The sequence below is a fragment of the Nelumbo lutea genome, chromosome 7 (assembly GCF_056320005.1).
Source record: "Nelumbo lutea isolate HS-2025 chromosome 7, American lotus-T2T, whole genome shotgun sequence".
NCBI classification, from domain to species: Eukaryota; Viridiplantae; Streptophyta; class Magnoliopsida; order Proteales; family Nelumbonaceae; genus Nelumbo; species Nelumbo lutea.
The window spans coordinates 16057139-16200531 of record NC_142690.1 but is presented as its reverse complement, the minus strand read 5'-3'; the positions used below and the strand labels follow the sequence as shown (position 1 = coordinate 16200531).

Genomic DNA, 143393 nt, shown 5'->3' with positions numbered 1-143393 from the left:
AGCTTAAGAATTCAGTTAGGATTCGTGCGTTTGGCCTCGAAGGGATTTTCTCTATTAATCCACTAAAATTTTGATACATCATTGTCATCACTTACAACCGGTTGGAGCTTAAATAAAAATTGATAAAAAATATAAAAAATCTACATTCTGCAACTTGCGAAAAAGACTTGCAGAGCAGTATTTGCAAAGCCATGTGACTCAAACCTTCTCCCCCCAATCAGTAACGTAGATTTTAGCGATGACAGCTATGGTATTAATGGAAATTTTCAAACATCAAAGTGTTCAAAGGTGAATGAAACCCCAAAATACAGAAGACAGAAACTAAGAACAGAAAAGTTAATGAGCCCGCTGATTTGTGTCCAAGAATCCTTTGTAAGATCCCAACTCTAACTCATGTTGGCAGAGTTATCAACACCGACCAAGTTACTGAACTCACTGATTTCTGTTCAAAAACCCCTAATACCACTTTTTCGTATTAAAATCTGAAACCCAAGAATCATTTGAAAATAGAATTTTTTTAGAGCCTGTCATGAAAGAAAACCCTGTGCATGACAGCGTGACTGCTTGAATATATTTTTCTTGAAAATATATCTTTGGAGAATTGGAGCTATTGTTTTTACTTTCAGAAGCTTAGTATGAAAGAAGAAAAAGATGTTTGGTGTTTTGCAAATCCAAAGCCAAAACAGGGTTTATTTTCCCATTAATGGTTAGAGGAGCAAGGCTTGAGTTGCGTTTGGATTGAGAATGTAAGGATTTTTCTTGCAAATCCAAAGCCACAATTGTGAGGAAGGTTTTGTCTTCCCATTAATTGTTGGGGGAGAAGGGTTCGAGTATGAGAACAAGAGGGTTTTGAAATTTCTGTCAATATTTAATTAGATTTCTTTACAAAAATTTTATATTTATCAATTTTTGTTTAAAAATATTTTTATCAATCATAACCCGCAGTAAAACTTCAGTCTAGCACCTAGTCGTGGCAATTGGGTGGGCTGGATGGAGCTTCAACCCATTCCATCTAACCCGCCAACCCATTAATGACCTACTTATGTAAAATTAAATGGGTTGGGTTCAACTCAAACTCACTTTAACCCACTCCAACCTGCCCACACCCATTAATCTTATACTTATGGACTTAAAAATCAAACTAACTCTCTTTTAACAAATTAGTTGGTCATAGCTTGGTGGTAATAGTAGTTACTATTTATATAAGTGGTGAGGGTTTAAATCACATTGCATGCATGTTTTTTTTCACAAGCTGCGAACCCATTTGACTATGCTCGGATTTTGAGTTTGACCAAATCACTTAGGTTCAAACCGGTCAGCCCATTTAGACCTGAATTAGTCTAGTCAGACTATACCAGTCCAGTCAATGGTGGATTGACTTGGACTGGCCCATATTAGGTTTGTGCACGGGTTTGGGAACGAACTAATAGGCTCGAAGTGGGTCAACGTGAGTAAATCGGGTTGGTCCATATCCGGGTCGGGTCGTATGGGTAGTGGTTGGAGCAGAAGGCCTATATTAGGCAACGAGCCACCCGCCCGATCCCGTTTCGATTCGGGTCAATCTGGATCAGTCTGGCCCGGGTCGGGGTGTGTGAGCACTAGTTGGACTGAGCAAAGCAATTAGTACCAAACCATCCCGTCTGGAATCTATTTCGGATCCGGGTCGATCCGAGTCAGTATATGCTGGATCGGGTCGGGCCGCATTGAACTAGTCCAGACTTGGGTCAAATTGATTTGGATTTGAGAAAATCTATGGTGTAGAAAAGATATAGTATGGGAAGAGTTTTGACCAATCAAACCCCCCATGAATTTCGATCTGATTGGCTACCACGTTTATGATTCCAATTTACTGATCATAAGTTTTTCAGATATCATATCTTTTTCATATCATAGTGGAGCCCGATGAATTTATGTATTGTTGGGTGAAGTGTGTTGATTCAAGACAAAACTAAATTAGTGAAATGATTAATAGAAAATTAATACATTAATTATAAATTATTTAATTCAAATGAAGAAAAAAAAGGCTAAGTAAATGGGCGGGTTTGGTCATGGGTTGAACACACAACCCACTAAGTAAATTGCCACCCCTACTAGCACCGAAAGATGTGTCAAAATTTTAGTGGATTCGAAGAGAATATCACTTCGAGTCCAAACGCACTGAATCCGATCCGTTAAGAATTTAGGTTATGAGTTTGCTCCTTAGGTAGCAACACCCTCTATTACTGCCACACTATTATTATTAGACCTGTTCATGGGCTGGGCTGGGCTGGTTCAGGCCAGGCTTTCACTCTGTATTAATAGATTTTTCTAAGACCTAAGCCTAACCATCGGGCCTACAACTTGGGCCCAAGCCCCGCCCTCATAAAAAGCTCGAAGCCCGGGCCTAGGCCCGAGCTCGAAATTTAGCCCATGCTGTTACTACTACTGAATAGAGAGAGAGAAAAATTATAAAAAAAAAATAAAAAAAATGTATATATTAAATTATAAATATATATTTCAATAAATATTATATTATTTATATATTTTATATAATATATAAAATACATATTATGTATTTTATAAAATATATAATGCTGAATTGGGCCGGGATTTTTTGACAAATCTCAAGCCTGGCTCGAAACACAGTTGGGCTTACTATGTTAGGCCCAAGGTCAGGCCCGGGCCTAATTACATGACCAAGCCCGACCGGGGTGCAGGTCGGGCCGGGCCGGGCCATCGGGCTACCCGGCCCATGAACAGGTCTAGTTACTAGTTACGATTATGCTGAAACCATCCTTCGGTGGCTGGAATTCCCCATTGATTGGACAGAATATGAAACTTTTGTTCTACTAGATGCTTGGGGTGATCATTTTCTTCAGGTTGGGAGGAAGAGTCCTCAATCTAACGAATGGCATGAAGTTGTAAACAAGGTTTCTTCAAGTTTGTCTTCTCTTCCTATGGCTCGCAAACTACCTTTGTAAGCCAAGCTATCATCAGGCCTCATCTGTCTGGTGAGCAATGTAGAGGCGTTGGCACCAGGTGAGCTTTGACCACCTGCAAGACGGAGACCCTCAATAAAAAAGAAAAACCTCAATGAAAGTGGGTGTTGCAGATCTGGAAGAACAAACAGAGCTGGTGGAAAATTAGAGGGGAGAAGGATCGTGGTGGTGAATCTTTTGAAAGAAAGATTTGTCGAAATCGCTGGCGGCGATGTATAAGGGGAGAGAGAGACTCTCTTCTTTGTCTTGGAAATAAGGTCTGAGTGGTACCAGATTTGGATGTCGGAGACCGTCTTCTTGCTGGTCACCCACAAATTCTAAGTGGCGCTCGAAAATCTCCTTATCGGTCACCGTTGTCTTGCTGGCATCGGGTCATCCCCCTCCCCAGCATCTCCACTGGTTAAGGAGAGAGAGAGGAGGTGGAGGGGGCTATTGTCGCCGATTAAAGATCGAACTAATTCGGTTTGCCGCTGTTGAAAGGAAGAAGAAGGTAAGGGTAAAATTGGGTTTTAAAAAATATATACATTATGTGTGTATAAATTTTGACGGAATATCAACCAGTGTTAACGGTAAGGATAAAACTAATCAATTATTAGACACAGTGAGATATCGTTAGACAAAAGTCAAACAATAAGGGTATACTTAATAAATTTCGCAAACAGTAGCGAGTTTAAGAGATTTGCCTTTTTTTTTTTTTCTACTACGCTGACAGAAAGAAGAACAACCCAGAGAAGCGTTCGATTATTCGCTCGTCAGTTGGGGTTACAGTTTCGTTTCTCCGGTAAGAGTTTTTTTTTTTTTTTTTAATAATTTTGAGATAGTGGAGTCGTTTAGGATTTGATTTTTGGCCACCTTTTTTTCTCGATTTCTTCAATTATGTTGTAATTTCTCTATGATTTATTTTTCTACTTTGGCTACCTTTGTTTTGATGAAAAAGAGTTGGAAAACAATGTTTTCGCCTTTAAAGGGGCGGGAATATGGCTAACTGTTTTAGTTTGGAACTGTTTTCAGTCCCTTCTACGCAGAAGTCCAACGGAGCCGTTATTGAAATTATTTTGGGCTTAGCTGAATAGCGACGATAGGCTTTTGTCAATTTGAAAATTGAATCGTTACTACTTTTATGTTTTAACGAATTTAATTCCTTAATCGAGAACTTGTGATTTGGCTGGAAGGTTTTCCTTTTGTGTAGAAAGGAATTTGATACCCTAGCGATTTTGATATCTTTTGTTCATAATTTGCCTAATAGTTCTACCATGTTGATGGTCAGTATCAGTTGGTTGGCATGATGGTCGGCTAATTCCTAGCTTGTTCCTGATGAAATTTCTTGAATTTATGAAACGAGTGAAATTTAATGGATGATTAGGTCATTCGAGTTTGAATTTTTGTTTGTTATAGTCAGTTTAGATTTCAGATTCTAAACCTTTGAGTATAATATCTGAAGATTCTGAGCCGCTGGGACAATTAGACGGTTCATCTAGTTGACTAGTATACTTTGTGCCTTAATTCTTCAAGGGACCCTGCATTTAGTGCGGTGATTGATTAAGGTTTTTTTTTTTTTCTGATTCTGTTGTTACAGTTCTGGTTGGCGGTGGTGGAAAATGTTTAAAAACACATTTCAGTCTGGGTTTCTATCCATTTTGTACAGCCTTGGGTATGTCTCTTCTGTTGTTCTGCATACATGGTATTGTTAATATTCTGAAACTTTACACTTCTCTTATGCGCTAAAGTCTGAATTTTTCTTATTGGGTATTTAAACAGGAGCAAGCCTTTGCAAATATGGGATAAAGAAGGTGATTACCTCTTTCGTTTTATTGTTGTATGATCCTTTTCTGCTTAACTGAGCTGTCATCTAGCTATTAGGATAAATCCAGTTTTTTGCATTATTCCTTCCAGTTGGAGAACTTACCCTGTTCTCTATTGGTTATAATGGACATAAACCAGTCTATCTTCTTGACAAATGAAATACTGCTAGAAGAAAATTGGTGGTGGTGGTGGGGGGGGGGGGTGGAGCAATGACATGTCAATGGGATTCAATAGATATGCACAAGCCAGTGATAACCCATTGATCTGACCTTCAATCAGTGAGTTGACTTTTTTGGAAATAGTTATATTAAATAACCAAAACTTATTCAATCTTTTTTTCCTTTAAACAATTGGTGAAGTATGTGCAACATTTCACATAAAAGAAAATCTCGATTATGAACATGTCTGGTGCACAAAGAGGTTAATTCACAATCCATGGTTGCAGCTCTATGCTGTGCTAATATTTCTACAAAAGTTGTGTTCCAGCATCTATAAATGCTCCTTTCTTTTTGGAACCTCTGCAGTTGCTAATGGCCAAATCAGACGTCTGCAAGATGAAGACATCCAATCTAATGTCCTTGAAATAATTGGATCGAATATCCAATCAACATACATTACGTGCCCAGCAGATCCTGCTGCAACACTTGGTATAAAGCTCCCTTTCTTGGTTATGATCGTGAAGAATCTAAAGAAATATTTCACATTTGAGATTCAAGTGCTGGATGATAAGAATGTCAGGCGGCGTTTCCGAGCTTCTAACTTTCAAGTGTGTAAGTCTTGCCAATTGTTTAGTTGTTGATGTTAGTAATTTCTCTCATAGGCTTATTGTGCTTCAGAATGTATTACTATTGGTAACAACCTTTTGGTAAGATAAACTATTGAATAAATTCTAACATAAAGATTATAATCACGTATTCTAGGAAAATATTTTAGGAAATTGGATCAAATTTTGTTGGACCCATACTTGGGTTATGTGTTCTGGGAATTCAGATCTTTAATGTCAACTCATATTGTTACATTTATTGCTAAGGACATTGGTTTGGTTTATTTGATTCTTCATGATATATTCAAAATTACTGCTAACAAAACTGATTTATTTATTTGATTATTCATGAATATTAGCTGATGTATTCATCATGTCATGCTTAAGTATATGAAGTTTTTCTTTTGTCTTATGAATGTCCTAGCCCTAGAATAATATGTCTTAAATTTGTGGTTTTTACTTTTTTATATTAGAAGCAAAAAAGGATTAAAGGAGAAAAGATAGTATTAACCAAGGAAATAGGGGAAGAGCAACCAGAGGTGTATGAATCTTCCTTCAGATCTATTGTCTTTGCTCGGTCCATTTCCCCCTTTTATCAATCTTAGTAGAACTTTCTGCAGAAGCATGGAGATCTTAGTTCTTTGTCATTTGGTCAGGTCATTCTTGGACATTACCCATAAGAGTAACAGAGAGTAGGTGTTTCCAATTTCTTACTTAATGTGTATGTACAGATTGCATAGATTAGGGGCACTGCACAGTTTTGGATCTCTATTGATGGTTCTCCAGATATTTGGGATTTTGGAGGACTGCAAAGTTGAGAATTGAGATAGGAGCCAAGTGTTTTTTTCTTTTTCTTGAAGAATTCTACTAAATGATGAGTTCTTTGTTTACCAGCATTCCTCTTCTATCTATTTGAGTAATAAATCTAACTTGGTTCATTCATGAAAAGAATGGCCATTACCATTGCCATTCTTTCTTGGACATAGTTCTTAACCTTTGAAACCTTACTTTGCCACAACTTTTACAAGTTTTTAGAGTAGTATTGCGAGTAAATATAAGTTAAATGGTTTAAGGTGTACCACAGGATAGTAGGCAATGGGGTGCTGTTTGAAAGACGGTGGGGCAAACCAAGGCTCTTAAGCAATGTATTAGTTATTTTTTACTCTCCTTCATATTTTTTTTTCTTTGAGTGGAAAAAACTAGATAGACCCTTGATCACTAAAAGAACTGAATGAAATGAACACGTATTAATACAAGTTGGTTACATCTTGGTTATTTATGGAAATTAAATGTTATTTGATATGAATCCATCTAGTTGCTGGCATGACTGACACATAATATTGTCTTTTGATACTCAGATTAATCTGCCATTTGCAACTGACCCAACTGAAATTTATATTCTTCTCAAATAAAATGCCATTATTGGCTTATGCTTCATTGCACACTTTCTTCTCTAGCCTCTCTCACTGCTTATCTTGAGCCTAATAATAAAGCCTTTTTGCTTCTGTAAAGACCTATCCATACAATTTAGGACATGCCTTCCCACTTGTCACGAGCCTTATGATCCACTTAGGATGCAATTGTGATGCAAACAGTCCATTGGCACAATCTATATCCAATTTCAATCATGGAAAGCCCATCCATCTTGGTTAGTTCTCATGAACCTTGTGATCCACTTAGGATGCAATTGTGATGCAAGCAGTCCATCGGCACAACCTCTACCAATTTCAATCATGGAAAGCCCATCAATCTTGGTTAGTTTTCAATTTAAGTGAATAAAAGCCTTGATCCAATTATATGGGGTTGTCTACATGAATATTTTTCCACCGTTATGCTTTGTTCAATGTCATATCCATTGTTTAATCATGGGCTCTCAAACCATTTCTTACTACTTCAACCCATGTCTGTTTTGGCCTATCCTTGCTTCTTCTAGACCCTTAACTTACAATAGGTTGTTTCTTTCAGACACTTCAACCATCTAGAGCCCATGTTTAGCTGGCACTAAAACTTTTTTTTTTCCTGAAGAAAATGTATTGTATTGAGAAAAGAAAATATACACCACCCCACCATAGTTTTTGAGGGTTCATTACAGCATTTAGCAATGTTTGTATTGATTAAACCCTGACAAATAAGAAAATAATGAAAAGAAATTGGTATATAAACACACAAAATGAATATTTTAGTTTAACAATGTATTATAATCTCAAAAAATAAAGAATTAAAAAATATTTTATAATAGATAGTACAAAACTGCTTGGTGATTAGGTGAGGTGAGCCTCAAAGGGGAGTTCAAATCAGCTCCTGACAAAATAGTTTCCAACAATGTCCCCCCCCCCCCCCCCCCCCCGTGTATTCCCGATGATAAGTACCAGAAATGATGAGGCATCATCGGGAGATGTTCCCAATACATGACGGGGATATGCTGTTGGACGTTGTGGGAAACTATCTTGTGGGGGGCTGATTTCAACTCCTCAAAGGGCGCCTTGTCACCTAGGCTCGCCTTGACAACTATGACCCCCACACCCACACAGCAAGAAACTGTTAAAAAACTAGCTCCACTTGTATAAAACTTTTGCCAAACTCTCATGGTCATGGATCCTGATTTGTCTTTTTATGCTTATGCTAGGGCATTCCTAGAAGCGATGTACTACACTTTAACCCAAGTGTAGCGTCAAGTGGGCAAGGGATTGCCCATAATTGGCACTGAATAGAATGGAATGGAAAAACATGATTCATGTAGTCAACCCCATATAGATGGGACAAGACTTAGATGATGATGGTGACGATGGGACAAGGCTTATTGCAATTAATTAAACTATTGCGAACTGGGCTGGTTTTAGACAAAAAACCTATGCCTAATCCCAGAAGTTACTAGGCTAGGCTGGGATAGATATGACCTCCCCTACATATGGCCTTTGTTTTTAACTATAGGCACAATGGTGCTCTTTCACCATGTAGAGAAGATGGGCCGAATGACCCATAGACTGTTTTCTTATTTGTTTTCCTTATGTTCTTTGCTGTAATGGGCCTCAGCTTGGGCCTTTCTTATGTTATGTCTTTTTAATTATTCGCCTAGTTAAGGGCCTCTTTGTAAATTACTGAAATTAAGTTAATGAAAAGGGATTAGGGGTGTAAGAGGGGACTAGATTTGAAAATCTCTCTCTGAACCCTTATTGCCACCACCTTCTTCTTCCTCTTCTCTCTTCTTGATTCTTGGTTTCTGCTGTTCTCTATCACTTTTTTTTGCATCTTTTTAACAGTCTGTTTATTTCAGAAGGTTGTTTTTCTTCTTGGTATTAGAATGGGCTCTTCTTTTCTCTCTTTTCTCCTCTTTCTTTCCATACACAGTGTATTGAGAGCTGAATCGAATGAATAGTTAAAGAAAAAATTTTCCAGCCCAATTGTTAGTGGTTTTTGGAGAGGAGGCTATCCTTGTCACCACCTTGACAGTATCAAGTGTATTGCCCAAAACCCTAATTAACTAGAGAAATCTACTTGCGGGCCCCACAGGGAGTTTGACCTTGGCGCTCAGTGATTGAAAGACTTATTGTTCTTCATGTTGAAGATCGATTCAAGTTGCTTGGTGTTCTATGAAGTCTACAAGGTGCGGCTAGGTTTTTTTTTTTGTTTCTCTCGGGTTCCAGGTGTGACGCAGTTAATAGGTACGACTGCATATAGGTTGATTCATAACACATTTTTTCTGTCTTTAGTGATTGTTATTTGAAGTTATTAGAAGTTATTTTTGGAGTGTTTTAAGAAGATGGATCCTTTGGAAGTTGAAAATAAGCATGTTGTTGAATTCGGACAGGTTCCGGGGGCCTCTGTTGACTCTCTATTAGCTGTGACCACAGTCAAGCTAGATGGAACCAATTATCTAGCATGGTCACAATCAGTAAAAATTCATGTCTGCAATAGAGACAAATGGGGTTGTATTTCCAAAAGCAAAAAGGCTCCGTCGGAAGATGATCCATCATATGAAAAATGGATGCAAGAAAATTACATTGTAATCGAATGGTTAGTAAATTCAGTGCAACCTCAAATTAGTCAACACTATTTGTGGATGAATTCAGCAAAGGAAATATGGGACAATGTTGCTGAAACTTATTCTCAGAAACTGAATGTAGCTAGGGCATACAAGCTAAGGAGTGATGTGAAAAATTTAAGGCAGGGGGAGAAACCTTTGGCTGTTTATTTCTCAATATTGAAATTCCTTTGGCAAGAAATTGACTTGACGGAAACTGTAGCCTGGGAAAGTACTAATGGTGTTGAAACCTACAAAAAACTAGTTGAGAGAAACAGGGTGTTTGAATTTTTGACGGGGTTGAATCCCGAGTATGATATCACAAAGCAAAACATCTTAACCAAGGATAGTGTTTCTTTGTCTCAGGCCTATGCCTTGGTAAGTAGTGAAGAAAGCAAGAGACTAGTCCAGATTCAAGGGGCTAGTCAAAATGATCACTTTGCTAACATGGGGCTGAAACCTAAGGGAATTACAGGAAGTCCAGGTGGTTTAGGTAAGAAGGAAGTTATTTGTGAGTACTATAAGAAACCAAAGCATACAAAAGACAAGTGCAGGAAATTGCATCCGGAGCTTCTTTCCCTTCGTTCCAAAAGAAGTCTGATAATATGAAGGCAGGAAGTGCCAATATTACTGTTGGTCCAGATAGTGACAGATGCCTAACTGAAGAGAGGACTGCTAGTGAACAATTAGCAGTTATGAAGGTAGAGTATGAAAAGTATGGAAGGATGATCAGTCACCTAGAGAGTGTTGCCTCTTTTTCCAATCCTCTGGGAAATTCAATATCTTCTGCATTTGTTCATTCAGTATACGGGCTTCTGTCAATCATGCAACAATCTCAGGTAATCGTGGGATCCCTTGGATTATTGATTCTATTGCTTCTAACCATATGACTAGCCTTTATACCTTATTTATTTCTTATGATTTGCTTTTTGGTCGTGATAAAATCACCCTAGCTGATGCTCTTGCTCCTATCTCTGGCAAGGGAACCATCAAGGCTACAGACTCTTTGTTACTCCCTTCTGCTTTTCATGTACCAAAACTAAATACAAATTTGTTATCTGTAAGCAGCCTAACTAAGTCATTGAATTGCAGTGTAGCATTTTTTCCTTCCTACGGTGTTTTTCAGGATTTGGAGTCTTAGAAAGCGATTGGGAGTGGCCATGAGGCGAATGGAATATATCTATTGGATACTCCTAGACAGGGCCAAGGACAACCTGGGAAAGCTGCCTTTGGATCTACATCTTCAGAGTTTGTCAGTCGTGTCATGTTATGTCATTTTCGTTTGGGTCATCTTTCTTCTACTGCATTGAGTCATTTATTCCCATAACTATTTAAGGGAATTAATTTGTCTAGTCTTCATTGTGAGTCTTGTGAGTTGTCAAAACATTGTAGAAACAACTACCTTTGAGTAATTAAAGATCTTCTCCTCCATTCCATATTGTGCATTCTAATGTGTGGGGGCCTTACCACTTACCCTCTATGGGTGGTTACAAATGTTTTATCTTGTTCATTGATGATTTTTCATGATATACTTGGATATTTTTTATGAAGTCCCGTGATGAAGTTCCCAGACTTGTGAAGCAGTTCCATGAATTTGTTCTAACTCAATTTGATACTAGAATGAAAATTTTCAAATTTGAATGCAAAATAATATTTTGAGAAAAACCTAACCTGTTATCTCATTGGTTTTGGGGATATTCACCAAAATTCCTGTGTTAGGACTCCAAAACAGAATGGAGTTGCTGAAAGAAAAAACCAACATATTGTTGAAGTTGCAAGAAGTATCTTGTTTGCCTCTCATGTCCCTACAAGATTTTAGGGTAATGCTGTCCTCATTGCAACCTACCTAGTCAACTGTATGCCATACAGAGTGTTGGGTTTTAAGTCTCCTTTCAATTTTCGTTGTCTGGGCAAGGGCCTTTTTCCTATTCCACTCCGTGTCTTTGGTTGCATTTGTTATGTACACATTCCAAGTACCTAGAGACATAAATTTGATCCGAAAGCCCACAAGTAAATTTTCCTTGACACAAAAGGGTTATTGTTGTTTTGATCCAAAGTCTGGAACTTGGTATGTCTCAATGGATGTCACCTTTGATGAATTTTCTTCTTTTTATGATCCTTCTCAGGAGAGGCATTGTCCAAAGGGGGAAAATTTGTCATAATTGTTTGCTCTCCCCTTTCCTGTCCCAGTTGAGTCTTCTTTTGAGCCTCTTCCTACTTCAAATGAGTCAAGGGAGGAACAATCATCTCATTCTCATTCCAATATTCCTATTCCTCCTCTGTTACCTCATTGTCCTCTTTTTAATCCTAGGCTGTACCAGCGGCAGAGAACTAGAAGTGGGTAGATTGTTTCCTCTACTACACATGAGCCTCCTACACTTCCGGTCACAGAAGAGACAACATGTACTGATACAGTCCCTTTGGAGCCATCCTTCTTAGACCTTGATGTCCCTATTGCTATCAGGAAAGGTAAAAGGAAGTGCACTGCACATTACATTTCCAAACACCTTTCTTATAGTTTGCTCTGTCCTTCATATTTTGGTTATCTTTCTTCCGTTGCTTCTAACCCAATACTCAGGTTAGTGTCAGAAGCTCTTACTATTCCAAAGTGGAGGGATGCTATGAAAACAAATGTAGACTTGCATGATATGTCTCATCCTCCGGGGATGTATGACACAAATATGGAAGGGAAAGTCTGCAAACTGAAGAAATCTCTTTATGGACTTAAACAATTACCTAGGGCGTGGTTTGAAAGGTTTAGGTCTACTCTTGTTAACTTTGGCTATATACAGATTCAGTTTGATCATACCCTCTTTGTGAAGAGGAGAGGCTCTTTGGCAGTATATCTTATTGTGTATGTTGATGATATAGTTGTGACTGGCAATGATGTAACAGGGCTTAATGATCTTAAATCATTTCTTCATACAGAGTTTGAGATCAAAGATGTGGGGGAATTGAGATGTTTTCTTGGCATAGAAGTTGCTCGACCTAAGGATGAGATCCTTATCTCTCAACGAAAGTATGTGCTAGACTTGCTCACTGAAACAAGGAAGATGGGTGCTAGACCAATTGCTACTCCTATTGGTATGAGTCATAAATTTCTGCCTCAGATGGAGTATTGTTGAAAGATAAGGGAGTCTTCCAAAGGTTACTTGGGAAGCTGCTCTATTTGTGCATGACTCGGCCAAACATTGCATATGTTGCCAGCTGCATTAGTTAGTTCATGCATGCTCACAAGCACACTCACATGACAGCAATAGAATGAATTCTGTGTTATTTGAAGGGTTCTTCTAGAAAGGGAATTCTATTTGCTAAGCATGTTCTTATGAAACTTGAAGCTTACACAGATGTTGATTGGGCCGGAAACATTGATGATAGAAGATCAACTTTTGGGTATTGTAGCTTGGTGACAAGTAATATTGTTCCTTGGAGAAGCAAGAAACAATCAATTGTTGCCAGATCTTCAGTCGAAGCTGAATACAGAGCCATGGCTCATGGAGTTTCTGAGCTATTGTGGCTTCGATCCTTGATGGAGGATATGGATATTGAGTATGATAAGCCATTAATGTTATATTGTAATAATCAGGCTGCCATCAACATTGCTCACAATTCGATGCAACATGACAGAACCAAACATATTGAAGTTGATAGACATTTTATTCAAGAAAGAGTGGCTTCTTGAGAATTTTGTCTACCTTTTGTCTCTTCTGAAGGACGACTAGCTGATTTCCTTGCCAAGGGCATCTTTAAGGCTAAACTTCAGCATGATACTGGCAAGCTTGGCATGATTGACATCTATGCTCAACTTGAGGGGGAGTGTAGAGAAGATGGGCCGAATGGCCCATAGACTGTTTTCTTATTTGTTTTTTTTATGTTTTTTGTTGTAATGAGCTTCAACTTGGGCCTTTCTTATGTTATGTCTTTTTAATTATTCGCCCAGTTAAGGGACTCTTCGTAAGTTACTGAAATTAAGTTAATGAAAAGGAATTAGGGGTGTAAGAGGAGATTAGATTCGGAAATCTCTCTCTGAACCCTTATTGCCACCACCATCTTCTTCCTCTTCTCTCTTCTTGATTCTTGGTTTCTGCTGTTCTCTATCACTTTTCTGCATCTTTTTAAACAGTCCATTTATTTCAGAAGGTTGTTTTTCTTCTCACCATTTATTTGGCATTTTTGGTTTTCATTATCTCAGTGAATAGTTCAGTTAATTGCACCAAGCCTTCCCCTATTCATTTCTAGACGACTATTGGAATACCATTGGGTGCTGATGCCTTCCCATTCTTCATCCTTTTTTTTTTTTTCGATAAATGAATGGAAATTTTATTAAGAGTAATAAAGTATACAATCACCCTAAGAGGAGGCACATGATGTTACCTCCCCTTAGAAATGAAACCATAACCAAACTCTTAACAGAATACAATTTTAAGGTAGCCCAAAACAGAGAAACCCGAGAAGCCCCTTGTTTAGCCAAAGAATCAGCCCAAGGCATTTGCCAATCTGCTAACCCACTGAAATCTGACTGGCATATTCCTTGTAAGCCAATTAATTTTCTTAAGAAGATCCCTGTAGCCCCAGGAAACTGTTTCTGGATCTGACAACCAACTCACTACCACTTTAGAGTTGGTTGCCATCTGTATTCCTTGTACCACAGCCAGTATCTCAGCCCTTGTAGAATCACCAACTCCCATTGGACTTGAAAATAAGGATAGAATGCTGCCATCCTTATCTCTCAAAATCCCTCCTACATCCGAAGGTCCTGGATTACCTTGACTACTCCCATCAAAGTTCAGATTTACAACACCCTCCGGAGGGGGTTGTTTGGGTGTGGGTACAATAATCCCTCTCCAGCTCACACCCTCCATATGTTCTTCATTTAGTGATTTTCTAAAACAACTTTTGCATCTTTCCATAGTTTCTCACCCTTTATCAAGACTCTTTGATCTTTTCTTTGATGCGAGCCCAGATCTTCTAAAAGCAAAAACTCTGCACACATGGCATTTAGTCGCACATTGGGAATATTTCCCATACTTGTATATTAAATTCATGGGGAGATGTTCCCAATGTATGGCTGGATGCCTGTACTTTCAAATTGTGTGCAGAGTTTTTGCTTACAGGGTATTCTGTCTCCTTTGATTCCTCTAACATGATTTAAGTCTATCCTCTTTCATTCTCTCTTTCTGCCCAAGGTTCAAAATATCAACACAGGCCAATACACCGGTAGGGGTGTATCAGCCTGTATCTTGGCTTGCCTTTTATTTTTTTTATTTTTTCTTTCAAACTGGTTCAGAGGGGTTGGTTTGAGGCCCGAAACACCCCCTGTAGGGGCATATTGGGAAGCCACTGATACAATACGTATCGAAATTTTGAACCTTGATTCTATCAAGTTTATGAATCCTATTTTCTCCTTTACTGTCTGGGTTATGGTAAAATTTATCACATGCCTTCAAACTTCACTGACTTTCTTTTTGGCTCCTACTCAATGTTTTTTTTTTTAATATTTTTTCCAAGTTTTCTACATTTTAGTCTTTTCTAATCTTTATAAGATGTTTGTTTTTGCCTTGGTTACATTTTAAATTTCTTCATTCCACCATCAAGTGCCTTTAGCAGATTATATTTTCCTTCAGATTCTCCTAACACTTATCTTGCTATTTTTGCACAGTTGGTCATATTAAGTAACACATTTTTTGGGAAACTATTTTATGCCACATATTGTTAGTTATTTCATCTAAGTTCTATTTTAGCTTGTCTTTATATTGTAACAATTTTTTAAGTTCTACCACAATTCTTGGGCACCTATTGTCTTTGCAGGGGGGGGACTATATAGATGGCTACCCAAAGATTCAATAACATATTCCTGGGCTCTCTTTTCTTGTGACGTTCTTTTCATGTATTTGCTCATCAAGTTAGATTTTTTTCTTATAGGAGATTTTCTCTCCTTGTCATGTATAGCCATGCCATTTCCATTGTTCTATGCAATTTTGCTTATTCTTAGAGAAGTGATTAACAGTCCGCTATCCCCTTCAAAAATGAAGCTCAAAATCCAGGGGTAGAGTTGGGGTAGCAGGGCCCTACCACTTTTCCCCCCTTTTTCTTCTCTAATGTTCTTCTTTCTTAATCTCTACTAGTATGCAATCTATGATACCTAGAAACCTGCACAAAGAGGTGCCATATCATGTCAGATACTTCAATTTTTAGTTTAAATCTGCGATACTGTATCTAGCTGTTTACTGCATCCTTGTTCTGGGTAAGCTCCTTTTTTGAGGTCGTCCTGCACAAAACTGTCATTGTATCAACATTTGGGATCTAGAACCAGGTTGGAGGATTGTATTAGAACCACAGATGGAGTACTGTTGACTTTTGGTTCCAAGGTGCTTCATATTTTGTAAGTATAGTGTTGGTGCTACTACTAAAAAGGGCAGCAGATATATGCGGCCTTACCCCTGCACATGCAGAGAGGCTGTTTCCAAGAGGGTTGGTACTACTACTATTATTACTATTTGTTAGGTTGTTAAAGTATGTAACTCCATTAAAAGAAAATTCATCACATGAATTTATTATGGTTGGATATTGATACTAGAAGGGTTCTTTCACTTAATGCATCAAATAGTTCCCCCTCCCCCCCCCCCCCCCCCCAAGAAAAGAAACTTGATCAGTAAAACTATTTTTAAAAGCAAAACAAAGAAAATTCTGTCTTAACCTCAGCAGATCGTGGTTGTGGGAATTAAAGCATTGAATCTCTTGAATTTGTTCTTTTTAAGGCGGTGACTCGAGTGAAGCCATATATCTGCACTATGCCCTTGAGGCTGGATGAGGGGTGGAATCAAATTCAGTTGAATCTATCTGATCTTATAAAGAGAGCATATGGCACAAACTATGTGGAAACTCTTCGGGTTCAGGTTCATGCAAATTGCCGCTTGAGAAGGATATATTTCTCTGATCGCCTTTATTCTGAGGAAGAGCTCCCACCAGAATTTAAGTTGTATCTTCCAATGCAGGTAACCTCCCTAACCCACACGGACACAGCCACACACACAATGATGGTAATTGCATATACCTACTGTGTTTCATTTCATCTCATGTTCAAAATCCTTGTTTAATTCCAGAAGGCATAGATGCTTGGAAGGGAAGACAAATGAGAGGATGATAACTACTAAGGTTCTGAGAAGTGGGAACTACTACGTGCACAGATAATGTATCATTTGTTATGTAATTCCTTTCAAACTGAAAAAAAAAGAAAAAATCTTTTAGTGGGATTCTGCAGACAATTTTTTACCCCTTTTCTTTCAATCTTGACCTTGTTGGCAGAGATTCTCTCCTTGCTATTCTAATGTTTAAGTTATATATTTCTTGATGATGTAGAACTAAGGATTGTTTTGTTGGGTTCATGATTCCACAATTTTTATCGTGCTGATACATAAGCCTTACTTGGTCGGTATCTAGTATCTACCGACACTGGTTGTGAGAACTGCTATTTAATGGGTCTCTCTGGCCCCAACTTCAACCAATGAGATGGTCTGTGGTTGTCTCGTATTCAAAAATAGTAACTGTCCTATTGATTGACAAGGGACTGATGGCATAACTGCATTCTTATTTATAGATCGAGCAACTTTCAACTCCGATTGAAATTCTCCTTTGTATTTGGTTCCAAACAAGCTTCAGTTCAAACTATCGATGCTCCCCGATATAATATAGTCGAACCCTTATATATGTTTATTTTATATTATATGATATAATGTATACAGCGGATGCTTCTTGCCTTGGGTTTTTACATTTCATAAAACTTAAATCCAAATACAATATCATCTATGGTTAATAGTTTCTTGTACATGTCATAAGATCCGGTTTGATATCTGTCCACTTGAATCATTTCTATTTTCAACCCCATACTTGCTTTCAGGCTGAGCTGACATAAATGAAATTGGATTCAGTCCTCACAAAATGGTGTTTACAGCTAATTGCAGTTGTACATTGAGATTATCTTGATGCATGTCTGCAAAAGGCTGTGAACACGGTGTGAGCACTGAATCCGGTCTTGACACTAATCCAATAGAGTCGAGTGAAGACCCACTTACACCCTTCTCTTTAGGAATACAATTATTCAAACATGTCAGAAGTGTAAGCCACCAAGGATAAGGACAGACTTAAGAGTCTTGGAAGCAGGAAGGAAAATGCCATCAAAGGGAATGAGGTTTAGCTTTGGGTGAAATGAAGATTAGATCTCCTTTCACAAAGGGCAGTCTCTCTATTTATAGGAGTAAGAGAGCAAGGCTACGTGCATGATACGTGCATGAAGCCAAAGTTCCAAAACATTCCTCAATTCGTTCCCTCATTTACTCTTAATCTCGTCATGCATATTAATGAAGTTTTTACTTTCTTACACTTAAATATATATTCACCATCTTACAGGAAGATGAAAGGAATGTTAGGCCCCTGTAACTCACTCTTTAGATTTTCATTTTAAAACTTCAAAGAATGAAATAAATACTAAAAATAATTAGCAGAGCCCTAACATCAAATAGAGCTTTCTTTCCTCTTGGTGTTTCTCCCACCAATAACCCACCACTGTTGCTGTAGAAGAACAAACTACCTACAACATTCTCCAAAATTTATATTACTTTAAAAAGCACGAATGGCCTCAATAATATTTCTGGAATTTTTTAGGATAAAATTTACTCATTTATATTTAAATTTATTGATAAAAATTAGGACAAATAGGGTAATTGTTTATTGATATTAAATGAGTTGAAAAGAGGCAATTTTATGATATTTAATGCATTCAAATCCCTCTCATTAAATCCAACATTTAAGTTATTAACTTGCATTCATGTTCATTGAATCATATGTTTAAGTCATTTTTCTTTCTTCTTAAGTTCTTATCATTACGTTCTATTAATTAAATTCATACTTAATAAATTAATAATTCCAATAATATAAAAAATATTTTTAAAATATACTTAGAAAAAAATAGTGTTTTCATTTAGGTGGTGGTGAGAAATTGAACCATTTTGGGTCAAATGGGTCAATCCATGTTGCCACGATTAAATAATAAAATTCAAAATAGATAAAATGGAAAAAATTGGAAATTAAAAAAAATTGGAACATTTTTAACATGCATATTAAACAATAATAAGTATGATAAATAACAAATGTTTTTATTAATGATGGAAATAGAATGAAAAAATTAAAACCAATAGGAAATAAAAATATTTTCCTATTCTCTCTCATTAAATCCTATATTTAACATATATTTTTCTCATCATTAAATTCTTGTAATTAAATCCACAATATTAAATAGAATGAAAAAATTAAAACCAATAGGAAATAAAAATATTTTCCTATTCTCTCTCATTAAATCCTATATTTAACATATATTTTTCTCATCATTAAATTCTTGTAATTAAATCCACAATATTAATTTTACTACTATAAAAATAAATATTTTGAAAAGTAAATTGAAAACAAAACCACTTTCTTCCCTCCCGACGGCGGGCAAGCAATTTGATAAATAATACCATAATTAAATAATAAAAAAATAAATAAGTATAAAATATAAGAAGTATTTTTGTTAATGATGAAAATGAAATGTCAAATTTAGAATCTGCCAAAAAATGAAATGATGTCATAGTCAAATAATAAAATTTTAAAAATAGAAAATTCAATCACAAAAATAAAAAAAGATAGAGAAATTTGGGCACATATCTAATGTTATATATTTGTAAAAAAAAAATATTGAGTACATCTCTAATGTTATGCATTCATTTTATTGAACAAAAATAAGTATTATAGATAAGAAATAATTTTATCAATGATGGAAATGTAATACAAAATTTAATGTCAACCTAGAAATCAAACTATTTTTTTTTTCTGTGGTGGGTTAGTGGTTTGGGTCAAATGATATCATAGACGAACAAAAATTAACTATGATAAGTAAAAATTATTTATATAAAATAAATGAAACATATAATTTAAAGGGAAATTATAGTTAAAGCCAGTTGTACATTTAAAAATATGTTGCAAGTTGGTCTAGAAACCAACAAAATTCTGACAACCGGCTCCACATTTCAAATTATAAAAGCCCCTTTCATGCCATCGAAGGCTTATCTGATCTCCCTCCCTTATTTGGACACAACAAAAATCCTATATTGAAAATAGGATTTTAGCCTCTCTTCTGCTCCCTCTGTCTCTCTATCCCCCTCCCTTCTTTCTCACTCTCACAGTTATCTCTCGATCTCCTGCTCCCTATGTGTCTCCCACTCTCCTAGCTTTGGTTTGTAGCCAAATCAAAGCCTCTCTCTCTCTCTCTCTCGTTCTCCCTTAATCTCTCTCATTCTTCTCCCTTTCAATCAATATCTCCTTCTCCCTCAATCTCTCTCATTCTTCTCCTCTCAGTCAATATGTCATTCTCCTTCAATCTGTATCGTTCTCCCCCCAGTCATTCTCCTACTCCCTCTTTCATTCTTTTTTTTTTTTAATTTTTCTTACAAACTTATACAATATTAATTAGATAGTATAAAAAAACTAAAGGGACCAACCACTTGTAAAATCAAGTTATAAATTTCTATCAAGTTGGTACAAATTTCATAGCCAAGACTTTTTTTTTGTGTAATGATTTTGAACCATACCAATTTGGTCTCATGTTCTTTTATACAATCTAATTAATACCATATAAGTGTGTAAGAAAAAAAAGAACGAAAGAGGGAGTGGGAGAAAATCTGATGGCAAATAATAGAAATTAAGGGATGAGAGATCGATTGAGGAAGAGAATAGAGAGATTGGGGGAGAATGATAGGTAGAGAGAGAATAAGAGAAATTGATAGAGAGAACGTAAATACTGAAACCGAAAACCATTTTATTTATTTTCAAATCACATAGTCATTGAGAGAGAGAGAGAGAGAGAGAGAGAGAGAGAGAGAGAGAGAGAGAGATCATTTTTTTAATTTCCAATCACCCAGCATTAAAGCGCAATCTCGGTATAAGATTTTGGTGGTCCAACATTGATTAAGAGTCCTATGTTGGCAACAACCACGTAAGCCTCCAATGACATGGTGGGGGGTTTTTAGAATTTGAAATGTAGAGCCGGTTGTCAAAGTTTTGTTGGTTTCAGAACCAACTTGTACCCTAATTTTAAATGTGCAGCTACTCTGCCTATATTTTTTCCTAATTTAAAACTAATCTGAAAGTAAATCTATTTTCTTATCTAGACGGTGGGCCAATGATTCAACTTTTCAAAGAAATCCATAATGTTATAATTGAACAATAAATATTTAAAAAATATAGAATACCCAAAATGAAAATGTAAAGAATTTTGTAGAAAACATTTGAGAACATTTCTAATGTTATATATTCATCGTATTAAATAAAAATAATTGTTAAAATAAAAGTTTTTTTTTTTATTTATGATAAAAATGGAATAAAATTTGCTACAAGCATTTAAGTTTATTTTTAATCATATTATTACTTTTGTTAATTTTCAATTTCTATTTAACTATGATATATCTAAAATTCAAGTAATTAATATAAAGAAATATTTTTCACACGGAACATATGCACTTAATTACTAGTATAAGAAAAGATACCAATGCATGAGAAAGATCTGGGTTTCTTCCTTTATATTTTTGTGGAAGCTTGAACAAAGCATGCTAGATCCTTCCCCATAATTGGCACCATTTGACATTGGCCTAGCCATAATTCAGCACATCGACATCCCTTTTTCTGTGAATATGATATGATATACTTGAAGGTTTAGAACATTTTTGAATCTCTTTCTGGGTTTTGGGTGGAAGAACCTTTTGAATCATGGGCTATCAGAAGGCCTACAACTAGAGGAGACCATGGATCAAGATAAAGAGGTGCTTAGCAACTAATATAAAGGGTTTAGCCTAGGCCCAAGCTTGGCTTGGCCAACAACCCAGGCCTAAAATATGGATTTGGGCATGAACCAGGCTTTCAAGTCTACAAGCTTAAATCGTATATGAAATATATGTTCTATTTAAGGGAAAATCCTTAAATCTCCCTCGAGGTTTTTAACAAATATGGAAATTTCCCGAGTTTTATCCTAATTCTTAATCATCCCTTGTTGAATATTTTACTGTTCAATTTGACAAATTTGGATTTGCGACCAATTAGATCAAAAGTTTAGGGATGAAAAATTTTCCAGTTTCTACTGGGCACCCGGCCTCCCCGGCCCGATCCGGTCAGGTATGAAGACTACTCTGGCAGGGATGGGGACAGGGATGCGGAATAAATGGGATACCCAATAGGGATAAGGGCAGGGATGGGGAGTGAATTCCCCACTCCAACCCAGCTATATATATTGTTTATATTTTAAATTTTAAAAGTAGTATTTATAACAAGCAAGGTTTGGCTGAATGCCATGGCTGTTCGGAAGACTGGAACCAATGATAAAGTTTTACGTCAGTAATAATATACATGGGGCCTGCAATCACAATGGGGCCCATAAATTTATTATTGGCGTGAAACTTCATCATTGGTTCCACAGCTATCGCATTCAACTAATCTGAATTCATTTATAACGGAGTTGAACTCATGTGTGGGAATTGGGTAGCTCATGTGAGTCAACTCACATGTAATAGAAAGAAGCTATTCCTTTAGAGTGGTCTCCCCTTATATAGATGAAGGCAAAATATATAAGGGGGAGATGTCCCACCCACATTACTCAATTATTAGAATGAAGGCCTTGCCCTCATCTTAGTCATCTATATAAAGAAAAGAATCCATGTTTTAAAAGACCATAGCTTATATTTTTAGGCCCATAATGCGGGCCGGGCCCGGGCCTAGCCTAAGCCAGTTGTTATGAAGGCAAAGGCCGGCCCATGATCACCCCTAGTTTGGCAGTTCCTGGGTCAGCGGAACTTAAATGGCCAAAAACTGTTTCTTGTTCCTGGGTTGAACACTTTGACGGTTTGACTGCCCGGGTCACCAAATTAATGGTTTTGGCTAAATAATGGTCTGATTTTGAAAATATTGATGATAATTGATTTGCAAAAGATCTATAGGCCGACTTGACTTGTTATCTATCCTCTCAAGTCTAGAAAGTGGTTATTTCTACTCCCAAGAAGTGCTCACTTCAATGGTGTGGGACCCATACTAATAATGACCAATTTTTTTAATCAAGTTTCATTAAAAATACAAATAAAACCTGATTTAATTTCTTAAATCAAATAGAAAACCTAACTTAAAATTTACGAAGTAGATAAGAGATATGGCTACAACTTAGGTCAGGTTAGCTCGAACCTAACCCAAGGTTGGGTTGAAGCCTTTACTAACCTCAACCCAACTTAATTCATATTTACGTATGTAAATATTTTATAAATATGTATTTATGCATATATATATATATTTGACACCTAAAGGCAAGTTCATAATAAGTGCCCAGGTTACAAAGTAAAAAAAATAACAGAAATGAAAAATACAACAAAAAAACATGTTACACGTGTTGAGATAAAAACAGGTAACCAAGAACATCGGGAGAAAAACAACTTGAGAAATCTCCGCAACTGACGCAATTTATGAAACGCCAAAACGGTCGGCTAAGCGCCTCCAACAGAGATGAAGTTAGCAAGTGTGTCTCCCTACCAAATGAGTCAGGATCAACTACGCAAAACCCTCAAGAGGTATAGAGAAAACAAGTACAATGGCACCCAATCCATGGCAATATTGAAAACGTGAAAGAGGGAGAGGCCCAAGATTGCCTCCTGCTACAAAACTCGTCTTAACGCTCCACCGTCCAAACATTCAAGGAATTGCCCCCATAGAAAGCCAAAAGTGCACAAAAGAAGTTGTAACTTGTAACTGTAGGGATGTAAAATGTGCAAAAAAACCAACCATCCATGTCATTGTAGAAACCAAAACAATTGGAGCATGAAAGTTGTCGGAGAGAACTCGAAGATCGCTGGAAAAAGGCTTGTCAGGAATGATAACATCATTACAAAACAAATGGATACCCATGGCAGACCCCAAAGGCACACCACACACAAATTCAACTAAGGCCCAACAGAAATAAGAAAAAGAGCATGGGAAAATGAAGATTCAAATGAATAGAACCAAAGATCCCAAGTCTGCTCCATAGGCCTAGATCAAAACCGTCGTCTCTCAAATCTGTCTAAAGAATCTCTCCAACAACTACCGATATGAAGAGAAATAAATGAAAACTTACATCCATAGATGTGAGACAGAAACCCTCCCACTGAGAGAGAGACCCTCCCATTGAGAGAGAAACCCTCTTGCCGAGAGAGAGTCCTCATGTAGAAAGAAACCCTCTTGCCAAGAGAGAGACCCTCCTGTAGAGAGAGAAACCCTCTTGCCGAGAGAGAGACCCTCGTGTAGAAAGAAACCCTCCCGCCGGGTAACTATATACATTAATGGATCTTTTCACTGCAATTATTTATGTATTCATGTACATACATATTTATCTATCTATACATGTATGCTTACATATTGTATGTCAAAAAATTAAGTTTGAAGACAACTTTTTTTTTCTAAAACATGGTAACTATATTCTTTTAAACTTCTAATAATGTTAATATTGAATTAACATGAATGCAGAGTCTAGGAAATGAGTGCATTTGGTAAATGGAAGTAGACTAACCCAAACCCAACCCGAGCCCAACCTGAAACTAACCCGAACCTAACCCATACCAGGGTTATGATTGGGGTTCAACACCTAGGATTGGCTTAAATTTGACCTTAACCTGGCCTGATTTGCACCCCTATTCCTTAATAACCGATGCGTCAGAATACGACATAAAGGAAAATTACTATATTATAAAATTACTTAAACCTCTTCCTTTAAGGGTGTCAATGCACCGGTTTTGGATTGGACCCCATCCAGTCCAAAATCAATTTGAACAGATTGGACAGACCAACAAGACATTGGATTGGACCAATCCAATCCAAAATATTTATTAGATTGGATTGGACCTGGTCCGTCTGTAATAAATTTATATTGGATTGGGTTGGATTAAGCCAATATCTAAGAATATATGTGTCAATGGACTGAATTTTTGTTGAAACCAATCTAAATCAAAATGAATTTGAACAGATTGAATGATCCAAATTGGTCCATAACATTCATTGGATTGGATTGGACTTGGTCCATTTATAATGGACTCACATTGAACTAGATCGGATTGGACCAAATCCAGTCCAATTGACAGCCCTATCTTCTTTGACCTCTACAAATATTCATACCTCCTCTTGCATTTTGACCTCTACTAAAAGCTCCCTTCATATTTCAAAGAAAGTAGCAATTGCACCCCTTCGCCAGTTTGACTAATGGAAAGTGGTGACATGATGCTTTGGCTCAATTTGGAAGGAGTACAAAGACAAATATGTAGAGTGCAAAATAATGTATTTTGTATGTATTTGTATTGGATATATTTGTATTTGTACTCCTTCCAAACCGAGCCTTTAGAATTTTTAATATCCCATTTTCCCATGATTAATTATTAAAAACCATGCCTGGCCAGCTTGAGTTTTTAACATGATTGGTTAAATTTTTGATTTAGCGTACAACAAATATTCGAAATGCACCATACTTAGACCTTTAATATTTTAGTAAATCAGATCAAATTTGCTATTGGTTGAATCCTCTTTGAACCATACCCAATTACAAACACTGTCTCATTAATAATGACCTTATGTGAGCCCAGATCCCATTTTCTTACTATTAGGCCTTGTTCGCTTTTTGATGAGTTATTTACCTCGGTAAATGCAATTACTTGTGTAAGTGTTTCTTGGTAAGTGCACCCATGCTCTTTTATTTCCTAGTAGACCTGTTCATGGCCCAGGTAACCCGACGGGCCGAGACGATCTAAGTCGGGCTTGGACAAGATTTCAGGTCCGCGGGCTCGGGCCCAACTTGATAATGTATTATATAATAAAAATTATTTTATATAATATATTTTTTCTTTATTTTTTTTTCTCTTTTTTAAGTAATAGTGAGATCTTTCGTTATTTTTTTTAAGGTTTTTATGTTTTTTAATATAAACAAAATAGTTTTTAATGGAATAAGAAAGGAAAAAAATTCCAAATTTCTAGCTAGGCTCAGGCTTGGGCTTAAGACCTAGGCCCGATGATCAGGCTTAGTCATGAGTATATTCTTTTAATGTAGAGGCAAAGCTCGACCCCTGAACATATCTATTTCCAAGTAAATAAGACAATAACCATTTTAGCCATAAAAACCTATTATTAAAAGGGCATTGTTTTCCCATCCAAGTTTTGGCAACTTTCCCCTAGGTGGGAATGGGAGATGGGTAGATACCAAAAAAAAAAAAAAAATTCCCTTAGTCCACATAAATCTAAAAAAAACATGGATTTCTTGGTCAATAGGAACCAAAATCCCATTGACCAACTCTCCTCTCAAAATCCAAAAAAGGAGCACCCCCTTAATATTAATTCATGTCACCTATATATATAGGAACATTAATTAGGGCCTCACTTGATGCATATATAAATTATTTATGAGATAGAAAATTGTCTTTTAAATACCTTAGTATCGCTTTCAAATTTGAAATCCAATATGGTCACATTAAAGTAATTGGTATCCATTTCTTTGGCTCAGTTTGAAAAGAGTATAAATACAAATATATACAAAATATAAAGTTTTGCACTCTATAAATTTGCATTTGTACTCTTTCCAAAATGATCTGTGCAAAACAAGGTTTAGAAAGACAATATACAATGTTTTGCATTGTGCATATTTGTATTTGTATAAATTTGTATTTAGCTCAGTTTGGTAAGGATACAAATACAAATATGTACAATGCAAATACAATATTTAAAAATACCAATTACAAGGTTTTACACTCTAGATATTTGTATTTGCACTACAGAGCAAATATATATATACTCCGATTCAATTTGACAAGTTTCAATAGGACTTGTTTGTTTATGGTGCACTTTCATTTATATTGATGCAAAAGTATGGGAGTACAAATGATTTCAATATAAATTCTGATTCTTTTTTTTTTTCTGTTTTTGCCTTGTTTTGTTTGTTTGCATTATAGACAGGGGTGGAGTCAAGAGGTGGCTGAGGGGGGGCAATGGCCCCCTATGACTTGAAAATCCCCATGATAGCTATTTAAATCCCACATATATTTTGCCCCTCCTACCCAAATTTCCTATCTTTTGGTCCAACTATCCATGTTTAATAGGCTTTGGCCCCCTTAATAAAAATTTCTAGCTCGGCCCCTGATTATAGATGGAAAAAATAAAACCTAAAAGTAACTAAAGTAGCCAATTGAGTGGTGGCTCACTTGGCAGTGGAGATGTGGATTCAAATCCTACTACGACTATGACCGACTTTGAAGAAGAATTAAGCCCCATTTGCTTCGCTGGAATAGGAGTCTAGAATCAGAATCGGAATCGGAATGGGCTATTCCGATTCTAGCTGTTTGGTTAGGCAGAATTGGAATCTCATTCCCATCCTTGCCTCTCTCTTAGGAATGAAATCCCATCCATGTTGATTCTAATTCTCATTCAAATTCCTGTCTGAAAACAGATTATAGAAATGGACATTCCAATTCCGATTTCAGAAGATATCGTTTGCGATTCCAATTCCAATTCTGACTGTAAATCAAATGGACCCTTATTAGAGTAATGCTGACTGGCTGCACCATGCCAAAGAAAAAAGAATTATGGCCCATTGGCCCCCATGGGGGGGACACAAGTGTACCATTAAATACCAAAAAAAGGTAAATAAAGTAAAACTCACAGCAAAAGTGGACCAGAACTTGCAGTTTTCTCATTTTCCTTCTCATGTATTTCTACTTGTGCAAAAAAAAAAAAAAAGCATCGCAAACAAAGACAATCAATATTTAAACATTTTCATTTGTAGTTATATCTACCTAAAATTAATATCCACCTATCACTAAAATTAGTTTAAATGTTGCATATTTACTAAAACATTATTTTCAAGTCATTTTATATATAATATATGATATTAAGTATTTTAATTTATTTTATTAATCATATATAATATTCTCATTATTTTTAATTTAATTTATTATTGATATTTTATTTTCAGTTTTTACTGTCCGAGTCTTACGGCAACATTGAGGTCGTGTTTGATTCAATTCTCATTCTTTCTCGTTCTTAGTCAAGATGAAATTCTAAAATGGAAAAAAAAATGAATAAAAATGGGAAGAATGAGAAAATATTGCTACAGACCAAACGCTTTTTTCCTAAAAAATGATTTTTTTACAGCTAGAATGAGAGTGAAATTTGTAACCAAAACTTGTTTGGTTACAATTCTTATTCATTTTTTTATTAGTCAAAATAATAACATATATAAGTATACGTACAACTAAGAGTGTCAATGGACTGGTTTTGGATTGGACCCCATTCAATCCAAAATCAATTTGGATGGATTGGACCAATCCGGTCCAAAATATTTTATTAGATTGGGTTGGACCATTCTGTCCATCTGTAATAAAAATTTATATTGGATTATATTAGATTAGGCCAATATCTGGTCCATTAATATAAGGTAAGAATATAGGTGCTGATGGACCGAGTTTGGGTTGAAACCAATCTAAATCAAAACGAATTTGAACAGATTGGACGGTCCAGACACTAAATTGGATCGGTCCAAAGTGATCCAAATATTCATTGGATTGGATTGGACCTGGTTCATTTATAATGGACTCATATTGAACTGGATCGAATTTGGTCCAATCTAGTCGATCCAATTGATACCCCTACATGGTGGCAAATATATAATGGAATCATGTGGACCCCACATCAATAACACAATATGAAAAAGGACAAAAAAACATGAGAAAATTTTGTATTTTATTGCATTAAAAATTACATAAAAAAATGAAAAGAAGCAATGCATAACATCAAAATTATTTACTTTTCATAATTTTGAAGGGGTTGGATTGAAGATTTTCATAATTTCCAAGTTGGATGGAAGGGGTAAGGTAATTTCATAAGCTCTCTCTCTCTCTCCAAAATTATTTACTTTCACTGCTAAAGCAAACTGGTTTCTCATCACATTTCCTTCTCCCCTCATTTTGATCAATTACAGAACCATTGATAGTTTGATACTCGGTTATGGTAAGGGAAGTCTAACTTGCTTCCCATGCCATTGAGGTATATGCCAGTATGCATTTTCCATCAATGCATATATATGCATCATACATGTACGTGCAATAAGAAATACTTTTTGATATTAAAGCTGGAAGCAATGACAGATTCCTTGAGATATGGTGGCAAATAGAAAAAATAACTACAAAGTATCTCTAATATTCTAAATGAAATCCATCCTTCTTACACCTATAATTTCCATAAGATAAATCTTACTTATGGACTATGGGAACACGAAACTTGATAATCCTGGCTTTATACTCTCTTCCATGCAGCTAGCTAGCAAGCATACATTATTCTCTTAAAAAACTATGAGCATGACAATCTAATCCTCTGAATGCAGGTTACCTCTTCCTCACCAACACTTAATATATAGTCACATGCATCGATGCACAGTCAAGTCTCCTGCACCACCTAAAGAATGTCTAATTTGTGATGCATATGTTGGTATGTGCATGGTTTAGTATACAACAAACCCTTTTGCTTATAACTAGATTTAAATCTAATGTACTTGGTACATTAGATTCTAGTGTATTGGTATTGATAAAGTAGGTGAGAGATCATGTGAATGTTGGGTCCCCTGACAAGCAATAAGCCAACATTGCTTGTTATCTTCAAAACTAGCATTTTAATTTTAAGATTTCAAGAAGTAGTAGGTTGAATTATCTTCAATTCTTGAGATCTACTAAGGCTGTTATTGGTTCCTGAAAAAGAGTATGAAAAGAAAACTTGTGGGATGATCCTTAAAATTTCCATTACTTTTTTTTCTCTTTCTTTTTATGTAGGTTGGTAGGCCATTCTCCCCCCTGGAATATCCTCCTGAATTCAAAACATCCTCAATAAATAGACTTGCATCATTTTATTTGAATAAATTTGTACTAACTTTTTGCACTCTTATCAAACTTACATGTCAACTTTACAAAAACAACAAACACAAATTGCAAAAATTAATAAGTCCCATTGCAAGACTTCCCCAGTGGAACCCATCACTAACAATGTACCCTGGTGTTAAGCTGGGCATTAAATAGCATGGGTCCCGTTGCAAGATTTCAATCACTCTCCAGTCCTCCCCTAACAGGACTGGTATCAGAACCCATATCCCCATTTAATCAAATTGGTTCCTGGGATTCGTTCATCAATAGTAAGTCACTTCAACATCCCTTGGTATTCCACCCAAGTTTATTAAAAGGGAGAAGAAAGTAAGACTGAACTGATCAAAGGAAGATAACTGTATATTCCTACCAGATACCGCCAGGAAAAGGATTGTATAGTTTCATGCAAGATGTCCTTGCCGTGCACTCAAAACCCAAAACTAAACATTAGATGGATTAGTTAAGAGTTATGTCATTGTTGGCAGGTGGAGGAAGATATTTTCTTCAGACAAGAAGAAGAGATAATTCGGTTTCCCAACTACATAGACCACCACTGAAAACTGAATTTGTGGGGGACAAATTCAGAGCCTTAAACACTAAAACATAATATAGACTTACAACCCAAAACCAAAATTCTTTATTACACTTAATTTGTGGGGGACAACCCAAAATCCTAATAGCTAACTTCTTCAGTTCTCCCACTCCCCCTTTGCAGATTTGAAATGCATGCCATCTTCTCAACTGCCTGTTGGACAAAGTATAATAACATTTAGATGAAGACCCATTTCCTGATGTGAGGTAGATCAATAATCAGCATGAATCATGAATACATCTGTATACATCTAGGTCATGATGAGAGAGAGGAAACTGGCTTTCCAAATTTTAGTAACAATATTTGGGAAACAAACAAACAAAAAGTAGATCATGGAATGAAGTCTAGTAACCTGGTACAAACACTTATGTGATGGAAAAATCTTTTAATACTCCTAACAGAAGTTACAAATTTGGCTAGAAAATCTACATAAAATTAGTGAGAAAGGGAAAGTTTGGTTTTAGTTTGGCCGCATTTGATTCCTTGAATTAGTGAGAAAGGGAAGGTAGGAAAAGGAAAAAAAATCGTTAGGTTATGTTTGCTTTGACAGAAGTAAGAGAAAAAATAGAGAAAGCCAGACCAAAAACCTATACCACAAATAGTTTTCAGGTATAGGTCTTGCATGTGCATGTGGGGGAGTACAGCTATATTGCATATTTGGACTGGAGAGAGGACATTTTATTGAAGTTTCCTAATAAAACAGATTTACCTGAGGTCATTAATGTCTAAGAAAATCTAACTGGACAAATATCACCACAGTTTGCATTTTTTTGATAGATGACCACAATTAGCAAAGGATTAGTCATACTTGATTACATTCGGAAATGAATAATAGAATTGAACATGGAGCTATTCAAACCTAAGTAAACCCAGAAATTATATGCTTGAACCAACCCTTCGAATCAAAATTTAAAACCATGCCAACCCCTCATATGCCAACCTAACCAGTAGGAAACTTTTGAGGTCATAAACAAAATCCAATAATATGAAGTCCCAAAGGTGAATACTACCTCGCTTTGGACACTAGAAATAAAAAAAAAAAACAACTCCCCTTCACCTTCGCCTAGACTTGGCCTTAATTAATCAAAATAGGACAGGCATAAAATGATCATGGTAGAGATTTAAAACCAGTCCAATCAAACCAGCCCTTAGTAAACGAGCTTTCAAATCTACTCAACAACTAAGAAAGGAGTTAATTTGTCACAACAGGGGGATTGACTCCAAGTTTTTTTTTTTTAATTTTTTTTTTGTGCAAGGGTTTTAGTTCACTAGCACATTAAGTTCAAAATTTTGTTGTAATGGACCTATCATCATAATGGCAAGCTGCCTTTTAGTAACCAATTATGGCCTTATGAATGGAAGATTTTCAAGCCAACCAGTTTACTGTAAAACTGTAAATCTACTCAACAACCAAAGTTATCTTATACACTATGTCACTATCTACGACATTTATCCGGTTTTGTCAAAAAACAAACAAGGTAACCAACAAATGTTTTTTGGTTATAAAGACAACAAAGATTAAACAATTCTACAAATTCCTGTTATTTTGTTGCTCTCAACTGGGGTTGGACAAATTAATTTGTTTCAGTTGCATGCAGTAGGTTTGTGTTACTCGAGTGAAGTAGTAGAGATAGATCTAAGTTAAGGCATGCACCACCTTCCTAATTAAAAGTTCAAATCATGACTCGTTGATTTCTAGCAAGGAAATCATAATGGCCCTTATAACTTTCGCCAAGCACTGAATGTTGCATCTTGAGACTTGGCGTTTGAAAATTCAGTTTTCGTTTTTTTCCCAAAATGACATGCGTCTTGGTATGGGCTGTTACTTTGGAGTTTGGATGAACACTAAATTGGAACACTTAGCTATAGCTAGGATGCCGAATGCCTGAAACTATTATGTTTTGAAAGTTGAAGCTCTGCCTGAATATTTTGGGGATTTTGGCTTTGAACATTAAATCATGGATACAGAGAGACTAAATATTGACCATTAAACAATTTTACAAACTAAAGACAACATTACCTTCACTGTTAGCTTTGTAATGAATACAAATTAGTGGTCGACCTAGAAAAAGGGGAAAAACAGAGTAAGAAGAAGAAGAAGGGGGAGGAGGAGGTATCCAACTTAACTTCACTGTTAGCTTCGTGCTCTGTGCGCAGCTTGAGAAGAAGATGAAGAAGAAGACGGGAAGAAAAAGAAGAAGAAGAGAGATCGATCTTACCCTCACTACCAAGGAGATCGATCTTAGCCGATTGATTTTACCGGAGAGAGAGTGATGAAAAGTTCAGTTGAGACGAGGGTAGTCGAGAACTCAACTTTCAAACACTTTTAACGAAAAAAGAATGAGCCGGTAAAATGGGGCACGAATATTTTTCGTGCCGCAATACATGTTATATTTTTTGCGCAGGACCCAAATAAGAATGAGTCCTGCAGCAAGAAATGGTAATTCAAACACCCGCATCTCATTCACTCTTGCCCATTCTTTTTCAGAACCCGTAATAATTAAAAGAACGAGACCGATGGCAGCAAATCAAACATGACCTAATTTAATTCATAAAAAAAATAAAAGAAATGAATCAATACTTGATCATAAATCAAATGAATGTGTGGCCCAGAGGGAGGCTTGCAGGATAGAGGTGTCAATGGACCGGTTTTGAGTTGGATTCCATGCAAATTAAAATCTATTTGGATGGATTGGATGGACCCATAAAACATTAAATTTGGATGGACTGGACAGACGATATATTGGATTGGACCAGTTCAGTCCATAATAAATTTATGGATTGAACCAATATATGGTCTATTAATAGAAGATAAGAACATAGGTATCAATGGACCAGGTTTGAATTGAAACCAATCTAAATTAACAGAAATTAGAACCAATTGAACAGTCTCTAAATCGGTCTAAAATGGTAAAAAATATTCATTGGATTCACATTATCAGAACCGGATTGGACCAAATCCAGTCCAATTGACACCCCTGATGCAGGCCCATTGTCCCACATGAAACCTGTCGTTGTGTGAGTAATTGAGTATGACCCTATTGCCTGGCCCAACTGTCAGGACGGGGCTAGCCTCCAATAATTTTTCGTGCCAGACAAATTGAGGGCCCACCTATTGCCAATTCCTGGATATCGGCTTCAGTGCTTACGAGACTTTATTCACCGTTCGTGTAACTTTTACAACCTTGCGATTAGAATATTTCCGTATTTATATATTTTTTCATCGAAAAATATTATTTTTAATGCAAGACTGTAAAAGACCGTGGCGAAGGTGTGAGCGCGGTGCTGTGAGCAAGTGAGAACTGAAGCCGATTTTATCTCCATTTCCTCTCACTTCACTGTATCCATACTTGACAAGGACAGATATTTAGGTGAAAGCGTGCCATTCTCATCTAATAAATGGGCCCCACTGACGAGGCTAATCATAATTGGTGTCGCAAGCCACTGTGGAGTATCGGGTAGATTCCAATCTAGCATCAGACAGTCCTTCTTTTGCTCCATCAGGCTCTACAGAAATTAAAAAGTACCAAACTAAAAGATGTCTCCAAACCGTCAATAGAACACGACATATGGCTCTCGTTGCTTTGGCGTTTTCCTCCATACATCCCCCATCACCGTATTATCCACACTCCACAGTGTCGTTGTCGCTAAGTACATGCATGTGCACCATCTGTCTTACATAAAAAAACATGCATGCACCTGGACCCAGTGTGTCAGAAATCAAGCCCACACAAAAGTAACCCCTAAAATACCTGCCACGTGTTCTTTAATTTTATACATATAACCACGTGTCGCTTTAAGATCAAAATGCCCCTAAAAATTCCAATAATCTATCTGCATGTAAATTGCAAATTAGTAACTATATTTTGGATTGACTTACTTTAATATCCAAACTTTAAAATGTATCACTAACCAAAACCTATTACTTTTTAGGGCCTATTGTGAGTATTCCTCAATTATTTAAAATATGTAATATCACATGTGATTTGAAATTTTAAACTTCCAAATTTATCCATCTCAAAGTTACACCACACCGGATTGAGTGCTTTGGACTCGAAGGGATTTTTTCTTCGAGCCCAACAAAGTTTTGATACGTCATTCATTGTTTTATTAACCATTACTTACAACCAGTTGAAATTTTATGAGTGACAAAAATAATTTTAAATAAAAATTATTAATTTTTTAAAACTAATACGACAGAAATTTTCAAAGCTCTCGCGTTCAGACTCTAACCTTTTTCACCCAACCGCACCATTAATAGCAACAAGCCTTTGTCAATGGTGTTCAACCTACAACAGAACGGCAATGGGCAACATGGTGATTGTGGATTTTAACGGTAGCAGCAACGATGTTAGTTAAAAGTTTCAAAAATAAAAAATATTCAGAGGACAACTGATATCTATGTCTATTGAGTAATATTGTATGAATGTTTGGAAATTCTTTTCCTCTATATCTATTGAGTATTTCTTTTTAGTTTTTTTTATGCTATTTCACATTTATTGTTTGAATTAACCTGTACTCGTTGTTCAAAAAACTCCAACCATTAAGGTCTTATTGCGGTTGTGACTTTGGGTCTGCAAGACAAACCCAAGACTCGAGGTTGTCTTCTTCGTCTTCCATGCAAATGTTCTTCTTTATACGGACAAAAAAATCTAAACCCTCACGTTCTCTTCTCTGTTCTCAGACTTAGACCTTGCTCCCTCAATCAATAACAACTGTAGTTTATCCCTGTTTTGGCAAGCCAAATGGCAAAATGAAATAAAGAGAACTAAAAAACAGATAAGATCTCAATATCAAAAGAACCGTTCAGGGGTGTTCTGTTCTATTATTGTTTCATTTTACTCATCAATTTTGCTAACTTGAATCACCGGCAAGGATGTGATTAAATCAAGGAAAATGATAAGCGAGAACCAGATTTTAGCGTCCGCAGGAGGTGCCTTGGCGTTAGGCTTCTTTAGTCCAGGCAATTCTATGAAGCGGTATCTCGATATATGGTACAATAACATTTTCGTGTCAGTTCTGCAAGTATTTGGCTCAGGATCAGAACCTCAGCGAAGTCAAACGGCTGATGCATCAATACCCAGGTGAGGAACTGAGCATAAACATGACCGGCCACAGCTTGGGTAGCGCGCTAGCAATGCTAAGTGCTTATGACATAGCAGAGACGGGTGTGAACGTGATGGAGGACGGCCAGGCGGTTCTAGTGATGGATTTCTCGTTCTTAGGACTAAGAGTCGGGATTGTGAGTTTCGGGATTGTGAGTTTCAAGATGCGGGTGGAGAGGTTGGGGGTGAACATTCATGACACGATGCCAAAGGTTTAGGTATACTGTTTAATGAGCACGTGCCGAAGTTGATTCATCGGTTGGCACATCATGGTGTTACATATCGGAGTAGAGCTACCACGAGAACTCTTTCTTCCTCAATTTTTTATTTAAAAATATTTTAAAATAAGTTTCTTAAATTACCCTTATAATTTACTTAATTGATTAGGTGTAAAAATCCCTAAAATACCCTTTCTACCATCTTGGGTCTCCTCTCAGTCTCATCTGGAAGCTTTCTTCGTTATTCAGACATTCCTAAAATACCCTTTCTACCAATGTAGCTAGTGTGCAGAATGGATCTCAGTTCCGGACTTTCGGGTGAAGAGATCTCAGTTCCAACATCCTCAAAGGCTTTCTTCTTCATTACTTCCTTATCTTTTTCAAACGAAAACCCAGGAGCAAGATTTCGATATTAGTTCCGACGATCTTAATCAGCATATCTGTTTCAAACGAAAACCCAGGAACAAGATTTCGATATCAGTTCCGGCGATCTTAACCAGCATGTTGGTTATGTAGTACCCCTCCCTCGTTTTAAAAGATCTAATGGGTTCCGGGTAATTGTTGAGAGGTACAATCTGCCCAACATTAGTTTTTAATGGGTTTTAAAAATCTAATGGGAGATCCTGCTTGGCTTTGGCGGAACTGCCAAGAACAACCAAGATCTAATTGAGTGAACAGATGAATGATAACGGAGAAATCTGAAACGGGAGATCGTCTTTTAATGGGTTTTAAAAGAAATCTGAAACGGAGTGAACAAATGAATTGATAACAGAGAAATCTAAAACAGAGAAACTGGCTTCGACGGAACCGCCAAGAACAACTAATATTTCTCCGTCACTGACTTCGCCAGAACCGCTAAGAACAACCAATATTTCTCCGTCACTAGCTTCGTCGGAGATCGTCCCTGGCTTCGTTGGAACCAAGAAGATAGCTGGGAGATCTACAGATTCGGCAGTTCTTGTGGTTCCAAGAGGAGAACGATAGGGAGATGGAGAGATTTGAAAAATGTACATTTCTGGCGGTTCTAACGGTTTCGGAGAAGAAAAGGAAGAGATCTACAGTTTTGGCGGTTTTGGCAGTGCCGAAGAAGAGAACGGACGGGAAAGGGATACATTTTTTGAAAATTAAAGAAAAGTATAGGGTAAAATAGTCTTTTTAATATTTTCGTTGAAACACGGGATAGTTTAAAAAATTTACCTGGACTCGAAGAGAAAATCCCTTCGAGTCCAAACGCACTGAATCCGGAGTGAAACATAAGGGCATTTTGTGCTTCTCATTTGCCGGTATATTAAAAGTGACAATTTTCGGGAGTTGAGCGACAGCCGAGAATACACATACACACAAGTACACGATACTAATTGTTGCTTTGTTTGCTACGTGGCTCCTCTGTACCTCTTCTTCATCTTTCAATCATTGGAGGGTATAATGGGGATGGTGCAATTTTTGTTAGAACGTGTGATGTACACGTGCGGATCAGCTTCCCGTACCACAAGTTGAAACTTGAAACTGTGTACGGCTGTCCCAGGTCCAGGATCGTTTTCCGTTGCTGAATAATGCCACGTCGACGAATGATGAAAGAATTACAGATAGAGGCTGGATTGCAGACTTGCAGTTGCGAGAAGGAGAGGAGAGGAGGCTCTTCCAAATTTACATCTGCGCTACACAGAAAACATCTCCCACTGATCGGGAGATGTTCTCAATGCACGCTGAGATGTGCATGTGGGGCGTTCTAGCTCTTCCCACCACTAGTTCTGGCCGTCGCTTCTGAGCCACAAGCATGGGAAACGGAGCACAAAGACAAACTTTTTGACAGCAAAAGGTTCATCTGGATTCTCTCCTTTTCAAATCCACAGACAGCCTTCAAATTCACCATATGAGAGGTTTGTCGCCTCAAGCGTCGATTGTTTCAGAGGAGATTCGAGTCGGTGATGGAGTGACTCTACACCTCTCTATTTATAGAGAAGAAGGGATGAAGTAAGTCTCAATGGAGAGAGTCTGCATTTCAGCTTTCCAAATTTGCAGGTAAGTGACCGAACTGTTCTCATTTACTTTCTATTGTTAATTTCTACATGTTAGAGACGGGTTGGTTCATGTTCTTCTGCTTACATGGGGTATCAGAGCCGCCTCGTGCTCTAACATGCAGAAAACCGGTGTTCGGTTACTTCGTAGCAGATTTGATGAAAGGTTTTAAGTTTGAATTTAATCTGCTTGAAAAGAGATTCATCCCCAGCCGACGGAGTGACGACCGACAGTATGGTTTCTCAGGTGATCATCGGTGGCTGGAACCCGGAAAGCCTGTAGCAGTGGAAAGCTTCCCTGTAAATCATCGCCTGAGAAGACGACGGTTCGACGGCTCTCCTCGAGCGAACCCGATTCGACCAGATCGAGCCCGTCGATCCAACCCGCCGAGTTAAGCAAGTTAATCCGACGCGTTACGTCGGGTCAACACGGCGAGGTGGGCCTAATCGATCCGTGTCGATCCAGTCTGAATCGGATCAAACCGGACCGATCCAGTCTGAATCGGATCAAACCGGACCGATCCAGTCTGAATCGGATCATAATTCGGTAGTTGAATCTTGTAATTTGGGGTTTTCTGGCCTCAGTAATTCATAAATGTTGGTCTCATACCTTAGTTCACACCATAACCTTGTGGTTCATCCCCGGTTCAATGAAACTAGAAAATCTAACAGGCCGGTTCAGGGGCTTTTTGAACCCAATTTGACCCCAGTTTTTTCCCATAATCTTATTACTGTATGGGTTACAGTATAGAAAAATTTATGAATTTCCAAATTGTTCTTGGCACGGGTTCAACAGTTAAAATCATGATTTGGAAATATTTTTCTTATTGGTTTGCCATAGAATTGCGTGATATACTTTATTACTTTTGATTGATATATGCCCATGTTACATGATTTTATGATATGATGATTTGTTTGCATGACACATGATTTATTGCCTCACTTTAAGTTGGATTTTACTATCTAGTCATCAAAGTGGCACATACATGAAGGTCTGTCACTTTGGAGTTGAATGTGCTACATTGAATCAATGGATTGATCCATCATTTAAGCCGGATTTGATTGCCCTTAAGACCATAAAATCCTTCACGAGGGTTCAACTTTGGTGACTGGACAAATAATTCAACTCAAAATGGTCTCAATACCAGAGAAACAATTCAACTAAAAGTGGCACATTCATGGATCGATTCATTGACTCATCATAGGTCTGTTCTTTATCTATGTTTTTTCTGCTTCAAATTGAGCTTTTGAGTTTGTATCCGGGACTCAAGGGATGGGTTTTGCTTGCCTTTAGAATTCTATTTTGGGCCATTGGGTTTTCATTTTCATCATTCGTGTTCATTTGTTAGTCACCAACAATTGGCCTTACTACTGTTGATCAATTCATTGAGACATTAACTCATCAAAGGTGTTTCTTTGTTTGTGTTTGTTTTTCTTAATGACACCTTCGAGTTTGAATCTGAGATTCAAGGGATAGGTTTTGACTGCCTTCAGAATTCTATTTGGGTTTTCATTTTCACCGTTGGTTTCACTTGTTAGTCACCAACAATTGGGTTTACTGATGTTGATCGATTATTGACTCATTGAAGGTGTGTTCTTTATCTGTGTTTGTTCTACTTTTGGTCGAGCATTAGAGTTTGAATCTTGAGACTGAAGGGATGAGTTTTGACTACCTTTGGAATTCTATTTGGATTTTTGTATTCTTTATTGGTTTTCACTTGTTAGACACCAACAATTGGTTTTACTACTGTTAATGGATTCATTGACACATAAGTGGTGTGTTCTTTATCTGTGTTTGTTTTGCTTTAGTTGAGTTTTGAGTTTGAATCTCTGAGACATAAGGGATGGGTTTTGATTCTATGTGGGTTCTAACCAAGGTATATGCTATCCATTATAATAGTCTTTACCAACCAACTTCAGTTGTATTTATCCTTGATCTTGAAGAAACTTAAGTGTCCTTATCTTGGGGTTTGGCTGTTTTGGTTTCAATTCTCATCTTGGCTTGGTTGAAGATTTGGAAATGGGTTTTTCCTATGTTTTGTAGAAGTTATCTTAAAATCAGTGTTCCATAATCCGACTCTTTGTTTAATTGAGGGATTCCATTAGACAGTTTGATTTGTTATTACTGGAATTGTTGTACATGGTTAAGGTATTAGGATGAATTGTTACTTGCAATATTGTGTAATTTTTTCATGGGGTTCCTTTAATTTGATTGTTTTGCAAGAGAACCTAGAATCATTTACTTAGCTGCTCTCCTCTTTCTGTCTGCTATAAATAGTTTATCTCTGCAATAATACCACTACGATCTTTCATCAAATTCTTGCTTTTAAGAGTGAAAAGATTAGTGCCTAAATGTTTACGGTGAATTGTATTGATTAATTGATGTTTGATCTCCTTTATGCATCTAAAGAAAAGTGTTTGATCTTGTTTGGGTTGCATAATGTGTTCTTATTGTAAACAAATGCTTAATTCGGTTGTTTTATAAGCCTTATGTAAGAACAACTATAAAATGGGTCCTCTAAGTGTAATCATATTTTTATCATTATTTTTCTTAGATAAAGACATGGACTGGTATATCTTGGGAGGCTATGATGATCCCATTGATCCAAAGCATCAAGGACCAATAGATAGGTTTCCTTTACAGAACTATCATTCACAATCGGGAGTTGCAACTTTAAATGGCTTTGCCTCCACAAATAAGTATGGCATTGGTGTGACAAATCTGACAAGGGAAGAACTTTGTCTTGATGGAAAATTCATACACAATGAAGGTGAGAATGGTATTTATGGTCAATCTTCTAGTGGTTCCAGCAGTTGCAGAGGATATCCAATGGTTGATAACATTAGAGGGAACCCAGAAGCTTCTTTGGACAGGAGAAAAGTTCCATGTGGTCGACCTGATTACCAGCTTGAAGGCTTAACTGGGACGAATCGGATGGATGATATTTTCTTGTATGAACATCACTCTTGGGGTTCTTAAGATACTTGACTTGGTGCCTTTAGGAAATTATATAACTCACAATGATGTTTTAATTTGTCATGTGTGACAAAATTCTTTCTTGTACTTTTGACTTTTGTCTATAATAGTCTCATTTTGTATCTCATAATATTCTTCTCCTTATTTTCTGTATGCAGGAGTTTGTTAATGGAGCAAAATTTGTCCAACATGGAAAGTTTAGCAAGTCCCGCTTCCACATTTTCTGAATCTGAATGTAGCATGATTCCATTTCATGATTTCTTGATGGACATGATAGCAAATTCACAGTGTATTTCAAAGGATCTGTCGGGTCAGTGCAATTCAATGAATCAAAAAACACATGCTTTTCCTCCATCAACAATTTGGAACAGAGTGATGAATAATTCATATTTTCCTAGACCATCCAATTTGGAGCAAGCCAAAGATTTTTCAATGAAAAAGGTGATTTAAACTGAAAATTTCATTATCAGTCCCTAAAAGCACTACAAAAGTTGACTAATTTTTCTCATTAGTAGGTCCTAAGAGACCATAATGCTTTTTTTTTTTAAGCTTATTGAGATTTATTCCTCAGAAAAGACTTGTACTGTCACTCCCTATAAAAGAAAAAAAAAATCAAATCAGTTAATACAGGTTTCCTGGTTGAATGTTCTGGATTCATGTCCAAAGTAAAAGCCCAAAATTTTGAAGTCAAATAGAGAAAACGAGCAAAACACTATAACTCAAGTTTTTGAGTTCTACAACTTAGAATTTTATTGACTGCCATCCTATCTATATCCAGGTTCTCGTGTTATTTATAAAAGAAGCAATGAATTCTTATGTGATGAGTTATTTCATGTACTAATATGTGTGCTTGGATAATGCTTCTACGTTATTATAGTATTATTTTTTTACTCATCTCTTCTCGTTTATATTTTCTTTATTTCTTGTATTTTTAATAATACACCTTACTTTTTACTTACAAAATACTTATATGGTTGTTTGAAAGAAAAGCTCTTGAATGAATTCATAGACTAGTACATTGTAGGTTTCCATTACTCCACCTATATGTTACATAAAATTGCTATGTATCCTCATATTCTAGTCCAATAAGGTCAAATCATCTTGTATATGTTTGTGTTTTTCAGGCACCATTGGACACAATCTTGAACCCAGGTGAAATATGCAGCCCTTACAAAGCAGATGGACATTTGGATGTAGAAAATTCGATGGAGGAATCTGTGTTGCAGGAACTCAAAGTGGTCATAACACAGGTTAAAGTGGGGATCCTGAAAACTTTAATAATGCCATTCTATGGAACTTAATCATAATATCTGATGGAATTGTCCATATTTTGATTGTAACAGTTGACCAAGAAGACACGAATATGCTTTCGGGATGCCCTGTACCGCCTTGCCAACAGCAACAGGCAACAACATATGCTACAAGATGGAGAAACTTATGTGGACAATACCTCTTCAGAAACATTTGGTGAACTATCAAGGTACATTCTTTTGTTTCTTCCATTTTGGTAGAAGACTCTATGATTTGCTTTATATTGTTCAATAGCTTTATATATATATATATATATATATATATATATTATAGATATATACATGATCAATTTCCCAGATATTGTCCAGTTATGAGATGGGAATTTCTTAGTCATAGGGCATTTTCACACATGTTATTAGACCACTCTAGTGGAAAAAATTGGCCTAATTTGAGGATGAGGCTGGTCCTATTCAATATTATTGTTAGAGTGAGCTGAATAAGGTAGTTTAGTCAACTTGTCTTTGTTAAGTTGTATGCTTATGTGGCAGTTTTATTAGAGACACTCTGCCCCACACTTAAGTAAGGGTAGTTTAGTCTTTGTACAAGTAATTAGAGACTAATTACTATTAAGGGGCCGACTGATAGGGTTAACCCATCAGATTCGACAGTCCCTTCATTTTCCTTCTTCTTCTTCTTCTTCTTCTTCTTCTTTTTCTTGCTGGTTCGGGTTACTGTAGCAACAGTCGAAACATGGTATCAGAGAAAGGCTCCTGACCTACTTTAGTTCGTGAACATCTCAGCAGTGTTCGTGACCTCTCTTTCTTTGTTTCTGGGCTATCAATGGAGAAAATTGGTTCGTCCTAGGTCTGAAACATCTTAGCTCGTCTCTCTATGCTGCGCATAACCTTCTTCATTAAGAAAATGACTTCAACAGTGAATGGTTGGTTGAAACTCTCAAAAGAAGGTCGGTTATTTCTTCTCCTTGTGGAGGAGGTATATATGGAGCAACCACCTGGGTTTGTTGCTCAAGAGGAGGATGGTAAGGTGTGCAGACTAAAGGAGGAAAATTATGGGTTGAAACAATCGCCGCATGCTTGGTTCGGGAAGTTTAGTGAAGTGGTGAAGAGTTTTGGAATGAAGCAATGCCAGGTTAATCACTCAGTGTTCAACTATGACTTAGAAGCTGGAAAGATTCTATTAGTGGTTTATGTGGATGATATTGTCATTACTAGTAGTGACAAATTGGGGATTGACAAACTAAAGGTATTTCTGCAAAATCATTTTCAAACAAAAGACCTTGGGACATTAAAGTATTTCTTGGGCATAGAAGTTGCCAGGTCAAAACAAGGTGTAAATCTGTGCCAAAGAAAATATGTTCTTGACCTACTGGAAGAAACAAGACTGTTAGGTGCAAAACCGGCTAAAACCCCTATGGAACCAAATGTTAAGTTGAGCAGTGATACAGGGGAAGTATTTGAAGATCCTGGAAGGTATAGACGACTAGTAGGGAAGTTGAACTATCTGACTATCACGAGACCAGGCATCTCCTTTGCAGTCAGTGTGGTGAGCCAATTCATGTAGAACCCACGTATACCTCACTGGGATGCAGTTCTTAGAATTGCAAGATATCTGAAGGGAGCTCCGGGCCATGGGCTAATGTATAAATCAGGAGGAAAACTTGAAGTAGTTGGGTACATAAATGCAGGCTGGGTAGGCTCAGTGTATGACAAAAGATCTACTATAGGCTATTGCACATTTTTTGGAGGAAATCTTGTGATGTGGAAGAGTAAAAAGCAGACGGTTGTGGCTAGAAGCAGTAGAAGCAGTGCTGAAGCCGAGTATAGGGCCATGGCACACACTACCTGTGAATTAGTGTGGTTGAGGAATCTCTTACAAGAAATCGGGTTCCACATGGATAAACCTATGAAATTGTATTGTGACAATCAAGTTGCACTGTATATCTCATCCAACCCTGTTTTTCATGAGAGAACGAAGCACATAGAGGTTGATTGCCACTTTGTGAGGGAGAAGGTTATTGCTGGAGAGATAAGCACAGAACATGTGGGCTCGGGTGATCGGTGGGCAGATTTGTTTACAAAAGCTCTAAGCTCAGGGAAAGTGAACTATCTATGTAACAAGCTGGGATTATATGACATATATTCTCCAGCTTGAGGGGGAGTGTTAGAGTGAGCCGAATAAGGGTAGTTTAGTCAACTTGTCTTTGTTAAGTTGTATGCTTATGTGGCATTTTTATTGAGACACTCTGCCCCACACTTAAGTAAGGGCAGTTTAGTCTTTGTACAAGTAGTTAGAGACTAATTACTATTAAGGGGTTGACTGATAAGGTTAACCCATCAGATTCGACAGTCCCTTCATTTTCCTTCTTCTTCTTCTTCCTCTTGCTGGTTTGGGTTACTGTAGCAGTAGTCGAAATAATTATATTGCATTGTCTGCTTATCAATAAAAATGTTGATGAAAGAATAAGGAAAAATATACAACATTCTTTTGAACTAGTATTTGAGTATGGTGAGAAATCAATTAATTAGTGATCTCAAATCGTTTGAGTGTTGATAAATGTAGACATCACATCCATACATAAATGTAGAATTACATGCAAGTAATTACTTATATATAGTGGAATTACTTACAAGTAGTTCTAATTCAATTCATTTTCTTTTCCAAAATTTTTATCTAAAAAAGAACTTAGAGTGAAAAAATGTGTTCATTGAAAATTTCAGGATTGGAGTGCCCATTTCCAACTTTTTTATGTAGAGACTATCACATGCCTGAATTCATTACTAGGTTGCAAGCCAATTGACAGGATCTTAATGACAAAGACCCCATTTATTTAATACAATTTTATTCTATTTTATTTTATTTATTCTCACAAAACCAATACACAATTTTCATTTTCAGATTTGGAAGAATGACACCACCGGAACTTGGTAAAAGCTTCGTCGATAGGACCATTGAAAACCTATTGTTTAATACATTGAACTGCACTGGGCCAAATCATTTTTCTCAGCATCAACAAACCTTAGAAGAGAACCTCTGGCTGCAACTGGACCATTCAACTATAGCTTGAATCAGACATCAATCCTTGCTGATCCTTCTCCAATGTTACCGTGTCTTGCTGAAGTTCCAATCTTTTGTAGTGAGTTTGTATAAAGATTTCAACAATAGGTCAATACCAAGACTAGAATGAATCATCATTCAAGAAGCAATTGCACTGAGTAATTAAATAGGTGATTTAGCAATTTTATTGTAGTTAGTAGTAAAAAAAGGTATTATATTAGTCATCCAAATTTGCATTTGACTCTACATGACCCATGCAAGGACTCAGAGACACTAATCCAATTTCATGGCCTGGTTTTGACATATTAGTCCACTTGCCTTATTTTTAAAGCATATTTGGATCCATAGTAAACACATGATTGATAAATTCATGCAAATAGACAATTTGAATTGGTCATTACAACTACGAATTATGGCATTTATTTGGTGGTGGAAAAAGTCTTAAAATCCATGATTATACCAAAATTAAGTTCAATAATTTCAAAAGCAATTAACAACTCTACCAGTGTGAATGTGTCTTACAATGCCAATCTCAAGCCCAAATAAATGAGGAGGGTTATGTTAGGTTGGTAGCTGACAATAAAATTGCCAAACTCTAATGATCATGATAAATTCATGCAAATAAACAATTTGAAATAAGATTCATGTAGTCAATCCCATGTAGTTGAGATAATGGTTGGATGGTGATGATCATGATAAATTTCCAAGGCAATTAACAAAATTATGGAAATGGCAAATATGTGGGCTTTCTTGGACTCTCACTAAGGTTTCCACTTACTGTGACCATCACCAATGGAAAAGGTTGAAGAATGGTAATGATTTGAAGGAAAAAAAGAAGAAGAGATATGTACCAAAAGAAAGAATTGTTAATCCATTTATTATCTTTGTAAGAAGCATTAAAAAGACTAAAATACCCTTGAATGTGTAAATTACACATTCAGCACTTCTCTTTAAGTTGGGCATAGATGTTGAGCATGCCGAGCTTGTACAAACTTATTTGGCTTACATTTAATTACATCCTTAGTACATATATTAGCAAATTGATTTTTTTTGCTTAACAAAGGATAAGCAAATTCTCCCCTTTTAATGTCTCCCTATTGCTCTCTAATGAAATTAATAAAATGGCTGAAATTCTTCAATTGCAATTCATTCAAAATGTACTGGTGTAATATGTACAAGTTCTAAACTAAGAGGGGAGAAAAATCATCATCCAAACCTTATCCTAACTATATGGGAATTGTTACATTAGTTCTATTTCACTATTTTGTTCTATTTGCCAAATCCATTGTTAAATTATCAAGAGGGGAGAGAAAAATATATAAGGTGAGAAAGTAAAGGTAGATTGTAGGAATTGTTACATTAGTTCCTACAAACCCCATGTAAACAGATAAAAATGATTATATGATTCTAATTGTTCCCATAATCTGTTTAGGGTGGTAAATAGGAAAAAACAAACAATTGCCCTTTTTGAAGGGCGGTGATATCATGTTTTAGTTGAAGTATTTGTGGTGCATTGCCTTGTGAGAATTGTTCTTCAAGGTCAATCCACATGGCTCTAGTAATCATTGTATAGATAGATCTATAAAAGAGTTCTTTAGCTAAGGAATCGAGAACCCATGATAGAATCATGCAATTGCCTTTTTCTCAATATTGGATTTGACTAAGATGCCCAATCACTTTGGGTAAAGTCCCATCTTCAAAGCAATGCTTATTTTTAGCAAAGTATTATTTTCATGATTCATCTCCTTGTCAAGTAATGATCTTTAGTATGAGAGAATGAAACTAGAGTCGTACTTGAGTTATCACTTTGACTACGGTATTGTTAGTCATCCTATCATTTAAATCTCCAATAACAATATTGTTGTTGCTATTGATGATATTCACCACCCACCATGAAGAGAAGAGAATGTCACAGTGACACAGAACAAAAGGAAAAACAATTTGAGTTTTCCTTAAATCAACCTTGCTCTGATAACACAATAAAATGGTTGCAATTTTATTAGTCATAATTCATTTATAATGCAATAGTGTAATATATACAAGTTCTACATCAAGAGAGGAGAAAACAAGGTGAGAAAATTTAAGTAGGTTACTAGACTATTATAAAAGATGGTATATAAAAATGGAAATAATACAAGCTCAACTTATATGGAGCTTATAACTCTTCATTACCAACTATTGGTGTGGTGATTAGAGACTCAACTAGTGAATTTTTCTATGGATGATCAATGAAGATCCCTCGGGTGATGGCAACTGAGGTGGAAGCACAAGCTCTATTGGGTATTCACTCTATTAAGGTTGAGGGAGGTGCCAAAGTAGCTATTAATGCTCTATTGGAGAAACTGAGTTACAGGCTTGTAGTGCCATTAGCTTCCTCAATGCTCAGTGAACTTTGCTCTAAGGTCTGCTAATAGGGCAGCCATTTTATCGGTGGTTTTCATTTGAATGTTTCTAAGTTTCAGACTTGGTCTTCTTTCCCTATTTTCTCCAACATTGTATCCAATATCGAGAATGCATTACTCTTCTCATGATGTATGTCAATAGAAATGCTTATCAACTTTCATCAAAGTAAAATTAGAAGTTTTGGTGGGTGAAAATGAATAATAATATAAAGCAAATTTTGATGGCTTGGTGGATGAAAATGGAAAGACATTATTAGAATATAAATTACTTTGGACATCACATGGGGGAGCAAAGCCCAATCCATGCATAGGTCTAATAAGTAAGGGGCAAGAGTGTTTCTTTATTCATCAAAATATATTTGGCCAGAAAGAGATTAAAAGACAGTAATTATAAATAGGTTTCTCGTAACTAAAGCCTTTTAAGATGATATGCAAGATCAGTGGAGTGAAAGGTTGTCTTTGTACTATACAAATGTAGCGAATAATAATAAAATTAAATAAATATAGAGAAATAAATAAATGAATGCAAAAAGCTAAGCATACAGAGATTTTTATGGAGGTTCAAATAAACCCTCCTTAGGCAACCTTTTAAAAATTCCACTAAAACCTATTGGGCTTCTTGGTGCCAGATAAACCATACAACTAATATGGTTTTTAGGTGCTTGCAATGCCTTAATCAGTTGGCTTACGAGTGCCAACAAGACTTGAGAAGTTGGCTTATGGGTGCCAACTAAACCTAACAATGGTGTTCAAGCTAGAACATTCAAATACAACAAATATAACAATGTAAGCACAAATACAACAAATGCCTCTTAGTACTTAGTACCTAGATAATAAAAAATACAATTCAAGCTATATCCTAAAAAGAGAATGGATAAGAAGGATATTTAGTTTTTCTCACTACAGACTGATTTAACACATAAATCTATTCTTGTAGAAAAAACTGTTGCTTTTAAAATGCTCATTTTACTTGGCAGATTTTTACTTATCAAGTTCTTGTTATTCTTTAATCCAAAACCATTGATTAATAATGTGGAGAGCATATAACTATTAGAGAGCCATTGGAAAGGGATTAATCCATACTAGGAAATGTTCAAATTGAGTTCCTAACAAGATAAAAGGCATTTGTGCCTTTTAAATAGTCAAAATTTTCCACAAGTAATCCACTAGAACAAGCTAGTAGTTGACTACTAATCATAGGAATGAATCTTTTTTCTCTAGTAGTAGATTACTCCCTTCTAATAGTCAACTAGTAGCTTATACATGGTCTTATCTATTAAGCATAGTCGATTCATGATTTCTTATACTTAACTAAATAGTGCCTTTATAACACATGCCTCAATTGTGAAGGTTAGTTAACTGTAGGTTTATGAATAGTTGACTATTCATTGTCACAACCTAAGAAACTTTGAGATTTCTATTCTAAAAGGTCCGAAAATTGTTTTTTTAGGCTTTCAAACTTAGATTAATTACTTTTTGAGTTCAAGAGCACCTAAGGATTAGGCATAATACTAGCCTTTGTTCTCTAAGGTTAGGTTAATTGAGATTGGTCAAGTTTAAGCCCATATATTACATCCCATGCATAAGATTCACACCAAAATCCTAAAGCACAAAGCAATGTAGACCAATAGACTTAGATGCTTTCTCCTCTTGGTATCAAACTTCTTATTTTAAGAGATTCAAGTTGATTTACAGCTGCCCAGTATATTTCGTTCATTCTTTACTCCTCATAATAATACTCTCAATGAATTTGCTATCACCAAAAACACATAGGGCCAACATGAAGGTAGCCAAAATGATGGTTAGGGATGTAATCAAATTGGATTCGAATTGAATCCAATTACATTCACATCCAATCCAAAATCTGATATATAGGACTCAGGTCATATTCGATTTTAAATGAAAAAAGTAACCACTTTTAACTACACATGTATAATGAATGTACATAAATATAAATAATTTAATATTTTAAATTTGAATCGAATCCATTTATTAATTGTTGCAAGCTCTAGCATTCAAATTCAGAATAATCGTTTCGAATGCCAAGCTAGGGTTTGCCATGGATATTGCTTGAGGACTCTTAGGATGAGGAAACTTTGGTTATCTAGGTAGGAATTTCTACCCATATTGCATAGCTTTGTGCCACGTCAAAGCTATTAACAGGGCAAAAAAAATCAAGCGTTTAGTTTCTTTTTTATATGTGTGTACATACATACACACATAAATACATACAATAGAGATTTTAAACAAACCCTAGCAAATCGGCAACTAACACTATCGGCAAGAAGGATGTAGCTTAACTCTCACAACAAATGGGATAAGTCTACATCTCGCTCCCTCATGATTTTCTTCTTGTTGGAACAACTCCATGTTGTTTCAACTTTGTCTTATAGGGCATCTATGGTTGATCTTGAATCTCCTTCAATTACCATGTTCTTGTGTTGGAGTTGAAATTGCCAATCTGTGTGCTTCCAAAGCTACTCTCATCTCCACTATTGTGATTGTAGTGATACCTATAGGCTCAGTTTGGAAAAAGTACAAATGTAAATTTATACAGTATAAGTACAACTAAAATAATACAAAATACAAGGTTTTACACCCTACATAATTGTATTTGTATTCCTTCCAAACTGAGCCTTAGGTAAGAGATGATTATTATATGACTAGGATGAACTATGACTAAATGTTATTATTCCAGTGTAGATATGATTATTCTAAATGGAATGCATCTGTTAACTTCACTAATGACCCGATAAATTTCATTGAAAGATGATTTGACAGATAGCCAATACATTTGCAATTGACATCATATCTGTAACTGTTTAAAATAATAATCGTATCTACAGCTAAAAAAAATGAAGATGCATTGCATCTTTAATGCATGAATTCTAAATCCAGTACGCTAGAAAGAACTAATAGTGATTGAATATGATTTTCTTCTTGGATACTTGAAAAGAAAAAATAGCTTTGAAACCAAGGAGTCATGAGTGGGGAAAATATGATGGTGAGGGTGGACATAGGGGATGAGGAAAGGGAAACAATAGATGAGTGTGTTTTGAATTTCACCTATAATTTGGTTTTTCCTTTAAAAAAATGTTCATTACTCATCTGTTCGGACTTGACCTCAAGCTCAATCCTTAATTCTTAGGGTTTGATCTTGAGTATATTGAACTTAAAGCTAGCCCAATCTACTCAACTTGAACCCTAAGGATCTACTAATTCCACTAGGGGTGATCATCGAGAAATGAAAACCGAACCGAACCAATGAACTGGAATCGAAAGTTCTGGTTAACTGAATTGGTCAATTTGGTATTTTGGTTTCGACTGATCAATATAAAACAACTGATTGTTAATTAAATCGACCAATATATATATATATATATATATATATATATATATATATATATATATATTTATTTATTTCTAAATATTATATATATTTTATATTACCTATATATTATAAATGATGTATATAATATATTATTCATCATTTATTATATAATATATTATATGCCTTTCTAGTATTTTTGTTGCATATTTATATATTTATTTATAATATATATTATAAAAATAAAAGACCAAAATACTAATGGAACAAAATGGTGGAAAACTGAACTAATTAATTAGTTAATGGATTGGCTCGATTTGATTTCGGTTAATGATTTTTCATAAACCGATACCAGTTCAATTTGGAAAGTAGACTCATGGTTAGGTTAACAAAACATTAAGGTTGCAACTTGGGCTGGGTTTGCCTGAACCCAACCCTAACCCAATCTGAAAAAGTCGGGTTGGGTTGGATTGGATTAGGTTGATGCTTAGGTTAGGGTTAAGGTTGAAATTTATGAATCCGATCCATTCCGAACTTGACTCTATAGTACATATCATATATAAGAATATGTTATATATATGATATATTTGATTTGTTTAGATGCATGATAGTTGTATAACCCCCACCACATACTATCATTTATTTCTTTTAAGATAATCGCTTCACTTAATCCTAATTGGAAATGCTAAAACCTTAATAACATATTTTATGTTTTTTTTGAATATTTATTTTTTATCTCATTTATGTTGTTTGCCACCCATAGCTTGACGAGTTGATGCCCATAAAAGATCTATTATAAATCATAAGACATAATAAACTATAGTCATTTCAAACACTTTTTTTTATTATTTTGTACTTAAAAACCCAATTAAAACATCAATAAACAAATATTAATATAGGATTTATATATGTAGTGAAAATTGAGTTGAGTTATAAGATTAATAAGTTTTATGAGATTTTAAGAAATAGGAAGAAAGTTGGATTGGATTAAAGGTTGAAGGAATTTAATTAGGATTAGAGTTAGAATTGGGGGTTTAGAACATAGGATTGTGATAAGGTTAACCTTAACTCGACCAAACCCGCCCCGATTTGCAGCCGACCCCATTTACAATTTTGTGGTTTTCTCCCGCCATATAAGTGAATAAAAATGTAAGGAAGTCACTATTTAATATTCAGATCCCATAGCGGAGTGGATATCGCATTAGACTCCGGATCTAAAGGTCGTGGGTTCGAATCCCACTGGGATCGTTTGAAGTTTTTAGTTTTAATAGATCGTCGGGGCGACGGGTCTGTTTTAAATGGATCACCCTTTCCCTAGGTCGATGGGCCGATCCGATCGGGTTTGCCTGAAGCACCTCTTTATATCAAACTCAAAAAGCGAGGCACGGTGAAGTAGCGCGAACCAGGAATAAGGCTCGACCGAACTCCTCTCTGCACGAGGTACTCTCACCGCTTCTCTTTCTTTTCTTGGCTTTCTGTCTCTTTTCTTTCGTTATAACTTATATGCCTGATTAGCTCAGTAATTTTTTCCCTTCTCTGTTTCATCTTCTGAAACGAATCTTGTTATGGATTTAGGTTTTTTCGATGGTTTTGATAGTATATCATCTGACTGAAACCCTAATTCATTTGGGAACTCCTTTCAAGCCATAAGAATAGAAAATGGTTTCTGTCTTAAGAGCAGTATTGTTTCTTGAGGTTACTCCTTGAACGAATTTAGAGTGTGACATTCTCTGTTTCATCTCCTGGAGTGAATCATGTCATGGATTTGGGGTTTTTTCCATGGCTTTGGTTGTGATTTTAACAGTATATCATCTTATTGAAACCCTGATTCATTTTGGAACTCCTTTGAAGCCATAAGAATAGAAAATGATTTCTATCTTAAGAGCAGAATTGTTTCTTGAGGTAATTCCTCGAGCGAATTTTAGTGTATGACCTTGTTTGTTGTAATTTTTGAGCTACCATCCTATTTCCTCTTGATTTTTAAATATTTTTGGTCTGTCTGTTCACTCCCTTTCTCTATTCATTTTTCCCTTCAAAATAGTGTATGTTTACAACTCATGTATTGGATCAAGTTTCTATAGAAGTGGATACAGACAAAAGATTCTCTGTGGGCTGACACCAAACTAACATGGAATAGTTATAAGTGGTTAGAATATTCTTTTGGAGGTTACAGTGGTCATATTGGACAAGAACTTCAATTTTGGTTTTATGTCAGTGTATGTGCTTCCTTTAATTTTCAAGTTCTAGATTTGATTTCCTACAGTTATTGAAAAGAGGAGTTCAGTAAAACATTTAAGTAATTGAAAACAAGGAAAAAATGTTCTGTTGTGAGATAATAATATATTGTTAGTTTGCACTATCTGATACTAATTTCTTGTCAATCATCAGCACTAGTTTATTTTTTTATTTTTATTTTTTTTTTTGGGGGGGGGGAGTGTCAAGAAATGGATGTGTTTCTCTCTGCTTACATAAATTTGCCAATGTCTTAAGCTTTTCTGTCATTCATTTCAGCACCCACACTGAAAGCAGTCTGACCTCCTTTACAGTTGTAGGCACCTTCAAGATGCAAGGTTTCCCAAGAGAAGGTGAGAATGCTCTCGCTGTCATGGGTCCAAGACCAGGGATGGAATGGTCTACAGTTCCATATAATGCTCCTCCAGCACCTGGACCGAATGGGAAGCCACGGACATCAAGTTTGGAATCACCAATTATGTTGCTGGCAGGGCACCAGAGTGCAATATATACTATGAAGTTCAATCCGGCAGGAACAATCATTGCTTCAGGGTCTCATGATAAAGAAATTTTCCTTTGGAATGTGCATGGAGATTGCAAAAACTTCATGGTATTAAAAGGGCATAAAAATGCAATCTTGGATGTTCAATGGACTACTGATGGTAGCCAGATAATATCGGCCAGTCCTGATAAGACATTGAGGGCATGGGATGTTGAAACAGGTAAACAGATAAAAAAGATGGCAGAACACTCATCTTTTGTGAATTCATGTTGCCCTTCCAGGAGGGGACCTCCTCTTGTTGTCAGTGGATCAGATGATGGTACTGCAAAGCTATGGGATATGCGTCAGAGAGGTGCTGTGCAGACATTTCCGGACAAATACCAAATTACGGCTGTGAGTTTTTCCGATGCCTCAGATAAGATATTCACGGGTGGGATAGACAATGATGTTAAGGTGTGGGATCTACGCCGGAATGAGGTTACCATGACTCTTCAGGGCCACACTGACATGATCACAGCTATGCAATTGAGTCCTGATGGCTCCTATCTTCTAACAAATGGTATGGATTGCTTTCTTCGCATCTGGGACATGCGTCCATATGCCCCCAAGGATCGGTGTGTAAAAATATTTGAAGGGCATCAACATAATTTTGAGAAGAACTTATTGAAATGTAGTTGGTCACCTGATGGAAGCAAGGTCACATCTGGTAGTGCAGATCGAATGGTGTATATTTGGGACACAACTTCCCGGAGGATCTTATATAAACTTCCTGGCCACACTGGATCTGTTAATGAGTGTGTGTTCCATCCTAATGAACCTATTATTGGATCTTGCAGTAGTGATAAACAGATATATTTGGGGGAGTTCTGAACTACAATATTATTGTATCACCCATTGAGAAATGAGCTTGTAGCTGACTCTGACAACCAAAGCTTGGGAGTTGCTCCTGATAGCTATGGAGGCAGTGGAAAGGTACCATGTATTTCTCTACTTCTCTAGTTTTGGAATTTTGAGATCCTGAATGTGTAGGTTTCCCCGAGGAAGGGTGGGAACTGGGAGGGAAAGATGAGTGTAATGTCTATCTTCCAAATACATTTATCTTGAGGGAGCTTTTCCAAAATTCAGCTATATTGAGGAAAATCTCTATTTTATTTTTTTTTATTTGCTTAATTTAATGAGGAACGGTATGTGCTGATTGAGTGGTGAAGTTGGTTAGTGCTATTAAACTTAAGTTGTTGTAGCTATTAAACTTAAGTTGTTGTAGCGTCCAATCTTGTCATATGATACTGAACTCCTCTACAGGGATTAAAACCTTAGTTTTGTGTGTGACCCTCGTTATCAATGAGACTGGTACAACTAAATCCAAACTTGGAATATCTCATGACACTAGCTGTTAAATCTAATATGAAATCTGCTATAAATAGACTGAATTGTGTATGTTGGCCTAGATTTTAGAAACTGACCTTGAGAAATGACACTTTTTTTTTTTTTGAAATGCAAACATTAGCGAATGAATAAGTAGTTTATGAAAATGGCTTAATATTTAACAGGAATATCAGGCATTTGCAGTTAGGGTCGGTTGAGCATCATTCTTTCATCCTGATTGGGGTCTGATGAAGTGGGATGAGCTCTGAAGGCTATTCTTCTTTTCTCTGCAATTGCACATATTGGGATGAGCTCTCATGAAAAGGCTATTCTTCTTTTTCCGGACAGAGGATTTTTTTTTTGTTTGTTTTATATCCTTACTAGATTTTGATCCAGCCTATGATTGAATCTCAAAAGGTTGTAAGCAGATTTAATTGAACCATTGAAGTTTGGGCCCCAGACTCTAGTATCATTTTCCTCGAAGGATGGAATGTGGATCTGACTTAATTTTATCAATTATTCATTGAGGAACAACACATGCTAGTTTCAGAAAATCCCGAATGTTAATTTCTGTCTTTAAAAGTATTTACTTTGAGGTTTGGTTCTAGTTGGTTTCCATTTAATTTAGAATCCCTTACTAGGTCCTTGATTGGTTTCAAATCAATTATCCTGAATTTGCATCTTAATCCATTTCCTATTTTCCACGTCAAGCCTTTTTGAATCCATTCCTTCTGATGGTTTATTTTCTTCTACGCCCACGAGTTATTTTTCTTTAATTTGTCGTCTAGAAGGTCCTGTTTTAAATATTTGTTTCGAACTACTTGGACCCACAAATTGTTCTGATCTGTTAGGATTTTCCATCCTAATTTCGTTAAGTTAGCTTTGTTTGCTTCTTCCATTTTCCTTAGCCCTAATCCTCCATCTTTCTTATCTAAACAGACATTGTCCCATTTCATGAGTGCGAATGATTTATTATTTTGTTTTTTGCCCCATAGAGATTGTCTCTGTAATTCGTCCATCTCTTTTGTTAGATTTTTGGGATTCCAAACGTGCTCATTTGGTACTGAGCAATATTTCCTACTACATCTTTTAGTAGGGTTAATTTCCCCCCTAGGCCTACGGATAGTGTTAAAGATTTCCATCCTTCGATATTTGAATTTATTTTCTCTAGGATGGGGATAAAGGTGCTTTTGATTACCCTTTGATGAATGATAGGGGCTCCCAGGTATTTCTCCTCTTTATTAGTTTTGGAGATGTGATATGCTCTCACTATCATTTTTGGAATCTATTGGGGGTATTCTTTGAAAATATTAAAAGGATTTTTGAAAGTTTGGCTTTTGACCAGAGGCAATTGCATTATCTATGATGATTGTCTTTGATGCAGTAACTTGCCTCTAGGTTTGCTTTTGCAAAGGTTATGCAAGCATCTGTAAATTGAAGGATAGGAATTGTAGGTCTGTTTTGAGATATTTTAAATCCCAAATTTGCTTTGTTTCCTTTAACATGTTTCATAGCATGTCTAGAAAGTGTCTCACAACATAGCACAAAGAGGTATGGGGACAAAGGGTCCCTTTGTCTAATTCCTCTTGAGGGTTGGGGGGATTTGGTTGGGGAACCATTTATTAAAACCTGGTAGCTTATAGTAGTGATACATTGCATAGTCCAATTAATCCACTTGATTTGGACCCCTGTTTTTCCATGTATAGTTCATATGCCATTATTCCTCATTTACCTTTTTTCTTGTTCACCCACTGAAAGATTTCATGAGTAATTAGAATATTATCGGTGACCTTTCTTCCTTGTATGAAAAAAGAAACAAAAAACTTCTTTTAATAAAAAAGGATTAATCTTGATTGTCACTATATAGGTGTAGTATAAGTGTATAACTCAAATTTTTGCTACTTTCCGAGTGAAAGGACATGAATACTATTTTATTTCGCATTTTAATTTTGATCTTTGACCTAATAGATTGGGACGACTGTTGATATGCGATTAGATTTCTTACAAGGTATTCGAAACACTTATAGTTTGGAAAGTACATCAATGATACTAAATCTAAGTTGTAAATGATTTAGTTTTGACAAGTAAACACTTATAGTTTGGAAAGTACATCAATGATACTACATAATTTGTTGATGTATATAAATTATCATGACACACTCGACAATTAAAAAAAAGTATAGATGAATTAAAATGTGCATGTATATCTTAATTCTTGGGAGGCCAATAAAAAGGTTATTGATGAGGGCAGATTTGGCCCTCCACTGACATCATGATACATGGCATCTCAGAGTAGGTAGATGACATCCTAGCATCACTTAGGTGATGACTTGCCTTAGCCAAATGATGAAGTCCTAGTTGGCGACCTGGTGACCTAGTGACTTGCCTTTGCTGTCGACTTGTTGATCTGGTAATCAGCCTCTGTCGCCGACTTGGTGATTTGCCTCCACCGCCAACCTGGCAACTTGCCTCCACTGTCGACTTGGTGACCTGCCTCCACTGTCGACATGGCGACCTGCCTCCATTGCCGATTTGGTGGAAATCTAGTTGGCGATTTTGTCCACAACTTAGGGTGGTTAGCAGCACCTCGTCCAGGGCCAACTTGTGGTACCTCATCAGTATCGGCCGAAGTGACATCTATGTGAGGAGTGACCACACTCGAAGGCTTGTTGACTTGATTGAGGTCTCCTGCACGCATCCCATTACTCTCGGGTCTCCTGGAAGTCAACTCTTACACCGAATGTTCCGGAGGAAACCGAATAAGGTGCAAAGATTGGTCTACATGCACAACTACCTCCGAGGACTTCAAACCAGTTAGGCACGTTTTCTCGAAAATCTCAGATGCGGTGCGTGATGCCCACGCCAAACAATGCTTATATAAATGCCTTACCTCCAACTTCATAAGGTACATGCACAATTTGATTCTCTCAACTCTCTAGCTCTCTCACATTTAGCTATCTTAAAAATCTTTGATTTATTGACTTAAGCATCAGAGTGCCCACCCTGTGTATAACTCTGACACTGTTTCCTTATAGGTCACACCAGTAAACTATGCAGCTCACCACCTTCAGCTAGGGACAGTTAGCTAGGCATTAGAGCCACCTTCAGGTAGGAACTATTCAACTAAGCGTTAGAGTCACCTTCAGCTAGGGACAATTTAGCTAGCGTTAGAGCCACCTTCCAGGTAGGGACAGTTCAGCTAGGCGTCAGAGCTACCTTCTAGGCAGGAACCATTTAGCTAGGCGTCCGATCCACTTTCTAGTTCATCACCACTCAACTAGGTGTCAGAGCCACTTTTTAAGTAGGAATCGTTCAGCTAGGTGTTCGAGCCACTTCCTAGCTTGTCACCGTTTAGCTAGGCGTCCAAGCCACCTTCCAGTTAGGAACTATTCAGCTAGGTGTCCAAACCACATTCCAAGTAGGGATTGTTCAGTTAGGCATCCGAGTCATTTGCCATTAAGTTTTAAAATGAATATGCACTAAGAACTATAGTTAAAATTACCAAGGAGGTGAAAAGTCACATGGCAAGTCAAATCTAACCAATTCAAAAGAAAACCAAGGAGTATCCAGGAATCTATAAACCAAATATTTCCCATTAACATAGCCCACACGTTAATTAATGTACTATGTGTAAGCTTCTAATCTAGGGATGGCAAACGGGCAAGCTTGGAGAGGGTTTTGTATACCCGCTTGTCTAAACTTCCCAACCTGTATATGCCCCAAAACTCATAGTGGGTTGGCTTTTGAGAATCCAAATCCTCCATACATATGAAAACGCAAAATCCTCCCTAACCCTACCCTCCCCACATTCAAGGGTAGGGCAGGTTGGATTTACAACCTGCATCCTATTTCCTATTATTTCTTGTTATATATAAGCAATAAATAAGTAAACTGGCACAAATAAATAATAAAATTTTCAATAATTTGATTAAAACGTGTAAAAAAACACAAACTATCAATTTCTTTCACATAAAATTCAAAATATTATTAACTTTGACACCTAATACATAAAATTTATATGTTTTCCAATAATATGTAGGTCAGAGAAGGTTGGGTTTAGCTTAATACCATACCCCTACCCACTCTTGCATGCATAGTAGAATCCCAAAACTCCCCAAAAGAAAGAAAAAAAGAAAGAAAACACCCCATCTGGCGGGCAAGTACCCATCACGTAGGGTAGGGTAGAAATTGCCATCCTTATTCTAATCTAATGCATCACCCTAGGTCAAAGATGTTCAGCATTCTTGGGGTCAAATGCCCCACCTAAAATCACTTGTCCAATTGGTTGACACCCCACAATTTCTATTGTAACATAAAATTATAAAGGAGTTTAAAATACATTTTTTTTATTTAGATTTATACCTGCCATTTCAAAGAGCTCACTCCATATTATAACTTGGACCAAAATTCAGCCAAAACCATTAAGGCGGTTTCCGGTGGTTTAGAGTTGGTTGATGGTCCAATTTATAGCCTAGAATATATCATATCTTCCAACCTACACATCCCAATAATGCAAATGCAAGGTTGGTTTTGTTGGATTCCTAATGATGCGAGGATTCTGTCAGGATCAATTTCTTGGATAGTGGCCACAAAATGAAGGGCTCCTAGTCCTAAGCTTTAAATCCAACCTTAATATGCATAAACATAAAATAATAAATTCAAGAGGATTTAGGCTTAACTAATGGATGGTTAGTACTGCTAAAAAATCAAGACTTCTCAATCTCTTCTCAAGACTGCCCAAAAATCAATTCTTGGTCAATGTATATGATAGTTTACCGGTCAATTAGTGGAAATTAATTCTATTACATAATTTCTATTAATTTATGGTAATTTCTATTATATATTAATTTCTTGGTAAATATATACTAATGTATTATATTTATTATATGATAGTTTATTGGTAAATTATAGTAATTTATTGATTTTATGGAATTTAGTGGCTATTTTTGGACATTTCTACTAATTTATGATAATTTTTGGCAAATTAATCTAATGTATTTAGGATTATATTATTTGAGAATTTCAAATAATTATCATCCTAAAGTCTACTAATTTGTGATAATGGTAATTTCTTTTAATTTACATTTGATAATTTTATTAATTATTTGACAATTGTTATTGTTACATTATTTGGCAATTTTAGGTATTACAGTTATCAAATTTCAAAAAAAAAATCAAATACCAATATTTTTAACTTACAATATGTAACAATCTTCAGAGCACAAAATCTATAAATGTAAACCAAAGTAATTCAGGGTTCAAAGTATCGACACATATCGGCTGATACGTATCGTGTCGATGGCTTCCTGATCAGGTTAGCCACTAGTTCAGAGGGTAGACAGACCTTAAATCAGCCCCTCTAAACTGATTTCGAAAAAAATAAGTAAAACGTAAAAAAAGCATCGACACAAGGCATATCGGCCCATGTCGATATTTAGAACCTTGAAGCAATTCATTAAGCTAAATGCAAATAGCATTTTTAACTAACATTATGTAACAATTTTCAAAGCACAAAACCCAAAAATTTAAACCAAAGAAATTCAATAAGCAAAAAGACAAACATTAATTTTGTTGATTTTTGTTAACATTATTTATTAAATATTTAATTATTAAAAACATTTATCAATAATAGTAAGTAATTATAATATTTTATTAAATAATCAATAATGATAGTTTTAATAATATTATTTATTTATTTTTAATATGACAATAATTATTAAATTTATGAACAGGATTTATTAACAATATTCATTAAATTAATAATTACCAAAATTAAATTAAATTAACAGTATTTATCAGTAATAGTCAGTAATTATAATATTTTATTAAATAATCTATAACAATACTTTTAATAACATTTTTAATTATTTTTAATATAATAATAATTACTAAATTTGTCAACAATATTTATAATTTTATTTAAAGTAAATATCTATTTATTAATAATATTTGTAATAGCAATAATTACTAATTGTAATCACTAATTATATATTTATTAGATTACTATAATAATCAGTAATTATTAAGACCAGGTTAAAATAAATAGATAACAATATTATAATCGATAATGACAATATTAATTATTGCCATTTGACGAAAGGGGAGACCTCCCCTTTCGTGTGTATATATATATATATATATATATATATAAAAATACATATACATGCACCAAATACACCCAATAATTTATGCTTTTAAAGCGATCTCTTAACATAAATTAATTAATCTCTGCCATTCAAGTAATGTACCAATACTTCAACTAACTTAATTAGCCATTCAAGTATTACATGAAAGTTTTCAAAAAGCCAAAAAACAAACAAACAAACAAGAAAGAAAGGAAGAGCTATATGAAGTAATGTAAGATTAAACCATCAAAATGACCTCTTAGGATTAGTCAATATATATCAGCCATCCAAATAAAGTATCAAGATTTCATCTAGTATGACTTATCCAAATTCTGCATTTGGATCAACCCGGCCAATGATCCAAGCCATCAATGTATTCTTTTAGGCTTTGTTTGGATCCAGTGTTTACACTGATGATGTTTTAAACTGAACCGTATAATAGGTGACCGTTACATTTTGAAAACCATGATAAAACAATGTAAAGTTTTACATCGATAAAATTGATATAGTATTTACATTGATAATCAAATGCAAAACTTTATGCTTGATGAGGTTTTATATCGATTCACGATGTAAAACCCCACTCCATCCAAACGCCAATAAATCTAAACTAAAGTGGAGTTTTACATCAATCTTCATTTACACTCCTTCCAAACGCTCACAAAACCGAATTAGTGTAAACTTTTAAATCGTTCTTGATTTACACAGATTCCAAACACAGCTTTAGTAGCAATGAACCAATCCCAACCATCCAAATACATTTAATGCCTAGATTTTTGGGTTGATTTGGAGTATTATTTGAATTGCTTTAGTATTGATTGAAATCTTGATATATAAGTGAATGTTGTATGGAGAGTGCTGGACATTTAAGTACAACATTTCCAGAAAATGAGTGTGGAAAAAACATAGATGCTATAGATAAGTGAGAAAATTAGGAAGGGCATAGTTAGAAATGAAATCATACAAAGGAACCTAAGAATAACTCCAATAGGTGATAAAATGGGAGAAAGAGAGTAGATTGGGATGGTTTCCACTTCCCACACATATATAGGACCATCCGCAACTTGTTAGGGAAAGTGATCTGTTACAAGTTGAAATGGCAAGAAAAGCTAGGGTAGACCAAAAAGGACTTGAGTGGAAGTGATACGAAATGATTTAAATGCCCACAATTTAACAATGGATATGCCATTGAATAGAGGGTCTGTTCAATAGAAAATTCTATTGACCAAGATATCCATGTTCTCTTTTCAGATTCATGCCGGGTCTATGAAAAATCAGCTCTAGTTATAAATTACTAAGCAATGCAGCACAATGCAGAGTCCTCACATGACTCTTGGATTTGCTATGGTTTGTCTTGAAGTTCTCTATGGAAGAACCAACTCCTCATCCTAAACAGGGACATCGACTTTACCAAGGTTGCATTAGAGTTGTTATATAAAGGATCGGGATGGTCATTTTATTGTTGATAGAGCCATGGTGGTCAACTGCTCGTCTCCTGAAGAATCAAAGGCTTTGGTTATTCTCAAGGGTTTGAAGCTGGCAAAGAACATGTCCATGTGTCACATTTACTTGGAAAGTGATGCCAAATTAAGTTTGTCAGGGCTTTCATTTTGGATGAGATGTAGTTCTTTTGATGATTGATGAATGGAACAGTATCGTAAAAGGGGTAACCAATCATCCAATCAGATAGGATCTATCAAAAGGTAAAAAGACTAAGGGTCCGTTTGGTTCATAATCAGAATTGGAATCAGAATGAATGGTTCATTCCCAGTCTGTTTGATTTAAACAAGAATGGGAATAGGAATTAAAATCAGCAGGAATGAGATTTCATTCCCAAGGGAGGGGTAGGGAATGGACATTCCCTCAAATGGGGGTATGCCATTCTAGCAGGAATTGAAATACCATTCTGCCCAACCAAACAGTTGGAATCAAAATAGCCCATTCTGATTCCGATTCCAGACCCCTATTCCCGCGAACCAAACAGGGCCTAAAACATACCCTGGGCGTTTAATATAGACTTAAATACACCTTATGAGCTGACCCATTAGATTTAAACATATCCTTCATTAGATTTTAGACTCAAAATTTTTAAAATCCTATTTTATCCTTTTATGTTCTTAATAGATGAGACCTTGTTTTGAAAATCTGCAACTGTAGTTTTAGATAAGACATGGCATGAATAGAGAGTATCATAGTATTGTTTACAACTCAAATAGTTTCTGAGTGAAAGCATTTTCGTTAAATTACTCAATTGAGGAAGCTCAAAGTTATTAGAGAATAATTAAAAAATCGAATACCACAAAAAAATAAGGGTAATATAAAATATGAATCCCTAATTCCCTACTGTTGAGTGTGCTTCATCCTCCATAAAATAATCCACATCCACTCATGTTCCATAGTCAAATTCATTACTGCAAACTTAAACACCAACAAAACCTTTGAATTCAAATTCGTGCCATAAAATCATATAGATTGAAAGACGAATGAGAAATGTTATTTGAAACTCAAAGTGGTAGTTCTATGGCGGAAAAGGCCCAACTATTGGATGGAAAATAGAGCAATTGATTGGTTTAGACTGAGCGAGGTGTAACTGGCTAGCTGCAGAGTTTGACCTATACTCACTAGTGCTGTGGAAAGAGGGAAAGAAAAGAAGGAAAACAGATAGATGTGGAAGATAAAAAAAGAAAGAGAGAGAAAAAGAGAATAAAGGAGGAAAGAACAAAGTATTAAAAAAAATAAGGTTTTGTTTTTTTGTTTTTTCTTTTTTTTTTGACATGATTACATTAATCGTCTTCAATTTAATTCTTTTTGAAAATTTGAAAAAAAAATGAAAGGTAAAATAATCACTTAGATATACCTATCTTAAAACCTTTGTGTAGTTAACCTTTAAGTTCATTTCTGAAATATAAGGAAATGTTGTGTTTTACCCAAAATCAAAACCCTTTCAGTGTCATGTCTTTCGGTCAGGCAACATAGTTTTTTCTAATTAAAATCTTGATTCTTGATACAGTAATTATAATTATTAGGCAACATAGTTTTTTCTAAATAAAATCATGATTCTTGATAAAGTAATTGTAATTATTAATATAGGGTGCGACTAAGACGATGTTTGTCATAGATGCTGATTTCTCAGAAATTGGTGCTACGTTGGATCCACATTAGCATTTGAAGAATCAATGATTTTTTTTTTTTTGTTTGATTGGTTAATTATGCCAATTTCTGGGAAATCAGCAAAAAATCGATCCCTGAAACTAGCTTGGGTGAGGGACCACATTTGGTGATTCCCTGATTTTTAGGCAATTCTGATTTTGTTGCTGAGTGGCATCCTATGTGGAGGAGCGAGAAGGTGTTCTAATGCTTCAATAAAAAATACTCACTCTTGAAAATCAATACCAAACAATCTCTAAAATGATTTCTAAAAAATAGGTTAGAAGAAAATGATATCAAGTAACAAAAAAGGGGGACTTTTAAAAAATCACTGACTTCAATAATCACCGATTTTCCAAAAATCAGGTGTAAAGAATCATTATCGATGCCAAACGTCACCTAATTCATTATTCTTGCGAAACTGATGGCTTACATGATTATATCTTCGTAGGGTTAGGGAACCGCATCCGCATGTCACATTCAGTGGACTCCAGCTTTTTTCTCCTCTTCTCGTACCTTCTACCCACGTCACCCACTGAGAACGCAAGGTTGTATGGTGTTTTGTCCAGCGTGGCATATCCGTACCTACATACCAGTTCCTATCAACGGTTCATTTCGTGCCACGACTCAAACGATTCCTTACTTCAACCGACGGTGTTTGTGGGCCCCTCAATCTCAACTGAATGACTGTGTCACGACACGTGTGAGGTAGTGTCTTTCCGAGAATAAACCGTACACGCGCGGTCTCGCTCCAGTCCAGCGGTTTCTCGCTCGTGCCAACTCTTTATAAAGCAACCCCAACTCTGAGTATGTGAGACAGTGAGAGTATGATTGTGTGAAGACTGTGACAAAAGATAAGTAGACGAACAGCGAGAGAGATAGAGAGAGAGGCCTGGCGTTCTTCGATTGCCTGCAAAGCCATTTCTTTGGTTAGATTTCTTCCGAGGAAAGATCAGTTTCCGTGAGAGCTATGTTTTTATTTCTAGCAGAATCTCTTCTTTTCTAGCCGAAAATATCAGTTTCAGTGCACATCTTTTCTATAAAGGGAAACATTTTCGCCGGAAATCGAGCTTCTCTGCCAAACTTATTTTCTGAAGAGAAGCATATTTAATTATTTGATACTAGCCCGTTTTTACGTAGATAAAGGAAAGAGAAATACTTATCCAGGGGGAAAAAAACAAGTGAAGATCTTTCAGTGGAACAGAATTTTGTTTCCTTTTATTTCATTTTGGCGCCAAGTGAAATAGATTAGGGTTCCGCGGGGGGTTTAGGGGTGGTGGTCATGCCGTATCTGGTCCGTGATCGTCTGTTCATCGGCGACATTAGTGACGCAGCTGAGATTCTTCAGAAAGGGAGCACTGAATTCACACATATTTTATCGCTTCTCAGCTCGGCATCCATCTCATTCTTCACTGAATGGCGCTCCAGTATAATTATTCCTGCGAAGGAAATCCGAAAAGTCTTTGTCGGAGGATCGGAAGGCGCTTCTAGCTCTGAAGATGATGTAGACAATGGTTTGAAGAAGTCTTCTCCACCAGAGAAGCTTCTTTATTCGCTTGAATATGCTGGAAAAGATTTGAAGTTCGTGAGGATGGCCACTCCTCTAAGAGATATGGAAAATGAGGATTTGCTGGATTACTTGGATGTATGTTTGGATTTCATTCACGAGAATAGAAAAGAAGGAGCGGTACTGGTACATTGCTTTGCAGGCGTGTCAAGAAGGTATTTTATGTTCCAATCCCTTACGTATAGGCTATGGCGAATATATTCTCTTTTTTTTTCTATTTTTAGGCTTTTCCATATTTGTTGTTTTTCTTTTGTTTTCCATTTTTTTTTGATCGGTATGAACGACAAAAGTGCTTTGTTAATAATTAAAGCAGAAAATTTAGTTCTCTTCATGACAGAAGGTACTAGAGAACAATACAATGCCTATAGCTGGCTCCTGATACAAATATAGTTTGGAAAGGAAAACCTAAGCCTCATGGCTGAAACCTGGGTTCGGTGCTGCACAAACTAAAGAAGACCTATCGGTCCCTTCCCTTGCAAGTGAATTGACTGATCTGGTCATACATCTGATTTGAATGGGCTGTTCAGCCTAGAGGCCGATTCCTTGGCTTCTCAAATTCTAATATAGCATCTTACTTGGGACCATCTATACTTTCTGACATCCAACCAATTACAACTTGGAAACTCCATTAACAACAAGACTTTTTCATCCTAAGGTAAAAGCAAGATTAAGTCCTTGTAACATAGGAAGAAACTCAGGTTGCAAAGAGTTTCAATATCCCACAGAGTACGAATAAATCACAGTGCCTATAAACACCATTCACTATAGTTTGGACCAGGTTACAATGGTACATCTATCAATTTATATCTTTATTCTCCCTTCTGGAGGGGCAAAGCTGAGCTATACGTCCTCTTTGTGGAGTGAAGCCTACCCCTTCTTGCCAGCTCCTAAACATGTAATCCATGGATATGCCCTTGAAGTCCTCTCTTGTGGAGATCAAATATGCTATTCTCAGAACCCCAAGATCAATAAGAATATTGTCTTCATGCTCTTTGTTCTGAATATTCTTAGTGTTCCTTTTGATCACACACCATACTGCTTTCATGCAAGGTGGAACATGATCTTCCCCCTATTAGCATCAAATGGAAGAAGGTGTAAGTTGAAAAGCTCTAAGTTGTCTGCTGGTGGTGCCCAATGAGAGCCAAACTGATGGCTTGAGATGATGATTTGAATTTAGCAATAAAGGTGGATAACGTTTTGTATATATTCTCTCTAATATCATTCAAATTACTTTTAAGAAGATTTTCTAGATTTGGTTATTCCTAAGTTCATATTCAGTTTTGATCTTACCAAGATATATATCTTAGGCCAGAAATTCACTTCAAACCATCTTCTGCTTGAGATGATGGACCGGCTTTGGGTTGGACCCCGTCCAATTCAAAATCAATTTGGATGGATTGGGTGGACCAATAAGACACTGAATTCCACCAATCTAGACTTAATGGTCCAAAGTATTTATTGGATTGGATTGAACCTGGTCCATTCATAATGAATTTATGTTGGATTGGGTTGGATTGAACTGATATCCAGTCTATTGATAGAAGATAAGAATGCATGTGTCAATGAACCTGGTTTGGGTTGGAACCAATCTAAATTTAAACCAATTTGAACAGATTGGATGGTTTGAATTGGACTGGTCCAAAATGGTCCAGAATATTCATTGGATTGGAATGGACCTGGTCCATCTGTAATGGACTCATATTAGACAGGATCAGGATCAGATTAGACCAAATCCGGTCCAATTGACACCCCTAGCCATAAGCACTTCTACATGAACAATTGTCATTCATGGCATGTCAAGAAGTAGGGCTGTCAATGGACTTTGAAAGTCCAAACCCAATCTGGCATCCTATCCAATTAAAATCTGAGTTTGATTATATACACACACACACACACAAAAATTCAAGATATATGGTTTTGTAACAATAGATTTTATATAAGTTATATATAATATAAATTAAATATTTCATATTTATATTAATTTATTATATTTGTTAATAATTAATTGCAAATTCACATCTGAGATCCCTAAATCCAATAGTTTTTTATTGGATTTAGATTTCAGTTTTCATTTATCATATTGGATTCAGATTTTTCTGTATCTGATCCGAATCTTTCCTGATAACAGCCCTATAAAGAAGGAGACCAATGGATTTTTATTAGATGCTTAATAATCCACTGGAGGAAATTATATACTATGGCAACTCCATTTATCCAATCCAATGAAGTATGACATTTTTAGGAGACTACTGGTTTTCTAAATCAGTATATCACATCTAAAAGGCAGGTACATCCCACTTATCTTTTGATTAAAAGAAACTTTTGATAGGAAAGAGTTGTCTCTTAATTTGATAGTAAAGGTGTACTGGTTTAGAAATGAGGATGGCATTATGTAGATGTAGTGGCTTCAGTCACTTTGCTTCAAAGGCTGATAATATTGATTTAAAGATGTTGTCTCTTCATTTGATAAAAAAATAAAAGAGACAAATATTACAGGTTTAGAGGTGATTTGGTAGAACGAATTTTCTACCAAATAAGAAAAAATGAGAGAATCAGTACGATACAAGAATGAATGTGGTGCACAAGCACCCTATAAGAAAAGAAAAGGGAAATAAGGATAGCCTTGCAGCCACCTTATCCTAGTAGATACAACCCATATTCACATGTAGCTATCCCTCACTTTGGTGGTTATCCCATTGGACACTGTATCCAGATAGCGTGTCTCATGTTTTCTGTTCTTTGAAACCATCAGGAGAGTAGGAGATTAAGAGAGTTCAGATTTCTAGTTAAAGATCTTGTTTCCCTTATGGTCCTTTTACTGCCATGGTCCAGGAGAGTTTCTTTGCATTCATCCTGTAGAGAGACTGGGCCGAATGGGCCCTAGTATCTATTCTTTTACTTATGTAGTGTGTTATTTATTTGTTTGTTAATGGGCCTGTTACTTATTTTTATAAGTTAATTTTAAGTTCTTGCTTAGCTGGCTGCCCACTTAAGGGCATACTTGTAATTAAGTTAGAAAATGAAGATTAACAAAAGGATTAATGAGGGGAGGGAGGAGATTATCAAACTCTTCTTCTTCTTCCTCTTCTTTTCTCCATCTTCTTCTTTTGTTATGCTGTCTTATACCTTTCTTCCATTTTTTTCTCTATTTTTAATCAAGTTTATATCAGTTTTAGAGGACTGATTTACTTCTCATCCACCACCACCACCACCACCTGAGAATCCCCTACCACTACTGGATTACTGTGTTAAAGTCAACATCCCAATCTCAGCCATGAAGTAAAGTTAGCTACTCAGAATAGAATGCTTATGGTCTATAGGACGACAACATATCATATTAGTTTTTTTTTATCAGTCGAAAAATTATTTTATCATATTTGATTGTAGATGAATTTAGTATGACTATATGACAGAATTGTTATCCCCAAGAGACCAACTCAAGTTTACATAGAAGCCCAAAACAGTTGCTGCCTCATAACTCTTTGTTTAGGAAGGGAATCAGCTATCCCATTTGCACTCCTTATCCACTTGAATTCAGCATTTATGTCCTTCGTAATCCTTCTCACTTCTCTAAAAGCATGTTTGAGAGTCCAAGGGGTTTGTCTATTACAATTTGCCCATGAGATAATTAATTTTGAATCCCCTTCCACCTCCACCTGTTTGTAACCCAATTGCTTTGCTAACTGAAGACCTTGAACATTGACAACATTTCAGTCTTCAGGGAGTTTCCTAATCTGATTGACCTTGAAAATAAAGCCAAAATCCTACTCTTAGAATTTATGATTATACGTCCTATTCTTGCCATACCTAGGTTACCAAATGAGATCCCATCAAAATTCAGTTTTACTTTGTTTCCTTTTTTTTGGGGGGGGGGGTTTCCACTCCATTCTTGTTCTTTCTTTTTCATTAGAAGATTGTGTTACCTAAGTCCAGGATATTGAGATGTCAATGACTGAGAAAATCTAAAAACTGTCCAAGGTTTTTACCCAATGTGCAATCTTTAGTTTTATGCTGTTTACCTCCTCCAAACTTTTGCTCTTTCCATTAAAGATTATACCATTCCTCTCTTCCCATACAACTGAACTAATTGCTGCCTTTGTAGATTTTAAAGCAATCTCTCTCTTTTCTTTGGTTGCCTCAAGAAGTTAGGATTGAAAATGCCCACATCTTGGGGTGGGGTGGGGGGGGGGGAGGGTTCCACTTGCAACCAAAAAGAGAAATAAAAACTCCCAGATATGGTGCTCAAACGAACAAGAGGTCAAGTGGGAGGGGGTCTTGCCACTATCCTTACATAAGAAGGAGAAAGGCAAGAATTGGACCTTCTTCTTTGTAGCATATCTCAAGTATTAACCTTTTCAAGGAAAAATTCCCAAGAGAAAGCTTGGATTTTAGGTGGAATGGGCTTACTCCAAATTTCTTTCATCGGGAAGTCCACCTCCTTGAGGATTAAGCAAAGCAATATTTTTGAAAAATGAGAAACAAGCAAAGAGACCATTTGGAGAGACTAACCAAATTCTAGGTTTAGGTCTAAGAAAATTGCCTCCAAGATGTAAGTAGGTGAATCAAGGATGCAAATTCATTTTCCCTTAGGCCTCTTCTGCAACCTAGGTTCTAGTTCCCAATCTAGGAATAGTTTCACCCTTAAGGTTGGAGAGGGTATAAAGCTATGGAAATTGATCTTTTAGTGGTATTTCCCTATCCAAAGGTCTTCCTAGAAACGAATTTTGTCACCCCTCACATCATATTGTATGGAGTTAAGAAATATAGGGTATAACTTGTGTCTTTCTTTCCAAGGGGAATTTGAAGTTGAGTGGGGGACAAGTTTAGCATCCTAGACATTACCTTCCATCCCATGAATGCTTTCTATTACCTTGTGCCATAGCCTGTCCTTTCAAAGGGAAATCTTCCCAATCTTTTACCTAGTAATGCGGTGTTTCTAAGGACAATGTTCCCTATACTTAGGCCCCCTTTCTCCTTTGGTTTACCAACCTGTTCCCATTTGACCAGATGATCCTTTTTTTCCTCTCCTAGTTCCCACAAAAAGTTCCTCGTATATTTCTCTAGTTTCCTGCTATCCTAGTCGGGATGTGGAAAGTGGAAAGGAAAATATATAGGAAGATTTGCCAACATGGCTCTAACCAAAGTGATTCTTTTGCTTAAAGAGATATAAATAATTCCTTTTCCTTGAGGCTAGTCTCTTATCAAACTTCTCCACTATTGGCTTCAGAAGAAAAATAGCCTTTTGAGAAAAAAGGACTGTTTAGAAAGTTGCAAAAATTCAAAAGAAAGTAGCAGAAATCAAAGTTCAAGAGGAGAGAAGAAGAAGAAGGTGGCGACAACTTGGGTTCAGAGAGAGATTTTCGAACATAATCCCTTCTCTTACTCCCTTGATTCTATTTCATTAAGTTAAACTTTAGTAATTTACAGAGAAGCCCCTAGTTCTGTCATGTTACACTGGGTGGTGAGTAATGTTGATGGCGGCCTGATTATCACAGTATAACATCATTGGCTTATCATGCTCAATACCCAGTTCCTCCATCAAGGATCTAAGCCACAATAGTTCAGAAACTCCATGGGCCATGGCTCTGTATTCTGCTTCGGCTAAAGATCGAGCAATAACTGATTATTTCTTGCTTCTCCAAGAGACAATATTACCTGTCACCAAGCTACAGTACCCAGAGGTAGATCTTCGGTCATCAATGTTTTCATCCAAGTCAACATCTGTGTAGGCTTCAAGTTTCATATGGCCATGCTTAGCAAATAGAATTCCCTTTCCAGGGGAGCCCTTCAAATAACACAGAATCCGCTCTACTGCTGCCATGTGAGTATCTCTGGGAGCATGCATGAACTGATTGATGCAATTGACAGCATATGCAATGTCTGGCCGAGTCATGCATAGATAAAGAAGTTTTCCAAGTAGTCTCTGGAAGACTCCCTTATCTTCTAACAATATTCCATCTGAAGCAGAAAGTTTATGGCTCATATTGATAGGAGTAGCAACTGGTCTAGCACCCATCTTCCCTGTTTCAGAGAGCAGATCAAGAAAATACTTTCTCTGAGAGATAAGGATCCCAACCTTGGATCTAGCAACTTCTATGCCAAGAAAGTATCTCAATTCCCCGGATCTTTGATCTCAAACTCTGTATGAAGGAAAGATTTGAGATCATTAATCCCTGAGACATCATTACCAGTCACAACAATATCATCAACATACACAATTAGGTAAATGGTCAAGGATCCTCTCCTCTTCACAAAGAGGGTATGATCATACTATGTCTATACATAGTCAAAGCTAACAAGGGCAGCCCTAAACCTTTCAAACCATGCTCTAGGGGACTGTTTGAGTCCATAAAGAGATTTCTTCAGCCTGTAGACCTTTCCTTTCATATCTGTTTCATACATTCATGGAGGAAGAGACGTATAGACCTCCTCATGTAACTCTCCATTTAGAAATACATTCTCTACATCCAGTTGATAAAGTGGCCAGTTTAAGTGTGCAGCCAAAGATAGCAGAATTCTCACAGAAGTCATCTTGGCAACAGGGCAAAGGTCTCCAGTTAATCAATCCCATATGTTTGTGTATAGCCTTTTGCAACCAGCCTAGCCTTGTACCTTTCAATGGTGCCATCAACATTATATTTGATAGTAAAAACCCACTTACAGCCTACTGGATCCTTCCCTTCAGGCAAATCAACCACTTCCCAAGTGTCATTCTTGTGTAGGGCATCAATTTCTTTCTCATAGCATCCCTCCATTCTGGAATAGTAAGAGTTTCTGACACAGACTTGGGTATTGGGTTAGAAGCAGCAGAAGAAAGGTAGGCAAAATATGAAGGAGAGAGCAAACTATAAGAAAGGTGTTTGGAAATGCAATGTGTAGTACACTTCCTTTTTCCTTTCCTAATCGCAATGGGGATATCAAGGTCTGGGAATGATGGTTCCAAAGGGGCTGTAACAGTACCTGTTGTCTCATCTGTAACTGGAAGTGCATGAGTCTCATGTGTTGTAGGGAAAACAATCTGCTAATTTCTAGTTCTCTGCCATTGGTACAACCTGTGATTAAAACGAGGGCGAGGAGGTAAAGGAGGAGGAATAGGAACATTGGAGTGAGAGTGAAGTGATTGATCCTCCCTTGACTCATTTGAAGGAGGAAGAGATTCGGCAAAAGACTCAACTGGGACAGGAAGAGGAAGAGCAAACACCTGTGACAAATCCTCCCCCTTTGGACAATGTCTCTCTAGAGAAGAATCATAAAAGGAAGAAAGCTCATCAAAGGTGACATCCATTGAGACATACCGAGTGCTAGTCTTCGGATCAAAACAACAGTATCCCTTCTGTGTGGGGGAATAACCAAGGAAGATACACTTGTGGGCTTTTGGTTCAAATTTATGTCTCTAGACACTTGGGATATGTACATAACAAGTTCCACCAAAGACACAAAGAGGAATAGAAAAAAGATCATTGCCTAGATGAAGAAGACTGTAGGGAGACTTAAACCCTAAAACCCTGGATGACATACGGTTTATAAGGTAGGTAGCAGTGAGAACAGCATCACCCCAAAATTTTGTAGGGACATGTGAGGCAAATAGAATACTTCTTGCAACTTCAACAATATGTCTATTTTTTCTTTCAGCAACCCCTAAATCAGTGAGATAGCAGGTCAGGTTTTTCTCAAAATATTCTTTTGCATTGTTGGATCTGAAAATTTTAATTCTAGTATCAAACTGGGTTAGGACAAATTCATGGAATTGCCTCACAAGTCTGGGAACTTCATCAAAAGTATCCAAGTGAATTGAGAAAAGTCATCAATGAACAAGATAAAATATTTGTAGCCACGCATAAAAGGTAAGTGGTAAGTTCCCTACACATCAGAGTGCACAATATTAAAAGGAGAAGATCTTTTATTACTTAGATGATAACTGTTTCTACAATGTTTTGACAGTTCACAAGACTCACAATGAAGATTGGACAATCTAATTCCCTTAAATAATTATGGGAATAAATGACTTAATGCAGAAAAAGAAAGATGACCCAAATGAAAATGACATAACATGACTCGACTGATGGACTCTTTAGATGTAGACCCCAAAACAACTTTTCCAGGTTGTTCATGGCACTGTCCAGGAGTATCCAGCAGATATATTTCATTCGCCTCATTGCCACTCCCAATCACCTTCTGAGACTCCAGATCCTGAAAAACACAGTAGGAAGGGAAGAATGTTACACAACAGTTTAATGACTTAGGCTACTTACAGATAACAAGTTTGTATTTAGTCTGGGTACATGAAGAGCAGAAGGGAGAACCAAGGAGTCTGTAGCCTTGATGGTTCCGTTGCCGGAGATAGGGGCAAGAGAGCCATCGGCTAGGGTGATTTTGTCACATCCAGGAAGTAAATCATATGAAACAAACAAAGTAGAAAGGCTGGTCATATGATCAGAAGCACCTGAATCAATAATCCAAGGAATCCTACGATTACATGAAATGGTTGCATGATTGGTAGAAACCCGTATACCTGAATGAGCAAATGTAGAAGAGATTGAATTTTCTAGAGGATTGGAAGAAGAGGTCACACCCTCTAGGTGACTGATCATCCTCCCAAACTTCTCATATTTTGCTTTCATAGCTGCTAACTGCTCACTAGCTGTCATCTCTTCAGTTTGGTATCTGTCACTATTTGGACCAACAGCAACATTGGCACTCCCTGCCTTTATATTATCAGACTTCTTCTGAAACCGAAGTGGTAGGAGCTCAGGATGCAATTTCCAGACTTGCCTTTAGTGTGTTTTGGCTTTTTACAGTATTCACAGATAATCTTTTTCTTCCCTGAGCTACTTGGAGTCCCTGCAACCCCCTTGGGTTTCACTCCCATATTAGCAAAGTGATCATTTAGACCAGCCCCTTGGACTTGGACAAGTCTTTTGCTTTCTTCACTACTTACCGAGGCATATGCTTGAGACAATGAGACACTATCATTGGATAAAATATTTTGCTTTGTAATGTCATACTTTGGATTTAGCCCTGTCAAGAACTCAAACACCCTGTTTCTCTCAACCAGTTTTCTATAGTTCTCAGCATCCTTAGTGGTGTCCCAGGCTATAACTTCTATCAAATCTATTTCTTGCCATAAAGACTTCAATGTTGAGAAGTATACAACTAATGGTTTCTCCCCCTGTCTCAAATTCTTCACATCACTTCTCAACTTGTAAACCCTGGCCACATTTAATTTTTGGGAATATGTTTCAGCAACATTATCCCAAATTTCCTTTGCTGAATTCATCCACAAATAGTGCTGACTAATCTGTGGTTGCATTGAGTTCACAAGCTATCCAATAACAACATAATTTTCTTGCATCCACTTTTCATATGATGGATCATCTTCCGGAGCAGCCTTTTTGCTCCCGGAGATAAAACCCCATTTGCTTCTACTACAAATATGAATTTTTACTGATTGTGACCAATCCAGATAATAAGTTCCATCCAGCTTGACTATAGTAACAACTAGTAGAGAGTCTATAGAGGCTCTTGGAACTTGTCCGGATTAAGCAACATGCTTGTTTTCAAAGTCTGAGGAGTTATTCTTAAATACTTCAAAAATGACTTCAAACAACTTCGAATAACAACAAAGACATAACAAAATCTGTGTTGTGAGCCAACCTCTATGCAGTCGTACCAATAACCTGCATCACACCTGGAAGCTGGGAGAAGCAGAGAAAACTCAGCCACTCCTTGTAGACTTCACAGAATACCAATCCACTTGATTCGATCTTCAAGATGAAGAATGAGAAGGCCTTCAGTCACTGAGCGCCCAAGTCAAACTCCTTGTGGGGCCCACAATAAGATTTCTCTAGAAAATTAGGGTTTTGGGCAACACACTTGAATCTGTCAAGAGGACGACAAAACCAGTCCCCTTCTCTCCAGAAAACACTAACAATTGGGCTGAAATAGGTTTCTTTAACTATTCATACGATTCAGTTCTCGAGTGTGTATGGGAAAAAAGATGTAAAAAAGGGAAAAACAAGCTTGCTCTGATACCAAGAAGAAAAACAACCTTTTGAGAAGAAAAGACTGTTTAGAAAGTTGCAAAAATTCAAAAGATAGTAGCAGAAACCAGAGCTCAAAAGGAGAGAAGAAGAAGAAGAAGGTGGCTGCAACTTGGGTTCAGAGAGAGATTTTCGAACATAATCCCTTCTTTTACTCCCTTAATTTAATTTCATTAAGTTAAACTTTAGTAATTTATAGAGAAGCCCCTAGTTGGGCAGAAAATTAAAAAGACATACTAGGCCATTCGGCCCATCTTCTCTACAGCTTCCAAAAACCATAGGACCTAGGATTTCCTTCCAAAGGCAAACCTAAGTAAATCATAGGCTGGTTCCTAACCTCACAACCCAACAAATCAACAAAATAAGGAGTTCCCCTTCTTCCAGTTTAATTCCTACAATTCCACTTTTACTCTAATTGACCCTCAATCTAGAGATACACTCAAAATTGTCAATCAACACCTTCAGATTTTTCACCATTTATGGGTCAACACCCTCACAAAATATGATTGTATTTTATCATCAATAAATTGAAGATGGGAAACAACAACTTGTTTTCTATCAATCCTCTAATTCCTTATCAAGCCATGTACATTGTCTTTCACTACCATTTGCTTAAGACCTTTGTAACTAAGGTGAAAAGGAACGGAGATAAGGGGTCTCCTTGCCCAATCCCTGTCTTAGCCAAGAAAAAGTCTTTTGCAACGCCATTGAGAAGGATTGAATAGTGCATTGAGCTAACACGACTTTCAATCCACAACCTCCATCTTGCTCCCAAACCAAGCCTCTCTAAACTCTGGTAGAAACTTCTAATCCACTAAATCATAGGCCTTTTCTAAATCCACTTTACATATTAGACACTTCTCTCCACTCTTTCTTTTTTGTACAACACACTCATTAGCAACTAAGATTTGGTCCACAATCTGCCTTCCTTCAACAAAAGGACCTTGGAAGGGTGAGATCACTGAGGGTAACACCTGCCTAAGTCTCTTAGGCAGAGCCTTTGGTATGATCTTATAAAGACTTCTAATCAAGCTTATTGGTCTAAAGTCCTTTGGAGTTTTTGTCTCTCTTTTTTGACACCAATGGAGTAACAGCAGAAATTTTCAGTTCTTTGAGGGGTTTGAGGCAAGGGGACCCCCTCTTACCAACGCTATTTGTGTTGGTGGTGGAAGTGCTGAGTAAACTGATTGCTTTTTTCTTTTTTTGATAAAATAAAATAAATTTCATTAATTGAAAACTAATGCAGTTACAAGTTTCCCATGGAGAGGTTGCATCTTGTGCCTTTCCATGGGTTGAATGTAACTCTTATTTGCTGGTTTAATAAAATCTTACTCATTTATCAAAAAAAAAAAAAACTGTTGTCTGGTCTTAAGATTAATTTAAGCAAGAGCATTACAATAGGGGTGGGAGACGTTCAGCACTCTGTGTTAGAGGAGTGTGCTGGAGCATTGGACTGTCTGGTTGGGAATTTCCCTTTCTCTTATTTGGGGCTTCCAATTGGGGCTAGGGGCTAGGGATGTTGCTACTTCAATATGGCAACCTGTGTTAGAAAGAATTCAAAGGGAGTTTCTGGGGAGTGTGAGATCTGAGAAAAAAGAAAATTCCTTTGGTCAAGTGGGAGTTGGTGTGTAAACCTAAAAAACAGGGGGTTCTAGGGGTGAGGAGGGTGGGGGTTTTCAACAAAGCTTTGTTTGGGAAGTAGGTGTGGAAGTTTGGAAGAGAGAGGGAGGCACTTTGGAGGAGAGTGGTGGCATGCAAGTATGGCGTGGTGAATTTTGGGTGGGATTCAAAGGACGTGAGATACTCTTATGGAGTTAGTGTATGGAAAGGGATAATGAGCTTCAACTCTCTGATGGTTCCTCATTATTCTTGGAAAGTGGGGGGTGGGTCTAGCATTAGGTTTTGGGAGGATGATTGGTCCGGAATTGGGAAGTTTTGCGAGATATGTCCAAGGCTCTACAGTTTGGTTTGGGAGGGAGTGCATATTGTTATGAAATAATTAACGGATCTGTGGTTTGGACTCCAAATTTTAGAAGGCCTCTTTTCAACTGGGCGATGGAGGAGTGCTTGGAGCTGCTATCAAAACTGTGCAGTCAATGGAAATTAATCCCTCAGTTGCAGACATCAGGTGGTGGAAGGAATGAAAGGATGGGAAATTCACAATCAAGTCAATGTACTCCATTTTGATCAGATATCAGGTGGAGACTGATTCAATTTGGGGAGTGTGGGGGAAACCAGCGCCCCAAGGGTGGAAGCCTTTGTCTGGCTGATAGCCAGAGTTGCTTATTAACACAAGCCTTTGTTTTCCTTTGTAATGATGCAGTGTATTGATGGGGATGACCTCTTGTCACCTATTTAAGTTGTAATTGTTTTTTATTTTTATCAATCAAATCTTTTCTTTATTTATCTTTGAAAAAAGAAAAAGGTGGCATTTGCCTTAAGGGAGATCTCTCCTTTATGGAAACACTCTTCAAAGACTTCCAAAAGATCCGATTTTAGAAAGTCCCAACACTCTTGGTAAAAAGCCATAGAAAAACCATCTGTTTTTGGGCCTTTGGACCTCTCCATTGAGAAAATTGCTTCCTTAATTTCTTCCACAGGAAAATTCCTTTCCAACACCTGGGATTGTTCCTTTGAAATTTTGTCCCATTCCAAATCCAAAAAATCTGACCTATTCCCATCTGGATCTGAAAAAAAGGGCCTTAAAGTGATTCATAAAAATCCTAGTAATCTCTTGATCCTCTCTTAACTCCTGACCTTCCACTTCCACACTATAGATAGTGTTTTTTCTTTTTCTACCATTTGCAAGTGAGTGAAAGAACTTGGTGTTACCATCCCCTTCTACAAGCCATTTACACTTGGATTTATTTCTAGCAAATCTCTTCTTTCCTTAAGATCTCTTCTAGTTCTAGCTTTTGTTTCCACCTTTCCTCTCTTTTTTGATAATTAAAATTTTAATTCATTAATCAAAAGGATAGATCAATTACAAGTATCCCTGAGAAAGGTGTGAGGTGCAGCCTTTCTCAAAAAAGAAGGTTACATCTAAGTATCTAACCAAAAAGAAGAAAAAACTGAATAACAAAATAATTACAAAGCAGCCCAAAATAGGTGTTCCCTATTCCCTATTGACCCCTTCTTTAACAAGAGAATCAGCTATCTTATTTGCAGACCTTCGTATCCATTGGATTCTCATTGTCATGTTCCTTGTTAACCAAACCACTTTCTTAAGGAGACCCCTAAAGCACCAAACAACCAACTCTTGACCCATCAACCAACCCACAATTACCCTGGAATCACCTTCAATTAGTAGCCTCTCCACACCAAGTTGACTTTTCAATCTGAATCCCTTGTATGACAGCCAGTAGCTCTGCCTTCCCAAATCCACTAGGCCTGAGAATAAGGTTAAAATAGTGCTGTCCTTATCTCAAGACCCCACCTATGCCAGATGGGCCAGAGTTACCTTGGCTACTTCCATCAAAATTCAATTTAACACAATTTTCAAGTGGAGGAACCTAGTCTACAATGGTACTCTTCTTACAAGAAACTGCTAGCCACTATTATCTAGCTTCTCCAAAGATCATTGAAGGATAAAGACTGGAACAAGCTACTCGTTCTCAACCAAGGCATTACCCTTGTCAATATGCACTCTTTGACTTCTAAAAGGCATCTTATCTTGAAAAATTCTTGCACTTCTTTCCTCCCAAATTGTCCAAACAGAGGCTGTTCTAATACATTTCCACATCACCCTCCCTCTTTTTTGGGCCAAACAAAAGTTGAGTGTTCAAACAGCAAAGCTGCTTCTACTGGTAGATCCCTCTTGCATCCAAAAAGAGCAAAAATCCAATTCCAAATAGCAACAACAAAAGGGTAGGATAAAAGTATGTGGTTACAATCCTCACCATTAGTTTTGCAAAAAGCCAAAACGAGGACAAGCACAAGTAAGGCCTTTTCTTCTGTACTTTGTCCAAAGTATTTATCTTCCCATGGAATACTTCCCAACAAAACACAAAAATCTTAGGGGGAATGGGCCTAAGCCATACTTCCTTTACTGGGAAAACCGAAAAAGTAGAGGAAGAACAAAGGACCTTGAAGAGGAAGCAACAAAAAAAGAACCTTTTGGAGAAGGACACCAAATCCTTTTGTTTGGTCGAGGAGGATTCAAACAAACATTACCCAAAAAAAGAAGGTCTGTAACACAAATTAACTCATCATCCCTCATATCTCTTTGGAAACCAAAGTCCCAATTCAAAGACAAAGGGGTGATGGGAGAGGAGAGACACCTAGTAACAAGTTCTTTTTCTGTGCAAGGAAATGGAGTAGAGAGAGAGAGGGGGAAAAGGATCCTTTAGGGATGAACTACCCACCTAAACATCTTCCCAAAAGTTCACTAGGTTCCTAGAATAGACATAATACATGATATGTTGAATGCATTGGGGAAGGATACAATTAATTGCTTTCCATGATGAATCCAAAGTAGCTTAACGTGATAAACCAACATCCCTACCATTCTCCAAAAAACCAAGGATACTACCAATCACCTTATGCCACAATCTTTCTCTCTCCAGATGCCATCTACACAATCATTTACCTAGTAAAGGCACACACTTACAAACTAAGTTTCCTAGGCCAAGATTTCCCTGTTCTTTGGTCCTACAAACTATCTTCCAACTAATTAAATGGTTCTTTTTCTCCTCTCTAGGTTTCCGAAGAAAATTCCTCATCAACTTCCTTAATTTCTTAGCCCAGTAAGTTGGTTAAAGTGGCTCTAATCATGGTAACTCTACCTCCTAGGGAGGTGTAATTCTTCTTCCAAGTAGCCAACCTGTTTTCAAATTTTTTCAATAAGAAACTGGAATATACTCTACTTAGGGTTTACACCTAGTGGAAGACCTAAATAGGACAAAGGCCAAGAGGGGGTAGGACAATCTAAACACTTTGCAATGGACCCTATTTTCTTTCTTGGAGAGAGAGAAAAGAGAGAGGAGAGGAGAGGAGATAAGAGAGAGGAGAAGAGAAGAGAGAGGAAAAAAGTTTGGGAGTCAAAAAGTGTTGCTGGTGGCGTCCAGCTTCATTATTTATAATGATATAACATAATAATAAATGGGAGATTATATTTATACCCTTGGTGGCACACCCTTATAATAAACTGATTAAAAGAAGAAAAGAACAAGCTGACAACATCCTAGGCTGACAGCACACTAACAACAAAGATAAAATAATAAAACTAACAACACTCCCCCTCAAGTTGGGCTGAATATGTCTATCATGCCCAACTTGTCACACAACTCATTATTCCACTAGTGTGGAAGCCCCTTTGTGGGGACATCAGCTAGTTTCTCCTTGGAGTTGACATAAGGAGTACAGATTTCTCCCTTTTCCATTTTTTCCCTTATGAAGTGCTTGTCCACTTCAATGTGCTTGGTCCTCTCGTGCAGGACAGGATTGTTGGCAATGCTTATGGCTGCCTTATTGTCACACTAGAGTGTTGCCCTGTTAGTCTGTTGAAAAAAACTGATGGGCCCGGGTTGCCAAGATAGGAAATATTGAAGTTGAGTTTAATGCTTCCCATCTACAGGGCTATTCATGTAGCCAGCAAAAAACGTAATATATATTTCTAATGGTTGGAAGTTGGAACCACTTCCAATGCTGTTTCTTATAGTGAGTATTTTCCTGTCAATTCAGTCCTTTTGAAGTTCATTTAAAAATGTAATCTTGTGCTCATGTTAATCAGTGATAAATTTCATTTCATGTACATGAAATTTGCCTTTTCAAAGTCTCATCTTTAATCTTTCTCTTAGCATTTACACCCCTTGTTTGCATGTGTTTATTGCAGTGCTGCTATTATTACAGCATATCTGATGAGAACTGAACAACTATCTCAAGAAGGTTCAAACAAATCCATTATGTTCTTGGTGTATTATTTGTTACATAGATATCTGGCTATCGGACTTCAGTTGTTTTTTAATAGATGTTGTTTTCTTATTTATCAAAAAAAAAATGTTGTTTTCTTTGTGATATGGTTTGGAGACTTTAGACAAATGAATTTTCATATTTTGTTCTTCATTTGGGTTTTGCCTTGTCTCTTTCCATATGTTCCTGCAGATGCACTTGAATCTCTAAAGCAAAGTTGTGAGTTTGTTTGTCCGAATGATGGATTTATGGAGCAGGTGATACAATGCTGTGCTATATTTATGATTTATACATGGAGAAATGATTTTAAGATTTTACTTAATATTTTGCGAAGGCCAGTAGTAGAACATTTATACTATTTTCCTTTTCTGAATGTAGTTAAAAATGTTTGAAGACATGGGTTTCAAAGTTGATACTGCAAGTCCCATATACAAGCGTTTCCGTCTAAAAGTGTTGGGTAGGTCTCAACACTTTCTGTTTGGTTAATTTTGAGATCAGCTGCTTTTCCTCATGAAATGAAAATTTCTTCGAACACTCGTATATTCAGCGTTGTCTTATTTTTGTTCTTGACCTTTCCTGTTGTCTTTCATAACTGGTCTCACTATTATAATGCTGTAGTTTTTTACTACGCATGTAATGGATAGTAGATGAATACTAATCATATTCTTGCACTAATATGTTCTTTTATGTTTGTCCATGTCAGATGTGTATATGCCTTTTCTCATGGTGGTTGTCTGGTAATTACACCACCTGACATGAACAACTGTAAAAACACTGGTGATACATCTGTAATTTTTACATGCTAGAGTAGGATTAGCATTCCTCTGGAAAGTATGGCCCAATATATTTAAGTATACATTCTCTGTATGATTCTGGAAACGATTCTTTTAAATAATCTTCTGAATTATGATTGATGGATGGTTGGAAGATTGAGTAGATAGACTATGTATACTGGATGAGGGAGGCAGGGAACATGTGGTATTGCATTTATAATTGTTCAGTATTATCTATTTTAGTATCTCCCATGGTAGTATGTTCTTGCCTTTTCTCATATTTTCTTGTTATTAAGCAAAACTGCTTCCTATGATAATTTTTTATCACTGTGCTCCTTCCAAAATGACCCCATCATTCCCAAATGTGTCAATCAGTTACTTAATTGTTCTCATATTAATTCTGTATTTCTTTAGGCTCAGTTTGGAAGGAGTACAAGTGCAATTATGTAGAGTGCAAAATCTTGTATTTTTTATTATTTTACTTGTATTTGTACTGTACAAATTTGCATTTGTACTCCTAGGCTCAGTTTGGAAGGAGTACAAATGCAAATATGTAGAGTAGAAAACCTTATAATTTATATTACTTTGTATACATTTGCACTGTACATATTTGCATTTGCACTCTTTCCAAACTGAGCCTTATGTACAGTGCAAATACATACAAAATAGAAGGTTTTGTTGTTGCAATTTGAAACTTGCTATTGTTATGGTTATTCTGATTTACAGGATAAAATTCATTTTGTGCAAGAGTGGTAAAATGGGTGGTCATGGGTTCAGGTGATTGTTATAACCGTGGTGAGAGGATAGACAGTTCTAAGTTTGGGGCTGATCCTGGTCTGTCTACCAAAGTTACATCTGTAGCAGCATCTCCAGGTGGAGCAGTTGAGTCCATTCCTGCCTATCGTTGCAAGAAGTGCAGGAGAGTTGTTGCTCTCCAAGAGAATGTTGTGGCTCACACTCCTGGTGAAGGCGAGACCTGTTTTGAATGGAAGAAACGAAAAAGTGGCAATCCTTATAACAGGCCAGCTGAGTACGAGTGCTCCTCTATCTTTGTTGAACCCCTGCGTTGGATGACCATAGGTATAAACCTTCGACCTTCCTCATTTAAATCATTCCAAGCTCTAACTTCATGCCACATCGTTTGTATCTAAAATTAATGGTTAATTGGTAACCAAGGTTGTAATTTTTGGTTACAAGTTACGGCTCGCTTAAATCACCATATAGCATGCTTCTTCTGGTGTGTTCTTAAGCTTTAGACTAATACTTGCATTTAGTTTGGACATTTGTCCCTACTCATAGCATATACCATTGTACTGACCGTAAATGATGAGGAAGATGATATAATAAGTTTCACTTGACAAAATGATAGCTATGGGTTGTGGGTAATTGAATGTGTATTCAACCCAATTAATATTATAGTATATGTATCAGACTATCAGTACGAGTTTAGCTGCATATTTGGTTACTGCATTATTAAATAGTTCTTTTTCTTCTCATCCAGTTGAAGAGGGTGGGTTGGAAGGCAAGCTGTCATGTGCCTATTGTGATTCTCGCTTAGGTTACTTCAACTGGTCAGGTATCCAATGCAGCTGTGGGAGCTGGATCACTCCCGCCTTTCAGCTTCATAAAAGTCGAGTGGATATCAGCACTGTTTGATATATCTCTTGAGAGCCCACAAGGATAAGAGCCTTTGTCCTACAAGCCAAGTTGTGGACAGTCTTTGCTTATCCTGGGTAAATGAGGAAGGAAATTGCAGAATGGGCTAATACATTGCCCAACATCTTATCAATAAAAAGTTCAAAATACTCCTGCTGCTTTATATGGTAGGCAATTCTAGGATGTAAATTTTTCTGCTGAGCTTTTTCGTGTGGACTTTGCTTTCTGTACGATGATGGGTTTGAGAAGCTGCAATCGGAGCTATTTAGGTAGAGTGATGGGTTTGAGAAGCTGCAATCGGAGCTATTTAGGTAGAGTGAATTCAAGCTTCTTGTGGTCATATACATTTGCCATATATATATTATTGTTTTAATAGCCAGAACTACTTCATCACCTTTGTTTTGTTCTTATCAAAATACCTTATACAATTGAAATAATTCTAATGTTTCAATGTATTTATGCATTGCAATATATTTAGGAGACAAAATGTGTCTATATACTCTATATTTATGTTATAAGCACGAATGAGTAGGGGTGGCCACAAGCCAATCTTCTTACGAGCTAGTTGAGCTTGGCTCGTGAAAAGCTTGGCTTGAAACTTGGTTTAAATTGAACTTCGAGCTGAGCTTGAGCCTAATATATAGGCTCCTTTGCTAATCGAGTTGAGCTCGAGCTTAGTGAAACTTGGTTCATAAGCCTTGCGAACCTAGTATAATAAATAAATAATTTTTTATTATATACATACACGTACATACATAACATACATATACATATAAATATATATAATAAATAATTTTTATTATATACAATAGTATTTTATATATAATATTTTTATTTTTTATGTATAATAATAAATCATTTTTATAATTCTTATTTTTTTGTATGCAAAATAAAAACATTTTTATATGTATATTTTTTATATTTTATATGTATAATAATAAATAATTTTTATAATTCTTATTTTTTTGCATGTAAAATAAATAAATAAATAAATAAATATATATATATATATATATATATATATATATATATATATATATATATAATTTTATTTTTTAGAAAAAGAAACTTGGCTTGTAGTTGAGCTCGAACTTGCAAGTTTTGAATCGAGCTGAGCTTGAGCTCAAGTCTCTAGCTCGAATCGAGCTTGAGCCTAACACAATTTCAATGAGCCGAGCTCGAATAGCCAAGTATTCGGCTCAGGTTAGTTTGAATCCACCCCTATGAATGAGCTTTGTGGAACTTTTCATGATTAAAGCATTCCTACTTTTGGAATTAATCCCCTCTAATTTGATCCAAGGTTCTAAATATTGACAAGGGCATATCGGCCCGTGTTGGTATATTTTTTTAAGTTTTCTTTGTTTTTTTTTTTTTTTTTGAATCTAGTTTAGAGGGGTTGGTTTAAGGCCCGACTACCCTCTGAACCGGTGGCTGACCTAATACAACCCCTAGAGGGGCGTATCGGTAAGCCATTGGCATGATACGTATCAACCTGTATCGGCGTCGATATGTATCAATACTTTGAACCTTGATTTGATCACTTTTATTTATTCTTAATTTCTCTATTCTAGTCGTGATGAATCAAATGGCTCAACCCATGGTGTTATAATTAAATAACAAAAATTTAAACATAGATAAAAATAAAAATTATACAAAAAATGCAAAAAATTTTTTAGAAAATTTGGAGACGTGTAATATTATATATTCATCGATATTAAATGAATACAAGTGTGAAAAGAAAGAGTTATCTTTATCAATGATGTAAATTTGTTAATAAATTTTGTACAAACAAATTTTTAGATCGAAAGGAAATAAATCCATCAATACACCATGATTTGTTCATTCAATTGGATATTTAATTGTATAACTAAATTAAACTAAAATTTATCAAAATATATAGTATTAATAAAATGAACTAAAAATATCTTTGATATTATAATTTAACAAAATTAATTGAAAAATACTTCTATGAAAGTTGAACCTATAAAAATTTAGTAAAAACACGACATTCATATAAATTTTACTAATAGATACAGTAAATAAATAAGAGGGACACCCGACTAAACAAAAAACTCTAACTCTTTTAATTGCATGGAGGACATGAATCCAAATGGCTACATGGGTTTAGCAATAGTGGGCAATGGGCCAGCTTCTAGCCTTAGAGCCACCTAAAACCAGATTTTAGATAACGCAAAAGACTAACATTTGGTATGAATCTTAGGCTCGGTTTGGAAGGAGTATAAATACAGATATATAGAGTGTAAAACATGTATTTTGTATTACTTTGTATGTATTCGTAATTTTGTATTGTATATATTTGTATTTGTAGGCTTAATTTAGAAATAGTATAAATACAAATTTATAGAATATAAAACCTTGTATTTTGTATGTATTTATACAATACATATTTGTACTTGAATTCCTTCCAAATTGAACCTTAAAATTCAGTAGTGTGATTTTGGATGCCATAACCAGCTCTGGCCTCTTGACAATTGGTAAGTCTACTTTTTGTTATTTTTGTAATCTTTACTTGCAATTTTGCTTTATAAAATTTGGTCAAGCAGTTTAGTTTTAAAATGATTTTTGAAATCTGGTTAGGACTTAGGACATTTCGATGTGTTGATGGACAACAAATCAGATGGTTTAGGAATTAAGATTGTTGAGCATTTGTTGTCACGCCATCTGATGAGGCTGCAACTTGGGCCGGGTTGGCCTGAACCCAATCTTAACCTAATTCGAAAAAATTGGATTGGGTTAATGTTCGGGTTAGGGTTAGGGTTGAAATTCATTAATCCGACTTTACTTCGGGTTGGGTTAGGGTTGACCTCTTAGCCAATTCGACCCAACTCGAATCCAACTCTATAGTACATGTCATATATATATGTTATATGTAATATATAACATACATTGATTTATTTAGATGCATGATATTTATATAGCCCCCACCACATAGTATCATGTATTTCTGTTAAGATAATCACTTCACTTAATTCTAATCAGAAAGACTAAAACCTTAAATATATATATATATATATATTGAAAATTTTATTCTTCATATCCTCTATGTTGTTTGTCTCCTAAGAAAGATCTATTGTAAGCCATAACTCATAATAAACTATAATTATTTTTAACACTTGTTTTTTTGAATTGTGTATAAAAAAAAACATCGACAAATAAATACTAATGAAATATAGGATTAATATATGTAGTGAAAGTTGAGTTAAGATCTAAAATTGAGAAATTTCTGAGATTTTAAGGGATGGGAAGAAGGTTGGGTTGGACCCAACCTAAAATTGACTTTGAATTGGGTTGAATTGCGTTAGGATTGAAAGAATTTAGTTAAAATTGGATTGGTTAGGTTGAAGATCGGATTGGGATATGGTTAAAGTTAGGATTTAAAACTTACGGTTTCCAGACCTAACCCGACCCGACTTGCAGCCCTACCATCTGATTGTTAGGTCTGTCTGGTTTAGGATTATCTATTTGGCATTTATATATTAAAGTGAGTGTTCGTTTTGGGCGACGTGGCCTTCTGACCATTGAAATAATGGTATCAGCACGTGATTTTTAATGGATAGTGCGAATAGGTAATAAGTGAGGGTCTGGGGTTGCTATGCGCGTGTTATATTTTGTCCTTTTTCATTTACCATCTAACTCACGTGTGAAGGTATGAGGTTATTCGAGTGAGGCGCCCATCTGTGACGAGCAGAGCCAGTCTCTATTCTTCGTCCTTCACCGCACTCACCGACTGCATTCTCCACCGTTCTTCCTGGTTCTAGAACAAACCACAAACCACACTCTGCTCTTTCAATACTAATGCTTAGATGCGCGACTCTGACGATGAGAAGCATGGTGTCAATGTCAGTCGTTTGAATCACTCTCATTTTGCAGAAAGGAAGAACCTTTGAATCCTCATTCTCAACTCTGAGTTTCAGTTTTAGTTTGTGTTTCAGCGTCGACATTTGTCCCCATTGAGAACTTCCCAAGAAAAAAAAGGACATCTGGGCTTCCTGTTTTTTTTTTTTTTTTCTTTGATTCTGTTGCTGCAAACTCCGATTTAAGCCCTTCCTTCTCTTTTCCTCTTTTTTTTTTTGTTTTTCTTCTTTATAGGCAATAATTTTCTGCAACTTTCTTTTTATTTCTTAATTAGAGTGAAGTGTATAGTTTTCGTACATAGATTTGGTGTACGGGGATGGGGATAATCAAGGAAGGTGAGAGAGAGAAAAATTCTGACTGTGGACAAAGAGAAGAAAATGGGTCTGGTGTCGTTTTCTAAATTTAGAAACAGAACATGCAGGAAAGGATCATGAGCTTTAAATATAAACCCTAAATTAACCATTATAAATTTATAGCAACTCCACTCCTCATCTTCATTGTTGTTGTTAAGAGTTCTTACAAGTGGTAGTCGTACTTATGCAATCCTTGTTTATACAAGGTTAGAGAGAGAGAGAGAGGAGAGAGAAAAAGAGAGAAGATGCAAGGAGAAGGAGAAGCATCAAAGCATATCATCAAGATGACTTTTATTACCCATTCCAACCTGGAATGCGCCATCACCATCTTGATCAGTCAAGTTTCTTTTCTGGCAATATTAGAAAATCACTAGCACGGGTTACTCCACTAGTTTTTCTTTTAAGAAAAGAAAACTTTAGAACAGAAACAAAAATACATCAAACTGAGAAACTAATAGAACAACCCCTAAAGATAGAGAACTACTCCTTGTCCCACAAATTTCTCTGGGCAAGAGTGTGAGCTAAAACATTCTTCTCACGTTTTACAGAAACAAAATTTAAGAGTCATCTCTGAAGCAAGCTCTACATTATCTTTTCATAGACATAAAACATCAATAGCACCACAAGGACTTTGGGCTCAAAATAGCTTGGATAACAATCCGATTCCAGAGTTACTTTAATCCACTTCGATCTTTTTATTTATTTATTCTTGATTTGTTGTACAAAATAAATAGGATGCGTAGAAGAGATTGCGTAACTAGGACCGAAAAGAAACAACACATCTACCATCGATAACAAAAGCTACTAGACCAAAACTTGCAACTCCTTTGTTCAGAAAACCAGCATCCACACTAATCTTAAACAACCCAGAACCAATGAGGAACCTCTTTTCCTCCTCCACACAGCAACTGACTAGTCTCTGAGCATCTTGATACTTTTGCTGGAAAATCTTTATTCTATCTTGAAATTCCCTATTCACAGATGTAATAGAATCCATGGATTAGTATCTACACTCTGAACATCCAAGCATTTCTATTTTTCCACATAAACCAATTGCAGTACAAACAGGGATTTTAGCAGCTAAACATTTACTGAAGCTTTTCTTGCACCGCCAACATCCAACTTCCTAGGCAAAAAATGGAAATCTTGTAATAGATTCCATTCGCGAGGACAAATTACTAATACACCAAATACACTTAGTAATTTTACACGGGCATAAGGTATACGAGATCATTCTTCAAATTGACCAAACACTGGATGGTTAAAACACTTTCGTAAACCTTATTATTATTTTTTTGGATATGAATTCTTTAATTGATGTCCACTTTAGAAAAAAAATATAGCTATCATCTACAAAGAACAGATAAGAGGCATTAGGGAGGTGATTAAGTTTGATTCTAGATATCTTTTCTTTTCTTTTTTTTTTTTGCAAGACTAGATTACTTAATAAACATTAGAAACAATCAAGAAGAGGCATAGGGATAGGGGATCACCTTGCCTGAGGCCCCTTTTTGGACATTATACCCCTTGTCCCATTCCTCCTTTACTACATTTTCTTAGGGACCACATTTTTTCAAATCTAGAAGGCCTAAGTTTCTTTTAACCCTTTGGTTTTATAATTTGAAAATAGATTGGTAAATTATTAGAACCTTGAGAGATCACACGTTTAACTTCAACATCCTAAAACATTAACTACCACTTTGAGTTGTATAACACTCAATCCAACTTTTTATAAACTAGATTGTGTTCAAATCTCCTATTAAAGTGAAAGTAGGTTGATGGATCTTTATGATTTTGAGCTAAAGTTCCCTTAGGCTATATTTGGTTGAAATAGAAGGTAGGGAAACTTTTACAAATACAATCCTTGTATAGGTTTCCCTACCCTTTCTTACAAACCAAACACAACTTTAGGAAACTTGTAGTTTTTGCAACCAAACACAATTATGGCATGTAAGAACCTGTAATCCATCCATAGAGTTTTCATATTGAAGTCTTCTTCCCAAAAAATAGCTAAATCATCACTCTTATTGATGTAACTGTTTCTGGTCACATACCAATTTTTTGTGATGTACCAATTTTTTGGCTAAGTACCTCGTCATTTGACCTGCTCCTAGGTGGCCTGTGACTCGGAGGATGATGGAGCTCCTTGGTGGCGAACTACCTGGTGATGAGCTACTTGGTGGCGAGCTCCCTGGTGGAGAGCTACCTGGTGACGAGCTCCCTGGTGGTGAGCTACTTGGTGACGAGCTCCCTAGTGTAGTGCAACCTGACTGCCCTCTAAATGAGGTGATCTCCTCTCCTTTGTAGGCAGCGAGTTGCTTATGCTGAGCTGTCTGTAAGTGGCAACCTATGGCAAGCTCTGCCGAGCTGCCCGAACTTTCCGAGCTGCCCAGTTGTCAAGAGGCTGCACTTGATTTGCATGAGGTGCTAGGTGTCACAATTTCAGTAGAGGGCCAAGTCCGCCCTCATCACTTACCTCTCGAATCTATTTCCCACCATTCCCAAGAATTAAACATTTTAATTTATTCCTGCAACTTTGAAAAGAGCACTACCTCAATTAGAAAAAAACTACTTTTGGCTTGTCCTTGGTTGCTGTTTCCAACTTACAATTTTCATGGTGCCATTGGTTGCTGCTTTGGGATAGTAATTAGAACCCACTTATTTGACAAGCATTCCCAACCCCGATCTATTAAATGTTCTTTTGAAATATTTTCTGCCCATTTTTGATAGGCCTAAAAGACATTTAAGTTAATCAGTTTTAGATTAATTTAAATGTGTAGGGTGGAAATGAAATTATTTTTGATGGATAAACGATTTGGACAAACCTCCAAACCCATATTGGGCTTGGTTTTGGGCTTTAGTTTAGGGAACTTGGGGTTGAGCTTAACTCAGACTAGGCTTGGGTCGAGGCTTTTTGCATTTATCTGAACCCGACTCAAGCCTAACATAATCTGAACCTTCTCGATATTTTGTGTAGTCGTGTTATGTATTCCTGTATTCTATGTATACTATATATTTGCATTACTGTATGCATGCACTCTTGGAGAGAAACCCAACGTTAACTAACCAATATACCTTAGCGAAGTTTGCCTCTTTACACGCATGCATGTAGTAGATGCTTAGCTGTCCAAGCCTATTTGAGCATATATTTAATGTATCTAAATCTTTATAATACTAATGTAAGAGCATATGTTATGCATATATGCAAAGTAAATTCTAGCCATATATGATATATAACATTTGAATTTAATAGTTGCGTAAGCCTATTTGAGTGTATAATGTATCTTAATCTTTAATACTAGTGTAAGAACACATACTATGCACATATGCAAGTAAGTGTTAACCATATATGATATATAACATTTGGTTTTAAAAGCTGCCCAACCTTTTTGAGCATATAATGTATCTAAATCGTTATAATACTAGTGTAAGAGTATATTTGCCCATATGCAATTAAGCGTTAGTCATATATCATATATAGTATTTGAATTTAACTTTTATGACCTACATCAAAACTACAGCAAGTATCTGCTTTACATAGTATCTTCTCTATCATTAGAAGAACGTTATCTGTTCGACCTAATTCCCAAGAGGGATACTTCCTCTCGCAATGGCATATATATGATTTTTGTGCGTGTATAAAACAAATGATTAGAGATGCCCATAAAATTTTTGGTACCATGAACGTAATGTTGTTTTGTTTTTTGATAAGCAAAGGTAATGTTGTTTTATGAACTTTCATGGTTGGAGGTTATGTACAACAGTGCATGATCTTGGAGGAAGAATCTCTGTTAGGTTATGTACAAGAACGCTGTCTATTGGACGATAATGTCAGGTGGCCTAATTCAAGATTGCCGTATTGATGAAGCTCACTACTTTTTTATTAGATGCCAGTTAAAAATGGTCTATGACTGATGAGATACTAGTTAGTCTGATGTTATTTTGGGCAACATGAAGAAAACAGGTGCCATTTGGGTTCTCATTGAAGAAATGAGGAGAGAAAATCCCTAGTTGATTAGAGTTTGGATTGTATATTCTGGAGAAGATGAATAGTATTGAGGGGTAAAACTAGAATTATGAAAAAATTAATGGACCAAAACCTTCCTAAACATTTCATTAAGGGAAGGCCTATTTGTGTTATGTGGGGCCCTCTTGTAAGGTATATTTAAGTTTGGTGAGGTTCAAGCTCGGTCAATGGTTTAACTACGTGGGTCAACTGGTTTTTGACCAAATCAATAGTTTTGTTCAAAAATACAGATTTAACCATTCGGTTCAAATTGTTTAAACTGTTCAACCATCTAGATCAACACTGGTTTGAAAGCGTTGGTTTGGAAATAAGTGACCCATGACCGGATCAGGCCATCTTCTACTTTGAGCCACTAGGTAGGGACCCTAACCTACTTATTTTTCGGTTAGGTCAGGTTGAGTTCACAGGTCTAAATCTTTGGGTAGAAAGATCATGACTAAAAAGTTTCCTTCTCAATAATATTAAATCGGCAAAAAAGGAAAAAGGTTCCACCTGGGCTAATTGTAGCCCCATGAATATCACTTATCAATCAAGAAAATGACATCTTAGTGGTGTTCCACAATGTGAATGCTATTTTTGTAGGTGTTTGACATCGGTATTGGGAACACAGCATCGAGTGTCAACAGTATTTGAAAATCCGACTTCGAATTTAATATTTGACATAATAGAATTCAATTCAGATAATTTGAATATTCAATCGGTCGAATTCGGATATATTATTTGATGAGGGCAGATTTGGCCTTCCAGTAAAATTGTGACACGTGGTACCTCGTGACAACTAGGAAAACACCCAACCAACAAACTTACGAAGTTGGTGACCCACCCGGGCACCTGTCTGGCCGGCTTGGCGCGGCCTGACGCGCGCCTGCGCGAACTGCGCACGGCCTGCGCGACCTGGCCGACCTGGACCAGCCTAGCGCATGATCCGGCCAAGGCGCCAGCTTGACGACCTGATCTAGACACTGACCCGCCGACTGACACAGGCGCTAGCTTGATGACCTGATCTAGACACTGTCCCACCGATTGACACAGACGCCGACCTGACGACTTGGCCTAAACACTGACCCACCGACTGATGCAAGCACCCCTCTAACAACCCGGCCCAGGCGCCGACCTGGCCGCCTGACACAAGCGCCAGCCTGACGACCTCGAGGAGTTCACCACCGTACCCCGGTTCTGATAGGATGCGACGAGTCTTACCGTTTGGAGTCTCTTCACCCACCTAACCCGCGAAGACTCCGGTATATAAAGACCTCACCCTCCAAAGGGGAAGGGGATGGAAAAGAAAGGGAAGTAACCCTGCTCTCTAGCTCTCTCATATTATCTTCAAAGCTCTCTACAATAAGAGTGCTAACTTAAGCATCGGAGAGCCCCCATCGGGAAAGTACCCCCGGGACCGCTGATTCAGTTCTCGCAGGTCCTTCAGCTCCCGCCGCCTACGAAGAGGAGGAAAAGATGCAGTTCTCGGAAGTCCCTCAGCTCCCTCCACCTACAAGGAGGAGGAAGAGATGGAGTTCTCGGAGGTCCCTCAACTCCCGCCACCTACAAGGAGGAGGAAAAGATGCAGTTCTCGGAAGTCCCTCAGCTCCCCCCACCTACAAGGAGGAGGAAGAGATGGAGTTCTCGGAGGTCCCTTAGCTCCCGCCACCTACAAAGAGGAGGAAAAGATGGAGTTCTCGCAGGTCTCTCAGCTCCCGCAGCCTACAAAGGAAAGAAGACCACCTCATGCTGAGGGCAGTCTGATTGCGCCGCACCAGGGAGCTCCAACATTCTCTAAGGCATCGACCGCCTAGTAGGGAGTTCGCCAGGCAGTTCGCCCCCAGGCAGTTCGTCCCCAAGCAGTTCGCCACCAGGGAGTTAGCCACCAGGCAGTTCGCCCCCAGGCGGTTCGCCCCCAGGCAGTTCGCCCCAGGCAGTTCGCCACCAAGGCAGTTCGCCCCAAGGCAGTTCACCCCCAGGCAGTTCGCCACCAAGGCAGTTCGCCCCAAGGCAGTTCGCCCCAAGGCAGTTCACCCCCAGGCAGTTCGCCACCAAGGCAGTTCGCCCCAAGGCAGTTCACCCCCAGGCAGGTCGCCACCAAGGCAGTTCACCCCCAGGCAGTTCGCCCCAGGCAGTTCGCCCCCAAGCAATTCGCCCCCAGGCAGTTTGCCACCAAGGCAGTTCGCCCCAAGGCAGTTCACCCCCAGGCAGTTCGCCACCAAGGCAGTTCGCCCCCAGGCAGTTCGCCACAGGGAGTTCGCCACCAGGCAGTTCGCCACCAAGGCAGTTCTCCCCCAGGCAGTTCGCCCCCAGGCAGTTCGCCACCAAGGCAATTCGCCCCCAGGCTGTTCACCACCAGGGAGTTCGCCACCAGGCAGTTCGCCACCAAGGTAGTTCGCCACCAGGCAGTTCGCCACCAAGGTAGTTCACCACCAAGGCAGTTCACCACCAAGCAGTTAGTTACCAAGCAGTTCTCCCCCAGGGAGTTCGCCACCAAGTAGCACGTCACTAAGGCACGCCACCACTGGGTCGAATAACGAGGTACTTTGCCAAAAAATTTTACATCACAAAACATTGGTACGTGGCCGAAAATGGTTACATCAATTGGCGTCGTCTGTGGGAACCCGCTACAAAAAAATAAGTTCTCATCCTACCAAAGCTAAGTTCTCATCTTGCCAAAACCAAGTCCTCACTTTTTAGAAATTGAAGCTATCGCTTTATAATTTACATTTTTTATGAATTCAAAGACTATGCAGGGAGCTAACGGACTAAGTATCTCTACCAACCTTACTTTCAATTCAGATAATGCCACATCAGTCCTCTCCGTCCCCCCTACAAAGATGAGCTCTTCGTGGCTTCCGCGGGAATTGGCGGCCAACTGACTACATAGGCGCCCTTACTAGTCGAGCCTTCCAAGGCTCCCGTGTGAGCTAGCAACCTAAGGTTAGTGGTGTTGCCCCCGAAGGTCGAGCCCCTAGTAGCTTCTTGTAGGAGTAGGTGATCGGCATTACGAAGCTAATGCAGGCCAAGCCTACGGGCCACATTACTACTTAAGACCCGGTCGCCTCTCCGGCACGGGCAAAAGTAAAAAAAGAGTAGACTACGAGTCGTTCCCAAAAGCCTACGGGCCACATTACTGCTTAAGACCCGGTCGCCTCTCCGGCACGGGCAAAAGTCAAAAAAAGAGAGTAGACTACGAGTCGCTCCCAAAAGCCTACGGGTCACATTACTGCTCAAGACCCGGTCGCCTCTCCGGCACGGGCAAAGTCAAAAAAGAATAGACTACGAGTCGCTCCCAAAGCCTATGGGCCATACTAGTAATTGGATCAGCACTTACTAGCTCATCGACTTACGGGCCAAAAGAAATCTACTCCCTTCGCTGAGTTACTATCAGCTCGGGAGTGGGGGGCTATTGATGAGGGCAGATTTGGCCCTCCAGTAAAATTGTGACACGTGGCACCTCGTGACAACTAGGAAAACACCCAGCCAACAAACTTACGAAGTTGGTGACCCACCCGGGCACCTATCTGGCCGGCCTGGCGTGGCCTGATGCGCGCCTGCGTGAACTGCGCGGCACGCTTGCGGCCTGCGCGAACTGCGCGCGGCCTAGCGCGTGGCCTGTGCGAACTGCGCGCAGCCTGCGTGAACTGTGCATGGCCTACGCGACCTGGCCGACCTAGACCAGCCTAGCGCATGATCCGGCCAAGGCGCCAGTTTGACGACCTAATCTAGACACTGACCCGCTGACTGGCACAGGCGCTAGCTTGACGACCTGATCTAGACACTGTCTCACTAACTGACACAGGCGCCGACCTGACGACCTGGCCTAAACACTGACCCGCCGACTGATGTAGGCACCCCTCTGACAACCCGGCCCAGGCGCCGACCTGGCCGCCTAACACAAGCGCCAGCCTGACGACCTCGAGGAGTTCACCACCGTACCCCGGTTCTGACAGGATGCAACGAGTCTTACCGTTTGGAGGCTCTTCACCCACCTAACCCGCGAAGACTCCGGTATATAAAGACCTCACCCCCCAAAGGGGTAGGGGATAGAAAAGAAAGGGAAGTAACCCTGCTCTCTAGCTCTCTCATATTATCTTCAAAGCTCTCTACAATAAGAGTGCTAACTTAAGCATCGGAGAGCCGCCACCGGGAAAGTACCCCCGGGACCTCTGATTCAGTTCTCGTAGGTCCTTCAGCTCCCGCCGCCTATGAAGAGGAGGAAAAGATGCAGTTCTCGGAAGTCCCTCAGCTCCCCCCACCTACAAGGAGGAGGAAGAGATGGAGTTCTCGGAGGTCCCTCAACTCTCGCCACCTACAAGGAGGAGGAAAAGATGGAATTCTCAGAGGTCCCTTAGCTCCCGCCACTTACAAAGAGGAGGAAAAGATGGAGTTCTCGTAGGTCTCTCAGCTCCCGCCACCTACAAAGAGGAGGAAAAGATGAAGTTCTCGTAGGTCCCTCATCTCCCGCAGCCTACAAAGGAAAGAAGACCACCTCATGCTGAGGGCAGTTGGATTGCGCCGCACCAGGGAGCTCCAACATTCTCTAAGGCATCAATCGTCAAGTAGGGAGTTCGCCAGGCAGTTTGCCCCCAGGCAGTTCGTCCCCCAAGCAGTTCGCCACCAGGGAGTTTGCCACCAGGCAGTTCGCCCCCAGGCGGTTCGCCCCCAGGCAGTTCGCCACCAAGGCAGTTCGCCCCCATGCAGTTCACCACCAAGGCAGTTCGCCCCCACGCAGTTCGCCCCCAGGCAGTTCGCCACCAAGGCAGTTCATCCCTGCCAGTTCACCATCAAGGCAGTTTGCCCCCAGGCAGTTCGCCACCAGGGAGTTCGCCACCAGGCAGTTCGCCCCCAGGCAGTTCGCCACCAGGCAGTTCGCCCCCAGGCAGTTCGCCCCCAGGCAGTTTGCCACCAAGGCAGTTCGCCCCAAGGCAGTTCACCCCCAAGCAGTTCGCCCCCAGGCAGTTCGCCACCAAGGCAGTTCGCCCCCAGGCAGTTCGCCCCCAGGGAGTTCGCCACCAGGTAGTTCGCCCCCAGGCAGTTCGCCACCAAGGCAGTTTGCCCCCAGGCAGTTCGCCCCCAGGCAGTTCGCCACCAAGGCAGTTCGCCCCCTGGCAGTTCGCCACTAGGGAGTTCGCCACCAAGGCAGTTCGCCCCCAGGCAGTTCGCCACCAAGGCAGTTCACCACCAAGCATTTAGTTACCAAGCAGTTCTCCCCCAGGGAGTTCGCCACCAAGTAGCTCGTCAGTAAGGCACGCCACCACTGGGTCGAATAACAAGGTACTTTGCCAAAAAATTTTACATCACGAAACATTGGTACATGGCCGAAAACGGTTACATCATTATTCATACCAGATTGTTAGTCAGATTCGAATTTGGATATGACCTGATTTAATTCAATAAACATCTGAATTTGACCGATTATTTAATTCTTACATATAATATATAAAATTTTTTATATAGTTCATATATAATAATTAAGCTATATAAATAATTTGTATATTTATATACTTTATATCAATAAAATATTTATTTTTATATTTATTAATTATCTAAAATAATTAATTAATCGAATTGAATATTCGAATATTTACTCAGATTCGAATTCGGATATTAATTTACAATATCCCTTGGATTTCGAACCGAATTCGGATATCAAAATTTCTATTCGGATTCAAATTCGGGTATTGTATGATCAAATTCTAATAGTGCTTATTTTTTGTTTGGAAGCGGTGCTGCCACTAGACGACCAAGAAGAGTTCTCAGCAGCCGACGAGCCAAAGCCTTCACCTGATGCGCCATCCAACGACTCCTAGTGACACCATGTCACTCTCTTCGGCCGAAGCCGAGGACTCTTCTTAGTTCTCATCGGACTTCGCCCATCATGACCTCGAGTGTGGGGGGCAAATGATATAGGCGCATGTGGCAAGGCCTAAGATGGCGCCATGCAGCATCGACTGGATTCAATCCTAGCCGCTCATCACCAACCACCATCAACTGCTCCTAAGGTGTGGTCAAGTATAAATAAGGGTCCCCCTATCTAGGTAAGACAATCTTGCTCCTCATTGCTCTCTAGTTCTCTTGCTCTCGAGTGACCTCGTCTGATTACTCTCCTCCGGTCTCATCTGACCCCTCTTGCGTACTTGACTAACTTGACCGTTAGAGTCTCCGCCCTTGGGATAACACCCGGGGCCTCTGACTTACTCTCTTATCCTCAAGTCGGACATGTCAGCCCTCGACTAAGGAAGCTGATTTACCTTGTTGCCCTCGGCCCATCCTTGGCAGCAACAGCCACCATCACGATTTAGTCCATTCCATTGGAAGTAAGGCTCAATTTGAAAGGAGTACAAAAGAAAATATATATGTAGAGTGCAAAACCTTATATTTTGTATGTATTTGTACTCTACATATTTGCATCTGTACTCTTTTATTGAGCCTAAAGAAAAATCCCACGGCCGTTTCTAGTGATGATGGATGCTTTAAAATTGCAGAGTTGCACATGCAAAATTGTTGTTTCGAAAGAAAGAGGTATAGTGATAATCATGATAAGATAAATGGGTGTTAAAATAAATAATGATAATATTCCACACCAGCCATAAACACTGAGACCAACATAATAACTGCAGCAGCCAGTCATCCATGACAGGCCAACTTGAATAACAGCTGGTTGTAAGGGAGATGCATTATCAAGCAATTTGTGTGAAGGTCCAGTACTATTTGGATATGGTTTCAGGACAAGAGATAGCATAGTACATAATGAGCACAGAGGGTTGGCCTTTGTGGATCTTTTATCTTCTCACAACTGGTATCTGCTGACTGCTGCATGCAAATATATACAAGTGTGTGAACCAAACCGTGGCTATGTGAGCAGGCCAATCATGAGTGGATAAGCCAATGTTCTGCACACATTGGACCTACATGCCAGTATGTTGTAGCAGAAAGCAGAGAGAGAGATCTTGCTTGGTCTCTCTTTTACGTGTTTACATGTACTTTATACCACTTTTGTTTTAATACATGTCAATGGTTTATTTCAACTAATTAAACTAATTTGTTTATTTCTCAAAAAACGTTTACAGAATTTCACTCTTAATTAAGAACACTTCACTCTTAATTTGTTCCTGAAAAGAAGTCCTACCTAGAATTAGAAACAAAGGTGACATTAATTAAATCTCCAAACGTACCTTGTTATTGAATTAAATCAGCACTACTATTTTTCCTTTAGATATACTTTCAGTAGTCTAGTATATATGGGATAAGTAGACTGCCATCACACCAACAAGAAATCAGCTTTTTCCTGAATCAGCTTCCAAGCTGCTTCTACATTGTTGTTGTGATGTTAAAGTCGTTCCAATTGCACAGCGTATGGTATAAGTACCACCCACAACTGAATGGCTCATGTAAGCACGTCCACTCGAATTGATAGCCCCAAGCAACTTGCGGTTCAGCTTTGAACCATCATCATCCCCATCACCATCTTCTCCTTTTCTTGGCGGCCTGAGCCGAAAGCACACCAATGCGAACCTCCTGGGCACCACAATCTCAAACCTGCTGTCTGTCTTGACAAGTGCTTCAAAGCGTTTAGCCAGGCTTATGTCACTTCGTATGTGGTTCATCAAGTTAGCCACACCATACCTTCGGATCACCAGACATAGATTTATTGCTCTGAATCACCTACTATGTGCAATCTGCCAATCCTTATAGTCCACCACACCCATTGATTCAGTAGCCTCGTTTCTTAAGATTTCTGGATCACTAGACAAAGAGTCTATTAATGATCTGGGGCTCTTTACCCATAAGCAACAGCAATCCATGTTGGTGAGAAACCACTTGTGTGGATTCATGCTAATGGAGTCAGCATGCTCGACCCCATCCAAGTAATGCCTGTATTCTGGGCATATACAAGCACTTCCTGCATAGGCTGCATCAACATGGAACCAGACAGCCTGTGGTTCCCACAGTAGCACAAAGAAACAAAGGGATCAACCCAGATGCTACATCTTCTTTCATTGCCTTGCGGACATCATGGGCACACAGGCCAAAGCCTGTAGGGGCTGTTGTTGCCAATGCTCTGAAGTTGGATGGTGGGATCCCAACCAGCTTGGAGACCTTTTGAATATTGAAATGTGTTTGGTCGGAGCCATAGACTACGAATTTAGTTATTTTATCTCCTCCCACCTCTTTCAATAACGCATCTCTTGCTGCTGCTAATGTGCACAGTATCAACTCACATGTGCTGCCATGCAATACACCACCACCATTATCAGAGAATAGAAAAGGAGTGGGGGGATTCAGCAACTTACCCATCCAATCCATGACAGCCCTTTCTAGCTCTGTTGCTGCTGGCGAAGTTATCCAATTGAACCCAACGACATTAAAGCCAGTACATAGCATCTCTCCTAGAAATCGGGCTGTGCTGGCATTGGCTTGGAAGAAAGCAAAGAAGTTGGGGCTCTGCCAATGGGTAAGGCCTGGTATGATGCGACTACGGATGTCATCGAGAATGGTTCCTAAGGGCTCAGGAGAGTTGGGAGGGGTGTTAGGAGAGTTCTTCCATAGATAACCTGGTTCAACATGGCTTTGGACGGGGAGTTTCTCCACATTTTTGTAATAATCAGAAATGAAATTCAGCACCATTTGAGATTCTTGTGTGAAGGTATTGATGTCCAGGGGGTTAAAGATGATGTCTGTAGGGACTGAAAGGCTACTCATTATGACTACCAGAGGAAGTTTGATGATAAGGGTTTAGACACTCACTTAGCTTGTATCAAAGGAATTGAAGCAACTAGAAAAGCACTCATCAAGCACTACTCAAATACTAGTGCCAATCCAATATGCCTCTCTCTCTCTCTCTCTCTCTCTCTCTCTCTCTCTCTCTGTATGAGCTAGGCTAATGGGTTTGTACAACAAACATGTTGGGAAAAACTTAATTTGCATACCTATTTCCAAGAGCGCCCACAGAAAATCTACATAAAATAGACCTCATTTTTTGTCCACGTTAATTAAGAAGTTGCAGAAATAAAGTTATAATATAAATAAAGATAAATCAACTAAATAGAACAATTTTGATGGATCAACTGTTAGTCTGTTACTATTGGAAAAGTTTTAAAAATGCTTCTAGTACGTGGAAGCATAGTAACCAGATTTTGAGTTGGGATTGTCAGGGACTTGTCCCCCTTGACAATTCAGTCTTTTAAAATTTGAAGAGACCCAAAAAATCTTAAAAGTACATATTTTATTCCTGATGGAAACTAAAAATTCCATGGTGAAATATAAGAAAGTTTGCACGTTGTGAGAACTGAGAAGCTAAACTGTTGGGGTGTAGTCTAAAATGGCTTGAGTGGGGGTCTGGTCGTATTCTGGAAGAAAGATGTGGACTTGTAGATTTTATATACAGAGACGTGACCAGGCCATGAAAGGAACAACCCAAGTCGTGATGGGCGGTGCCGGCCCACTTGGGGAGTATGTAGGAATTTTGAGGAAAATAGAGATGTTCTGATCTCTAGAGGCATAAGGGTTGAAGAGACTTATCTTTTGTGCAATGAGTCGGTTGAATCTATGTGACATTTTTCTGAGATTGCCCTTTTTCTGGGGCTGTTCTTTTCGGCAAATTTATTTGGCGTTTGAGGATTATAGTTCTTCTTAACCAATGGCATGCAGTACATTAATAACCAAAACCAACAGAATGCTAACAGATATCTCTCTCAAAAGGAAAAGAAATCATCTACAACTATAACCCTCATTCTCAACTCTGAGTTTCAGTTTCTGTTTTAGTTTGTGTTTCAGCATTGATGTTTGTCCCCATTGAGAAGTTCCCAAGAAAAAAAAGGACATCTAGGCTTCCTGGTTTTTTCTGTTTTTTTCTTTGATTCTGTTGTTAACAAACTCTGTTTTATGTCTTTCCTTCTCTTTTCCTCTTGGTTTTTCTTTGTTTTTTCTTCTTTATAGGCAATAATTTTCTGCAACTTTCCTTTTATTTTCCTAATTAGAGTGGAGTGTATAGTTTTCGTGCATAGATTTGGTGTAAGGGGATGGGGATAATCAAGGACGGTGAGAGAGAGAGAGAGAGAGAGATTCTGGCTGTGGACAAAGAGAGAAGAAAATGGGTCTGGGTTGTCTTTTTCTAAAATTAGAAACAGAGCATGTAGGAAAGGATTACGAACTTTAAATATAAACTCTAAATAAACCATTATATATTTACAACAACGATTCCATTTCCGGGTCATCAACCTGGATGATTTAAGAAAGGATAAGAAGTTGGATGAAAGATGGTCGCTATGTCTTTATGCCAAAATCCTTGGTGAGCCTGAACCTTTGAACCTTTCAAGGTATTTCTGGAAAAGGCAAAAATGTGGAATGTTACCGGCACTACAAAAATTCAAACTATAGGTGATGGCTTCTATCTCATCACATTCTCTACTCGAGAGGATTTTGATAATGCCATTGATAATTGTCCATGAATGATTAATGGGAAATACCTTGTGGCTATTCCTTGGAAACCTGGATTTAACCCACTTAAAGCAAAACTCGATACACCTGATCTCTGGGTTAAACTTCCGGGTTTGCGCCTGGAGTTCTGGAATAGAGATGATTCTCCGTGATGTAGGTCAGGTATTCAAACTTGACAAAGATACTCTGAAGTTGTCACCAACTATGTTCCCTAGGGTTGTTTGTGTACGGGTAAATCTTAACAAACCATTTGTATTGGAAATTCCTTTCATGGGATTGATGGGAGAGGGAGAAAAAAAATACTCAAGAGTCTTTTATGATAATATTTTCGATTTGTGCATTGACTGTGGATGTGGATGGAGAGGCCACAAGGCATTTGCTTGTCCAAGTGTTGTCTCTTCCAACCAGGATGAGGGATGGACCATTTTAACCGGCGAAGGAATATGGTTCCGACTAGAAGGCCGAATCAGTACATGAAGCTGAATAGATTCAATATTGGTTATAATAGAGTCAAGCCTCTTTCTATTTCGAAAAGTCAGAATAACTGGACCTTAAATAAAAAGCAAAGATTTGGGCGTTTTAATGGACCTATAAAACCCAAATCTTTCAATTCCGGTGTGGCTTTGGTTGAACCTCAAGGTAAATCTCGACTAAGCAAGAGGTGGATTCCAAGAGGGAATCTCAAAGCCACCGTGAGCACTGCTCCTATAAGCCGGAATTATGGGATTATTGGGGGCAGTAGTTTAGCCAATGATGATGAAGACACTTTAGAAAATGAGAATAGCCAAGGCTTAAACGTTGATGAGGATGACCTTATGGATGAAGAATGGGGTGATCAAAATGACCAACTGGTGACAGAAATTCAAAAAGTGGAAGAGACAAACGAAATCCTTGAAGAAAACTCCAGTTGAAGAAAAGGACAATACGGGTCCTTCAAACTTCAAACTCTACTTTTTTCAAATGAATTTACTTTGTTGGAATGTAAGAGGCGCTGGTAGACCTAGGCTACAATGCCAAATTTTAAATCTTATCACTACTCATACGCTTGCAGTTTGGTCCTTCATGGAAACAAGAGTTAATGCTTCTCATGCAAACAAAATTGTTAGAAAATTTCATTATGAGGATTTTGTTTTGATTGATCCAATAGGCTTTTCAGGGGGTCTTTGGATCTTATGGGATCCTAGTCAAGTCTCTCTTCAAATTGTATGCTCTAATGATAGACTTACCCATTTTATTATAAATGAAAATGATTCGAACAAAAGTTGGTGGTGCACCTTTGTTTATGTCCCTCCAAATAAAACAGATCAACAAACGACCATTTGGAACTGGATTAGAGACATTGCTGACAACATCAATGGTCCATGGTGTCTTCTAGGGGATTTCAACAATTATTTGTTAGTGGAAGATAAAAGAGGGGGGAGGGACTCTCGACCTAGCCAAATGTGAATTTTTAACAACTTTATCAATGAATGTAACCTAGTGGTGATTGAGATGAAAGGTTTGCAGTTTATGTGGAAAAATAAAAATATTATGGAAAGAATTGATTGGGTTTTTGGTAAGGAGGCTTGGAGGGTCCAATTCCCAAATGCTATTCTCTCCAACCTCCCATTTATGGTTTCGGACCATTCCCCTCTCTTGCTTCAAACGGATGTTCAAAGTCATAGGGGGCCAAGGCCTTTCAGATTTGAATCAATGTGGTGCGATTATCCTAGTATCATTGATATTATCTATAAGGGTTGGAGCATCGAAGTTAATGGCTCCCAAGCTACCCAATTCATTAAAAAAAAAAAAGAAATAATCTTGTTAAGGACATAAGAGAGTGGACCAAGAAAAAAATCGGTGATTTATTTAAAAAGAAAAAAATCCTTCTTGAAAGGTTAAAGAACGTCTAGAAGGATATTAGTGAAGATTTGAACAACACTAGCCTCATTAATTTGGAAAACGCCCTTCAAAAGCAATTGAATAAAATCCTGGAACGTGAAGGGTGGGATCATCTGGGCGCAATGTGCTAAGATCGACTGGATTAAACTAGGGAAAAAAACAATAGATTCTTCCACACTATGGGGCGATCATTAGAAAGAACAAAAACCGAATAGTTAAGATTAAGAATGATAAAGGGGAATGGCTCTATAATCAAGAAAATATTGAAAGAAATTTAGTGGAGAATTTCAATCGAAGGTTTAAGTCTGAAGAAAGCAATGGAGCAGATGATTTTTTAAATGTCTTGAATAATTGCATCACTGAGTTGACGCAGCGTGGAAGCAATGAGAACCGGAGCTGGCTATGCAAGCACCAGGCGTCCGCTAGCACCTAGCGAAAAACACCGATTTCTCTAGGAGAGAGAAAAAGTTGGCGAAAATAGGAAGAAGAGAAATTGAAGAAATTCTGAAAATTTGAAGTATGAATTGATTAATAATTCTGGGAAATGGCAGTATTTATAATACATTGAGAAATTATAAAAGAACTAGGAAAAGGAATTAGATTTGATCTAAACATCTCAAACTTGTAGATAGGATCGAACTCTGCTAGGCTTGATCTCCCCCGTCCGATCTCCCTTGATCTTATCCATGCATGAATCTTGGATTATCTAGAATTCTTGAATTCTTGATGAGTCTTGGATTCTTTGAATTCTGGATGAGTCTTGAATTCTTGATTTCTTGACTTATCTTGGACTCTTGTCCTTATCCTAGGAGCTGCCGCCCCTAGGGGTGAGATGGGCCTTGGGATGGGCCTCCATCATTCTCCCCCACTTGGAGAGAACTCGACCCCGAGTCGTGACGAGGATAGGCAAGTGTTATCTCTGGCAGGTACCGGTGAAGGTCAGCAACGTTGAAGGTCTTGGATATACCCATATGATCTGGTAGGTCCACTATATAGGCATTATCATTAATCTTCTTCACGATCTTGTATGGACCGTACTTCCGAGGCTTCAACTTGTTGTAGGTACCTATGGGAATTCTTTCCTTCCTTAAGAAGACCATAACCTCATCACCTACATCAAACACTTGAGGTCGGCGGTGTTTATCTGCGGCCATCTTGTACTTGGCGTTGGATTGCTCTAGCTTCTGCTTCAAGGCGTTTTGGACGGACTGGATTTGTTCTACCATCTGCTCTGCTGAGATACTGGCGCTGGGTACCTTGGGTAGTTTCACTAGATCCAGCGCATGGTTAGGGACCTTCATGTACACGATGGAGAATGGGGATCTGCCTGTAGAACTATGCACTGCATTGTTATAGGCGAACTCAGCCTGGGCTATGGCGAAGTCCCACTGTTTCGGCCATTCCCGGCATATGCTGCGAATTAAATTCCCTAAGGTTCAATTTACCACTTCTGTTTGTCCATCTATCTGCGGATGGATTGTACTGCTGAAATTAAGTGAGGAATCAAACAACCTCCACAGGGTCATCCAAAAGTGACTGAGGAACCGTGTGTCACGATCTGAAGTAATGGTCTTGGGTACCCCATGTAAGCGAACAATCTCTCTGAAAAATAATTTGGCTGTTGCGGATGCATCTGCTGTTTTCTTGCATGGGAGGAAGTGAGCCATTTTTGAGAACCTATCAACCACCACGAAGACGGAGTCCATGTTCCTCTGGGTCTTTGGCAAGCCTAGCACAAAATCCATGGACAAGTCTTCCCATATAGCAGTAGGAACGGGTAGGGGCATGTAGAGACCTGTGTTCTGGGTTTGTCCCTTAGTTGTCTGACAAACATAGCACCTGCTTACGATGGTAGACACGTCCCTTCTCAATTTTGGCCAGTAATATTGCCCCTTAACAGCTTCTATTGTTTTGTCCATTCCCAAGTGTCCTGCAAGTCCACCCCCATGCAAATCCCCGATGATCTTTTCGCGGAGGGAGGTGCAAGGGATACACAGCTGTTCCCCTTTCATAAGGAACTCGTCATAAATAAAGAATTCTTCTGCTGACTGCTTATTCACACATTTCTCCCATACCTGTTGGAGGTCTTCATCTTGGGCATATAAGTCTTTTAGGCACTCAAAACCCACAATCTCAACGCTGAGGGTCTTGATGAGAGCTACACGCCTACTAAGTGCATCAGCCACTTTATTTTGTTGTCCTGTCTTATACACAATTTTATATGGGAACTTGTCTAGGAAAGCAGACCATCTGGCATGTAAATCACTTCTTAATTGCTTTTGCCCACTAAGATATTTTAGGGCCTGGTGGTCAGTATAGAGAACAAATTCTTTTGCAATTAAATAGTGTTCCCATGTTTTCAAGGCTCTTATCACAGCATAAAACTCCTTGTCATAAGTAGACCACTTTCTCCTGGCTTCACATAATTTTTCACTAAAGAAGGCAATGGGTTTTTTCTCTTGGGACAATACAGTCCCTATGCCAACTCCACTGGCGTCACATTCAACTTCAAATAATTTATTGAAATCTGGTAAGGCAAGAACAGGAGCAGTACATAACTTTTCTTTTATGAGAGCAAAACTTTGCTCTTGTTCTTCTCCCCATTGAAATTTCCCCTTCTTCAAGCATTCAGTAATGGGAGCCATGATACTACTAAAATTCTTAATAAAATGCCTATAGAAGGTTGCCAACCCATGAAATCGCCTGACATCTGTGACAGTGGATGGGGTCGGCCACTCCCTAATGGCTTTCACATTTCCCTCATCTACTTTCACACCATCCTTGCTTATAATAAATCTCAGGAATAATAAATTATCATTCATAAAGATGCATTTCTTCAAATTAGCATATAATTTATTTTCCCTCAATGTTTTCAGGACCTCCCTAATATGTCCCACATGCTCAGTGATAGATTTGTTGTATATCAAAATATCATCAAAATAGACTACCACAAATTTACCAATGAAGGGGCGCAATACTTGGTTCATCAGCCTCATGAAAGTGCTGGGTGCGTTGGTTAGTCCAAAGGGCATGACCAACCACTCGAACAAACCATCTCTAGTCTTGAAGGCTGTCTTCCATTCATCTCCGGGACGGATCCTGATTTGATGATATCCACTCCTGAGATCTATTTTTGAGAAAACTACAGATCCGCTTAGTTGGTCCAGCATGTCGTCCAGTCTAGGAATGGGGAATTTGTACCCAATGGTGATCTTGTTAATGGCCCTACTGTCGACACACATTCTCCAACTGCCATCCTTCTTAGGTATTAATAAGGCAGGTACTACACAAGGACTCATGCTGATTTGAATGTGCCCATTTTTCAATAATTCTTCTACATTTTCTCGTAAAATTTCATTCTCCTTAGGACTCATCCTATAATGTGGGAGGTTAGGGAGACTAGCACTTGGAACAAAATCAATATGGTGATATATATCTCTCATGGGAGGGAGTTCATTTGGTAACTCCTCTGGAACTACATTAAATTCATCCAGTAGTCCCTGTATTTCAGCTGGAATTGTATTTTCATCATTAACATCTTCTTCTTTTACTACTAACAAATGTATCTCATGAGTATCCTTACATTCTTTAACAAATTCAGCATGATGATGGGTGATGGTAAGGAAATTTTTCTCATGTGCCTTTGGAGTATTTGTAATACTTTTTTCTGCTATGGGTAACAAAGTATAACGTGTACCTTCTTTTTCAAGTTGGTAGGTATTCTTCCTACCCATGTGCCTTGCATCCGTATCAAATTGCCAAGGCCTCCCTAACAAAATATGGCAAGCATCCATATCTACAATATCACAATATGCTTCATCATGGTACTTACCAATTGAAAAAGGTACCTTGCAGCGTTCTTCCACTCGTACGCCGCCTCCTTCCTTGATCCACCCAATTGTGTATGGGTTGGGATGTTTTTCAGGAATCAGTTGTAATTATTGGATGACATCCCTGCAAATAATATTTTCCTGACTACCACTATCAATAATTAAATTAAATAATTTTCCCTTGACAGTACATTTGGTACGAAATAATCTGTGCCTTTGAGAAGTATCCTTATTTTTTTGGGACAACATTAATTTTCTTACCACATAAGTATACTCCTCATGTTCATATGGACCCTCTTCATCCTCCCCATCAGGTCCACAATATACTTCTTCCTCAATATCTTCTTCCTCTTCCCTTTCTACCATATTAATTGCCTTCCTCCTGGGGCAGTCACTGGATCTATGTCCAACCTCATTACATTTAAAACATTTAATAGGAGCAGGCCTTGCATAAGGGTTACTGGGTTTAGGAGGGTTGGAAGGATTATCTCGAGTATGTCCTCCTGTAGTAGCCTTACCAGCGTTACTTGTACTTGCCGGGTGAGAAGGTGGTACTGCCGGAACTGATTTGTTCCTGTCGACAGTTGCCGGTCTGTTGTCGCTCCCGCTGTACCGACGATAATTATCACTGCATGCCTTGTCCTGGAACATTAATTCTGCTTTCAAGGCTAGGTTCCTTGCTTCCTGCACACTAAGAACCATCTGTACACCAATTTTATCTCTGATAGACGGTCTTAAATCGCTTAGATAACGGGCTGCCTGCTGGTTATCACTTTCAGATAATTGATTTCTTTCAGCTGATCTAAAAAATTCAGATGTATATTCATTAACACTACGAGAACCCTGCGCACACCTCTGATAAAATTCAAACATATATTGTTCATAGTCAGGGGGTAAAAATCTACCTCTGATTAGTTGTTTCATGCGCCTCCAGGTTCGAACAGGACCCCTTCCTTCTCTCATCCGTTCCCACCAAACAAATGTGCCTCCCTTTAATCGGAAAGCTACTAATTTTACCCTTCGTTCCTCTGGTATTTCCATGTAATCAAAGAACCTATCGACTTCTGTGATCTAATCCAGAAGTCCCTCTATACCAAGATCTCCACTAAAAGTAGGAATATCTACCTTGAGTTTAAATTCATCATTATTTTTACGGGGGTTGAAATTACCTTGATTGTGCCAATTTCTACCGTTTCTGTCGTTGCCGGGAAGAGCTGGAGCACCATCAAATTCGAAATCGTCATCACTGTCGTCGTCAAGAACTGGACGTCGGGACGCAGTAGCGACGGGTGGTCTGTCGTGGTCGTCTCCTGCGATCTGCTGTGGATTTTCCCGGATTCGTGGGACAACCTCCCATAACAAGGTTTGCAGTTGTTCAGTCACTTCTGCCAACTGTTGTTCGATGTTACGTGTGACTGTACTCTGCTCTTCGATTGCTCTCCAAACAGCTGGGAACCCCTGATCTCCGTCACGGGGTGGGTTGCGACTGCTACCGTCTGGGTTGGACATGATTGGGCGAATTCCCTGCTCTGATACCACCTGACGCAGCGTGGAAGCAATGAGAACCAGAGCTAGCTATGCAAGCACCGCGCGTCCGCTAGCACCTAGCGAAAAACACTGATTTCTCTAGGAGAGAGAAAAAGTTGGCGAAAATAGGAAGAAGAGAAATTGAAGAAATTTTGAAAATCTGAAGTATGAATTGATTAGTAATTCTGGGAAATAGCAGTATTTATAATACATTGAGAAATTATAAAAGAACTAGGAAAATGAATTAGATTTGATCTAAACATCTCAAACTTGTAGATAGGATCGAACTCTGCTTGACTTGATCTCCCCCGTCCGATCTCCCTTGATCTTATCCATGCATGAATCTTGGATTATCTAGAATTCTTGAATTCTTGATGAGTCTTGGATTCTTTGAATTCTTGATGAGTCTTGGATTCTTTGAATTCTGGATGAGTCTTGAATTCTTGATCTCTTGACTTATCTTGGACTCTTGTCCTTATCCTAGGAGCTGCCGCCCCTAGGGGTGAGATGGGCCTTGGGATGGGCCTCCATCATGAGTGATCCAAAAGAGTGACAAAGAGTGACAAAGAATACATTTTTCTTTCGTCAAGGAGAAAATGATCCAAAAACTAGCAAATTGGAAAAAAAAAAATCTCTTTCATCAGCGGGAAGACTTACACTTATAAACTCCTCTACAAACATGATGTCTCAATATATAATGAGGTCACTTAAAATTCCAAATAATGCTTTAGAGGAGCTAGAAAGAATTCAAAGAGAATTTTTATGGAAAAAGAATGAAGGGAAGAAGCCCTTGCACCTAATGAAATGGAGATGCATCTGTACTCCCAAAAGATGGGGAGGTTTAGGAGTTAGAAATCTCCAATGGGTAAAGGAAGCAAATCTTGCAAAATTAGGATGGAAAACTTTAAATGAGGAAAATAACCTTTGGGTTAAACTCATTAAAAGCAAATATATGAAAGGTAAATCGTTTTGGGATATTAGCCCAAAAAATGGTTCTTCATGGGCTTGGAAGGGCATTCTTCATTCTATAGATCTGCTGAAAAAGGTATTAGATACCAAGTTGGGAATGTTCAAACAATTAGTTTTTGGCATGACAAATGGGTCACCAATAATCCTTTATCAGAAATTATTTCGACTGAAAGTGAGGAGAATGAAAATATTATGGTTTCAGATTTTATTAACTTTGATGATGAGTGTTGGGAAGAAACCGGAATTCGAGCAATTGTTCCCAACGATTTATGAGAAAAAAAATTAAATCCATTTTTATCTCCCCTAGATAGTTTGAAGATAAAATGATTTGGGAGAGGAACTCTTCTGGAGTATTCACTATTAAATCAGCCTATTTGATGAAATGCTCTTCAATCTTGGGGAAAAAATAATTCTACAAATTGGCTTGACTTCATTTGAAATATCAAATGCCCTCCAAATATAAAAACTTTTCTTTTCCTTCTCTTTCATAAAAAACTTCCTACTAAGATGCTTTTGAGGAAAAGAGGTTATGATATTGACGGATCTTGTAGCTTTTGCGGTGAGTATGAAGATGTGGATCATATTTTTTCCTATCAAATTTGGTCGGTTCTCTATGACCCTTTAGTGGGTCTGTTGAATAATGACCAATCACTTATTGACTGGTGGGGCAATCTGGCAAAAAATTATAAAAAGTTACTTAGCAAAGAAAAAATAGCTTTTATTTTGTGGGCTATTTGGAGAAATCAAAATCAAAGAGTTTTTAATAACTGTGCAAGCCCCAATCCTTGATCGAGCCCTTCAGTCCTGTGTGGATTACTTGGAATTGGAGAAGAGTGTAGAAATGAAGGCCCTACACAAGATTTGGAAATCCATTAGGTGGTCTGCTTCGTCTCAAGAGTGCATTAAAATCAATTTTGATGTGTCTCGTTTCTTAAATGGTCATTGTACTGCTACGTGTATTGCTCGTAATCATCTTGGTTGTGTCCTGGATGCCAAAGTTATAAAGATTGGTTTTTCTACAACAAATCAAGCTGAAGCGTGGGTTGCATGGGAGGACATTAAGGTGGCCTTTAAGTTTCATCAATTTCCGATCATTATCGAAGGCGACTCGAAGTTGGTGATACCGTGTCTCAACCAAAAAATGAAGCCCCCTTGGAAGATGAGGAACATTATCGAGAGTTGCTTGAGGATGAAGAATACCTTTTTTAGAAGACTTTTCTTCCAACATGTCTACAGAGAAGCAAACCAGGTTGTAGATTGATGGCATGTGATGTAACCGTTTTCGGCCACGTACCAATGTTTTGTGATGTAAAATTTGTTAGCTAAGTACCTCGTTATTCGACCCGGTGGTGACGTGCCTTAGTGATGAGCTACTTGGTGGTGAATTGCCAGGTGGCGAACTGCCTGGTGGCGAGCTCTATGGTGGGGAACTGCCTAGTGGCAAGCTCCCTGGTGGCGAACTGCCTGGTGGTGAACTGCTTGGTGGCGATCTCCCTGGTAGGCGAACTGCCTAGTGGCGAGCTCCCTGGTGGCGAACTGCCTGGTGGCAAACTGCTTGGTGGTGAGCTCCTGGTAGGCGAATTGCTTGGTGGCGAACTGCCTACTAGGCAGCTGGTGACTTAGAGAATGGTGGAGCTCCCTGGTGTGGCGCAATCCGACTGCCCTTAGCATGAGGTGGTCTTCTTTCCTTTGTAGGCAGCGGGAGCTGAGGGACCTGCGAGAACTCCATCTTTTCCTCCTCTTTGTAGGTGGCGGGAGTTGAGGGATCTGCGAGAACTCCATCTTTTCCTCCTCTTTAGAGGCAACGGGAGCTGAGGGACCTGTGAGAACTGAATCAGAGGTCCCGGGTGTATTTTCCCGGCAGGGGGTCTCCGATGCTTAAGTTAGCACTCTGATTGTAGAGAGCTTTGAAGATAATATTGGAGAAACGAGAGAGGTAGAGAGCAGGGATTACTTCCCTTTTTTCATCCCCCTCCCCTTTGGGGTGTGAGGTCTTTATATACTGGACGGTGGTGAACTCCTCGAGGTCGTCAGGCCGGTGCTTGTGTCAGGCAGCCAGGTCGATGCCTGGGCTGGGTTGTCAGGGCGGCGCCTGCATTAGTCGATGGGTCGGTGTCTGGGCCAGGTTGTCAGGTCGATGCCTGTGTCAGCCAACAGGTCAATGTCTAGGTCAGGTCGTTAGGTCGGCACCTGTGTCAGTCGGCGGGTTAGTGTCTAGGCCAGGTCGTCAGGCAGGAGATCTTCCTGCGATACGCCGAACTACTCCTGTACCGAACTTCTCTACAAGCGGCGAGCTGTCTATAGCGAGCTGTCTGGTGGCGAACTCCCTGTTGCGAGCTCTGCCGAGCTGCCTGACTCTTTGGCAAGCTCCCTGGTGAGCTACCGAGCTCGTGGGGTATGTATGCCACCGAGTTTATCGGTGGGCGTCTTATGGGCGGCTTGGTCGGATCATGTGCTAGGCTGATCTAGGTCGGCCAGGTCGCGCAGGCCGCGTGCCAGGCCGCGCAGGTCGCGCGGGCCACACGCAGGCCGTGCGCAAGTCGTGCGTAGGTCGCGCAGGCCACGCACAGGCGCGCGTAGGTCGTGCCAGGCCGCGTGCAGGTCGTGCCAGGCCGGCCAGACCGGTGCTCGGGTGGGTCACCAACTTTGTAAGTTTGTTGGTTGGGTGTTTGCCTAGTTGTCACAAGGTGCCACATGTCACAATTCCACTGGAGGGCCAAATCTGCCCTCATCAACATGCGAAGCCAAGATTTCTTCTTTGGAGTTTGTTTCCTTCAACTTTTCTTCCCTTCCCCCATCCCTTTTATCTACTTGTTTAGCTAACTTCTAGGGGTTTTGTTTAAAAAAAAATTCAGTTTTTGCGATCATTGTTTAGGCAAGGTTAGAGAGAGAAAGAGAGAAAGAGAGAAAGAGAGAAGAAGCAAGGAGAAGGTGAATCATCATAGCATATCATCAAGATGACTTATGCTACCCATTCCAACCTAGAATGCTTTCTCGGCAGCATAACCCCCATTGTTCTACCCATTTCCTTCCCAAGGTGATTCCTCCCCCCAAGGGAAGATAGAGAACTCCTTGTCCCACAAAGGTTAGGCAGGAAAGGGGAGATAGGGGCAATTTCTACTCATGTCATGGTGGGTTGGGAATGATCTTGCATGCATACAATGTATATATCCATTTTTCATTGCATGCATGCAATGATCTTTGGAATGAGTCTATGATCGATAATTAATTAATGAAGTCATACATGCACATAAAATATATATTGTTTTTAATGACTAGTACCCCTACTCTAGATAGTTGATCTTCCAATGGCCACCATCTTGATTTAGTCCATTCCATTGGAAGTAAGTCTCAATTCTGAAAGAATGTCATCTGTAGCTTTGGCATCTTCCACATGCTCGTCACGGACAATGACAACTAGTTTGACAATTCCAAGTTCAGGAATGGTGTGCGAGCCTCGGCATCAAACAGCAGTACACCTCGATAGGTTACCCACAAACCAATGGCCTAGCCGAGGTCACCAATAGAATCATCTTGGAAGGATTTAAGACAGGGTTGGATAGAGCCAAGGGGCTTTGGGCCGACGAGCTATATAATGTCTTATGGGCCTATCGGATGATACCTCAGACAACCACGGGTGAGACCCCATTCAACTGGACTTACGAAATTGAGGTTGTCATCCTAGTAGAGATCGACCAGCCGATGCTTTGAACTGAGGTATACAATGAAGTAGAGAATGATGAAGAACTTAGAAACAACCTAGATCTGTTGGAAGGCATCTGAAAGCAGTCTCAACTTAGGGTTGTAGTCTATCAACAAAGGGTTGCCCTCTATTACAACTCTCAAGTGAAGGAGTGACAATTTAAAGAAGGTGACCTCGTCCTTAGGAAAGTCATTGTGCTCGAGCCCGGCATTGGAAAGCTCGACCACAATTAGGAAGGACCCTACAAAATCAAGCAAGTGGTTGGCCCCGACACCTTCGGCTAGAGTACATGGGTGGAAGATCGGTTCCTCATACTTGGAACTCCAAGAACCTCCGGATGTATTACCAGTGACAATGTAATATTTTGTACAAAAAGTTGATCAATGAAGAGTGCAAAGTTCCTCCCACCTCAGTTCCATCTATAGTGTAAACGTTTCTACTCCCTCAATTGCTAGGACCCCTTGGTTGCCCGACTAACTGTAGCACACAACCTTCACCAAGGTTATATGCTCGGACTGGATGATGCCCAAGGCATACGATTCTTAGAGAGTCACAAACCTACCTGCCTTTTGGCTAAGGCTATGAACCTTAGGGACCTCAACCACAGTATCGGCCTATGACGTTGATTTACTACCTAATGAATGAATACACTAAAATGAACGAGCCACTTTCCTTTCCCTCGCACTAAGGAAAGGAGCCTTGAGCCCTCGGTGGCGAAGCTCGACCTCAACCTAACTACCTTGATAAGGATGGAGAACAAGCCAGATTAGCTAAGGCATTCACCTCCCTTTCCTTCTCGCTAAGGAAAGGGGCCCTGAGCCCTTGGCGGTGAAGCTCGATCTCGACCTGGCTCCCTTAAATTTCTAAGCGAATGGCTAAGTAAGAAGCAACATGTTTTTGCCACTTGTGACCTCTCGAAGGGGGCACCTGCCTCTAGCACAACAAATAGAAAGGACAAAAAAAGCCACAAGTTAGACACAAAATTCATTTCATTTCATTGATGTATCACTTATAAGCTTTACAAAAACTGACATCGGATGGGGGAGATCGAGCCCCTTACAAGAATGACCAAGGAAAAAGAAAAAGCAAGACAAAGGGAGATTGAGCTACTCTTCAGGCCTCGAATTCCACGTTTGCCTCAGACGGCTGCTAGTCCCCGGCCTAGACCTCAGACGGCTACATCGTATTGGCTGGTAAGGGCTCCTTAGCCACTGGATCGCGTTGAAGTCAGGCATGAAAGCTAATACCTAGGCTTTGGTGTCTTCAATGTCCTCAAAGTAAGAGATGACACCGATGTCGGCCAGCTTAGCTGCGTAATCCTAGGTAATTTTCCATTCTTCCACGCCCGAGCCGAAGCCTCCTTAGCTCTCTTCTCGGCTGCCTCAAGCTTTCCCTCAACTTCTTCCAGCCTCTCCTCGATCCGTCCAAGCTTTTTCTTGGCCGCTTTCCTCTTCTCCTCATCTTCCCTTAGTGAGGCTTGGGAAACTTGTAGTTGCTCCTTCTCGGTCAACAAGGCTCATCCGACCCCAGGGTGCTCAACATGTCATCCTCTCAAACACTACAATGAGGGCAGAAAATGTGTTGCATCACCACAGGTGTCTCGTCACGACATTCTAAAGAGGTGAGGGGCCCCAAATGGCGAGAGCCCCTAGCGGTGCCCTGGGACGGATGCTCCCTCATTGGCGGGAACCCTCCTTGGCCCCCTCGGTGGGATGCTCCTTCCTCCTATCAGCCTTCACTAGCTCCTTTCCCCTCTCGGCCTCGGCAAGCCCCTACCTTTTCTCGGCCTTGGTGGGAGCCTTCGACCAAGGTGTCTCCTTCTCGGCAGTGACTACCCTTGGCGTCTACTTCCTTGGTGGCCCTTCGCCCGAAGTCCTTTTTTTGGACTTGGCCCTCTCCATCAGCATTTCCTTGACGTTCCCCTACATCTCTTTAAAACATGGCAAGCATGTTAGCACACAATGCAAAAGAAAAAGCAAAGACGACGTGTATAGTCGATAGTGGGAGTTCACCTACCGAGGCGGGCAGGCCTCCTCGTCCTTATGGTAGTGCATTATCCTCTCGATCACAAGATCTGACCTCCCCCAGTTAAACCTGAACAACCAACCCTCTAGACAAGATACAAAGAAGTACTTCCTCTTCCAGTTATGGACAGATGATGGGTTGTCCACCACTCTACCCCGTTGGCCTTCTTCCAGTTATGGTATTCCCTTATTTTTTTAAAAATAGGGCATTTAGACCCATTGTTTCGAGAGCATCACAAATTTCCTTATGGTTGTTAGAAATAGACAAATAGTTAAGCATATGTGATTTCCTTATTGGTTTAATGGGTAATTATGTAGAATTAAAAAAATAAAAAATTTCAAAAAAAAAGAAAATTAGGAAAGGGGTTTGAAGCAAGGAGAGGTATGGTAATGTGGACAGACCAATTTTAATATATATATATATATATATATATATATATATATATATATATATATATATATATAAACATACATTTTTTAATTCGAGAAGTAAACAAATTAGTTGAAATTAACCATTGACATGCATTAAAAATAAAGTTGTATGAAGTACACGTAAACACGTACAAGAGAGCCCAAGCAATTAAGATGAAAAATTTACATAATTTACCTCTTTCTTTATGGTTGTTAGAGAGCCCAAGCAATTAAGATTTTGAAGGTTCGAGTGAAAGCAAGCAAATGGTGGCAATTGCTTCAACTAATGACCCTATTTAAAGAAGAACGAATTGCTCAAATCACTTTAATCCAACAGTTGTAGAGTAGCCGACCTGACAAACTGAACTGACAAACGAGACGTAGCATCATCCTCGGGAATGCGAAGCGACGCCGAGCGAGTTAGCTATTCCGCCCACCGGCCCCAAGTCCAAAATGGTGCGACCAGGGCGACCCATCGCCTGTCTTGCATTGGGTCACAACTAGTCGACTCCGATGCCTGTCCCATGTATGGATCCGCAGTAGCACTAGTGAAGGACACGATCGATGGGCATAGGTGCCTCATGCTCGTACTGGGAATGACTTCATGCCCTTAGCCCTCTGAAATTCTCCCAAGAGGTAGACTCAACAACGAAGCAACTGCAATTGGACGATCAAGAAGAGCTCTCAGCAGTCAAGGTTGATGCGCTCACATTCTCGAATGAAGCTCTCTTCAACCAAGCTAAAGCCTTCACCTGACGCACCATCTAGCACCTCCTAGTGGCACTGTGACACTCTCTTCGACTGAAGCCGAGGTCTCTTCTCAGTTTTCATAGGACCTCACCCATCATGACCTCGAGAGTGGGGGCAAATGATGTAGGCGCATGTGGCAAGGCCTAGGATGGCGTCACGTGGCATCGACCAGATTCAATCGTGACCGCTCATCACCAACCACCTTGAACCACTCCCAAGGTGAGGTCAAGTATAAATAGGGCTCCCCCTATCCTGGTAAGGCAATCTCACTCCTCATTGCTCACTAGTTCTCTTGCTCTCGAGTGGCCTCATCTGAGTACTCTCCTCAGGCCTCGTCTGACACCTCCTGTGTATTTGACTAATTTGACCGTCGGAGTCTCCACCCTTGGGCCTTTGACTTACTCTCTTATCCTCAGGTCGGACACGTCAACCCTCGAACATGTCAACCCTCAACTAAGGAAGCAGATTTACTTTATTGTCCTCGGTCCATCCTTGACAGCAACAGCCACTGTCATGATTTAGTCCATTCCATTGGAAGTAAGGATCGGTTTGGAAGGAGTACAAAAGAAAATATATATGTAGAGTGCAAAACCTTATATTTTGTATGTATTCATACTCTACATATTTGCATTTGTACTCTTTCTTTGCAAACTGAGCTTAAAGAAAAATTCCACGGCTGTCTCTAGTGATGGATGCTTTAAAATTGCAGAGTTGCACATGCAAAATTGTTGTTCGGAAAGAAAGAAATATGGTGATAATCATAATAAAGATAAATGGGTGTTAAAATTCACCAATGATAATATTACACACCAGCCATATACACGGAGACCAACTTGAGAATTGCAGCAGCCAGTCATCCATGACAGGCCAACTTGAATAACAGCTGGTTGTAAGGGAGATGCATCATCAAGCAACTTGTGTGAAAGTCCAGTACTATTTGGATATGGTTTCAGGACATGTGAAAGTCCAGTACTATTTGGATATGGTTTCAGTACTATTTGGATATGGTTTCAGGCCAATCATGAGTGGATAAGCCAATGTTCTGCACACATTGGACCTACATGCCAGTATGTTGTAGCAGAAAGCAGAGAGAGATCTTGCTTGGGCCCTCTTTTACGTGTTTATATGTACTTCATACCACTTTCGTTTTAATGCATGTCAATGGTTAATTTCAACTAATTAAACTAATTTGTTTACTTCTCAAAAAACATTTACTCTTAATTAAGAAGTCCTACCTAGAATTAGAAACAAAGGTGGCATTAATTAAATCTATAAATGTACTTTGTTATTGAATTAAATCAGTACTACTATTTCTCCTTTAGATAGGGTTATTCATGGGTCGGGTTGGATTGGTTTATTGGCATTTTTCTAATCGATCTGACCTGGTCGGTTTACTTATAAATGAAATTAAAATCGACCCAGTATTAAGTAAAATTGACCTTGTCGGTTTGAATCGGTTTGGGTCAGTTTTGTGAATGATTCTCTCGATGTAAATGATAAAGGATTCAAGTCTAAGAAAGCAAAGACTGGATGCCTGAAAATTAAAAATGATTTGATGGATTAAAACTGATATTTTATATATCAGAAATTTTATATATTATGTATATTTTTAAAATAAATATATATTTCCACAAATATATATCTGAAATATATATTAAAACTAAAATATATATATAGTAAAACTGAAATATATCAGATATATATATATATATATATAATATGTCTGAAATATATTATATATAATACATATCTAAGTTGGTTCGGATCGATTTATATTTTTTTGTAACCCAAAACCGACTGATACTAAAAAAACCGGCCAATTTGAATTGGACCGGACCGGATTGGCCGATTTGGATCTTGTTATAAACAGCCCTACCTTTAGATATACTTCATTAGTCTAATATATAATAAGGGATAAGTAGACTGCCATCACACCAACAAGAAATGATCAGCTTTTTCCTGAATCAGCTTCCAAGCTGCTTCTGCAAGTTGTTGTGATGTTAAAGTTGTTCCAATTGCGCAGCGTATGGTATAAGTACCACCCCAACTGAATGGCTCATGTAAGCACGTCCACTCGAATTGATAGCCCCAAGCAACTTGCGGCTCAACTTTTATTCTACTGTCGATGATAGCTTTGTACACACTCACATTCCATAAAGCAGTCGCCCGAAACTTATCAATGGCTCCCTGTTTTTTGTTTCAATAAATTTAAAAAATTTTGGGAAACAAAGAAACGGAAGTAATTTCATTTCTGGTTAAATTATTGGCACGTACAAATCCTTTAACCCATATAACGTTAACGTGTCTCACTTTAATAGGTTGTGCAGGGAAATGTATAGAAATAAATGGACAGGATATCCGGACTCCTCTTGTACGTGATTACGTGCACTTCATACCACTTAAGTTTTAATGCATGTCAATGGTTAATTAATTTAAACTAATTTTGTTTACTTGTCAAAAAACGTTTACACAATTTCAATTAAACTAATCCGTTTTCCTTCATTAGTTTTCTTTTCTCTTCTCTTCTTCATCACTTTGTTGGCAGCCAAACCGGGCCTAGCTAACTACATCTTATATTCACTTATCATACATTCATAGTAGAAACCAAATCATTCATAATTACAAAGCTCAAGAAATTTGTAAGAAGACGTACTGGCTTCTAAATTGTAATTTGCCCGATAAAAGATGGATTTGAGTTGAAAGAAAAACTACTACATATAATACTTAAGAACACACATCACTCTTATTAATCTGTACCTGAAAACAAGTCCTACTTATTAGCTAGAAAGTAAAGTAGAAACAAAAAGGATGCAAGAATATTGAATCTCCAACCTAATAGCTACTACTATTTTTCCTTTGGATAATTAATTCACTCTAATATATAGAACAGTGGTAGCTAGCTTGCCATTATTTAGTACCATCCTTGCCATCACACTTCACACCAACAAGAAATGATCAGCTTTTTCCTGAATCAGTTTCCAGGCTGCTTCTACATGTTGTTGTGATGTTAAAGTTGTTCCAATTGCGCAGCGTATGGTGTAAGTACCACCCACAACTGAATGGCTCATGTAAGCACGTCCACTCGAATTGATAGCCCCAAGCAACTTGCGGTTCAGCTTTGAACCATCATCATCATCTTCTCCTTTTCTTGGCGGCTTGAGCCGAAAGCACACCAATGCGAACCTCCTGGGCACCACAACCTCAAACCTGCTGTCTGTCTTGACAAGTGCTTCAAAGCGTTTAGCCAGGCTTATGTCACTTCGTATGTGGGTCATCAAGTTAGCCACACCATACCTTCGGATCACCACCCATAGCTTCATTGCTCTGAATCGCCTACTAAGTGCAATCTGCCAATCCTTATAGTCCACCACACCCATTGATTCAGTAGCCTCGTTTCTTAAGATTTCTGGGTCAGTAGACAAGGAGTCTACTAATGATCTGGGGTTCTTTACCCATAAGCAACAGCAATCCATGTTGGTGAGAAACCACTTATGTGGATTCATGCTAATGGAGTCAGCATGCTCGATCCCATCCAAGTAATGCCTGTATTCTGGGCATATGCAAGCACTTCCTGCATAGGCTGCATCAACATGGAACCACACTCCATATTCCCTTGCTACATGGCCCAGGCTCTCTATGGGGTCTACTGCGCCACAGCCTGTGGTTCCCACAGTAGCACAGAGAAACAAAGGGATCAACCCAGATGCTACATCTTCTTGCATTGCCTTGCGGACATCATGGGCACACAGACCAAAGCCTGTAGAGGCTGTTGTTGCCAATGCTCTGAAGTTGGATGCTGGAATCCCAACCAGCTTGGAGGCCTTTCGAAGACTGAAATGTGTTTGGTCGGAGCCATAGACTACCAATTTAGTTATTTTATCTCCTCCCACCTCTTTCAATAACGCATCTCTTGCTGCTGCTAATGTGCACACTATCGACTCACATGTGCTGCCATGCAATACACCACCACCATTACCAGAGAATAGAAAAGGAGTGGGGAGATTAAGCAACTTACCCATCCAATCCATGACAACCCTTTCTAGCTCTGTTGCTGCTGGCGAAGTTATCCAATTGAACCCAACAACATTAAAGCCGGTACATAGCATCTCTCCCAGAAATCCGGCTGTGCTGGCATTGGCTTGGAAGAAAGCAAAGAAGTTGGGGCTCTGCCAATGGGTAAGGCCTGGTATGATGCTACTACGGATGTCATCAAGAATGGTTTCTAAGGGCTCAGGAGAGTTGGGAGGGGTGTTAGGAGAGTTCTTCCATAGATAACCTGGTTCAACTTGGCTTTGGACTGGGAATTTCTCCACATTTTTGTAATAATCAGAAATGAAATTCAGCACCATTTGAGATTCTTGTGTGAAGGTATTGATGTCCAGGGGGTTGAAGATGTCTGTAGGGACTGAAAGGCTACCCATTGCGAGAGGAAGTTTGGTGATAAGGTTTAGGCACTCACTTAGCTTGTATCAAGCAACTAGAAAAACACTCATCGAGCACTACTCAAATACTATATAACGTCAACCCAATATGCCTCTCTCTCTCTCTCTCTCTCTCTCTCTCTCTCTGTATGAGCTAATGAGTTTGTATGTTTGTTGGGGAAAAACTTAATTAATTTGCATGCCTCCTTCCAAGAGCGCACACAAAACATCTACATAAAAGAAGTTGCGGAAATAAAGCGATAATATAAATAAACCAAATAGAACAATTATATATGAAGGATCAACTGTTATTATTGTTGGAAAAGTTTTAAAAATGCTTCTAGTACGTGGTTAAGCATACTAACCATATGTAGATTACTGTAAAAGGGTCCATATAAATTGTAAAGTTGGATTAATTTTGTACGGAAAATTTTATTTTTCTTGCTAAAAAGACTTTTAGCTGTAATGGATGCAAATACAAATTCCAATAAAGTATGACTTTTTTTCATCAAAAATTCACTTGGATGCAAATTTATTTCTTTTTTATTGATGTACTTTTACATCTTATTATCAATATAAATATGCATTAGAAAATATGTTTTCTGTCATTCGTTTCATGCATAAATGTAATATTGTCAAAAACAAACAAAATTGAAACAGAGTACAAATTTACCCTGAACCGAGATTTACACTCTACTCTATCCGCATCGTTTCCAAGCGCAACCTTAAACTGTTGGAGTATAGACTAAAATGGCTTGAGTGGGGGTCTGGTCTTATTCTGGAACAAAGATGTGGACTTGCAGATTTATATACAGAGATGTGACCAGGTCATGCAAGGCACAACCCAAGTCGTATGTAGAAATTTTGAGGAAAAATAGAGATGTTCTGATCTCTAGAGGCATAAAGGTTGAAGAGACTTATCTTTTGTGCAATGAGTCTGTTGAATCTATGTGACATTTTTCTGAGATTTCCCTATTTCTGGGGCTGTTCTTTTTGGCAAATTTATTTGGCGTTTGAGGATTATAGTTCTTCTTAACCAATGGCATGCAGTATATTAATAACCAAAACCAAAACCAATAGAACTGACACATTTTTATTTTATCACGCTTTATTCAAAGATAATTGTTTTTTGATAATTTATTCAAAGATAATTATTAGGAGACACATTTATTATACGTAGTATGTGAACGGAAAAATATGGACAGACATAATGCAGATTTCTGATTATAAACATTCAAAATGTAAAAAACTCCCACTCGCATTAGGCTGAACCGTACTTCGGGCCTAAAAATTCTTACTTTAAGTTGAACCGTCATTCTCCCAATATATAAACATTGAATTTGATTATGTTGGTAGTTGCAAAAGACCTACTTTGTAATCATCACTAAGACCTAGCGGCTAGCAACAATCAGACATTTAATATTCGTACATTTTATTGGCATAAAGGTGCTTCTCACATAACTACAACAGTTTTTTCTTTCAACCACTTGTCCCAATGTCAATGCCAAATCTTGGGGGATTTATTGTTTCAGTCCACCTATAAATTTGTAGAGTTGGTGGGTAGGGGTGTCCACCGTTCGGTTAATCGAACCATGGCAACCGGTGGTATTGGTTTTTTCAATTCTCTAAATCAAAACCGAACTAGTACCACCGGTTTCAATTTTTGATCGGTTTGGTTCTTCAATTTTTTTATTTTTTATATTTATAATATATATTATACAAATATATGTATAATATTATATTATAAATAATAAATGATATATAATATATTATAAATATTTGAAAATATATATAATATATTTATAAATAGATCATTATAAATATAATATAAGTATACATTTTTATATATAATGAATATATATTTATATATAATACATAAAAAATATGTGTCATATATTAAAAATATATATAAAATATACATAAAAATATATATACTGATCGGTTTGGTTAACTGTCGATTTTTTTGTAGGTTAACCGAAAACCGAACCGGTCCTTTGGTTTTTCAAAAATCCAGAACCGAAACCGAACTGATCGGTTCGGTTAACCGCATTTTGCAGTTCGATTTTTCAGTTTTTCGATTTTTCATGGACACCCCTACAAGTGGGGGGAATGAATGGTTAGTCCACCCTATAAATTTTCATACCATTTGTACACTTTGAAAGAATGACAGGTGGAGAATGGATCCTAGGTGGAGGTATTGGTAATTAAAACTGAAAAATCAATAAAAGTTCCTGTCTTCTTGAGGGGGGCTGGATTTTAAATGTCTCTTAATTAAAACTGATGAGAGATAGTTTGGTCCTTCTAATCATCCTGCGACATGTAGCCTTTGGGTGACACTTCAACACTGAGTAAGCAAACTAGCTCGGTAAGTTAGCCTGAAACACCTCGCCTAGGCTGACCTCCACCTCGGCCAGGACGAACTGATAGGCTCCCCATTCATAGCGACCCGTCTCAAAGACCGACCGAGTTGTAGGAGTCGACAGCAACCTACGAGGGGAACCCGTTGACTTGGACTGACAATACGCTATCAGCCTGAGATCTTCGGGCAGTTCCTAACCTCCACGCATATCTTGTAACCGACATATTAATATGCCCAACTAAGCGGAAATCCGCAAGAAAGTGAGACTCGTTATAAGAGGGCTCTGACCACTAATACCTATATAAAGCACTCATTTCTACCTGAGAAGGTACGTGCGATAATACACTCTCAAAAACATCTTCTAACTTAAGCATCGGAGTGCCCTCCCCGAGTAAAGATAGCCCGAGCAATCTAACGTTCTCTCTTGCAGACACTCATAAGCTCGGCCACTTCTAGCTCAGCCCGACACAGTTCGGCCCTAAGAAGGAACCTTCCAAATCAGAGCCCGAATCACCTGACACGAGGGAGCAGACAGATCACGCATCATCAAAAACCATTAACAAATCTTTCTAGTTATGCATTTTGAATTGTCTTTTAATGCTGATAATCTCATCTTAAAAGTTAGACGGCATTTTCATTGTTTATAGAATGATCATTACGAAGAGTACTTTAAGTATATAAGATGTGCAAGACCCATGTGATACATGAGATTTGTCAAGGCAAAATGAAACAAGAGAAATGGATAACTATTATAAGGAAGGAACACAATGTTTTGTTAATGATTAAAATAATTAATCATTATTTTAGTGTTTTGTTACAAAAACAATCTAGCAATTTATTAATTTGGATTGTTTATATTAATATTTTTTAACAAAAATAATAAATTATATCTAATTACTTAACAAAAGAATTATTTTTCTTATTATTATCTGTTAGTATTCTATTTTATTTGTTTTACTTTATTAATGATTAATTATTACATTTTTTGTAAACATTACTTAAATATTTAAAATACTAAATATTAGTAAATATATAAATTTATGTTGTAGTCATAACTAAATTAATCTAAGCCCGAGCTCAAGGTTTTAAGAGTTTGGGTTGGGCTTCGGTTGATCCTTGACCTAACCAGCCCAAGATGCATCCCTAAGAGCAATGTGACATTTGTAATTTTGGATTGATAGTGTATTAACAATTTTTGGACTAGAGTTTGATAGTGTATTAGCCTATTGAACCAAGAAAACTAGAAGATCTTGGGCTAGAATTTGATAATGTATATTACTATAAAATTTGTTATGTAAATATATGTCTATATAGCTTCTAGGTCAAGCTTAGCTTGGGCCCTACATACTAGGGTTGTCAATGAACTCTGAGAGTTCAATACCCAATTTGACTATGAATTCAACTATCCTAGATTTGGATGTTAGAACTTGCATTTGATTATAGATCAAATGCGGATTTAACCCCATTTGATCCATTTAAAAGTTAAAACCCAAGTTCAATAGGATATTATTATTTATGTAAATATGTAGTATAATTATGTATACATATAGATATTATGTATAATAATATGAAGTTTCTAATCGATAAGTTTAATATTTTATATTTATTATATATATACTTTAGAAATAATTAGATTTTAGCTTTTTAACTTTTTGGTCATTTTAAACACAATAAGATAGTTGTTTATTAAATCCGCATCTGATCCAATTTGACATAATAATTGATGCAGATCTAGAGATTTCAAAATCAGATGTAGATGTAGATGTAGTTGGATCCAATCTGAATTCAATCCATTTACAGCCCAACTGCCTACATTATGTGTGGGATTAATACAGATCTAAGCTAGACTTATTAGAAGAAAATAGTTGCTTGAGCATAGGAATTTGTAGGTCTAATTGGCTTGGGATAAGTTGTAAATGATGTAGATCCGCTTAATTATTATTTTTTTTATAATTTTTATATGGAATGCAAATGGTTTGTTTTATTACTTTTGATATTTTTTTTTCAATTTTTATTACTAATTTTAATTATCCTATTAATATTAGTTATTTTTAAATAGAATTAAAATGTACTCGAATTTCTAATTTACGAATGGCTAATTTCGATTACTTTCTTAATTTTTAATAGTTGCTAGATAAAAAATTTATAAAATTTAATATTTTTATTAACTTTAGTAATTTTTATTAATTTTAGTTATTATGTTTTAAATTATAATTCTTTGACAATTAACCAATTAAATAGAATTTAAATATGAAACAAATAAATGGAATTTGGATGAAAGTAAAATTTTCTCTCCCTTTAGAATACAATAGGGTAATAATGGAAGATGCCTATAGAAATATGCTAAAATAGGTAAATGATGGAAGGGGTGGTACCTATATCTTACAATTCTCTCTCTCTCTCTCTCTCTCTCTCTCTCTCTCTCTCTCTCACACACACACACACACACACACACATACACACACACACACACACACACCAGCCTGAAGTATTAGGCCCAAGCTTGGGCTTGAAATTTGTGGGCCTAATGCAAGCCCAGGCCTATGTACTAGTTAGGACCTATGTGATGCACAAGCAATGAGATTGAGTCCAATCCAAATTTAAATCTTTTATTATGTATCGTTGAATAAGTTATTGCTAAAATTATTTATTTTTTATTTAAAACCAAAAATTTTCTTACGCTATCATTTCTATTAATAAAATTAATAGTAGTATTTAGTTTTATTAATTTTTTACTAGTATTTTTATATTACATTATAATTTTAATGTTACTATTTTAAATGGATTCTAGTGTCAATATTTTTAAATATATTCATTTTTTATTAATTATAATTCTTAGTTTGTTGTTATTAGATTACTGAGTTTTATCATTGGTTTTAATTGTAATTTTGTTAAATTATAAAATTTAATTTCAAAGCTTATAATTTCTTAGTAATGTTTTTTTTTTGTTTATTAATAAACTTGTATTAATTAGAATTAAATTGGATAGAAAGCTAAGTAGTGGTGACCATTGGCCGAACTAGGTTAGCTCTAGGTTGGGGGCTGGCATAACCTGAGTTCTATGCCAAAAACATAAGCTCGCACCCAACCCTAGACGGGGCGAGCATAAGCTTAACATTTGTAATAAGGGCTATAGCCTAGGCCTGAATAAGGTGCAGCCTAAATCCAAACATATATGAATTTTATATATAAAATAGTGAATATTTTATATTATATATCGTATAATATGGATATAAAAATTATTTTATATATTTTATAATATAAAATATGACATAAATATGTATGGGCCATGTGGGGCTTGGGCCACGCTTGAAGTGTTGGGTTGTGGATTGCTATCTGAGTTGAGCAAAATTGATCAAAAGGAATTAGGGTAAAATTGAGTTTTTGAAAAAAAATTTAATGACACGTATGTCACATTTTAACAGATCTTGACAGACTGGTTAGAGAAGGAAGTTCTCAGTCCGATGATATCAGAAAACAAGGGAAGTTTTAGTCCGATGTGGGCAAGACATGATATGGGAAGAGTTTTGATCAATCAAAATTCACGGATAAATTTTAATAAATAACATCTGATTGAGTACTACGTTTATCACACCAGTTGAGTTGGTTGGTCAAAACTTTTTCAGATATCATTGTCGAACCCTTCTGAAAAAAATTTCCAACAGTTTGTTGTTCGTCTACCAGCTCTCCCGGTTGTATTCAGTTGATGCATATTTCACTGGAGTACTTTCAGTTTCAGTAGCTGTTGTTGTTTGTTAATTTTTATGATCACAATTCACAAGGTGTTGAAATTTCCAGAAGTTTAAAATTATATAGATCTCTTCATTTATTACTTGGCCTAAAAATTGCCAGTTTTTACTTAAACTCCATTGGGAAGATGAGTGCTCTTAGGCTGAAAACAAACCTACAAGTCCCATATTTCAGCATTTGAGAAAATGGGTTACGTCTTATCCGAATTTTGCTAGCGGGGGAATAAGACGACTTAGATGGGTTTTGCCAACCCATTTTCGTATTTTGAAATGATTTAACCCGGTTTATTTTTGGGTATGCTCGGATGCCACTAAACCTTTAAGGCATTAACATTAATATACTTAATTCTGTTAACTATGATCAATATGTTAACTAATTTAATTTATTTAAAGTTAATTGCTTAGATGATTAAAAATCATTTGTGTAATTAAGGAACGTTAAGTCAACAACATTAGCATTTAACATTATTGATTTAAAGTTCCTTGATTGATTAAATAAACGTAATTGATATTATTGATTTAAGTATCTTAGTTTAACATTTGCTAACTGTTAAATAAGTATCTTAGTTTAACATTCGAGTCTCGCCCCGAATTGTGTGTGAGATTGATGCAGGTCCGGTCGGGCCAGGCTGAATCATAAAGAATCATCCCTAACCCGAGCCCACCAACTTTTAAGATGGAGAGGACCATTTGTCATCATCCTTATCAGCATTAAAAGACAATTCACAATTCAAATAATACCAACTGGCAACCTGACACAACCCTCCTCCGGTTAAAACAAACAGACAGTGATGGAGTTATGAGAGAGAACCACCGGTATACCAACAAAATGTATGAGTATTAAATGTCTGATCGGTGCTGGTCTTAGTGGTCTCTGGGTATAGTTGTAGAACTTTTATCTTTTCATCGAGACACAGATATTTGTTGGTTTGGATTCTTAATGCCACATTATTAATTTAATTGGTTATGAAGAGCTATAACCCTTCAACCCCAAGTGCTGACAAATAGAACGTACAGCTCTAGAAAATGGGCAATCACAGATACAAGAGACAAGTCGATCTCCTCAACCTTCATGCCTGTAGAGAGCAGAACATTTCAAAATTCCTGCATACTCTCCTTTGAAGCTGTAAAGTGGGTACTGGGTAGGCCACTCGCAGGCCAAAGTGAAAACCGGGGATAGGAATCGGGTCAATTTAATAGAGTTAATTGAGTAAATTACTTTATGGTCAAATTAAATGACCCTAAAGTATTTAATTAAATAAATTATACTAACTAACATAATTAAGTAATTAAATCAGTAAATTAAATTAATTAAGGAAATAAAGTTAATTCATTAGATTAAATAAACAAGGGAAATTTTCAGATTAGTACCCTGTACTTTAGGGTTTGTTGTAAGTTAGTATCCGAACTTTAAAGCATGTCACTGTAGTAGTACCCGAACTTCCAAAAACTGTTAGTTTAGTCCAAAATTGATAAGAAATGGCATATAAAATGACATAATTGCCCTTTAAACATTATCCAATTTTCTTTGCAACACCCACTTGAACTTCATTAAAAAATGAAAGAGAAGATGTATAGACGCTTCTTAACGCTTCGTTGTAGTAGCTTAAAACGTTTCCAACTGATTATGTATGCACAGCAGCACAGGTAAGAGAAATGAGGAAAGACATCTATAGATTGGTCTTTGTTCATCTGTATAAATGCCAACTGATATGTAATGATCATGGATCAACACATACTAAAATAGCCAAAAACTAGATATATCACAGAGAACAGTTTCGTTTTCCCCCCTTTTTTCTCCCAATTCATGGATAGGTTTAAAAACCTAAACAAAGACATAATGGTTCTTGAGGTACTGAAGAACTAGAGATCCCATCATCTTTCTAAAACCAAAAGGGGAAAATAACAAACAAAGCAGAGAAAATAGGGAGGGTAGTCTACTGAAGATGGAAGAAGCTACTACCGGTCAGTCTCCAAAGCTTCCAAGATTCAAAAGCCTTGGATGCTTCATCCATGGGAATTGGAGATTTCAGCCAATGTCTCCCTCAATCACCAATCACTCAGATTCAATAAATGGGTTCAGTCTGGTCCTTTATAGCCAATCACTCAAACACTTCTTCCAATGACTTGAGATTGATGAGTAGTTCATTAGCCTGTGACGAAGGTTCCTGGCCTACCCTCAATAACTCTTGGACTGAGGGTAATGATTGATGAGTAGTTCCTTAGCCTGTGATCCCCACCAACAAACCGAATACTGAGTCTATATTCATAATCAAGAAGATCCAATCGTTTAATGTTAGTTGTGGCCAGCAATCCTAATTTAACATTCACTTCTTTGGCACTCTCAATCTCAAAGTCTCCCTGCACAATTCATCTACTTCTGAGGTTGATCGAATCTCCTCACCAAGGACCAGACGGGAGGAACAGGAGCGTTGATGTGTTTAACGATCAGTGCTGTGTCTCCATATATATCCATTACCATATGTGCACATAACTTTCACGTTAAGTTTATTACAAGTTGTTTAGCTTGGGCTCTATCCGCTAGGGTCATAATTGGACTTCAAAAGTTTGATATTCAATTAGACTTTGAATCCGACTATCCTACATTTGGATAATAATTCGATTGGATGTGGATTTAACCCCATCCAATTTGATTAAAATCCATGTCTAATAAAAATAAATTATTTTGTTTATGTAGCATAACTATTATATACACATAGATATTAATATATGTATTTATACTTTAAAATTTATAATCCAACATAGTAATAATTAGATGTGGATGCGCGTTTAGAAATTTCATAATCGGATGTTGATGTGAATGTAGCTGGATTTGATTAATCTGATCCATTTATAGCCCTACTACCCACATTATGTATAGGCTTAATACATTTTTGAGCTAGACCTAACTCAAAAAAAAAAAAAAAAAACAGTTGCTTGAGCATGTAAATTTCTAGATCTAATCAGGTTAGGTTAAGTTATAAACTATTTGTTACTTTTTATTATTAATTTTAATTATCCTACCAATAACAACTTTTATTAGTTTATTAGTTTACTAATTTTATTAATTGTACAACCCTACTACCTGCATTATTTGCTTGAGCCCAAAGTTGGGCTAAGTTATAAATGGTCTTCCCTAAGTAGGAGTCTTATGATATAATTAATTTTTGTAATTTTTATATGGAATGCAATTGGTTTATTTTTATTATTTTTCATAATTGTTTACTTCTTATTATTAAATTTAAATTATCCTAATTTTTTATTATTAATTGTAATTATTTTATTAACATTAATGATATTCAAATAAAATTAAATTGTATTTTAGTTTTTAAATTTATGAATTAATAATCTTTATTAATTTCTTAACTTTTAATAGTTGCTAGATAAAAACTTGTTAAATTTTAATATTTTTATTAACTTTAGTAATTTTATTAATTATAGTTATTAAGTTTCAAATTATATATAAATTATCATCATCATCATCATCATCATCATCACTATTATTATTATTATTTTATACTTTTATTATATAGATAAACCGAAACTATTTTCAAAAATGGGTCAATATAGACCCGTTTAACTTTTCGTCTTTGTTTGAGTGATAAAATGGGTTCTACATTTTAAAATTTCATTAAAATTTATGTCTTTTGTGTAGTATAAGCACTATGCATTGTAAAGGTCTCAACTCATAAAAATTATTAATTTTAATAATATTATTATTTAAGTAATTAAAATGCATTAATACAAAAAAAAATACAACATAAGAACATGGGTTCAATTTGAAATATATCAAACTCATATTTAAATCATAATATTATTAAAATTATTAATTAATATTTTTTGTATTTAAATTTACTATTTTTATTAGTATTTATTAAGTTTTAAGTGGAGAGACATACTGGACATGGAGTGCCCAATTTTATCTATCTATCTATCTTTTATTGGGCAAATTACATTTTTTCACTTTGAAAGCCAATCTTCTCACAAAATTAAATTCTTGAGCTTTAGTAACGATCTATGGTCGATTTGATGTCTACTGATCATGATAAAAGAAAAGATTTAGGCCCGGTTCAATTGCTAAGAAAGTAAAGTGATGAAGGAAGATTTGGCCCGACCTCACTGTTACGTGACGTGGCAGAAACAACAGCTCGGGATACACCTCGTCGAACTGACCTTGTAACAGCTCGGGATACACTTCGCCGAACTGACCCACCTTGTAACAGCTCGGGAGACACTTCGCCGAACTGACCCACCTTGTAACAGCTCGGGATATACCTCGCCGAACTCGCCACCTTGTAACAGTTCGGGATACACCTCGCCGAACTGACCTGCCCTATAGATACCTCCGAGCTCAAGACTTTGCCTCGCTCAGCACTCCGCATTACCTTCTGGGCACCAAACCAAACAAGTCGTACCATGCCTGACACTGAGGAAGTCCGTGCCCGAGGGCACCTCGCCTGACTGACTTGGGATCTGACGTTTTGCGGCCGCACTCTAAATGGCCACCTGCCACCGCCACTGATACCGCCATCTCCAGTTAGAGAGACGATTAGGCAGTGACGGTTCTGTCCTAGCAGAAAGGACGACGGCCAAATTGACAAGCAGAAGGGTAATCATACCCGACCTGACAAGGGCCTCGGGGCGAGTGCACGAAGTGATTATAAGAGCCCACCTGCCCCCAACAAATAGGTATGCAAACTTTGCGCTATCTGGTATTATCTTGCTTTTGAAGGATTCTAACTCGAGCTTCGGAGCCTCCACACCGGGTTCCCCACGGAGCTTTCCCATCTCCTCTGTTTCAGGTTCCCTGCTACCCCGTTCAGAAGCAAGGTCGTGGACAGCTAAGACCACCTGGATCGCGCTCTATCAATTGGCGCCGTCTGTGGGAAAAGCTTCAAAAAGCCTCCCTCCAAACTTTCATAACCCCTTTTCTTCAAAAAACCCAACACTCATGGCCTCCTCCAGCAACACCGGATGTGGCACGGAGACAAACACCACCGGGGAACAACTTCAAGTCCCCGTGGTGTGCGTTGGACAGTTCACCATCCCCCTTTCGGTGGATGAGATCCCCAGCTTGAACGCGCCACAAGTAGTGGCGCCCGTAAACCTTCCTGCCACAAGCATCCCATTTCCTCTCCCCATTGAGACAACCTTCACTGAACCGACGGCCGTCCCCCTGGCAGCCAGCCAAAACCGGTTGGACGACCTGATGCAGTGCATGCGGGCAATGCAAGCCCAAATGCAACAGTTCCAGCAGCACCAGCTTCACCAGCACCAAGTATTGCACAACATCTCCCAGTATCACTATCAACAGCAGTTCCCCCAACTGCCACTGAACCAACCACTACTCCACCTCGCCACCCCGCTCCGAGGCTGGTCAAGGCCTCCCCGCAGGATGGACGCCCCCACCAAGCGAAGGCCTCCCAGCCGCAGAACCCCCCTAACAGCCAGGCATCGTCCCCGGGCCGAAGAGAGAAAAATGTCATCCCCGCCTCGCAACCCGCAGGCGAGTCGGGAACCTCGCCTGCGAGGTCGGCACCCCGGCGCTCCAAGCCCGAGTTCCCGCTCACCGAAAACCGATTCGGCGCCCTGACGTCAGACTACCAGCATTCTGGGCCCATCGAGCTCAGTAACACGGAGGCCAGCAGCGCCAGTACAAGGCCCGCTCAGCAGCGAAGACGCCGACGAAGTCGCCGAACCGCCACCCGTGCCTTGTCAGAACACAGGTGCAAAGAGACGAGCTCGGATGAGGTAGGAGCTGCCCCGATTCTCTCGGTTCCCTCCTCCCTCGCATCAGAACTCCTGGCGGTCCCCTTACCCAGAGATTTCAAGCTCCCACCTCTGGACAAGTACGACGGGTCCTTCGACCCCAACGACCACGTCGACGCCTTTCAGTCCCAAATGCACCTCGCCAGGGCCAGCGAACCGTGCATGTGTGTGGCCTTTACCACCACCCTCAGGGGGGTAGCCCGCACTTGGTACAGGAACCTGACCCCCGGGTCGATAAAGTCCTGGGCCCAATTCGTGCAGGTCTTCACCGCACACTTTGTCACCAGCAAACAGTGCCCCAGAACAGAGGAAAGCATCTTCGGAGTAGTCCAAAGAGAAGGAGAATCCATCCGGGGCTACATCAAGCGATTCAACGAAGCATGCTTGCAGATACCGCGGTTGGACCCCGTAGTGCAGCTCGCGGCGGCCAAAAGAGGGGTGACGCACAAAGAATTCAAATGGCACATTCTGATGGTCTGACACAGGCTTAGCCTTGCCTACGCTTGGCAGGCTTACGTTAGGGACATGCCCGTCATTTTTGCCTGTAAGATTTTTGGGAGAACTAATGTCATCTTCAGGCAGACCACCAAAAGCTTAACGTACTCTTTGAGGAGGGGTGGTCGACCTCCTTGGGTGCCTAACCTTGGCACTCCTAGATCATCATCCCCTTGTGGGGTGGCCCTGGTTAACGGCTACATGGCTACCAGGGTTCCTCATGGGCGCACACTTGCTCAAGGGGACAGTGTTGGACCGGCACTGCGCTGCCGATACTCAAGTGAGGCTTGGCATGCGGGCTTGGCTCAAGTACGTCCCTTCACAACGCCAGTCCCTTGCCCAAGCTGAGTGAGCTACCCCATTGCCCTTGGCGCACGGGTGTGTTCCGTCCCAAGCGGTTGCCTATCATCATGGCACACTAGTGCCTATCATCTTCGGCTTACAGGAGACCCATCACATCGGTGCCAAGTCACCTCATCAGCACATGGTCGCCTTCCATTATGGTTATCCCTCTTTAGCATGTAAGTGGCGCCTCCCATGGACCGGTCTGAGCCAGGAGAGTGCCCCGGCCATTGGACTTGAGGTCATGATCCAGTGCTACTGACTTTGGTGAAGCCATCCCATCGGGCAACTCCTAGCCTCTATGCGTTACAAAGGCTTGTTCTGGCCTGCCTTGGCCAGGACGCCACACGGGTTCTTCCGTTGTAGAACTACCCCCATGACAGTTGGTATCAGAGCAAGTTGGCCAATTGCAGCCGTAGTTGGTTTTCAACAGATTAGCCTAGAGCCAGTTGAAGCGGTCATTTCGACAAGCAGCATTTTGTGGGGTGCGGTCCCTAGGCACTTCCACCCAGGATCGAGCAAAATTCAGATCAGGCCTGGAGAGAGGCCATGTCAGTGTTCGTGTCCCCTTTCCAATGACACTAAAACAGCTTCCCTTGTGGTTGCAGACACATTGGTTGCTGTCCTCATGCGGGAGCAGACGCGTGAGCCTTGATAGGAATGTGGGTACACTGCCCGAGCATATTGCTTATCAGGCCTAGCTAGAGGCCATTGAATGTTTGCGTTCCCATTTCAATGACCCTAAAACAACTTCCCTTGTGGGTGCAGACGCATGGGCCTTGTTAGGAATGTGGTTACGCTAGCCGTTGGAGCATGACGGCCCTACACTGGCAAAATTTCAGGTGGACATGCTCAGTTTTCAGGTTGAACACTTGCAGTAGTAGAAGCTCATCACAAGGCGAGTGCATGTTCGGCAACTCATGGGTAAAAGTTGCCACACTCGCGTTCGAAGCGGTCAAGTCTCCTTGAGGCAGTAGCAATGGGGCCCCCTCGGAGTGAAGATGTAGCCCGAGTCGGCGAGGCGAAGCGTAGTTTCGAGGGCCAGGAGAGCATAAGCCATGGCTAGGTTTGAGTAACCCGCACAGGGCGAGGTGAAGTCTGCAGGCCAGCATGGTGAAAGGGTACCCAGGTCATCGCCAACAGCAGGAGTAGACCTATCAACGTGTTCGGTAGCATCACTAAAAAGCTACCAAGAAGACGGTTGAGCCTTGAGGTAAGATGATACATGGGGCGGACCTCCGCGAAGCACCACACACATTTCTTCGAGGGCCCTCCTTTCACAAATCAACGGCATAGCCATTGCGCGGTTTGAGTAACCTCAACATTGGAGGGGTGAAGTCCAGGTAGGCCGGCATGGTGAAATGGTTCCGTCCCCATAAAATGGACACCAATATAGGCAAGACCCGGGTTGGCCAGGCGAGCCCTGGAACTGGCTGAAGAGTGGATGGCGCGAGACTCAAACGCCCATTCACGGAAGGAGTCATTGTCGAGGATGACAATGAATTGAGTGGGGGAGCCTGTGATGGTCTGACACAGGCTTAGCCTTGCCTACGCTTGGCAGGCTTACGTTAGGGACATGCCCATCATTTTCGCCTGTAAGATTTTTGGGAGAACTAATGTCATCTTCAGGCAGACCACCAAAAGCTTAACGTACTCTTTGAGGAGGGGTGGTCGACCTCCTTGGGTGCCTAACCTTGGCACTCCTAGACCATCATCCCCTTGCGGGGCGGCCCTGGTTAACGGCTAGCATGGCTACCAGGGTTCCTCATGGGCGCACACTTACTCATGGGGACAGTGTTGGACCGGCACTGCGCTGCCGATACTCAAGTGAGGCTTGGCATGCGGGCTTGGCTCAAGTACGTCCCTTCACAACGCCAGTCCCTTGCCCAAGCTGAGTGAGCTACCCCGTTGCCCTTGGCGCACGGGTGTTTTCTGTCCCAAGCGGTTGCCTATCATCATGGCACACAGGTGCCTGTCATCATCGGCTTACAGGAGACCCATCACATCGGTGCCAAGTCACCTCATCGGCACATGGTCGCCTTCCATTATGGTTGTCCCCCTTTAGCACGTAAGCGGCGCCTCCCATGGACCAGTCTGAGCCAGGAGAGTGCCCCGGCCATTGGACTTGAGGTCATGATCCAGTGGTACTGACTTTGGTGAAGCCATCCCATCGGGCAACTCCTAGCCTCTATGCGTTATAAAGGCTTGTTCTGGCCTGCCATGGCTAGGACGCCGCACGGGTCCTTCCGCTGTAGAACTATCCCCGTGACAACATGGTGGCCAACCAGCCCGCAACCGTGGCCTAATTCCTCAAGCTCGCGGATAAGTTCATGAGGACAGAGGAAGAAATCAACCAACGAACCGAAGGCGGGAACGAGAAAAGAAAGAGAGAAGGCGAGCTCTCCAACCCGGTCGACAGAAAAAACCCGACCCGGGAGCCGAAGCCGAACCAGTCGTTCCGGACTCCCCTAGCAGTTCGGACAGACTACACGCCGTTAAACACGAGGCGGACCGAGATCTTAATGACGATCAAAGATGCCCCGTACGTGAAGTGGCCACCTCGCCTAAAGGGAAATCCGAACGAGAGAAATAAGAATTTGTATTGTAGTTTCCATAGAGACCATGGTCATAGTACTGAGCAGTGTAATAACCTCCGAGACGAAATAGAGGGGCTCATCCATCGCGGATACTTGAGAAACATTGTACAGTACAACAATAATAACAATAAGGCAGGTCGGCAAGGGGAGCGCGAAAAGGATGCCCCTGAGACTAGCAACAGACCTGCCGAACCGTTGCAGCGACAGCCTCCAGAAGAGAGGCCAGTTCGGGGAACCATCCATGTAATTGTGGGAGGTTCGGTGGTAGCGGGGTGTACCACGGTAGCGGCCTGGACTTCAGTTCGCGAAGCGGCCCTCGAAGAACGAAACCCCCCAAAGAGACCAAAGACTGAAGAACCAATCTTCTTCACGGAGGACGACGCGCGAAGGGTTCACGACCCCCATGATGATGCGCTTGTCATTAAGCTAAGAATCAGCGACTTCGAGGTCAAACGCATACTCGTAGATTCAAGCAGCTCAGCAGACATCATCTTTAAATCAGCATTTGACCAGCTGCAGTTGCAGAGGAGCGAGCTGAAGCCCGCGAACACTCCCCTGGTGGGTTTCAGCGGAGAGGAAATCAGGCCCCTCGAAAAAATAACAGTACCTGTGGAAATCGGCACATGGCCTTGTGCAATCAGACTCAACCATGATTTCCTGGTAGTTGCGACCCCCTACCCATATAATGCCATAATAGGGCGGCCGATCACGCACATCCTACGGGCGGCGGTCTCCACCTACTATTTGGCCATGAAGTTCCCTACGGACTTCGGTGTAGGGGTAGCGCGGGGCGACCAGCTCGAGTCCCGCAAGTGTTATGTTGCCGCCCTGAAGGGAAAAACCAAGGCGGCCGACGACCTCGAACTGGAGCGGCCTGCGGAGCAAGGTGAGGAACGAGCTTCGCCCACGGAGGAAACGGTCGCAATCCCGGCTTCGGCTACGGACCCAGCTCACACACTTCAGATCGGAGCTTCCATCGAGGATCCCCTACGAACCAAACTAGTTAGTTTTTTACTTCAAAATTTAGATATTTTTGCCTGGTCCGCGGCCGACTTGCCCGGCATTAGCCCCGGCCTGATAACTCACAAACTTAATACTAACCATGTAGTCAGACCCATTAGACAGAAGAAACGCAACTTAGCCCCAGAACGCTGGAGGGCGGTCGACGAGGAGGTCGAGAAGCTCCTCGCAGCAAACTTCATAAGGGAAGTCCATTACCCGAGCTGGGTGGCCAACCCGGTGTTGGTAAAAAAGGAAAACGAAAAGTGGCACGTGTGCGTCGACTACACCAACCTGAACCGAGCTTGCCCAAAAGATTGCTTCCCCCTCCCCAGAATTGACCGCCTAGTGGACGCGACCTCGGGAAATGAGTTACTAAGCTTCCTGGACACCTACTCGGGCTACAACCAAGTCAGGATGGACCCATCCGATGAGGAAAAAACCAGCTTCATAACCGAGTTCGGCCTATATTGCTACAAGGTCATGCCCTTCGGACTAAAAAATGCCGAGGCGACTTTCCAAAGACTTGTAAATAGGCTATTTCGTCCCCTGATTGGCACGAAGATAGAGTGCTATGTAGACGACATGGTCGTCAAGACTCAGCTTTCACAAGAATTAATACAAGACTTAGATTCTGTCTTCCAAATCCTGCATCAGTTTAGCATGAAATTGAACCCCAACAAATGTGTCTTCGGCGTCACCTCGGGCAAGTTCCTAGGGTACATTGTCAATCGGCGCGGTATTGAGGCCAACCTGGACAAAATAAAAGCCATTCTAGATATGAAACCACCTCGGAAAGTAAAAGAGGTTCAGAGGCTAAACGGTCGCATAGCCGCTCTAAGCCGCTTCATGTCCAAATCAGCAGACCGCTGCCTACCCTTCTTCAAGGCAGTCAAAGGCAAAGGGTTCGAGTGGACCCAGGACTGCCAGCTCGCGTTTGATGAGCTAAAAGGTTACCTCGCTAGTGTGCCGACCTTAGCCCGGCCCGAGGTGGGCGAGGTCTTAGAACTGTACCTCTCGACAAGCGACGAGGTGGTCAGTTCGGTACTAATAAAAGAAACAGACCGGGTCCAGCGACCCATCTACTATGTTAGTAAAATTTTGCAGGGAGCAGAGGCAAGGTACCCGCAGATAGAAAAACTAGCATACGCCCTAGTGACAGCAGCTCGGAAACTTCGCCCATACTTCCAGGCTCACACCGTCATCGTCCTGACTGACAAACCTCTAAGACAAGTCTTACTCAAACCCGAGGTTTCCGGTCGACTGACGAAATGGGCCATCGAACTCAGCGAGTACGACCTCCAGTACAAACCAAGAACCGCTATTAAGGCCCAAGCTTTGGCAGATTTTATCGCCGAGTGCACTTTCAGCCACGAAGCCCCACAGGTCGAGCCCGAGGTCCCCAGTTCGGGCGAACCCGGAGCTCCCGAGCCCATAGAGTCCGAACCCCGTGAAGTAGCAGCCAGTGTGGCATCTCTCCTGGTCAGGTGAAGCGCAAACTGGGATGAGGAGCCCTGGATCCTTCACGTGGATGGTTCCTCGAACCGGCAAGGCAGCGGAGCTGGAATAGTCTTGTGCGACCCGGGCGGCACAAAATTAGAATACGCACTACGCTTTGAGTTCGCGGCATCCAACAACGAGGTAGAGTACGAAGCACTGATAGCCGGGCTGGAGCTAGCGCGAAAGGTAAAGGCAAAACACTTAGTCATCTGTAGCGATTCTCAACTCGTGGTCAACCAAGTTACAGGCGAGTATGAAGCACGCGAGCTCTCCATGATCGCATATTTGGCCAAAGTAAAAGAAGCCATGCTCAACTTCCAGTCACACTTCATCAGGCAAATCCCGAGGTCAGAGAACACTGAGGCCGACGCCCTGTCCTGGTTAGCCAGTACAAGTCACAATAACATGAGAATTGTTTACATAGAGGACTTACCTCGGCCTAGTATTCTTGGAGGGACAGAGGAGGTTGCTCCCGTCTTGGAGGCAGAGCCGAGCTGGATCGACCCACTCGCGAGCTTCTTGATAGATGGAACCCTCCCTACAGAATGCAATGCAGCCAAGAGGGTGCAGCGCCAGGCAGCCAAATACGTCATAATAGACGAACGGTTATACCGACGGTCCTACACGCTCCCCTACTTGCGTTGCCTGCGACCTGCCGAAGCCGAGTTCGTACTCCGCGACACTCATGAAGGCCTGTGCGGCGGACACTTGGGGGGCAGAGCACTCGCCCAAAAAGCACTTCGACAAGGATACTACTGGCCAACGATGAAGGCAGAAGCTGTCGAGCTCGTCAGAAAATGCAACAAGTGTCAGAAGCACGCCAATATCCACCATTAACCTACCTCCGACCTCAAATACCTCGCCAGCCCGTGGCCCTTCGCACAATGGGGCATCGACCTCCTGGGGCCATTCCCACCAGCAACAGGTGGAAGAAAGTTCCTAGTTGTTGCAGTAGATTACTTTACGAAGTGGATAGAAGCCGAACCTCTGGCAACTGTTACGGCTCGAAACATACAAAACTTCTTTTGGAAGAACATAGTATGTCACTTTGGGTTACCTCGGGTACTAATCTTCGACAACGGCAAGCAGTTCGAGGATATCAAGTTCCAAGAGTGGTGCCAGAACATGGGGATTCGGCAAAACTTCACGTCAGTCGCGCACCCGCAGGCAAACGGTCAGACGGAAGTAATGAACAGAGCCATCCTGCACGGACTGAAAGCACGTCTGGATCGAGCTAAGGGATTGTGGGCCGAAGAGCTACCAAGTGTCTTATGGGCTCACCGAACCATCGAAAAAACCACCATGGGAGAAACCCCCTTCAACCTCACTTACGGCACTGAAGCAGTGATCCCGGCGGAAATCAAAGTACCAACATTGCGATTAGAAACATACGACGATCGGATGAATGGAGATGAGTTACGTACCAACCTTGACCTATTGGACGAGGTAAGAGACCTCGCGCACATCCGAACAGCGGCATACCAGCAGCTGGTAGCTCGCTACTACAATAGCAGAGTAAAGCAACGAAACTTCCGAGTCGGCGACCTGGTCTTTTGTAAGATTATGGTGCCCGAACCCGGCGTGGGCAAACTTGGACCAAACTGGGAAGGGCCCTATAAAGTAAAAAGAGCGCTCGGGGGGGCATACGAACTCGAAACCTTGGAAGGCAAACAAGTACCTCGAGTGTGGAACATCGTGAACTTGAGGCGATACTACCTATAAACCACCAAGCGAAGTGGACGAAATCAGGTCCTATGTGCCACGATGCAAGCCAAGAGGAACTTCGACGTAAACAAGCAAAGGAGCATATTATCAGCTCGGCAAAAAACCAGTTCGCTGCAAAACAGGTCGCGGAAGTATAATAACCCGGACAAAGTGGCATTGGCAAAGAGCCAACAGAGTTCAAAAGCCGTGGAACCTGACACTATGTAACCAACATCATCGGATTCACCCGACGCAGATCCGTCTCATCAGCCAGGTACACTTGCTCCTATTTATATGTCTGTTCCTCTAAATGTTGATTCACCTGTCACCAATGATCTTAATATTCCTATTGCTAAGAGAAAGGGTGTTAGGTCTTGTACCACTAATCATCCTATCTCTAATTTTGTGTCCTATGAGCATGTTTCGCCTTCATACCGTGCCTTCCTCTCTTCTATGGACAGTGTCCCCATTCCTAAAACTGTGGTAGAAGCTTTGTCTAAACCTGAATGGACAGATGCAATGCAGGAAGAAATTGATGCTTTACACAAAAATGGCACTTGGGAGTTGGTAGACCTTCCTGAAGGAAAGGAACCAGTGGGGTGCAAGTGGGTGTTCACAGTGAAACACAAGGCTGATGGAATTGCTGAAAGGTACAAGGCTAGACTGGTAGCAAGAGGCTTTACATAGGTATATGGAGTGGACTATGTAGAGACTTTTGCTCCAGTAGCCAAGATGAACTCTATTAGGATTCTTCTTTCCTTGGCAGCAAATCTTGACTAGGAACTTCACCAATTGGACATCAAAAATGCTTTCTTGAATGGTGACTTGGAAGAGGAAGTGTACATGACCCAACCCCCAGGGTTCTATGCCAAAGGCAGTGAACAAAAGGTGTGCAGGTTAAAAAAATCTCTATATGGGTTGAAACAATCACCTCGAGCTTGGTTCAATAAGTTCCATTTAGCAGTTCAACAGATGGGGTTCAAACAATGTCAGTCAGATCATACTCTATTTGTGAAAAGAGGTGAAGGTAAAATTGCAACTCTTATTGTGTATGTGGATGACATAATGATCACAGGAGATTGGGAGGCTGAAATCCGGAGATTAAAAAAATTCTTAGCCACTCAATTTGAGGTGAAGGATCTAGGCCCCTTACGTTACTTCCTTGGAATTAAAGTTGCCCTCTCTCACAAGGGCATCTTTATTTCCCAACGGAAATATGTACTAGATCTACTAGAAGATACATGCAAGTTGGGGGTAAAACCATTTGATTCACCAATTGAACCTAATCATCATCTGGGAGACAGTCAGGGAGAATTTTTGAAAGATGTAAAGAAGTTCCAGAGACTCGTGGGGAGACTTTTGTATTTGTCTATGACCAGGCCTGATATTGCCTATGTAGTGGATGTCCTTAGTCAATTCATGCATAGCCCTAGGACAACTCACTTTGAGGCTGCAGAGAGGATCTTGAGATATCTCAAGAAGTTTCCTACAGTTGGTTTGTTGTTCCAGAAACACAATCACTTAAAGGTGGAAGTATATACTGATGCAGATTGGGCAGGAGCAGCCAATGACCGAAAGTCTACCAGTGGGTATTGTGCCTTTGTAGGAGGAAGCCTGGTCACATGGAGAAGTAAAAAACAAAGTGTGGTGGCTTGATCCAGTGCTGAAGCAGAGTATAGAGCGATGGCTCATGGGGTTGCGGAAATCATGTGGATAAGAAATCTATTAGGTGAACTGGGTTTCGCAGTGAGCAATCCTATGTCACTCTACTGTGACAATAAAGCTGCCATCAATATTGCTACTAATCCAGTCCTGCATGATAGAACAAAACACATTGAAGTGGACAAGCATT

General features: G+C 38.9%; 5 protein-coding genes, 1 long non-coding RNA gene, 1 other non-coding gene and 1 pseudogene across 26 annotated transcripts; 5 read left to right on the top strand and 3 right to left on the bottom strand.

Annotated features, from left to right (window-relative positions):
* The first annotated feature begins 2779 nt into the window (after positions 1-2779).
* BUG22 (cilia/flagella-associated protein) lies at positions 2780-16930 on the top strand. 2 transcript variants are annotated; one of them, XM_088952927.1, is made up of 7 exons: positions 2780-3468; positions 3691-3759; positions 4555-4629; positions 4737-4768; positions 5306-5547; positions 16324-16560; positions 16669-16930. In XM_088952927.1, exons 3-7 carry the CDS (start codon positions 4577-4579, stop codon positions 16675-16677), a joined length of 573 nt encoding a protein of 190 aa, XP_088809053.1. In that variant the 5' UTR covers positions 2780-3468; positions 3691-3759; positions 4555-4576; the 3' UTR covers positions 16678-16930. The 2 variants fall into 2 exon arrangements, with proteins under 2 accessions (XP_088809053.1, XP_088809054.1); XM_088952928.1 differs by lacking the exon at positions 3691-3759 and having other exon boundaries at positions 2782-3468.
* Positions 16931-30007: 13077 nt separating this feature from the next.
* LOC148845319 (uncharacterized) lies at positions 30008-32522 on the bottom strand. Its single transcript, XR_016101803.1, has 3 exons — positions 32359-32522; positions 32160-32201; positions 30008-30292 (listed from the first exon to the last, which is right to left on the bottom strand). It is a non-coding gene; the product is annotated as an uncharacterized LOC148845319 (long non-coding RNA).
* Positions 32523-37025: 4503 nt separating this feature from the next.
* Positions 37026-45086, top strand: LOC148845318 (protein LNK4-like). 15 transcript variants are annotated; one of them, XM_088952916.1, is made up of 7 exons: positions 37029-37484; positions 37728-37917; positions 40036-40432; positions 40616-40898; positions 41582-41707; positions 41801-41937; positions 44625-45086. In XM_088952916.1, the coding sequence occupies exons 3-7, from the start codon at positions 40044-40046 to the stop codon at positions 44791-44793; spliced, it is 1104 nt and encodes a 367-aa protein (XP_088809042.1). In that variant the 5' UTR covers positions 37029-37484; positions 37728-37917; positions 40036-40043; the 3' UTR covers positions 44794-45086. The 15 variants fall into 15 exon arrangements, with proteins under 15 accessions (XP_088809047.1, XP_088809042.1, XP_088809052.1 ...); XM_088952911.1 differs by having other exon boundaries at positions 37079-37484; positions 41582-41713; XM_088952918.1 differs by having other exon boundaries at positions 37277-37484; positions 37728-38685.
* A 6602-nt stretch (positions 45087-51688) lies between these two features.
* TRNAR-CCG (transfer RNA arginine (anticodon CCG)) lies at positions 51689-51761 on the top strand. The gene has a single exon. It is a non-coding gene; the product is annotated as a tRNA-Arg (tRNA).
* Positions 51762-51820: 59 nt separating this feature from the next.
* On the top strand, positions 51821-55166 carry LOC148845316 (Transducin/WD40 repeat-like superfamily protein). Of its 5 annotated transcripts, none has more exons than XR_016102281.1 (3): positions 51821-51953; positions 53025-54219; positions 54817-55166. XR_016102281.1 is itself a non-coding variant. In XM_088955091.1 (2 exons), exon 2 carries the CDS (start codon positions 53077-53079, stop codon positions 54115-54117), a length of 1041 nt encoding a protein of 346 aa, XP_088811217.1. In that variant the 5' UTR covers positions 51821-51953; positions 53025-53076; the 3' UTR covers positions 54118-54518. The 5 variants fall into 5 exon arrangements, 1 of the variants encoding a protein (XP_088811217.1); XR_016102280.1 differs by having other exon boundaries at positions 54798-55166; XR_016102279.1 differs by having other exon boundaries at positions 51822-51953; positions 53060-54219.
* Positions 55167-64647: 9481 nt separating this feature from the next.
* Positions 64648-84317, top strand: LOC148845315 (uncharacterized). Its single transcript, XM_088954697.1, has 6 exons — positions 64648-65606; positions 81325-81377; positions 81594-81658; positions 81780-81858; positions 82952-83254; positions 83676-84317. The coding sequence occupies exons 1-6, from the start codon at positions 65167-65169 to the stop codon at positions 83828-83830; spliced, it is 1095 nt and encodes a 364-aa protein (XP_088810823.1). The 5' UTR covers positions 64648-65166; the 3' UTR covers positions 83831-84317.
* A 15015-nt stretch (positions 84318-99332) lies between these two features.
* On the bottom strand, positions 99333-100774 carry LOC148845314 (phenylacetaldehyde synthase-like; annotated as a pseudogene).
* A 19522-nt stretch (positions 100775-120296) lies between these two features.
* Positions 120297-122087, bottom strand: LOC148845313 (phenylacetaldehyde synthase-like). The gene has a single exon (XM_088955216.1). It carries the CDS (start codon positions 122025-122027, stop codon positions 120543-120545), a length of 1485 nt encoding a protein of 494 aa, XP_088811342.1. The 5' UTR covers positions 122028-122087; the 3' UTR covers positions 120297-120542.
* Between the last annotated feature and the right edge of the window lie 21306 nt (positions 122088-143393).

Coding starts and splice junctions, on each gene's coding strand:
- BUG22 (XM_088952927.1), top strand. CDS start 4,577: ATGTTTAAAAACACATTTCAGTCTGGGTTTCTATCCATTTTGTACAGC. Junction 4,630..4,736: donor TCCATTTTGTACAGCCTTGG/GTATGTCTCTTC, acceptor GTATTTAAACAG/GAGCAAGCCTTTGCAAATAT. Junction 4,769..5,305: donor GCAAATATGGGATAAAGAAG/GTGATTACCTCT, acceptor GAACCTCTGCAG/TTGCTAATGGCCAAATCAGA.
- LOC148845313 (XM_088955216.1), bottom strand. CDS start 122,027: ATGGGTAGCCTTTCAGTCCCTACAGACATCTTCAACCCCCTGGACATC.
- LOC148845316 (XM_088955091.1), top strand. CDS start 53,077: ATGCAAGGTTTCCCAAGAGAAGGTGAGAATGCTCTCGCTGTCATGGGT.
- LOC148845318 (XM_088952914.1), top strand. CDS start 40,044: ATGGACTGGTATATCTTGGGAGGCTATGATGATCCCATTGATCCAAAG. Junction 40,899..41,581: donor AAGATTTTTCAATGAAAAAG/GTGATTTAAACT, acceptor TGTGTTTTTCAG/GCACCATTGGACACAATCTT. Junction 41,714..41,800: donor TGGTCATAACACAGGTTAAA/GTGGGGATCCTG, acceptor TGATTGTAACAG/TTGACCAAGAAGACACGAAT.
- LOC148845315 (XM_088954697.1), top strand. CDS start 65,167: ATGCCGTATCTGGTCCGTGATCGTCTGTTCATCGGCGACATTAGTGAC. Junction 65,607..81,324: donor TTTGCAGGCGTGTCAAGAAG/GTATTTTATGTT, acceptor TGTTTATTGCAG/TGCTGCTATTATTACAGCAT. Junction 81,659..81,779: donor ATGATGGATTTATGGAGCAG/GTGATACAATGC, acceptor TTCTGAATGTAG/TTAAAAATGTTTGAAGACAT.